This window comes from Adiantum capillus-veneris, chromosome 24 (assembly GCF_014529385.1).
Source record: "Adiantum capillus-veneris isolate H3 chromosome 24, ASM1452938v2, whole genome shotgun sequence".
Lineage (NCBI taxonomy): Eukaryota > Viridiplantae > Streptophyta > Polypodiopsida > Polypodiales > Pteridaceae > Adiantum > Adiantum capillus-veneris.
Window position 1 is genome coordinate 115630059 of NC_140954.1, and position 144179 is coordinate 115774237.

At 42.7% G+C, this 144179-nt stretch overlaps 1 protein-coding gene across 4 annotated transcripts; it reads left to right on the forward strand.

Moving 5' to 3' along the window:
* The first annotated feature begins 34432 nt into the window (after positions 1 to 34432).
* On the forward strand, positions 34433 to 108541 carry LOC147426995 (DNA polymerase epsilon subunit C-like). 4 transcript variants are annotated; one of them, XM_086498728.1, is made up of 7 exons: positions 34433 to 34789; positions 35361 to 35433; positions 107404 to 107497; positions 107587 to 107697; positions 107764 to 107821; positions 107942 to 107999; positions 108087 to 108541. In XM_086498728.1, exons 1-7 carry the CDS (start codon positions 34757 to 34759, stop codon positions 108296 to 108298), a joined length of 639 nt encoding a protein of 212 aa, XP_086354854.1. In that variant the 5' UTR covers positions 34433 to 34756; the 3' UTR covers positions 108299 to 108541. The 4 variants fall into 4 exon arrangements, with proteins under 4 accessions (XP_086354854.1, XP_086354856.1, XP_086354852.1 ...); XM_086498730.1 differs by having other exon boundaries at positions 107770 to 107821; positions 108087 to 108538; XM_086498726.1 differs by having other exon boundaries at positions 34433 to 34603; positions 34712 to 34789; positions 107942 to 108493.
* The last annotated feature ends 35638 nt before the right edge of the window (positions 108542 to 144179 follow it).

Below are 144179 nucleotides of genomic sequence, written 5' to 3' on the forward strand. Positions count from 1 at the left end.
ACTACTTTGAATGCTACTTTGGAAAGCAATAACAGGGTTTTGTTCAACAGAGTTACAACATGTAGAAAAGTGGAAGAGAAGATTAGACAAATGTCAGAGGAAGAGCTAGATGTGGAGGGCTGGTATTTGGCATCAAGTTATGTGGAGAAAATGAAGACTGAAATGATGGAGTATATGAAGGGTGTTTGGAAACAAATTAAAATCAGAATGTATAATGTGGTCAGTAAGCCATATTAGATCTTTGTAGAAGAATAAGCAAAGGAGAAGAACTTGTTAGTGCAGAGGCAGTACGATGAATTGAAGCAATAGTATGAGCAATTACAGAAGCAATTGGACCAGCAAAAACATCATCGATCTGAACAACTGCATGCTCAATGTGATACTGCGATGTTTGATAAAATTGAAATTGAAGTTCAGATACAGTCAACTGAAGATGCAATTACAGTTAGAGCTGTAGATAATGCAAGTGGACAACAACAACTTCAAGATCCAGTCTTGACTATTGTTGAGGATATACTTAGTAAGGAGAATCCTGAGGTTACAATGGAAGGAACTGAAGCTAAAGTGGATGCAGGAATTGGTGGAGATGGCAAGACAATTGTAATTGAAAGAGAAGATGCAAAGGAGCAGGAGATTGAACCAGAAGATCATTTTGATTTTAATGTTTCTAATCAAGGGATTGTGGGTCCTCACAATGTTTGTTAAACATTGCCTGTCAGGTGTGCCAGGTTTTAGTGCCTGATGTGTCAAGATACTTACCTTTTTTTATTATAAATAAGGTCTTAGTTTTAAACCTTAGGGGCATGTTTATACAGTGCCTAATGCCTTGGTAGTTTTAAATACCCGACTTGTCTCATGGCGTGTAGCAATTTTTGGTGTAACCAACAGGCAGTTTGCAATTGGGTTTCTTGCAATCATATTGATGTTTTGGGTCTTTAATCTGATGATAATGATGAATACACAGTGAAGCAGTACCTTCTTTCTCTCAACCATGGTGTTTATTGTTGATATACTTTGCAGTTCTATGGCTTAATATGCAGTCTCATGTAGTCGTTTTCCTTTATGTTGCATGTTTCTTGTATTGAATATCAGTTAGGGTTGTGAGCCCCTAACATGTTCCACTATGGAAGAATTTCAAGAAGCATTGAGATGAATGGATCAATTGATGGCTAGTTTCAAAGACAATGTCTCTGCAACTGCTTGGACAAGGGCCTCCTCAAGGATAACTTATGGCTCACAAAAAACAATCAAAGTGGTGTCTCACAGGAGGCAAATGGACAAACCCTGAAACACACAAGTGTTACCATAGGCCAAAGTATGTTGCGAATGTGGAATACATTCCCTTCGAACCACAATAGCAACCAACCTATATGTATCCACTGAATACTAATCAAATTCGAAAGACAAGAGTAGGATTGGAAAGACAACACTCTATTCTAGGACAACAATGTCCCTTATCGGGTGCAAATCTAGCTCATATTGAATAGATGCGACCTATAAAGCAACAACTACTACATGCAATGGTTCTTATCATGCACTATGGAGGGAAAAACTCTTCAATGCCAATTGATGAATGTTGTTCAACATACATGGCTATGGGAGAGACTCAAGTAATAACAACAAAAGTAGGCAATAATTCATTCTCAAGCAAGCCTTTACTTCTGAATTTCAAGATGACTAGCCACAGATGGGCAACAAGGTTGAAAAAATTCAAGTTCTTTTTTTTTTTTGCGTTTTAACCTTTAATTTGGAAAAGATTTCCTGTTTTGCAAAGCAAAATGCCTTGAAAGACTTAACAAGAAGCAAGGCTTCTAACCCATGCCAAGGTATTGCCCATTGCTTTTGGATCAAGGTCAATGGCACACATGTTTGCACAATTGGTAATAAATGGATGTATCCACATGGTATATGTAGCCCATGTATATGTCAATCAAAGTTTTAGTTTGTGGGTCATACTCCCAATTTTCATTATGAAATACCTCATCTAGGATTTTGGTGTGCTGGAGGTTTCCCTTGAAGTGGATGCATTGTGGCTCCCTATGGTTTGACTGGCTCTGCTAAATGTTTCCCTTAAGTGACTAAACACACTAGCACTAGGTTTTGGGCCAAAATAGGCACACTTTGATTTGAATTTTTAGGGTTTTGTAGAGGGTATACCTCCATCACATCATAATCAGATAAAGAGTTGCTTGCTGTTAGATGTGGGTCTTGAATTATGCTACCTTGGGTCTTGATAGAAGGTCCGGAACCTAACATAGGCTAATAGTTTGTGCTTGTGTAAATTGAACCACTCTCTAATCTCTTAGGCTCTAGCACCCATCCAAAGTATGAATACATGTGACTTTGGTGTCCTACAAGCATTGGAAAGCACTAGATGTTTGCCTTCCATTTTGTGTGTGTGTTTTGCCTTAGTTCTTGTTTTTGTCTTTTTTCTTGGTGATCGCAATGAGAACTAGGGCATGCAATAATGCAAAACAAGTTTGGGAGATCTTGGTGCAATTTATAGCACAAAATTTGGCCAACTGAGGTGCCCATGGTCTACAAGTTTCAGTCTCCATTTCCAAGTTGTCTGCACTGGTTGGGGTTGGTGGGTTTGTGTGTCCTTTGGAATCAAATGATACTTGGGTGGGGTTTTTATGGATTTTGACTGTCATTTTGGTTGCCACTACCAACACAAGTATAGTTGCTTTGAGGTTGCCGAGATTTTGTAGGAGTACTATACAATTTGATTTTGGTTGCCACTTTGTGAGCCATGGCCCTGGGTATCCATATCTACTTAGATTTGGTGGCCATAATAGATTTCTATATCCATACTTGCCTTGGTGATTGTTCGTTGAAATGTCATACACGTGTAGGTGTTATCACTTGTGCTGGATTGGGAACGATGGGTTGGAGTGACATAAGAGGTGCCATTAGTTATGAACTTGAATGCATCCTCTTGCCAATCTGGAGCTTCTTTGTATGTCTGCATCCAAGGAACATCTAGGATGATTGCCTCGTTGATATTTGTATCTAGCATGACATAAAACTATTGTGAGCATTGATGGCCTTCAATAGGATTGGCAGATTGATTTGGCCAGTAAGCTCACAATCTTCCCTCAATTTGCAGTCTTTAATTCTATTCACTTTTTCGATAGTGGTGCATTTGTCATCTTCTTATATGTAGAATAATTAATGACATTGGCTCTTTCTCCTATATCTACAAGTGCTTGATCTTTTGATCCATCTTAAAGCTGTATTTTGATGCGTATGGCTCCATGTGAATTTCTTTTATTTCAGGAGGTGCCATTTTTTGTTGTGTCTGAATTTACAAGTTTTTTCTTCATTCTTTGCTCTTTAAGATCCTCATCTAAGCTTCCTTCTGAATAGAGAATGTACGCATAAGTCATCCATGTAAATCTATAAGAAAATGGAGATGAACTAGGCCTGACCATCCCTTTTTCCACAAGTTCATTTACTTGATGGGTGACATATAGATGAGAGAGAGAGAGAGAGAGAGAGAGAGAGAGAGAGAGAGAGAGAGAGAGAGAGAGAGAGAGAGAGAGAGAGAGAGAGAGAAGGACAACAGTCAACATCGGACAATGGCATCAACCCAGCCGTCAAAAGTAACATGCTCAACAACATCAAGGACACATCCTCACCTTGCACAAAAATCTGAGTTCATATAGATCCCTAAACCCTAGCTCAAAAAACTCATCACCAATGCTTGTTGTTCCAAACAAGGGTGGCTGGAAAACTAGAGTCATTTGGCTCCACGTGAGCTCATACTTGCCGATGCACTTCAACAAAATGGGCTTGAGGGCATTCCACCATTGGAGTTTTTTGCCGATGGGTAAATATCATTGGTAGGTTAATATCCCGCTTGCTTGTCTCCAATTATTCAAGTTGGTGACGCGACTTGATTTTCAAAGGTGCTCTGCCAAGAGAAACAATTCCATAATACATTTGAATTTGTTTAAAGAATTAAGGGTGTATATCATCTTTCCTTGTTTTCCCTATATCCCATCTATTGGCCCGTTCCATATATGTTACCTCAGCATCCTCCATGACACTACTTCTTTTTATCTTTTGCAATAATGAGCATACACATTACTATCTATGGACCACAATGAGTGCAAAAGCTAGTTCTTCTTTTTGACAGTCGGTTACAAGAGACCAAGGTCGACACTTATACTACATTTTGATATTCAACATGGAGATTTTTTTTTACGTCCTCTAACATTTTTTGGAGAAAATATGAATCTTGAACATCGAGAAAACAATGTTGGTGACCAAATTTACATCCTTGATCACAAAGTCTCACAGTTCTACAAGATTGGTGTGATCTCCAGGTTGTTATCGGACATTATTGGCTCAAAATTTTTACCCATAGTGATCAAAGAGGGAACTAACGACTGCAGGCATCAATGGGAAAGTGTCATTGACATCATTAGAAACCTCCTATTGCAAAAAACCTTATGGTGGCCCTATCTCAAGTCCACAAGGTCGTGCAAGTCTTTGAGCTCCCAATGCAATATGATGGGTATGTTGCTTTTGAGTTGCCACCACAAGGTGAAAGCTCAAGTATGAATGGTATGGAACAACATTTTGATGGACACTCTTGAGTAGAGTATGCGCATTGCAGTAGTGCTTTGTTCAAAGGTGTGGTGCGGTTTAGCAGATAAGACAGTCATTTGCGGTGTGTGAATCTAGACCACAATTATCATTTAATACTTGGTCATTATAGCTTATGGGCGCCCTCATAGCCGGACACTGATTTCAGAGACACAGATTTTAGAGTCACATTTTTGATACGTTGTACTTTATTTTTTCCAAGAACCATGTAAATGAGCTGATTTAATTTTGATTCTAGAGCTACAAATTTCTAAGTTGTAAATGTCTTATTATTATGTCTATAGATCCTAGAGCTGATGTAATTTTGATCCTAGAGCTACAGACTTTTGAGTTGTAAATGTATTATTATGTATGTAAGGCCCAAAGTAGCCGGCCAATGGCCATTTTTTAAATCCCTAGGTATATAAGGCCAATAGCTCTAGTTTAAAAACATAGTGTTTTGGATAAAGAAAGAACTCTTGTTGTACGTGTTGTCAAGCTGCTTTCTAGCTCTACTTTTTGTAATCAACATAACTCTTGATTGGATAATCTATTTCAAATTTTGAAACTTGTATTGTGCTCCTCTTCTCTTGCTCTTTTTTTTCAAATGTAAGCATTTCAAGTTTTGTGACGATTCATGACTAAGTGTCAACGAGCTATATCTTTGGTTTTGTGTGCTTAAAACTTCATTTTATGTCATTTTGACTATAGGAGATTGTTATTACACCTTAGGGTGACATGTTTGGATGGTTCTATTGCAGTTTTGATGACCTAGTTCATGATTGATTGTGATTTTTGTACCATGTTGAAATGCTACCATACCTTGTAGACTTGTTCCCTTAGTCCTACTATAGCTTCCCTTGAAGTTTCATAGCTATCCAAACCCATTTAGTCATTGAAACAGAATGATGATTGAGAACGATGAGATATGACATCAACATATTTTTTGATTTGTGAGTTGTTGATTAGCTTAGAGGAACTGGCATCCTTAGTTGATAGGTTCACTTCTTGAGGTTGGCACTGTCAAATAGGCTTTGTTCCCCATTTGAGTCACTTTCATGAGTATTGACAAGGGTATGTTAGTGCCATAAGGCTATGCTATGGACGTCCATTGCGGAGACCCGCTAACATTGGGGCTATTTTTCAGGAATGATCCTTAGGTGGTCAATGACCTAGTGCATCTTTAGAGTTTTTGTTATCCAAAGAATTGCCATCCATTCCATACACATTAGCAACAAAGAAGCTAGATGAAGGTCTAGTGCTTGATAGAGTCTAGAGTCGAGGGATTGGCTAGATCTATTCTTGAGAGGTAAAGAGAGTTGTGAGTGAGATAGCCAAAGACATTTCATTCTTCATTATTGCTTTGAGAGTGCTTGTTGAGGAGAGACAGAAAGGAGGTAGTTAGAGAGAGGGCATGGGAGATGACGAGAGAGAGAGAGAGAGAGAGAGAGAGAGAGAGAGAGAGAGAGAGAGAGAGAGAGAGAGAGACGCATTGAGACAATGATTCAATCATTCCTTGATTCTCCAGATTACAATGTAAGAACTTTATTTCAAAACATCCCCATGCCCCTTGGTGCCTCCTTCTAGGCAACCCTTGAATGTTCCCCCAAAACCTTAGTTAAAGGCCTAGGGATTAGTGCATTGTATATATTACGGTTCAACACCTAGCACACCCGGTGGAATAATTTTTCCAAAATTAGGACTTGACACCCTCAAAATCCCTTGTTCAAAAAAACTACATGCTTGTAGAATACCATGACACAAAGTGTAGTGCATGAAGTCTACTCCAAGCTATACATATACACCATGATAGGCCATGAGACACCATCCTATTCCCCCGAAAGCATTTAGAAAATGCAAAGTACAATGCATGGAACTTAATCCTAGATGCACAAATACATTTCTTGAAGCTATATATTGGATTACAATCACCAAACTGGGTATAGTGTGCCTTCCCACCAAAAGTGTGAATACAAGTGCACCATTTATTATTTGGCAACATGCCAAATAAAGATACGTCCAAGCAAGGTCATACAACACAAACTTGTAGAACCATAAAGTAATGAGAAAATGTCCACTCCATTGAGTGGACTCCCATCTTTGAGCCAATGACATCCAAAATAAGCTTCATTGTTTGGCAAATAAGTATCAACATTCTTTCACAAAAACTACTTTGCTTTGACACATCCTTCTTCAAAAAGATTGTGAGATTTGGATTCAATTTGTAAAGGTGTGCATTTAGCAAGAACATTGTCATCCAAAAACACTAGTTCCATGTTATTTGTGCAAAGAAAAACTTCATTCCTTAGTGCAGTTTGGACTTTAAGACGTCACATTTGACAAACAAGATCTCATGCTAGGCTTACCATGAGAAAAAGCCAAAAGATGTTTGCATCATCATGCACAAAAATAAGGATAAGTTTTCTCAAAATCACAACATCATCACCTTTCCTAGCATAGATAAGTATACAAGGCCATTATGATTTATATAGGCACCAATAGTGTGGATAAATACACATATCCCATCACACAACATTGCCTCAAGCAAACATTCATTCAACATAGCATCAGTTTGTGAAATAGGTTTGTTTCACACACACCACATTTTGTTGCTTCATCAATTCATCAAGAAGAACATCATTTTGTTTAGTCACCATTTCAACATCATGTGAGACACAAGAATCTTTTTCCAATGCAAGAGAATTCACAAAAGCATTGATGACATCATTTTCTTTATCATTAAAAAGTGAGAGATCATTTTCATCATGATTTTTCTTCCATGTTTCATCACAAACCTCATCAAAGCATTCATTTACTTTAGAGTTGCAAACATTAATTTCTTGATCCATCACATGATAATCAACAAACAAATCCATGTCCTCGTCATCATTTAAAACATCTGAAATATGCAATTCGCCATAAAAAATAGAGCGAATTTGATCCACAAAGCTTTGATTGATAGTGCAAGATGTAAGTATGGGGCTACACAGGGTCTCTCCTTGGCTCTCTTGGCTCATAGGGTCCTCTCTCTTTACTCCAATCCCCATCACATTCCTACCATTCCCATGTTCATCATGGTGGTTATCATTTTCCTGACTAGAATAACCTTCACCCCCCTCTTCGGCTATACGATGCCATGCTCTCAACAATTTCTTAAGAATTTTTTTGATTGCTATTTTGCAACTCTCTACTGGGATTTAAATGCAAATATGATCTGTGTGTATTGCCTTCATGCTTGTAAAACCATACATATGCTTTTTCTACTGCATCAACAAAGTCGTCTACCCATGCCTTGGGCTTATGCAAACAATTATGTACTATGTCACATTCCAGAATGTAATATTGCTTCAAAATATTTAATGAGCAATGTCATGCTTTTTGATCTTCATGATCACACTCAGACAACGGTTTATTGCAACACGTCTCCCTTTTGTGATCATTTTTCTCGCAAAAGATGCAAAATTTCTTACATGTTGTCCCCATGATGCCTTCATTTTACGGAACATATCGTTCAAATTACATAACATGCACCTAAAAATATCCATCATCATGTCAATGATGAGATTGAAGCAAAAAAATATTGGGTGTAAGGTTTTTTAGCACATTCTATTGACCATTCGTACACACATAGCTTATCCCTTTGTCATTCATGAGCTTCATGTTAAGAGCGCGGAAAATGCAACTCAAAAGTCAAACAAATTAAGTTTTTTTTACCAACATTAAGCAATCAAAATCTGCTACATATGAGTTAAATGCAAAACTATGAGCATAAACTCAAAAATTGAATGATGGTTGATTACACCCCTTTCTCAACTTCAATGCTTGCTTGTTGCACTAATGCCTTGGTCAAGTGGAGGGGAATCAATGTATTGCCTCCCTGTAGAGCATCGTTATGCTGCTTGCATGCTATGGAAAAAAGTCACACAATATCATGATGCAAACACCATTATATAGTTGGCACACTCCTCTGCTCTTGCCACACTTAGATCCTCCACAATTCATTATTTTACCTATGTTCAACCTCACAGTGCTGCTATGCAGCCGACTACTTGCTTGGGCTGTTGCACAAAAATACAGACAATATATTATTAGGATTGCATTACTTTCACACAAGGTTTCTTACCCAAGTGGTTGCACCTATAAGTGTTAGCCACCCTTTGTCGGTTCAATCCTCATCACTGATGGTTGCCGAAGGCAATCGGTTTTGTCTACGCAGCAACAAGCAATTCATCAAAATATTTGATGACAACGGACTTGAACACACCCCGTACGAACAAAGAGTCGTCAAACCGCCGGTGTAACCACCACACTGTTTCTCCCAAGATGTCCAAGAAATGTTCCCATCTCTATAAAGGGACAAGAAACAGGATCCCCATGTGTTGAGGAAAGAGAGAAATGCGGTAGTTAGAGAGAGGGCATGGGAGAGATGATGTGTGTGTGTGTGTGTGTGTGTGTGTGTGTGAGAGAGAGAGAGAGAGAGAGAGAGAGAGAGAGAGAGAGAGAGAGAGAGAGAGAGAGAGAGAGACATGAAGTGACACAATGATTAGATCATTCATTTATTCTCTAGATTACACTATAAGAGCTTTCTTTTATAACATCCCCATGCCCCTTAGTGCCTCCTCCTAGGAAACCCTTGAATGCACCCCCAGAACCTTAGTTAAAGGCCTATGGATTAGTGCATTGTATATATCATTTCAGCTGACTTAAACCAATCCAAATCACATAAAATGCATATATTTGATATTAGGGTACCAAGGGGAAGCTTTGGACAAAATTTCATCACCTTTGGTCACTGAGGTACATGGATCTCGATCCATGTCCTCAGGAAAAAATTTGAAAAACATTTTATAGATTTTGATTGTTTTTTATTAGTTGTATATAGATATCATCATTTGAGTGTAAAAAGAGTAGAAAATAGTTCCCAAAACCAAGAGATAGTCCAACTTCAATGAAAAGGACTAAGTAGACTTTTTATTGTCCACATCCTAAGAGATTTTAGGGGATAGCCTATACATACCTACATCTATCGGTGGGTCAATTTTGGAGTCAAAAGCTCTCCAAACATGGATCATGATCCATGTCTCCCTGTATAACAAAATAAATGCAAAGTGATATCACAAATAGATATAATTATAAGGAGTACAAATATCTTCTTAAGATTGAATTGGGACATCATTAGGGAATTCTGCAAGCCAAGATAGGTTTTGTGCAAAAAGTGCAATTGTTTGATCAATTCAGGATTTTTTTGACTAACAGAGTAGCTATAAGCTCATAGCCATTAAGTGTTTATTGTACATATTGTGAAGGTTAGTGCATTGCAGCTTGAGCTGATTCCGAGTTGGAGAATTTTGAAGCGACCGTGTCGTAGGAGACCAAGTGAGCATTATCTCTACTGAAAAGAGTGTGAATCAGGGACCTTTGACTCCCTTAGAACCAATCATTGAGGAAAGTATGTTTGATACATCAGAGAGATCTTATACTGTCATGGCTTAGGGATTCACCAGAACGAGTTTTAAGGAGGGACCGAATGTGTAGACGAGACCATTGCAGCAAGCACCCAGAATGAAATTGTTGCACTTAAAGTATCAATTCAAAAAATAACAAAGTGCAAAGATTTACGAAGATGGTATGGATTGCTACTGTGTGAAATTAGAGGACATGCCTAGTGAGTTTCAGGACTTAGTGCCTATTGACTATAGTGGTGATCAATCTTGTAACGTTGGCATTCATCACACCCTTTTGCATAAAGTGATGCATCCTTGAATAAGGTAGGCCACCAATAGCCTGATTGCAACACCTTAGTTCCCCTGAAAAATGTCCTCCGGCTATACCCATGTCGGCTTCTTGCAGTATGTATAAATACTCATCCTCACGAGCACAATGTCTAAGAATATCGTCCCTCCCTAGCTTGTAGAGAGTTCCTGCAATTAGAGAATAAGGTTCACATTCCTTTAATAGTTTTTGAGCTATATCCTTACGAAGCTCTTTGGGTGGAAAACCATTAACTAAAAAGTTCACAATCTTCTCACTCCATTCAGGCATGGTCTCGATCTAGGAACAAGGAAGTATTGGGCAATTCATCATTGATTCCAGTAGGGGCTTCACCATTGGGTATGCAAGACAAATGATCTGCCATGACATGTCTTTTACCGGGTCTCACCACAACGGTAAAATAAAACTCAAGAATTAACAACCATCATGTAATTCTTCCGGTGGAACAAGGTTTATTCACTAGATACAACAACGCTTGATAATCAACTTAGAAAACAAACTTGTTAGCAAGAAGGTAGTAGCAAAATTTTTTTACTATGTAAATCATAGCTAAACCTTTCCGCTTTGTAGTGGTGTAGTTCCTCTCAGCATCATTTAGTTGACAATTTGCAAAGCTAATGGGGTAGTCCAATTTATGTTCTCCTGGTTGAGCTAGAACACACCCAATAGCAAAGTTTGATGCATCAATATGCACATGGAAAATTACATTCCAATCGGGAACTCGTAGGATGGGAGGGCTTCTCAAGGCCTTTTTCAATAACTCATAAGCATGGTCAAACTCTGCGGTCCAGTGGAACTCAATAAGAAGTACAATGGGCGAGCTATCTCGGCAAAGTTTAAAATAAACCGCCAGTAATAACCAACATAGCCCATGAACCCTTGAACTTCTTTATAGTTTGTAGGGGTGGAAAATTGGAAATGGATTTAATTTTTCTCTCATCTGTAAAAATCTCATTCTTGGACACAATATGCGCTAAAATCCATGTTTAACCCAAAATTAGCATCTGAAAGGGTTTAATGAGATGCGATACAATCTGCACTTTTCAAACATTTTCAGTAAACATGATAGATGTTCTTTCCAAGAAGAATAAACACAAAGGTCATCTAAGAAAGCTTCACAAAACTCCCTCAAATATTTCCTTAAAGCAGTGTTTATTAATCTTTGGAAGGTAGCAGGGGCATTGGTTAAGCCAAAATCCATAAAACGAAATGCGAACACTCCAAATTCGATTATCAAAGCACTTTTATCGGTGATTTGATTGTAGCCAGAGTACCCATCTAAAAAGCTACAAGCTTCCTTCCCTACAACTCTTTCAAGCACATGTTCCAAATATGGCACGGGGTAACGGTCTCTCCTGACCTTCTTGAGATCCACACACACTCTCAGTTTCTCATTATTTTTTGGCACAATAACTATTGGAGACACCCATTCTGAGTGCTCAATAGGGTATATAAATCCGTATTTGACAAGATTTTCAATCTCTTCTTTAACAATCTTTGCATACTTAGGATTCATTGGGTAGGGTCGCTGGGACTAGTTTAGCCATGTTATTCATGGGAATTGTGTATTGCACCACGAAAGGTGGAACACCTTTCATATCATGATATGTCCAAGCAAATATATCCTTAAATTCCTTGAGAAGCTCGTTAAGTACATATTCCTCAGTGTCTGTCAAATCTTGGGCAATGAAAACAGGCTTGGACTCCTCAACCTAGGTCTGCTAACTCTATTTCCTTAAGTATCACTGGACCATCATAGACTCCATTACTTCCATCGATAGGTGTTCTCTGGGCCTTTGTATACACAACCTTACACTCCTCCATGGTGTAGGATTTGAAATGCTCAGGTGGTGTGCAGGATGTAAATATGTGGGGTCTTGTTGTTCTGTGGACTGTGATTTCTCTTCCGCTTTCTTTTGTTGTTGAGCTAACTCTCCATTTTGTCGTCTCCTTACATTACGTCTCAACTTTGGCTTTTCTATAGCCTCTAGTTGTGTGATGTCAATGGGTTGTGGACTACACCACATGACGCTTTGAAGGTATTCACCCCAATTATCTACCAGCTTCCGATGAGCATCATATGCCCCCATATGACTGAGCCATTCTGCGGTAGATTTCTTTTCATTTATCCTAGCACGTACATTGGCTCGATATTGTCACCTCTTATATCCCTTACTCCTCTTGTCTAATTTTTTATTACGACCTTCCTCCAGTGAAGAGTCACTAAATGAATCGCTACTTGTGTCTTCTCTCCTCCATGATAGATTGTCATCTAGGGTACCACTGGGCCTTGAATGGTTTGTCCCCATATTTGCACCAATATATTTAACTTTGTGGGACGCATGTCTAACCTCACTATCCTATCTTATTGCAGTATTAGCAAGAACCACGATTAAATCGTCAATCCATGGAATGAAGCTGACTCGATTAGTGCATAGAGGCTACAAGAGGTTTTCAATCTCTCAGAAAACAACTAACAACTCGCATCTAACTCAAGCTACACTCAAGTGACTGAAATCACCAAAAGCCAATCGCTCATCGGCAAACAAATTACATCCATTACAGCATCAAATGACATCCAAACGTAACGAAACATCTAGGACATGTTTATAAGACCTAAACACACATGCTTATGGTCTCAAACCCCACTTTAGGTCAAGTTCCAAAATTGCGATTATTAACAGCAGTGGATTTTTGACCTAGTCGTTTTCGACCTAGAATGCATCTAAATGCTTAGCAATGGTACCCCAATACCCCGCCTATGCTTAGTTTTTCTAGTTATGATGAAATTTAGGCCTCAGGTCGGCGACGCCAAAAGCTACAAAATATCGTGATGTGTTTACGTCAATGCATAGATCTCTTACATGTGGTTGCAATGCAACAAACGCAACTGCAATGTGACAACCGGGGAGGGAGTAGGAAGCGCGAGAAGGAGAGGAGTGAGTGCCATTAGCTCACGCTATGTATTTCATTATCCAAAACTTAATAAAATCTTTACAAGGTTGGCTTATATACCTTAGCCAAGGTCTAAAATGTGTAATGTCCAATGCCCAAGACCTTTAAGGCTCCACACTTATTGTATCTACAACCCAGGTACACTAAGTGACCTATGCTCTACATCTTGGAACTCTTATTGAGCCCGTCACATGTTACAATTATCATAATGGCTAAATAAATCGGGAAATTACAATACATGGCAATTTTGGAAAAATGTGAAAAGTGTGTAACTCCAATCTTCACTGCTTCTTCATATTCATCTTCGATGTGCATTCATAAGGCTTTGATCTTTAGCAGCTCCTGTTAACTGACGTCGGCTCAGTTAACATTCCCCCCTTTTGATTTTAGTGCCCGTCCTCGGGCACTATTGGAAAGTGTCCTCGGAGGTTGTGGAAGGTTTTGATTGGTTGTTGATGGGCTGATCGTCTTCATTTGACTTTGAATTTGTTGATGAGGTTCAATTTGCTGCAACATCTTCATTGGTCCGAATATGTCGGATGTAAGAGATGATGTCGCATTTGTCCGTTGTAATAGCATAATGAGGAGGCTTCTATTTATTTACGAAAAGGATGTACAAGAGAAGTAGAATGATGAGGTTCTAAATTAGGGTCTATCACCTGGATGACCAAAGGGAACAAACCCATTGGAAAAAAAGTGCCTTTGGGATACACGCATTATTGGAGTACTTATTAGCATAGGAAATATTCAATAAGTACTCAAAGGATTTTTTGCTGATAGATATGGAAATAAAGAGATAGCAAATATGAAAGGGTAGCATGTGGAACATTTGTTGCCTGTTGTAGTCCACTCAAGGTGTATATGTGAAAGCAAAAAAGAGGGTCTAATGCATATGTCCAATGGTGGGACATCTTATTTATGCATACACAAAAATGCATAGAAAACAATATGCTGTGCCAAAAGGATTTTGAGGGGTATTCAAAAAGATGGTGTAGCTATAAAAGCATGTGACATGGCTTTGCAAGCTGGCACCTCTTTCAGAATGGTTTTCGTTGACAAGGATATGTGCTCTCATCTTACTGTGCACTACGCGTGCGTGTTGGACTCTACGACACTCCACCAATTGAAAGTTAATAGACTTCGACTCTTATGCTCATCTCATCCAACATGAGCAACACAACTTAGATATGCTCAACTTTTCCAGCTTGAGCGTAAACCTAATAACTACGACTCTTAGCACATAGTTTAATATGACTTGAAGCTTTGAGACTAATGCTTTGCTCATTTTATGGCTCAGCAGCCCGACTCTGACTATGCCAAAGAGTGTTTTTTGCACCCTAGCGACTTGACTTTTTACATTCTTGAGCTTACTACAAACGTTTCTTCAAGTAAAAGTAAGCTTGAATCCTCAAAAAGAGGATTAGTGAGGGACCAAGTTGGCATTGAAGGTTTCTTTTGCCATACTTGTTTTATCATCTTTGAATTTGCATTCGCGTTGGTTGGGTTGTCCTTCTTTGACTGTGAAGACTCCATTATCTATTTGATTCTCTAATTGGGCATGTTGATAGGAGTCTTTGATGTTGTTCTGTTGTATACCTGCTTCTTATGTATTCTAGGATATTGTCGAAGTTAATACCTTGTGGGCCTTCTTTCTTGGGAGGGACTTCAAGTTACTTCATATGCCCTAACCTGCGGTTTTGGCACCCATATCTGTCTGTTATCTTCATAGTAATCCTGTTCCTTTAAGCTCCGGTGTGATGCTATCCATCCCATGTGTTTGTCTTTTTGTGTTGATTTCCCGTCTTTAACCCAAATCGGATCATTGACTTTGACTAAACCGCTCGGAAGGAACACTTGCTTAACTTTTCTTTGCTTTCTTGAGTACTTTGGCTGATAAACCTTTGCTTTTTCGGGTGTCTCCATTGAGGTTTCAGTTGGGTTAGCAATTGACTTGAAGTTTTAAAAGCCTAACTTGCTTGAAGAAGTTGATCCATGAGGGTTCTTTGATGTAGAGGCATATGTTTCCACACCTTCTTTGCTAATTGGTGGAAGTTCCACTTTAGCTTTACCTTTGTTTGCACGATTTGTCTTTGATTCTAGTGACTCCTGCAAATCTAAATCTAGCATTAATGGTACCTATAATTGTTGCTGGCTACCTCTTGGAGAAGAGAGTATTAGCATTTTATTTTCTTTGTAGGCCTTGTGTTGGTCTAACCACTGATGTCCGAGGATGACATCTACAAGCATTTCCTTTGAAGGCTTCACTTGAAACTTCACCTGCTCTTCATGATTTTTATTGCTAAGGGTAGCAACCATTACTTATATGCAAACCTTGCATTGTTTTGCTATCATGTTTGCATGGAGTGATTTAGAGGATCCTTTGGATGTTCTCTGCAACCATATTGTATTTTGCTTCTTTATCTAGTAGAGCATTGCATCTGACACTTACTCCTTTTGTACTGCTGAGAACTATAGCTATTCTCATTGTTGGTTCTATTGAAAATCTTTGTATTTGTTTTGCTTTCTCCATGGTCTCATCTTGATCTGATTGTGTCTCTATGAAGAGTAGCTTGAGACTTTGTGTTCCAATCTAGCTTGCATTAGCTGATTCGACTGGCACTATCTGATTGATCTTTGGACTTCCTATTTCTTTGTGGTTGTTTGCAACCTCATTCTTCTTAACTGCTGGCTCTGATGGCATTCTTTGCTCAATAGCTATCGTGGTTGCTTTTTGTTCTGTTTGATCTGCACTTGCTATTGCCTGATTTGCTTTAAGGTATTTGAAGTTCTCAATGATGGAGATGAATCATCTTCAATAAGCTTTGCTTTGGCATCAGTCTCCATTTTAACTGTGTTTCAGGACTTTGTACTGTCGTCCGTGGGTGACCAGTCTTGGTCTTCATTCTTTGTTGTCTTTGAAGATTGCATCTTATTTACATCTTGTAACTAACATCTTCTGGGCCATTGGCATTCCCATTATGATGTCGTCTTCTGGCATATCCTTTGTTGTGATCACGTGGAATTGAGCTATGATGATCTCTGAACTTACTTCAATGGTGGTGGAGATGATTCCCCAACATTCTGCTCGTTTGTTTCCTGATATGGCACAAATTCAGGAGCATCTTCCAACTGTGGTTGGCCACATCTTTTCCAAGTGCTAAAAGACATGAGGTTCTTGTCTAAGTGAAAATCTAGCTTTACTTCACTTGACAGCTTTTCTTTGTTTTCACTGGTGATGTTGAACTTGATCTTCTCAGGATTTCTTTCTCTATCGATTGATTATTTTATGGCAGTGTCCTTGGGTTGAGCTTTTTCTACATTGGCTTTGTCTTGATCACTTGCTTCCGTTGATGTTGGCTCATTTTGATGTAATACTGCACTTTTTTTTGCAATTGTTGAGCATTGTCTGTATGCATTTGCGTAACTTTTCATCTTAGAAGATCCACTGTACTTTCTGGCAGAATATGTCTCATCGGACGAGATGATGGTGGTGACCTTTGGGTAGCTTTTTGGACTTTAATTTTCATTGATTTTGACTTTTCTGTCACCTGTTCTAGGAGCTTGAGGTTTTGCATCATCTTCAGATAGTTCTTGACTTTCGGTTTAGCATTCGTAGGGGCTTGTATAAGGTCATGAACCTGCTGAGAATCATTGCCATTTGCATCTCGATATGCATATGCGAGCTTGGTCTCATGCAACTGTTTGAACACTATGGGAGTTGTTGGCTTTTGACTTTGACTCGTGGAGATCAACTAAAACTTTTGTCCTTGATGATCTTCATAGAAGATTTTTTTTTGCAGATTTTGATGGGATTTGGGTTAGTGGGAAACTTCTAACAACCATATGATCTTTCAATGGTTTTTACTTTAAAGGGGTCTGCTGGCTAGAAGTTCTTGGGCTTCTAACTGGTGTAGCATTTTCTGGTACTAGAGCTGAGCTTGATGAATTTGTAGCTCCCCCCTTCTTAGGGTGATCACTATAGCCCGCTTCATTGTGAGAGCTCAAAAGTGTTCGGCTCTGGTTTAGTCTCACCTTTTGGGATTGTGAAGGTACACTTTGGGTAGTACTATTGACATCTGCAAACCTTCTGCATAGTTTCCTATGTATCTCTCTGAAACATGACAAATTATTTCCCAAGTCAAGCTGTAGATAGAATTATCTTTGGCTCGATATTGTCTATCCCATGGGTCTCCTATGGTATGAGCTTCTGTGGTTTCAGGACCCAAGGCATCATAGATGCTAGACTCTCGTTTATATCTACGACTATTTTGGTCAAAGTATATGCTCGTTTGGTCACAACATTGAAGCTTGATTTCTAATGGAGGAGAATTTGGCTCTGAACAGATTTATGGGTTCACTCGGGTAATATCCTTCAGCTCTAGAGAGGATGGGCTATAATATATTCTTTCCTCTGAAATGAACCATCCTTTTTGATCTATCACTAGATACACTTCTATGAGCTGGTATGGGGCCGTTCAAACACAGGTTGATCCTTTTTGTACAGTTTTTCTTTTTGGTCTACATAGTGTGCATATGAATTATATGTAGTATACAAACTAACATCATTTTGTTTGATGTGTCCCTTAGACTCGTGAATGATTGCACACTTGTGGCAGTGGATGCGGAATCATTTGCAAACCTAACAGTCTTTTGACCCTTTGGTGATATCTCGACACCTTTACTAAATTCATGCAAGAATTTGTTGTTCAAAGAATCAATTTTAAGATTTTTCAGGTGCCTGTGCATCTTTATGCTGATTTTGAACTTGCAGTGTTTTTGCTGGTGCTTCTAATGGTAATGCAGAATTATCTGATTGCATTAAAAGTGACGAGTTAAATGCACTTACATCGAGATTCACATTTCCAATTTGCTTTGTACCTTGCTTGGTGGTTGATGTGTCCCTGTTGTTTGGATTTCTCGGACAATCTTCAAAAAAATGTCCACCTTTCCGTGCACAATCGAGGCAATATGCCATGACTGGTGGTATTTCAATCGGCTCTATCGTGTCAAGCTCATGCTGAGAAGTTTTTGCTTCTATGCTTGCCAAGTTGTCGGCGTCTTCTTTTAAAACACTGAGCATCAAGCTGTAGATTGCTCCGTCTTGACCTTTGTACCGTCTTTGGCTTTGTTCTCTAATTAGAGTGGCTTCTATTGGTTGATATGTTGGATCTTCCATTTCTGGTTCTCAAATACAGTAATCCATGTACAATGACCCTGATTGCATTTGCACTAAATGTACGTTTTATGGACTTGTGCAAGTCTCTAGATAAACACTTGGGTTGAATTTTTGAACTTCTATCTGCACCTCATCTTTGAGCTTGCAATACCTGGCTCCACTGAAGTCTGTGACATATGGGAGTTCTCTAAATCTGGCTTTACTCTTATCAATAAGATCTTGGCTCCTGTGTTGCTTTTGCTGCTCATTAGATATCTATGGCCTTCTGAATGTGCATATAAGACTTTGTCTCCATTGTAGCCATATAATTATAAAATTTGCTCTGTTGCACTTGTACCTGTGTTACCACTGCTATCGACTTGCTCTATTGTACTTGAACTCTCAGCTCCATATGAGTCCATGTCGATTGGTTCTGTAAAAACTATCTCCTGCATATTAGATTGTTATTTGTTTTTTCCACTTGACTTGAATTCAGCTCTTGTCAAGCTCCCAATTGTTTGCCTGCAACCTGGTTCTTCAATCTGAGCTAAGTGAGTCAGCAAATGAGATTTCCAAATTCTATCCTTGCAAGGAGCTCAAGGCTTAATTTGTAACTTGAAACTGAGCTAACAAGTACCAATTTGGATCCGATGGAACCCAAAATTGGCCGGTGGCCTTGTATTATGTTGTTCTAACACTATACAAGCTCGAAAGTCCAAAATCTTGTTTCTGGGGCTCAAAAGTAAATAATCCCGATTATTTACTTTTCTCAGTTTCTACACTTTTTAGGTTTGTCTTGCCAAGTAATTACCTTGTTGTGGTCTCTGGACAAGTTTGGTTGAGTTTGATTAAGATTTGTCCAAGTTATCAACTGTTTAGTGTCTGCAGACTCTGATTCCAAGAATTTGGCTTAAGTCTCAATTTTGTGATCCAAATTTCACCAAATTTGATTTGTGGAGTCTACTTGATGTGCTTGACCCTGTGGTATATTATGTTGTGCAAAAGTTCTCAATTCTGGAGCAAATGTAAATAATCGCGATTATTTACTACTAGGTTTTTTTTGTTTTTTTGTTTATTTTTTTCTCAAAAGTAAATAATCGTGATTATTTACTTTTAGTAATTTTTTACATAATTTTGGTCAATTGAGCATGTACACTTGTTTAACACATCAATATAAGCCTATGAGTCAAGTTTCACTGAATTTGAACACGATTTACCAAGTCAGACTCAATTTCTCGACAATCAGTACAAATTTCAATTTTTGTCAAGTTTTTGGTCTGTTTTGTGATCCAAACTCTATGAGCCTTCACAAAAGATGTTTGTAATCATGCATAGAGTCTTTGGTATCAACCTTGATCAATTTTGAGCCAAAAGTAAATAATCATGATTATTTACTTTTGACTTAAAATGAACAATCTTTTCAACTTTTTCACTGAATAGTCTTTTTATGATCTATTTTGAGCCTCTGAGTCAAGTTAAAACTTAATATGAACAAGATTCATCAAGTCAGACTCAATTTCTCGATAATCAGTACAGATTTCCGTTTTTACCAAGTTTTTAGCATGTTTTGTGATCCAAACTCTATGAGCCTTCACAAAAGATGTTTATAATCATACATAGAGTCTCTGGTATCAACCTTGATCAATTTTGAGCCAAAAATAAATAATCGTGATTATTTACTTTTGACCTAAAATGAACAATTTTTTCAACTTTTTCACTGGACAGTCTTTTTATGACCTGTTTTAAGCCTGTGAGTTAAGTCAAAACTTAATTTGGACAATATTTATTCTAGTTCATCCAACTGTTTCATGTCCACAGACTCTGATTTCAAGAATCTGGCTTAAGTCTCACTTTTGTGATCCAAATTTCACCAAAATTGATTTGTGAGGCGTACTTGCTATGCTTGACCTTGTGGTATGCCCAAATATGCAAGATTGTCAATTTTTGGAGCAGATGTAAATAATCGCGATTATTTACTCTGGCTATTTTTTTGCAAGTTTTTGTCCCAATCTTGACACAGGTCTGTTAAGCACCTCAACTTAAGGTCTCTATCCAAGTTTCATCAAGTTTGGACTATTTTTAATCAAATGGTCATCAGTTTTCTATTCGCAGACTAACTTTGCAAATTTGGTCACAATTTTCAATCCAATAAACAAATCTTACCAAATTTGGTTTGTGGGCTTATTACAACATGGTAAAACAAGTGGTATGCTAACTTAGTCAAAAAAGTTAAAAAATGGGACAGATGTAAATAATCACGATTATTTACTACTGGCAACTTTTTGCATCTTTTGGGTCAACTGAGCATGTACACATGTTTATCACATCAATATAAGCCTATAAATCAAATTTTAACAAGTTTGGACAAATTTTCCCCAATTTACTCTCAAGTTTCAGAAAGTCAGTACAAACATTAGTTTTTACTCAGATTTTTGCCAGTTTGGTGATCCAAACCTTTTGTGCCTTTACAAAAGTTGTTTTTACACATGCAATGAGTCATGGTATGAACCTTGGTCAAATCTGAGCTAAAAGTTAATAATCGCAATTCTTAACTTCAGGCTTGAAATGAACACTTTTTTGCAATTTTTTCAAAGAACAGTCTTTACATGAACTATTTTAAGCTTATGAATCAAGTTAAAACTTAATTTGCCTAAAATGTCAAAAAAAAGTAAATAATTTCAGTTTTGGTCAACTCTTGAAATTTTTACCTCAATGTGTCCTTGAGCTTACAACTGGTTCAGACAACTTTTAAGCTTACTCTTCAGTCGAATTGAGTGGTTTCTAGTTTGTTTTTGCTATTTCTAGCCGTAGACCTGAAATTCTGCAACTTCCAATAACAACTCACAATGATTCTTTGAGAGAGAGCAATGTTCTGAATTCCACCTCGGATCCTACTTACTCTACTCCTAGATTCTCATGCAATGAAGTTGTGGAAAGTGTCCACAAACACTAGTTTTCTTGTTTTTTATGGTTTCTTGAGCATTTATCTTAAAACTTGTCTCGCCTTTCAATCGTTCTCCAAATTCTAACATAAATCTACAATCCTACAACCCTAAAGGCACTCAGCAAGTACGATTACTTCCAAGCTACCTCTACACAACAAAAGACCACAATTTTACGCTATGCGATTTCTAAAAGAAAGTTTTTGACTCTAGGTGAACCTAGAGGAAGTTAATGGACAACTACAGAAGACGCTCATGTTTTCCCTAGTTTAGGTCTATTCGATCCCCGACAACGGCGCCAAATGTGGGACGCATGTCTAACCTCACCGTCCTATCTTATTGCAGTATTAGCGAGAACCACGATTAAATTGTCAATCCATGGGATGAAGCTGACTTGACTAGTGCATAGAGGCTACAAGAGGTTGTCAATCTCTCAGAAAACAACTAACAACTCGCATCTAACTCAAGCTACACTGAAGTGACTGAAATCACCAAAAGTCAATCGCTCATCGACAAACAAATCACATCCGTTACAGCATTAAATGACATTTAAACGTAACGAAACTTTTAGGACATGTTTATAAGACCTAAGCACACATGCCTATGGTCTCAAACCCCACTTTATGTCAAGTTTCAAAATCGCGATTATTAACAGAAGTGGATTTTTGACCTAGTCGTTTTCGATCTAGAATGCATCAAAATGCTTAGCAATGATGCCCCAATACCCCGCCTATGCTTAGTTTTTCTAGTTATGATGAAATTAGGCCGCGGGTCGACGACGCCAAAAGCTACGAAATAATGTGATTTGTTTATGTCAATGCGTAGATCTCTTACCTACGGTTGCAATGCAACAAACGTAACTGCAATGTGACAACCGGGGAGGGAGTAGGAAGCGCGAGAAGGAGAGGAGTGAGCGCCATTAGCTCATGCTGTGTATTTCATTATCCAAAACTTAATAAAATCTTTACAAGGTTGGCTTTTATACCTTAGTCAAGGTCTAAAATGTGTAATGTCCAACGCCCAAGACCTTTGAGGCTCCACACTTATTGTATCTGCAACCCAGGTACACTAAGTGACCTATGCTCTACATCTTGGAACTCTTATTGAGCCCGTAACATGTTACAATTATCACAATGGCTAAATAAATCGAGAAATTACAATACATGGCCATTTTGGAAAAATGTGAAAAGTGTGTAATTCCAATCTTCACTGCTTCTTCGTATTCATCTTCGATGTGCATTCATAAAGCTTTGATGTTTAGCAGCTCTTGTTAACTGACGTCGGCTCAGTTAACAAACTCAGATTCTTTGTTCTCAGAGTCAATTTCAATTAATGATTTCGACTCTGAATCATGTGGGCTATAGTCTATTGAGACACTACTAGTTCAAATGTCAGTCAAGTTTTCATTTGGTAGGTCATCATAAGCTATATGCATTGCTCCTATCATATTTAAAAGGTACGAGTTATGGCATTTCATCCCCTCAGGTGTTACCTAGGTCGTCCCCCTATTTCCCCAAGTGTCTATGGTTACTGCTAGGTGGACCCAATCCACATTGTCAGACTCAGTCATCCCAAGTAGAGCATCCATATAAGGGGAATCTTTCCCAACATCAGTGTCCTTTTTACACGTATGATCAATTATAAATTTGTTTCCTATAGGACGTGCTCGACCAGTTACAAGATCAACTCGAATGACAGAGTCTTGGAACTGCAAGTAGACATGGTTCTTAGACCAATCATGCACCATTTTTGCTTCCCCCATGAAAGGATGTCCTAAGATCATCGCAGATGTCATAGTGTGCTTGAAAAAATCCATAACAATGAAGGTATGCCTTATTTGTGTCCAAAGACCTTGATCTTGAGATCTTGTAGCATCCCAATAGGTTTAACAATAGTCCCATTGGCTACCTTTACCACTATGTTGTATTCCCAAGGTGAGGTCTTCCCATAGATTCCCAACAATTTTTAGTTACAATGCTAACCCCAGCGCCACCATCAAGGATTCCCTTCACAGTTAATCCCTTGGTAGTGATTGGTATGGTCTCATTGGATTCATTGCCTTCAAAGTATTGTCCCAACTTGTTAACAAGTATTTCAACAACAGAGTTCTCATCTATGTTGGGTTGTGGATCTAAATGTTCCTCCTCTATTAGCACCTCCCTAGCTCCATTCATCTGTGCAAATTGTGGTAGCCCGACTTTCAGTTCTCCATTGAGGAAAGCTCGAAGAGCTAAGAATAGCTTGGGGTCTCCATATAGTTTAGACATGATGGTGGTTCTAACTTCTGAAGCCGTGAAATCTATCAAATTGGCAATATTTAACGATACTTTTTGGGCTTCAGTCCCTTGACATGGGAAAGATGGATCTACATTTCTTTAATAGGGTCAAGTAATCCCTCTGTAAACATTCTCTCCAACAACGAGTACGTCCACTTCCTAATGACTCAAAGTCACTTTCTTCTTGGATGACACTAGGTATGGCTAGTGGTCTTTGTGAGGTTGATTTCGCGCAGGGAACACTGTATCTGTAATCTGGATCTGCCTAGGTGCTGACTCTAGATCCCCTTGGGTATCTTCTACCAAACTCATTAATTGCTTGACTTGCTCAATCTCCTCCATAGGGTTTGAGTAAGTTCCTATCTTCTTCTTGGGTTCCTTGAGTCCTGGCCATTGTGGCTCATGATGATCTTCCTTGTTTGTTTCTTTTCTATTGGTCGTTTTAGTCTCCATGGTCTCACCTGAATCAGAATCCTCTTCAGCGTCATTCATATTCACAAGGTTGTTGACCAGTCCCTATATTGGTTCTTGAACTGGGGTCTAACTTCGCTGTTTTTTGCGATCTCGTCCTTTGTGTTTTCTTCTTCTTCAGAGATTGGGCAATTGATGATGTGTCTCTTTCTTCAAGAACATAATTTTGGTTTTGGAGCATTAATCGTGTGAGTACATTTACTGGTACCACAGGTGTACTTTGTGATCGCTCCTCGGTAACCTCAATTAAGTTCAATTGCGTGATCTTTGGCGCAGTTGGATCATTAGGACATTGGGCAATCAAATGATCTATGCCACATCAATTACACATGAGTATCGGCATTATAGATGTGCTCACTTGATTGGTTTACATTAGTGTGTCATTCTTTTGTAGTCTAATAGGACACTTGGCTACACGATGTGGACCCCCACACTCGTAGCATTGAAGAAATGGTCTATTAATAGTGAAATTGATATTTTGGCCTCTTGCCGCAAGAGCAGCTACTTGATAAACAGGTTTGACTTGTCCCCAATAGTCCTCCATATAGTATTGTAGACTTTCTTCAAGTGCATCAATCCCATAGGCAACATTAGGGTCTAACTCATCCTCGCAATCCACACAAGCAATAGAGGACTCACAACCCACTTGATTCACATAAGTGATTCTCATATGTGGGGGTTGCGGTCCTAGCACTGGAGGTGGTAAGGGTGTTGTTTGAACAACATTTTGGGCCCTAGGGACCATGTGTTGTGACGGTTGTTCAAGAGGTGGGGCCGACATCAATGCAAGCACTTGAAGTGTGTTTGTCCATGCTAAGGTCGGTCTATTGGCCATCGCGCATTTAAATGCTATGCAATCCTTGGCTTGATGACCATACCTCCCACATGCATTACAGTTCCCATTAAATTTTACTCTAAACGTAGGGCATTTACTAGTACTATGTGGACCATAGCAACTAAGCACCATTATTGCTTCCTTCTTGGATACATATGATTGTTTTGTGGAGCACAACTGTCTCTCAAATTTTCTTGAATGGCCTTAGTGAGATCTGCTAAAGTCATCTCAAATATCTTTGGCCCTTTAGCAATAGGCTTTATGGTCATTGGCTCATGCCCTGATGCTTGCGAGCTAGTAGATTTAGGCTCAACAGACACTCTTTCTCCTTGAATCATTACATTGTCTTCCAATTGGATCGCATTGGTGGTGACCGCTTCCCAAGTGGTGATACCTCTAATGACTTGGCCATTGTAGATATCCTCATGTCGTAATCCCCTAATGAATCTATAGAGCAATCGGTAATTATTGAAGCGCTCATTTGGATTACAACGAGAATTTAAATGCTTCAAGGGACTAATAAAGAGTCTCTCACGGACTCCCCTTCCTCTGGTTGGGCTTTTTGGAGCTGAGATGCTACACCCCAAAGCACTCCCTCTCGTATGTACTCTTTCAAGAACAGTCTCCTAAGAGTAGGGTAAATTGTTTTCTCTTCCACCGTTAGGGTTCTATACCAATCCCCAGCCTTCCCACTCAAGGTCAGGCTTAAAGCATTACTCTTATGCAGGTCATTGTGTTCTTCTAGGGAATCGCATATTTGTTCAAAGACTTCAATATGCTTCCTCACATCCCCGTCTCCACTAAATTTCTATGGGAGCTTGGCTATTTGTAATGACTTACTTCTAGGCTCTCTAGCAGGCGTGTTATGCATATTTTCAGCAATAGATCGACCGATAGCTTGAGCAAATGTTGCCAAGTCACCCAAGTGAGCAGGTATAGTGCGAATAGGCACTCTTGGGACTGCATGTGGAATGGGGGTTGGCATCAGGTTAGGCATACGGGTGATCCTCGGGTCCCAAGCTAGGTACAATGTTGTTCCATGCGGTGGCCCAAAGTTCATGTGTGGCCCTAGGCATAGCAGACGTGGGATGTGACATGCTAATGCTAGCTGGTATGGTCTCATTGAAATAAGGGCTTGGATGTTGTGGTTGTGGAGCATAAGTTGTTGAATCAATGGAAGGGGTAGGAGCTACATGAGCACGAGGGCCCATAGGTGCATATGATTGATACACACTTGTAGGTACTGTTGTAGGCATTTGGCCACCATGTAGAGGTGCTTTACTAATGAATAAGGTCCATGGAGTGTTTTTTGTCATGCTCTTCACTGGGGTAGGCATGGTAGCCATAGTGTCATCAAGAGAAAGATAAGATAAACTAGGAAAGGTAAAGCTATCGCTTTTGGGCTCAGATTGTACTGAGACCCCTGGCGAAACAACATATGGAGGATCCATCGGGCTTACCGAGGGAGTCTCCATTTGTGATAAAGTTGGTTGCTTAGCCTTACCTGTATCCAAGAATGTCATGAGACCCGTTGAAGGCATGTGGATCCCTTTGTTCTGCCTCTCCAGCTCAATAACCCTATGGATGACATCACAAACTCTTTGTTGTTGCTCCTCTACGCGAGTAGCACCCGTTGTGGATTGTAGGACATCTAACCAACCCACGTGATACGTGTGACCTCTGTATAGGTTGATCAAAGTCTCCGTTTGTAGTTCATACTCCCAATTTTCATTTAGAAATGCTCCATCTAGGATTGAGGTGCTAGGGGTGTCCTTTGAACTAGATGCAATGTGGCTCTCTATGGGTTGACCCTTAGTGGTTGCTAATTCAGAAGCACTCGATTGCACGACTAGCATGGATGTTGACATGGGGGCCTTTGCCTTTAGCTGTCTCCGTTGCTTTGCCTTGCGTAAGCTCTTGATTTCCTTTTCCCTAGCTGCAATGATATATCACTCGTCCTCTTGCACTTCGGCAATGCTTCTACCACCACCGGGTAATATAACCTCGAAGGGGAATAGCTCTGAAGAGTCAGGGAGTGCATTGAATGGAGTATCCACATGCACACTCTCCAGGAGCATGGGGTCTACATTGGTCATGAACTGTGAATTTACTTCCCCACCCCTTCATTCACATCGCTAGCTCTATGTTCGGAGCGAGTGGCTCTACTCAAAGTGTCTTTCAAGCGGCTAAACACGCTCGGTCCGGACCATGGACCCATGGCATGCATGTCTTGGCTTGAACTATCTAGATTGGGCATCGGGTAACCTTCCATGACGTCGTAGTCAGAGGAAGAGTCACTAGATGTAATATACGAGTTCTGAGTGGTGCTACCTTGGGTTCCCGCGGAGGGCCTAGAGCCTAATGTGAAGGAATAATGGGTTCCCACGTAAACGGAGAGAGTCTCTATGTGATCGTCGTCTAGCACACAACCAAAGCATAGGTGCATGTGACCTCAACACCCTAGAAGTGTTCATGAGTGCCTGCAAAGGCCGCTCACCTAGTTTTTTGGGTGTTTGCAACCCAAATTTACTCTCAAATTTATATTTATTTTTGGTCCTTTTCCTAACCAAGCCATGGAATATGGCGTGTGCACAGCTCAAAACGAGCGTCTTGGTTAGAGGAATGTGCCGTGCTTTACAAACCCTGATTCGATTACATAAAGCCCTCGGAATCCTAAAAACGATCTTTTTCTAATCGGGGAGAAGGCTAAAATTAGTAAGTTCAAGGGTGTAAGTGTGAAGGGAAGGGTGGAGGACTTGAAGGACTTGTCCCACATGCCCTCCCTTCACCTTGAGGGGGTAGTCTTTATAGATATAGTAGTGTATATACTATATCATAAGACTGAGGACTGGGGCTCGGGGCTCGGGCTCGGGCTCAGGGAATGATTCCGATCCTTCCTTTTACTATAAGATTTTTTTCTTTTTCCTTTTGTTTTTGAATTTTCTTTTTGGTCTCAGATTTTTTGAGCGTTTTTTTTGAAAAAAAACTTTTTTCGAAAAAAATTTCTGTGGATAAGGTAAGGTTGTGCTACGAGGGCACCGAGCTCACGTGCAGAGAGCCTATCTCATGCGTGCACAGATCTGCACCTTGCAGCCTTATCTAAGCTACCGACAACTAACAAAACTAATTAACACTAATTAGCACTACACACACACACTGCCTAAGACATCACATTGCACATTGATAGAATAATGAACCTGCTCATTGTGCACTGCACATTACAAAAGTATACTAGCTAACAAACCTGCTAAAACCTGAACCTTATAGAGCTTAACAGATCTATCAAAACCTGCACATTGTAGCCACATTGATAGAATAATGAACCTGCTCATTGTCTACTGCACATTACAAAACTATACTAGCTAACAAACTTGCTAAAACCTGAACCTTATAGAGCTTAACAAATCTATCAAAACTTGCACATTGCCGCCAGTAACAGATCTAACAAAACCTGCTAAAACCTGCACATTATAGCCACTACCAGATCTAATCCAAACTCATAAAAAACCAAAAACAAATGAAAAGAATGGCTTCAAGAGGCAGCACATAGTGCTCCTCAAGCTTAGTGCAAGGCAATCCCCGACAACGGCGCCAAAAATGTGCACTTTTATCGCACGTGTCGGACGCTAGGAACAATGTGTGCGAGCCTTGAAAGGCTACAAGCACACAACTAGACTATTCTAGTAAGCTCAAAGGGGCAATGGTGTGTCACTCACCGCTCAATGCTTGCCATCGTGAAGGATCCCGTGCCGCAAAGAAAAAGGAGCCGTCGCCACCACCTATGCTGCCAGAATGCTCTCTCTCTCTCTCTCTCTCTCTCTCTCTCTCTCTCTCTCAAGCATATACACACACAGACACTTGTGAGCACGCGATGGAGAAGAAGGTAGAGGTCGAGCAAGAGAACTTCTTTAGCATGCACCTCAAAGAATGAGGATTTTATGTCAAAATGGACCTTTTGTATGAATCCCAACCATTCACACATGGGCGCCGACTTTGGCCGGTCATAGCAAAATCATGTAAAAATGGAATAAGTGGTGCGCCTCTCATCGACGATCACCTGCGCACCTATAGGACCGACAAGCCCGGTCCATGACTCAAATAAGTGATAAGGCATCCGTCAAAGGTGATAGGGTGTCCATAAGTGGTTAACAACCATGGATAGCACTATGTGCCACTGATTGCCAATAGAGTCATGCTGAGCCCTTATGGATTTTGGATTGCCATGGAGAGGGCCTATATGGGAGAGCCATTCTTTTATGGCATGTTCTATTGAATTGTTGTGTTCTCTCAAGGGTTGTGCCTTGAGTTTGAGTCTCCCTCACCATAGTTAAGATGATGGTCATTAGTATGTTCTTTATTAATCCAAAGCTGATTATACTCTCTCTCTCTCTCTCTCTCTCTCTCTCTCTCTCTCTCTCTCTCTTTTCGCCGTCTTTAAAAAGCCCTCATAATCATATCTCCATAGCTCTCTTTCATGCAAAAGGGTGATAAACACAAGTTTTTGTAAAGGATTTGGGTATAAAGAGTGTTGTGATTTTGTCTCTCGGTGTATTGGTGGCTTCATGTGTGCTTCTACTTGTCTCTCCCCTCTACACGTGTGATAATCACCTCTTTGCTACTCTCTTTTACAAACACGTCATCTCTACAATACACACTTTCACAGCTAGACACCCCGTGTGTCCCAGCTACACAAAACCCACTCCGATATTGTGTGCTAGCGTTAAAAGATTTCATCGCAATCTTCTCCTACTTACTTATTGTGTTTCTTTTTTTGTTGCTAGCGTTACATTTTTTTCATGCCATCTGTTGTGTATCCTTGTGTTAAAGTATTGATGCCGAATTGCTTCAGCAATACCTTTTGTGTTTGATTTGCTTTGTTGCTTAGCTTGCGTTAACTTTTAACACTACCTATGAGGTGTAACAAATTCAAAAGCTCCTCTTTCTCAAGCTCTCTAAGATCCAATGCACTACTCATTGTGCATGGCTTGCAAAGCTCCCAATATGCATAAAAAAAGATTTGTTTCTTTGCCTTAGGCCTTCAATCTTAGCTTCTACAGAAGCTTGTGCACTTGATATTGGTGAATCCACTCCCCCCAAGCTCTAATACTAGTTGCAAGTGCATGTTGTGCTGTGGAGAAGAAGAAATGTGGGTAGAGTAGCCTCTTCTTGTATGGTAGTATAGAGAGCTCATTATTGCTTTATCTATAAAGAATAAGGTATGTACAATGGAGTGGGTATCTTGACACCAATGCATGTGTGGCCTAGGCAATGCATACCACCTTTATTTGTATAAGATATAGTAACAAAGGGGTAATTGAGTGTTTGTGGTGCAGTGGATTGTATGAGGCTTGAGATGAAATTGTGAATATAAAGGTAGCTCCTTGCTTTGAGCTTGAAATTTATTTCAAGTGCGTGGAGCTTGTTAAAATCTATGCATCACTTGTATGCATCTCAAGTGAGTGCCCAATCTGACCCTAGTTATTCATTTGTCTTTTAGGTATTTATTTTAGTTATTTGACAAGATTCTAGGTTGGGACAATTCCTTTGGATATTATATAAGCAACTCATGCCCCCATTTAAATAACTAATTCATTGCCAAGTTGGTTGGTTTAGAAACTCTCTCTCTCTTTCTCTCTTTCTTGTATTCTCTCCCCATTAAATCTCTTATACGCTTCCGCATCATCGACTTTGATATCAGAGCACAAGGCTTGTTGCTTGTTAACGAGAGCACAAACTGAAAAAGAAGAAAAACAACATTTTTGTTTTCAGCATGGAGCTAGGTTTCTTGCCTCGATCAACAACATTTTTAAACACTATTGGCGGTGTGTTGTGTAAGGTGCTTGCATTTTGTTTGCCGATGTAGAAGTAAGCATTTTGAAACACAACAAACAGTGGCTCTGGACTTACTGTAGCTATTTTTGAAATGCGAGCAGGTAGATATGGCCATTTTGATAGCATTTTGAGACTTAATGGTTGCATCCCCCCTTAGCAGTGCTTTTTCAATGAAAAGCCACCTAGGTTGTGCGCTACAACTTGGCACATTTTTGAGAGGGGCCTCATATTCCACCGTGAGTTTTGGATGCTTATTGGGGTGCCTTGGACACCTGACTTGTTTTGTAGGCAAAGGTATGACCTCAACAAAGGCATGACCTTAGCATCAATGGAAAAGGTATGGCCATCGCATTAACAACAACAAAGGTCTTTTTATCGACTTTCATCTATAAATATTAAATTGGCTAGTGCTCCGTTAGCTATCTCAGTACCCATGAGCTTCGAGAGCCATTGCTATAACGACAAAAAGTGGATCAACTTGTCTTGCGATTATAAATCCAAAATCAAAACGAAGGTTTGAGTTTTTAGAAAGGACAAAGGAAAGGGAAATCTTGATGAGGAAAATAGAGGTCGTGTTTTAACCAAGGAGATCGGCATGGCGCACGTGGCGGTGACTAGAGTGGCCTCAATGCTAGATTTCTACTTTAGCGGTGGTTGCCACAACATGCTTTACCCAGAGAGAGACTTGTGAGCAATAGGGAGGGGCAATTGGTGCTTCTTATACACCATGTGTGGGAGTTGAAGTTATCGGTGTTTGAACTCGTGTGTCAGAGCTCAAGGTGCTAAGTATGGAGCCTGATTTACCCCTTGTAATTTTTAGTCTTTAAATTGCACATTTGTAAGGCCCCCATTATGAGGAGAAGCCATCGTGTGTAAGAAAAATCACTCGTCGAAAAACCAAAAATTCACGCCCCAGTCTCAAGCTTCGCCAAAATATTATGGTCGGACGGAGACCGGAAAGTGGTCAAAAAACGGTTGGCCGGTTGGTCGTGGTTGGTGGCCGGTAGTCAATGGCCGGTGGCCGATTTCAAGGCGGACTTGTCTTCTCAAGGGCGGCCACACATGGACGCATTGGAGAGTCCATGGACTTGTCTACACAAGGGCGGCTACACACGGCTGCCTCTTATGAGAGAGGGCATCCCTTTTGGCCTATAAAAGAAGGCCTCTTCTACACACAAAACGGATTGTGGTGCATTGTGAAGTTATGTGAAGTGGTGAGACTGAAGCAAGGCGAGAGATCTTTTATGGGTATCATCCCTTTGTAAGCTACTTCTAGTTTGAAGGACCAAAGCCATTGCGTGGCTGCTTTCCCGTGGACATAGCCCACATTGGGTGAACCACGTATATCGTGTTCTCTCTCTCTCTCTACTCTATAATCTCTCTCGTGTGTGAAAATTGTCTCTCTCCATTAAGTAAACTACTCTAATATCTACTTAGCTACGCCCTATTTCCTAATACAAGGCACATGCATTTGGAAAGGAACGTTTACAATACACTATGGTTGAGCGCACAATCCATTGTTGTTAGGTGGATTATGGACAAGATGTGTTTCAAAGTTCCAAAGTTCATCATCTTGGAAAGTTCATACGTGATGTGTTCACAATTCATGAATGGGGATTCTTGAATGTAGTGTGGTTTGTAGTTCAACTTTCTATGAGGCAATTGGTGCTAAAGATGGCATCCAATGGAAGGTACTCTAGGCTATGTCCGGGTGCCATTGGTAGCTTCTTCATTGACTTACATATGTCCACTATGAGCTACAAAGAGGGTGTAAAACTTTATGCATCTCAAGTGAATGCCCAATGTGACCCTAATTATTTATTTGTATTTTAGGTATTTATTTTACTTATTTTGACAAGATTCTCTGTAGGGAAAATTTTGCTTGAGTAGTATATAAGCAAAACCATGCTCCCATTTTGAACAACTAATTCATTGCTAAGTTGGTTGTTTCGGAAACTGTCTCTCTCTTGCATTCTCTCCCCATTGCTCTAGGCCTTCGCTTTCACAAAGCATTGATGCTTTGTCACAAAACACCATAAAGAAGCCTTTGTAGTTATGTAAGTAGCTGCACATTTAATTCTTTCACACTCAAAAAGCCTTTTTGCTAGAGAAATTATCATCAAATTGACTAAGCAAAGCAAGAAAATTCTCACCCTTTTTTTATCATCATAATTCTTCAATGTAAAAGAGTGATGACCGGCCTTCAGTTCTTTGACAGTTTGTTGATGCTCAAAGCCTGCGCACAGAAAAATCTTTGCAATCCTTCGATCTTCATCATCATTGGTGGGAAGTGGGTTGCTTACCAAGAGCAGACTTCAAACTTTAGTGGATTCGTATCGACTGAGAATTGCGCTTTCAATATCTCCATAAGATATTTAGTGGGTGGATTTGAAAGTGGTGATTATGGTCCTTCTTCTAAAGAATTTGGGGCGATATCACTCGAAGAGTTGTTGTTTGAAGCATCCATGGTGTAGTGTTGAAGGTGGTGGAAAAGGGTCTTTGGTTTAAGAGGTGTTTCCTACGAACTAAGTTCTTAAATATACTAGTAGAGGCCACCCAAAGTAAATCAGTTTTGTAATCCACATATACTCATTTGCAAACACACATCAATCACACATTAGATCATATTTCTCAGCAATGAAATATTGGAGGTAAATTTAAAATGAAAATATTATATAGATTGAAGTGAACGTTTCAATGGTTGCTCTAATTTTAGACTTCTAAAGCATACTAATCTGTTAGGGTTTGCTTTTCTCTCATGGCAATGGTGAAGAAATCCAAATTCTACTGGATTTTTAACAGGCTAAAGTACCAAACGTGGGTAGATTTCAAGCTTGTCTTCAAGAAAATGTTTTTTTTTTTTGAACTTTGATACAATCATTGGTCGAAAAACGTTAAGTTTGGTGAAAGCTTTCTAAGGGTACATTGATAATCATCCACAACAAAGCATGAGTATTGTGAATGCTAATGTACCTTAAGATACAACCTCGAACGACTTCTTATACATACCGCTTGTGCACGGTGTGTTTTCAACACCAGGGTATTTTGTGTGACTTGCCCTTCGTTAGGAAGAGCTACAACAATTTTACCAAGCGTGTGGTTACAGATTTCACCCGTTAGGGTCTGAATTTTGACATTTGTAAGAGTATGTGCCTACGATTTTTAGAAAATCGTTTTAGAGGGGAATCATAACTGATGCGGCGGCATGCCCTTTCAGTCTGAAGGGAAGGCAAGGATGGTGGGCCGTGGCCATCACGTGTTGGGCATTGCCACCATGTGTGTTGGAGTGAAAAACGGACGCGCGAGCAGGCTGAGGCGATGACCTGAAGCAGATGGGCTGCGGGTGGTTTATTTTCTTATATTAAAATCGGGCGCGTTGCATCACCGACGCGACAGCTTGGTTTGATGGTTACCTCGTGCATTTCTATACTCCTGCTCAGGCTGCTAGAGTTTGAAACATGGTTCCTCATTTAACTTTTAATAGTTGGTTTGAGGTGATTAATGTGGGAATCCGAGAAGATTCTCCATAATAAAATCAGAAAGTCACCAAATATTTCTAAGAGAAGATACATGTCACATTTTCAAATGTTTGAAACTTTGATGTAGGCAGGACTTTCAAACGATGGCGGCGTCACCAAAACACTCCGTCGCCTTGCCCATTTCTTGGCTTTTCGTTTCTGCGTTTTCAAATTGCATCGTCTTCTTCACAACCAAGGCGTTGCCCTTTCGCAAACATATCTCTCTGTGTTTCAATACAACCTTCTGCGCACTTGTACGGCTTTCACTGAAGGAGAACGGCTGCTCAAACATGATTTTGTTCACTTAAGACATGGAAATGGCGGAGTTTCAGTAACAAAACTATCATTTGGTTTCTCTACAGTTGAAGAAAGCTGCACCAGAATTCTAGTATTTGGACATTAACAGAATGAAGAAGAAGGTAGACACACGTATTCCCGCGGTAAGCTCTTGCTGTTTACCAGTTAAATGTTACTTGTTGGAATGTGTTTACTCAAGTTGACCTGTTGAGGTATGACAGACTATTCTTCTTGAGCTCTTCCATGGGGATCCTGCATGACTTTCTGGTTGTTATTTGGAGTTGAGGGTCAGGCTATTGCAGAAATTCTGCTTTAAGCAGTAATGTGCTTATCTTTGATTACTTGTGAGATGCTATAAGAGACGTTGTTGAGTTTGTCGAATGGGCTGTGATTATTTAGGATCATGGTAGAATCAATATTGGCTGGCTGGTGCATGATTTAAGCATAACAAGCCCTTTTGTTTAATATTTCGGTAGGTGTTTGACCTTGGCCGAAGAACATAAACAAGCTGAATAATATCTTTGCTCTCGTGACATAAGAGTAACTTGGCACTAGACAAAATGGAGTACACTTTAGACATTTGATGACTATGTTCCATTTTTCCTGATGCATGGAGTAGCATCCTTCGATGTCATTAAGAGAGAACTGTAGAATCTTTCATTTTAGTCTGCATTTTTCAGGCTCTCATCTAACCAAAAGTTCTTGACAATGTAGGCAAGGATAAAGAAGATCATGCAAGCTGACGATGAAGTAGGAAAAATTGCCATGGCAACACCTGTCTTGATTTGTAAGTTTGTATTTCATATCTCTTGCTTGCAAATAGAATCATGCCATGTAATGCTTTTTTGTAAGTCCCGTTTGTGTTTCTCAAGGTCAAATCAAGACTTGTTATTCGTGATCGGCTTTGCTATTTTTGGTAACGCTTGAACATTTGTGGTTTAGAGAGTTAATAAGTTGTTTTCTTCAAGATTTTTGGTATTACAGAGTTCTATTCCAATTGTAATTGTCTGTGAGTTAAACAATTGTCGGGCTACTTTCTGCTTCATTTTTTTGGTAAAAAGATTTTAAAATGGAAGAATTTGTTGCTTATTCTTGGTTTGTAATTGAAAAAAAAGGTCCCGGCTTAAAGCTACAATTCTTAAAGATAAATCAAGATATCTAGATAAAGGTAGGTAGAAGAAGTTTAAGTGCATGTGAATGTTGAGGAAAAGGAGGGCAGCATGAAGTGCGTAGGTTTGCTGTGGTTTTTGTTCAAGCTATAAACGACTCTCAAAACTCACGGTCAAGCAAGCTTGTTTAAAAAAAAGTTTACTCTCAAAAAACATTAAATTGCAAGGGGCACTTCTAATTATATCTACAAAAACTTTATAGGATGGTCAACAACCTTGGACTATCTCTTGACCTTAGCTTTAGTGGCACTACTTAGTTTCTTGGTTTTTGGCTTTGTTGAGTTAGAGAGAGAGAGAGAGAGAGAGAGAGAGAGAGAGAGAGAGAGAGAGAGAGAGAGAGAGAGAGAGAGAGAGAGAGAGAGAGAGAGAGATGAGGAACTAATTAGTGCGCAATTGAGCAAGGAAAGGGTTTTTGGATTAGTGTGATATCTGATTTTGTGTCATGTTTATCATCCGTTGCGTTTGGTACAACTTCTGGTAGAATGGCGTAACTTGCCACGAAAACTATGGAAGACGATAACCAAAGGTTCCTCGATGTTTACATTCCTATGTCTTTCTTCAAACTGATAACCTTGGATGACCAGTGTGAACGCTTTACTGTTGGATTGCCATCGCCTCTATAAGAATACTGTTTGTCCAAACAAGTTTTTTCTATGAAAGCTTATGGACCATGCCGTGGTCGGCTCAAGCTTATGAAAGGAAGATTGGAGTTTGCTATGGAAGATCAAACGACAAACACTCGGTATTCTTGCGACAATTCGACTCAACTTGCAAGACCTTTTGTGACACTTCGTCAACGAGAAGCTCTATAGCAAGAAGGCAGATGCTTTGAATGTTTCTAGACGGGACATACCTCCTATGTATGTCCTATAAAAGGGATAAGCCTCTAGAGAAACCTGCGGCTAAGAAAGCCAAAATTGTAGCAGGACTCGTTCCCTACATATATGACATCTTTATTGATGATTCCAAAGAATTGTGCAGAGCATATGGAAAGATCAACGGCTTCAAGGCACTTATCTTCTTCGATCAAGGAGCCACCGAGAACTTCATCCATCTAGAGTTCCTCAAGCAGATGGACCTTGAATATGATCAGTTTGCTGGAGAACTTGAGGCCGAGCTAGCCACATGGAAAACTCATAAAGTTGTACCACTCATTGGTGCTCTTCCGGTCACCATCCAAGGGTACCATGGCAAGGCAGACTTTCATATCATGAAGTTAGGGCATTGAGACGCTCTTTTGGACATGCTGTGGCACGACAAGAATGATGCTGCCGTTCATATTTGGAACCAAACCATCACTTTGGTGTTGAATGACAAGCCAGTGGTACTTCGAGTTCGACTCACGGAGACCAACCCAAAATGATTTTTAGTTGATTTGTATTTAGATGCTTTTTGAACTCTGTTTGAGAATACTGTTTGTAATTGGTTTGAAATAGAATTCATTTGTTTTGAACTTGGCTTGGTGCCGATTGAGACTCCTTGATTTTGGTTTTGATGTTCGGTTCAATGGTATATTGACGTGTGAATAACTCATGGCTTGGACATTGGTCTGAGAGGAGTATGCAAAAGAAAATTGTGATAAAAAATATCTGAGTAACTCATGGCTCGGGTTTTGATCTTGGGGGGGGGGGTATTCATGAAAATGTTGTTATTGGAAACCTTTGACTGTGGTCTAGAAAGCGTTTAGTTGTACATGAAACCTCTGAACGACGTAGACTGCGGTTGGGGGGTGTTTGGTTGTATATAGCCTTTGAATCTCATGGCCCTGACATCGATTTTCGGGGGGAAGTATTCATGGGGAAGTGTGGCCTTTTATTTCTCATGGCTTGCGACCTCGGTTCTGGGGGGAGTATTCATTAAGGAGTAAATGTTTTTATGTCTCGTGATTGTATTTGTAATCATCTGTATTGCATTGTGATGTGCCAACCATATATGCTCCATATTGGAATTTGGGTGAGATTGCGTGGGTTTGTGATCTTAATGCATCGAGACACCCCTTTAAAGATCAACGCGGTGTGGGTGTGATGACTAACTTTGCTACTCTAGAATATCAAGAGCTCCGATATGAAATAAAAACACTGAATGACCCTCCGAACGACCCTTGGATTTTTGAACTAACTTGATTGAGTTTTGCAGGTCTAATCATGGAATTACTTTTCTTTCAAGAGGAAGGTATGTCACAAATTGCTAACGTGGCAACCATTGAAGATATGACCAACTTGCTAAAGACGGCCGAGGGGCCGAAAACCTCAACTGAAGACCAAAGGAGTTGGAATTAAAAATCCTAACCCTACCTGTCAGAAATTGCTAACGTGTCAAGCCACTAAAGATGTCACGTGTACATCTAACCCTATGTGTACGTGGACAAGCTACTTCATGACATGGGTTCAATTCAAATTAGTCAGCTTAGATTAGGATGTGTTTTGGCACTTTTGTGAGTCTGTTCGTAGACCGTGCATGTCTAGGCACTTAGAGTAGATGCATATCCTCTGGTTGCACATAGCATGATCATCAGACATCCATCAAACACAGGATCAAACAAACAATCCCTTTTTACCCGCATGATGATTTGCAGGAAGAAACTGTGATTGTTCACAAGGATGATGGTTTAGTTGATACTTTTCTAGTGAAGCTAACCTCATTGTAGATTCGATCAATCATGAAGAACCGATCTTGGCTCTGGAGTCAAGGTCCAAAGAACCCCCACAGGAAGTATTATGTGTACGAATTAGTCAGCACGCATTGTTCGAGTGTTTCATTCGTGATGCTTTCCTGTATTTTAGTCACCGTCCTTATGTGATCCCTTTTCATAGGCATGACATATTGTACGATGAGCACGATTCACTCATGAATGAGAACGGATGTATGCGGATTACTCATGAAAAGATGAAATGTTTGCACTCAAGGAATTCACATTCCATGTCTCTGCCTTGGCATGACACAGTATCAGAAAGAGCACAAGAAGGATTGAGCATCAAGCATCGGCATTTCCATCGTGTTTCGTCACAGTTGATTGATTTAGATAAGAAAGTCAAGATTCGACCCCATTGTTTGCGTGTGTTTGATGAATGGTTTGGCACTCCGTCTATATGTTCATCTACATTGTTGCATAGTCTTTAAAGAAGACTAGAATTTTTCCAGTCACTTTACATGGAATGGGTATGTTCATGTTTTTGTGTTGGAAGTGGTTTCAGGAATTTTCATCCTCGGAGATGCTCGAAGAAGGTAGACGCATGACTATAGACAAAGTTGAAGCATTGAAGGAGCCACAAATGACTTTGTGTCGCTTTCGGCGCGGCCCAAAGAAGCAAGCATTGCAGACCTTTATGAAGTTCAAGTATCGCATGACCCACACATCAGAGTGGGCCAACGAAGAGTCCTTTCCATGATTCATCCAGACGTTGTTGGCGATCTCCCTCGACGCCATACAGTTCGGTACCAGTACCTCACTTTGAAAAGGAGGGGATGTCACGTGCACATCTAACCCTATGTGTACGCGGACAAGCTACTTCATGACATGGGTTCAATTCAGTATAGTCAGTCCAATTTCAGCGCATAACCAGCGCTGAAAACGCATCTGTACGGTGAGGTAAACACCCTCACCGGTGCCTGCTTTTGGAGCAGCAGTTAGCTACTCCCGTTCCGGCTCAGAGAGGCTCTTGCCTTAGCAAAAACACATAAGACCTCACAGCTGTACATGAGTCAAATGAAGAGCCCTCTTGTGGGGCATCACATTACTGCACGTAGGGTAGAGGTAAGAGCAGTGTGAGGTGTGCAGGACATGACTTCTTGCACCACATTGTACATGAGAGGGAAAGCTTGCAGTCAATAGCTCTTAACCTGTGACAAAACTTGCAAATGAGCTCTTCCAGCTAGAAATTCAGCGCTACCTTCTTCTGCATGAGGAAAGTGCACGAAAAGGTGCCACTTGGCACATTTACAAGCAATTTCTCGTTTCAGGATTGCGGCGTAAAAATCTCCCAACTGGTTGCCCAGTTGACTTTGTAGTAGAGTTCTAAAATGTTTCCCTTGTCATTTCGGAGGTAATGACGCGAATAGATTTTATGGTCCAAAATAGAAGTTCCCTAAATTTTAGGAGATGCTTCCGTTGGACTCCCACTGGTCATTTGACCATCTATCCCCACTTGGACCCGCATCCAAAAATGCAATGTGGCCCAGCTGTCGGGTACTTTCCTTTGGTGACCGCACCTTGGCATTGTACCTTTATTGAGTTCACTTCCTAGTATCCACCAACTTGCTAAGTGCGACGGGGGGACCTACATGATCTTGAACTGAGCCTAGACATCCTCTTACTATACGAGTTCCAGTGCCGACCAACTTCCCGTCTCTGCGGGTGAAACTACCGTTCACATTGGCCATACAATGTTCGACCATTTGCAACTTCAAAAAGAGGGTCTCAAAAATCAAACAAAAATCATTGGAAAGAAACCAACAACTAAGGTTAGTAGTTGCCACGTTTTCGTGACATACCCCCCTCTTGAAATCGCAAGCATCCTCGATTGCATATCATAAATACACGCCATTGATGATCTTGTGTTGTTAGCACTCTTTTATCATCGCATGTATTTGCAAGAAAGGTCGTAAGACATAGATACAAAGGACTTAATGAGACTTTCATACTTTTGTCATTTCCATCTATTACACTGAATTCATATGTACATTTGATGTGCTAGCTCTATCATTACCCCTTCTTTGCACACGTTGGGTTGGGGCATACGTAGGCTGTAACCCAAAGGCTTCAAGGTAAAGCTGAAATACATTTGGTGACTCTGACAATTCATGCTCTTCCATTCACCTTGCATCCATAGGTGGATAGTTCTTGAACTTCACCAAGTATCGTCTTGCAACCTGTCCTTTAACTTTTTTGTCCTTATGTGCCAAAACTTGCTCAGGTACCAAGATCTCATCAAGTTCCTCAACTTTTGGCTGATGCTTATCTGGCATATCTTCTGGCACATCACCCATGAAGGGTCTTAGAAGACTCACGTGAAACGAATTGTGAATCTTACACGCATTAGGCACATCGCTGATCTTATCAAACACTTGAAAAGGCCCATAGTAGCGCATACTGAGCTTAGGAAAGAGCAGTTCCTTGCCCTTCATCTTCTTTAACCTTGTCTTTTTAAACCTTAACAAAACCCAATCACCAGGTGACAACAACAATTCACGACGATGACGATCAACAACCTTTTTCTGCTTTGCCCGAGTCTTCTCCAAGGCAACTTTAATTTTCTTGCACGTTCTCAACATATCGATCTGCCTCAAAGGTCTTGTCCTTTGTATGCAAAATGGGAGGAACTTTTTTGCCGCCTGCAACAATCTCAAAAGGTGCCTCTCCAGTCGAGGAATGCACCGTGTTGTTGTACGCATACTCAAGCAGGCAAATACTGTTCCCACTTTCCCTTATTATCTGACACATCATTTCAGCAGATCCAAGACAGTAGAATTAGCCTCTTCTGATCGTCCATCAGTTTGTGGATGAAACGAAGACGAGAAATTGAGCATAGTGTCCATGTTCTCAAACAATCCTCTCCAGAACAAACTTGTCATACGAGGATCACGGTCACTGACAATCGGTTGTGGCATACCATGGTACTTGAACACATTGTACATGAATAAACGTACCATCTGATCAGATTTTATCTTCTTCCTAACAAGGATAAAATGGGCCTGCTTGCTGAAACTGCAAATAATGGTCCATATACCATCATTTCTTGTTGGCGTTCTTGGAAGATCAAAGATAAAATCCACAGCAATGCTTTTCCATGGCTTATCCGGAATTGGCAGTGGTTGTAACAACCCTGTTGCCTTTTGCCTGTCAAGCTTGACCTTTTGGCAAATCCCGCATGCTCGCACAAAGGCATCCACATCTCTCCTCAAGGTAGGCCAATAGAAGAATGTCTCTACTGCTTTAACTGTCGCATCAATACCACGATGCCCTGCATACGGTGAGACATGACTTTCTACCATGACCTCATGTCGCAATGGCCTAGTGACACAAAGTCTGCCATGCATCATCATAAAATCATCTCTGAGGAGGTAGTGCTCATGATGTTATTGCTCTTGCAACTGTTCAAAAATCCTTGCAAAATCTTCATCAGTAGCATATTGTTCCTTCATGTCATCCAGCTCATGATGATAAGGAATTGACACAGTTAAAATTTGTGGCTTCCTTGATAATGCATCAGTCACAACATTCTTCTTGCCTTCCACATGCATAATCTGGAAGTGGAACATAGAAAGAATTCCCCTTTGAGCTTTACATCCAAAACATGAGTTTTGCCCCTATGCTGAAGGGTGATTGTCTTGCCGAAGGCATCCAACACCACATGTACTCTGAACATCCACGGAATTCCAAGTAGCGTATCGCACCCTTCCAATGGCATGATATAAAATTCTTATGTGTCTACATATGGTTGAATATGCAAACGTAGCTTTCTAATAATGGGAGTAACACACTCTGAGTGGCCAGGACATGCCAACCTTGCCTCTGCCGTGTACCCTATCCCTTCAGCTTTGATGCCCAACTTCATAGCCAACTCTGGAGAGAGAGAGTTTGCTTTGGCACTTGGATCAAAGAAGATGAGTGCCGTCTGATCTCTAACTTTACTCCATACTCTACATAACTCGCTAGTATCTGTATTCGGCCTGTCACCCACCATATCTGGCACCAAGCTTGCCTTGGGTTTAGGCTTCTTGCCTTTCTGGTCCTCTATATCATCAGAGTCGGCGGTCTTTTCCTTTGTGGACAATTGGTAGCAAAGTGACCAGGCTGCTCGCATATAAAGCATTTGTTTTCAGCCATTAAGATCTTCTTTTCCTCGAGCTATTTACGCAGAAAAGGCTTTCTTTTCTGTTTCTTTGCTTGCGCTTCAGAAGTCCCGACTGAGTCCTTATCTTTGTTGGCCTTTTCTGACCCCTGTGACGCTTCAGAGCTCGTTTTCACAAAGGGCTTCTTTGCTGAATTTTTCTTTTGCTGCCCTCCTTTTTCATTGCTCGGAAACCCACTGTCCTCTCCCTTCAACAAGGCAAGACCAGTGTTAGCAACTTCCATGAGCTGGGTGAGGGTAGCCACTCTGTTCTTGGTACAGTAGTCCCGAAGCCCTTTGGGTAGCCCACAACAGTACTTCTCTATTTGCTCTGTCAATGGCACAAATCTGTAGGAGGTTACTGAGAGTAACGCTTTTACAAAACCTCCAATTGTGCTTCAGCAAGCTCTTGCATGTAGCCGAAGTAAGCTGGTGCCAACCTATCATGATGTCGGCTTCAAATTCATTTGACAGCCAAGCAGATGCAAACATTTGCTTGAGGTAGACCCAAGTGGTTGGTGCCTGTCCTTGCATTAACAATGTCGTCCACCATGTAAGCGCATTGTCTTTCAAGAAAGTGGCAGCTTCCTTGACCGTAGAGGCCTCTGTAAAATTTTCTCCTGCATAAGCTGTCTCAAACTGCTGGAGGAAAGTAAGAGCCCTTGCCTTATGCTCGAAGCCGCTGAAAGTGCTAAACTTTACAGTTGCACCACCTTCTTTGTAAGCTTTCAACTTTTTTCAGTGTCCCCAAATTGTCATAAGGAATGGTCTGCAACATGGGCACTGTAGTAGGAATCATCGGCGCGTCTTGGCCATTGACATTTTGCATCATAGGTGCCATATCTGGCTGTTGTCCAGAAAAACCAGCCATGTCAAAATTACCCTGTGGCACCTCAAACCGGCCCTTGTTGCTCTAAAAACCTTGCTGCATGCCGATGGTGCCATACATGGGATTTGGCATCATGCCTTGGCACACCCCCGAACACTGTTCCTGGCATGTATGGCTGACTTCCAAGCGCATAACTAGCCATACTTTGGAACATAGATCCACCCCCAAAATACCTAAGATGTACCGTGGGTGGTGGAAAAACTTGATACATTGCCTGGTAACCAGTTCCCTGTCCATTCAAGACAACATGCGGGCTCTGAAAGGTGGCAGGCTGAACTGGCAAAGGCTGTGGAATAGGCGTCCTAACCACCTGTTTCAGGACGGGAGAAACCTGTTTTGGAGCCCCTGACTCCGCAGCATGCGAATGCTCCCTATCCTGCTGAGACGCATGAAGTACTTGGTCTTGAGCCTCAACAAGCTCTGTTCATGGTGTAGGTTGTCTATTTTGCTGTGGCATTGGTGGCGCTTGCAAGAACTCCATTAACCTTGGGTTCTGCACCAGTTGCGAAAACACGTTTGCCGCGGCAACTAACCGAGTCCTGAATGCATCATCCTCAAGTTTCCCAGTCATAAAGCCCTGTGCTGGAGGAACATTCACTTCAATAGGAGGTACGGACAGACATGGCCCTGAACTCTTGCCAATCTCGAACACCATAGGGGTTTCCTGTTTGTCCTTCGAAGAGGAACCCTCTTCCATAATGCCCTTCCCTTTGTCGGCCTTAGTGTAATCCCGCGTTTCTGTACTCTGTGTCTTTTCCCAAAACAATCGAGGCTCACTTCTTGAGGAAAAAGTGATTCTGTCCCGGCAACGAAACCATGAAACCGGCCCGTAGGGCGGTAGACGTAGGCTCACACTCAAAATTCTTTACTTTAGACACACATAGAGAACTTTGCAAAGGTAACCTGCGACGGGAATTAACACTTTAAACACACACACTGCTCGAGAGCTAGAATGCTTCGAGCAGACGTCGACAACCTGTAGGCCCCAAAATTGGCGCTCCTTTCGGTATTTCTTTTTTCTTTAAGAGGGTAAATTACAAAGAAGAGTCCTGGGAATTCTTTACCTGTATCCAGGTAGATAACACTTGTTTTGGCAAAATTTTGGCAGCATAACAGCCCCAAAACTTGTCCAAAACAAATTCTCCTGCTAGAACTCACTTCCACTGACATAAACTCTCTGATTTCTGCCCAACAGCAGTAAATTCAGCATGCTGTATTTACTCGTTTTTGCCCTCTTTTCAGTCCTAAATAGTCCCTAAACTGTCCTCTATTAGTGTGTTCCCAGTGGTTCTGGTATCCGTATGGCTGAAAAACAGTCCAAGTTCAGCGCATAACCAGCGCTGAAAATGCACGTGTATGGTGAGGTTATCACCTCATCGGTGCCTGCTTTTGGAGCAGCAGTTAGCTACTCCCGTTCCCGCTCAGAGAGGCTCTTGCCTCAGCAAAAAACGCATAAGACCTCACAATTGTACATGAGGCAAATGAAGAGCCCTCTTGTGGGGTATCACATTACTGCACGCAGGGTAGAGGTAGAGCAGTGTGAGGTGTGCAGGACATGACTTCTTGCACCACACTGTACATGAGAGGGAAAGCTTGCAGTCAATAGCTCTTAACCTGTGACGAAACTTGCAAATAAGCTCTCCCAGCTAGAAATTCAGTGCTACCTTCTTTTGCATGAGGAAAGTGCACGAAATGGTTCCACTTGGCACATTTACAAGCAATTTCCCGTTTCAAGGTTTCCGCTTAAAAATTCCCCAATTGGTTGCCCAATTGACTTGCAGTAGAGTTCTAAAATGTTCCCCTTGTCATTCCGGAGATAATGATGTGAACAGATTTTATGGTCCAAAATAGAAGTTCCCTAAATTTTAGGGGATGCTTCCGTTGGACTCCCACTGGTCATTTGACCATCTATCCCCACTTGGACCCGCATCCAAAAATGCAATGTGGCCCAGCTGTCGGGTACTTTCCTTTGGTGACTGCACCTTGGCATTGTACCTTTATTGAGTTCACTTCTTAGTATCCACCAACTTTCTAAGTGCGATGGGAGGACCTACATGATCTTGAGCTGAGCCAAGACATCCTCTTACTATACGAGTTCCAGTGCCGACCAACTTCCCGTCTCTGCGGGTGAAACTACCGTTCACATTGGCCATACAATGTCCGACCATTTGCAACTTCAAAAAGAGGGTCTCAAAAATCAAACAAAAATCATTGGAAAAAAACCAACAACTAAGGTTAGCAGTTGCCACGTCCTTGTGACACAGTTAACAGTTTCCACGTCCTCGTGACATGTAGTAACATCAATCTGTCCCTGAAAACTCTTGTGATGAGAAGATAGCAATGAAAGTACCCCTGCCAAGCAGATGACGTCCTCCACTGTGCCTTCACGAAGCGGCTAGACTGCACTTCCAACCACTATCGTAACTTGACCTGAGTGTAGGTGCATCCATATGGCCGGTGACGTCTCTCTGAGAGAGCGAGCCTCAATAAGGTCACCAATCTTGTGGTAAAGTTCCTTTGATATTACAAAAGATGGTGCCATAATACTTAGGAAAGGAGAGACTTGAGTATTTGCAAGTACCTAAACCTTACACTCACCAGCGACCCTTCCCCACCTTACCTCTTGAACCCTTGAGAGTATAAGATGCGAGTGTGTGTGGGGATGCATGTGTGTGCGCGTATGTGTTTAAACTGATTTGGGATTGTGTGGGTGTGGGTGTGGGGGGAGCGTGCAGGAGAGCAAGCGCTGGCGAAAAATGTCGATAAGGGGTAAAGGAGGCCTTGGGCAGCTGAGGTGGAGCTCAACAAAACAAGGCAGGCAGCGGAGTGTGTGTGTGTGTGTGAGACTGCGGAGTAGGAGGGCTGAAGAGGATGGCGGGTTAGGGTTTAGTGCAGCTGAGGCTGCTCAGATGCGCAAACACAATCACCGCCTTCCAACCTGTCAGCAACGTTTTTGTTGTTACTGCCTTATACGACGGACAGATTTATGCAACATTAAACCTTAATTCGATTGCCATGGCCCATGATAAATTATTGTAAACGTTAGTGGCGTAGCAGCGAGAACATCACTAAAAGGTGCACGCAACACCTAAGGCACGTTGCAGCCACGTAGGTGGGTTAGCAAATGCACTATACACAACAGGTGCTCTCTCTCTCTCTCTCTCTCTCTCTCTCTGCGCAAAGAAAAGGGACCGATTTTTGGTACTTGAAAATTCCTTAAAACGCCCAAATGGTGCCGAGGCCCGATTCTGAGGGCAAGTACAAATTTTTTGCAAAGCAGGCTGGAAGGCAACGACGGGAAAAAATGTATACAACTAGTTACATGGGCAAACTGTAAGAATTGAAGTCGGGGATAAAGAACATCTTCTAAAGGGAAAGTGCCTTGGTGGAGAGAGGATGACAGCAGCCTTTGAAAGATAGGCACTCCCACCAAAAGCTCTTCTAGAAATTGTGTACCAAAAGCCTCAACTACCAAAAAGCCACCAATGGTGATGTGGAGAAACATCTGCAATGGTAGAGCTCAATGGCGGACAAACGCCCTCCAACTGGTGCTGTCACAAACTAGTGACGTGGCATGGTGACACTCACACACTCTCTCTTGCAGGCCCGTGAAAGGGGCAATGGCGTTGCAGAATCCTCGGATTTCACGTTGAGTGCTGACGTGTCATGCTGTACGGAATTCTGTGATTCGCGGCATGATTCGCGGCGAGAAAAGCACCGACAGGCTTACGTGGCTGAGTTGTACGAAAAATGCTTTTTGGGGCTGTTGAAAATCCCACGCAAAAGCTTTTGGGGGAGCATTGCTTTATTTTTAAGAAGCTTTTGATTTTCAGCTTTTGGGGCTCTGCTTTTAGCATCCCTTGTAAACCTTTCTATACGTGGGTAGGGCTCCCACTCTGCAGAGCATCTGGACGCAGAGTCTGAGAGTGAGACCCTCCCACTCCCTTGTACTTTGAGCACAGATGTAATACAAAAAGAAATACCGAAAGGGGCGCCGGTCTTTGGGGCCAATATCTCTAGGCACGGAACTCCGCCGGGCCGTATCGAATCAATTGTGAACTGTTTTGAAGTGAATCTTTGCTGTGTTGCGGTAGAATCTGGACTTGGAGTGCCCAAGTTTGTTACAATGGTATCAGAGCACGGCCGATTTCTCTTCTACCGGGAAATCCGATCCTTTTTCTCGCGACACTTATGGATTCAAACAGACATCAATCGACATTCTCTGCATCTGGGGATGCGGGAAGAGATCACGAAGAAGATTCTCACAAGGAGTATGGCCCGCCTATCACAAACGGGAGCGCATAACAATATAAAATATACTCGGATAAATAGAATTTATCACTTAATATTGAAGCCAAAGGACATAGAGAGAGAGAGAGAGAGAGAGAGAGAGAGAGAGAGAGAGAGAGAGAGAGAGAGAGAGAGAGAGAGAGAGAGAGAGAGAGAGAGAGAGAGAGAGAGAGAGAGAGAGAGAGAGAGCGAGCTAAGCTCCGTAGACTAGTGCGGAACTTTTTATGGAGTGGCACAGATGGGACTACTGATACTCGTGCTCGAGTTCGCTGGTCCACGATTATTCGAACTCGGTCAGAGGGCGGCCTTGGCATTATTGATCCAGAATTACAGAGTCGCGCTCTTCTTACCAAGCTTATTGTTCGAGGTCTTTTTCCCGGCCAAGAACCTTGGAAGATGCTTCTTCAGGCCGCTATTTGCACAGCAACTCCACGCCTCGGCACTAGAGATGGTCATACTTGGCGTACAGGGTATCGTTTTCTCTTTACGGATGCCCCCTTGTCCACCAGCACTCTCTCACCCTTCATCCGATCACTACTTCAGATTTGGGTTTCCATGCGACGAGCTCTCATACGCTCACCTCCCTCATGTCGTGAGGAGATTGAGCGCCAGCCTCTCATTTGGAATGATGCAGTTCTTGATTCTTCGGTTAACCCACCCCGTCAGCTTGGAGAGAGGACTCACATTGATTGGGTTGCTGGGACACTGGCCCTGCTGCCTCTATGCGGTTGTTTCATGAGACGCGTATTCTGGATGCAGATTTTGTAGTAGAACATTATGACATTGGTCGCGGGGTGACAGGCAGACTTCTTGAGATTGACTCCGCCATTCCTTCACAGTGGGATGCAGTCATGCGAGGCACGGTTCAGATGCCTCCACATAGTGGTTGGGAAGGTCTCTTTGCTCAGAGCACTCTCTTATTAGTTCGTTTAGACACCATGCTGTTCACAGTTGATTCAGACTCCTCTCAGGGGATTCATGCTAGATTGACATTTGCTACCACCTCTCCGCACCTTGTCTACCCCGGCGCTCGATTGGAGGCCATACGAGTAGTTGGCTCTCGTGGAAAGCGTCGTTGTGTTGACTCCCGTTTCGCATCCGTTGATGCCACCCTTTGGAGGCTTTGGGTGTGGGAGGGTCGTGCCTTATCTCAGCTTTATTGGGACCCAGGAGAGTGGCATTGGCCTCACTCTAACCCCATTGGTACACATGTATCATTTTTTGAGTACACTGTCAGACTTGGAAGATTAGCATTGATGAGACAGCACCCAGAGCAGCCCACTCGTATGCGTTTCTGGTTACATTCAGGTCTCTCCCATGCCTATCTACAGCAGTTTTGGTCAGCCATCTGGGATTTACATGCGGCTCATCGTATTTCTTTTTTCATGTGGATGATTGCACATGCAGGACTTCCAGTTGGGACTTGGCTAGCTACTATGGGTCATGATCCGTTATGCACTCGATGTCCTTCGCGACTACATGAGTCACCAGCCCACTGTCTTTGGTCATGCTCCTCTTCTCATATAGTGTGGCTACCAGTTTGCTTTTTACTTAGCAGAGCAGGTGTTCAGGATGGATTTCTCACTTGGGGCTTTGTCTCATGGTTGATGCCGATGCCCGGACCGCATCTTTTCTATAAGGGCTCAGACACAGATCCAGCTCTTATGCTTACCTCGACTGGTTATCGACGAGGAACTTTGGCTATGTTACCACAGATCGCATGGCAGGGGGATCCTCAGACACGTGATGAAGTTTTTTTAGTCATCACTAGTATTACACCATGGAATATTTGGAGAGCTCGTTGTCTTCACATTCTCAGTGCGGCTCCACGGCTCCTTCAGGATATCCTTACTGCCATTTGGCTGGACATCATTCACACCTTGATTTGGCAGTGGGATTCTTCCTCAGGTACATCTAGAGCAGCCGAGGCTCGACGATTTGCCTTTCTTCGGCGTTGGGCCCGAGCTCCACTCTTTTTCACACTTACAGGTGGTCAGATTATATGGCATTATGCCCCCCCTCAGTGGTTTCTACTCCACTCATCACACAGACCACCATGAGATTGTACTAGCCAAGTTGTCACTATAGTGGCTCTCACCCTTACATTCAGTTTGTACACCCCACGTGACAGGCTATTTTGGTATCCGTTGGGGATCATATTGTACTCAGTAATATATAGCCCTGATTTTTCCCAAAAAAAAAAGAGAGAGAGAGAGAGAGAGAGAGAGAGAGAGAGAGAGAGAGAGAGAGAGAGAGAGAGGATCGACACAGTACTGGGGACTAGAAGAAGGGCTGCCCCCCCCCCCCCTAAAGAGAATTCTTTATTAGGAAGAATCTTTTTACAAGCACAAGAACCGGAGAAAACCCCTCCGTTCCAAATCTCTGACTCGATGGTCGTTCCTTCCCGTAAGGGAAATCCGAGAGACAAGCTCTCAATCCTTTTTCTGTCTGTACTCGGAGTTGAGACTCCGCAGACAATTTTCAAATTCCGTTTTCGAAATTCCCAAGCGTAGGCCGAAGCCTTCTCTCTTCTCCTTCGCGATGAAGTACCTGCAAACACACACGCAAACACACGACAACAAATCGTATGGCGAATCCACAATAGATACCTGTCGCTCTTGCGCGGGAAAAGCGACTTCCGTGCTTCGTAGTCTCGTGATCTCTCTCTCTTTCTCCCCTACGTACAGTATGTTATGCCCCACTAGTGGGCTTCTCATTTGACCTATGTACAATTCTGGGGGTTTATGCGCGTTTGCCAAGGCAAGAGCCTTCTGAATAGGAACCGGATTAGCTAATTGCTAATCCCCCACAGGTACGCACAGTTCCATCACGAAAGATTGCGAGTTTGGAGAGTTTTCTCGCGTGAAAACTCGTCCAATTCACAGGGGAACCGTCCCATTGCGTGCGGGAGCCCTTGGGACACGCGTAGGCGTGTTCGCTCCGCTAAAAACGATCCGAAACAGGGAATTACAGCCTGCTGTGTTTTTTTGCAGGTTTAGGGTTTCGAACCTAAACTGCAAGGGAACATCGGGGGAGTCTCGTGAGAGCCTTGGGATGCGTGTACAGGTTTTTGGGCACCCGGCAGTGAAAAACAGAGAATTACAGCCCGCTGAATTTCTGTGACAGCTCACCAGAAAGCTTCCAGATATCGAGGGAATCCGTCCTAGACAGGTGTTTTTGACCTACAGGGGTTTTTGCGCCGTTATGTTGTCGAAATCCGGTCGAAAACCTGCGTTTTCAGCCCTCGCCAGGTTTGGACAGCTTTGTGAAAGCTTGTGCTAAGTGGTCGGATCGTCTACCTTAATTTGAATAAAGAAATACCGAAAGGGGCGCCAGTCTTTGGGGCCTACAGGGTGTCGGTCTCGTGTGCGCAGTGACATTCTAGTCGCCGGACGCAACTGTGTTCTCTTCCCTTCTCAGTGCTCTGTGTAAAGTTAACAGGTAATTGAAATAGTACCGCCCTCTACGTTGTACGGGCCGGTTATATGGTTCCATCGACGGGATAGTCACTTTTTCTTCAAAAAGTGCAGCGTGGATTGTTGTGGGTGAAAGCAACACAGAGCTTGTCGATATGGCAGAGAAGAGAGACCAAGTACCTGAAGAGGGATCTTCCTCACATGGCACAGAGAAAATTCCTTCAACTCTTCAAGAAGAGGATAGGTTGTTTAGAACTCAACTGCGTTGCTGCATGGACATGTTTCAACAGTTGGTTAACAACCCAAGGATGCAAGAATTCTTACAGGCTCCGACACAGGGTTTTCAGCCTCCTACACAGGGCATGACTGAGCCGTTGCAAGAAAAGGAGATTTCCAATGCGCAGAGGACTCATGATGCTCGAGGGAAAGCCCATGTGGTTGAGCAACTAGCGGTGTCCAATGATCCAAAGCAACTTGCTTTAGCTGGACAGGAACCGTTTGTGAATGGTCAAGGGAGCAATGAACAGGCTATGCGTCAGACCCTTCCATTACCTAATACTTATCCTGGTTATTTTGGAGGTGGTTCAGTGTTTCAAGCTATGGCTGGACCTTCCACAGGTTATATGCCAGGGAATGTGTTCGGGACAATGCAAACAGGCATGGGTAACCCTATGTACGCGAACATGGGTGTCCAACCAGGTTTTCAGGGTGCCTATGGCCAGTTTCGAGTGCCTGGAACACAATTCGGTATGGCTGGTTTTTCGCAGCCATACGTACAAAATGCAGATATGACAGGGAAAACAATTGATGCGAGTGCTGGAATGAACACTCATGGAGCACCTTTGTTACAGGCACCTGTTTATGATAATGTGGCTCCTTTGAGTCAACCTAAGGATTACAAGGAAGGTGGGCAGGGAGTGAAGTTTGAAACTTTCAGAGGAACTGAGGACCAATTAAAGGCTTTGACCTTCATACAGCAGTTCGATGCAGCTTATGCTGGAGGCAACTTCACGGAATCTTCAAAGATACGCAAGGCTGCCACTTTCTTGAAAGGGAATGCGCTTCAATGGTGGACCGCATTGTTGAACCAAGGTCAAGCCCCAACAACGTGGGTCCAATTCAAACAGCTTTTTGCGCCTGCATGGTTGACAAACACTTTTGAAGTGGATGTGATGACAGAATGGCACGAGTTGAATGCTAAACAGTGTGCGAATTTGGAAGAGTACAATAAACAGTTTTGGGCCGCACTGTTGCCAGTCACCTCTTACAGGTTTGTGCCATTGTCAGAACAGATTGAGAAGTACTGTTGCAGATTGCCCAAGAAAATCAGGGACTACTGCACAAAGACTACTGTCATGAATATGTTTTAGTTGATAGAGAATGCAAGAGTGGCCAGCAATCTGTCGAAGGGAGATTCCGATGGATTTAATAGCCACAAGAAAGGGGCCCAGGGCAAACAGTTTTCAGCCAAGGGCAATGTTGCAGCAAAGCCTTCTGAGTCTCCTGCAAAGAAGCCCTCCACTCAAGAAGCTGATACGTCCAAGAAGCAGTCTAAATCTTCTTCGGGACGAGGACAAGGACAAAAGAGGCATTTTTCTGGCATAACTTTTGAAGAACAGAAAGCTCTTAGGGAGGCCAAGAAATGCTACATTTGTGAACAGGAAGGACACTTTGCAAATGAGTGCCCACAGAAGAAGTCACAGGATAAGGATGACAAGTCAGACCATAAAGGGAAGAAGCCAAAGCCGAGTGCAGGACTTGTTCCAGATTTGGTTGGAGATCAGCCAAACACAGAAGCCACGGAGCTGTGTAGAGCTTGGGGCAAAGTTAGAGACCAGACAGTGCTGGTTTTCTTTGATCCAGGAGCCCGTGCAAATTTCATATCACCAGAATTGGCATCAAAGTTGGGCATTCGTGCAGAGGAGATAGGTATGACAGGCGAAGCAGGTTTGGCATGCCCAGGACATTTAGAGCCTGTTACTCCCATTCTGGGAAAGCTTCGTCTGCACATTCAGAGCTATGTGGATGCGGAAGAATTTCATATTATGCCGCTTGAGGGCTGTGATGCGTTATTGGGTATCCCATGGTGTTACAGGTTGCATGCTATGGTGGATACTTACAACAAAAGATTACCCTTGCACATAGAGGAAAGACTCATGTCCTTGATGTAAAGCTTAAAGGCGAGTCTGTTCCAGTTGTTTCTGCTTCTGCTATTTCATCTGTAATAAAGAATCGTCTTTCTGCGTACTTGATCTTTGCAAAAGAAGTACCTCAAGTTGTATCTAATTTGTCTACCTTAGATAAAGACAGGTCAACTTTTTTGAGTGGTTTCAGTGATTGTTTTTCGGACTCTTTGCCAGGGGAGTTACCTCCTGAGAGACCTGAGGATCATACTATAGATCTTGTGCCAGGTTCTAGTCCACCGAATAGACCACCATACAGGGTTAGTGCAGCCCAGCAGAAAGAGATTATGGGTCAGGTCAACGAGCTTTTAGAGAAGGGGCTGATTCAGCCCAGTTCATCCCCTTTTTGTTCGCCTGTACTCTTAGTGCAGAAGAAGGATGGTTCATGGCGCATGTGCATTGACTATCGTACCTTGAATAAGAATACCATCAAGAACAGGTTCCCCATACCGAGGATAGATGACATTCTTGATCGGCTTGAGGGAGCGTCATTGTTTACAAGAATAAACCTAAAGAGCGGGTATCATCAAATACGCATCAGACCAGAAGATGTCCATAAGACTACGTTCAGGACAACATTTGGTCTCTATGAGTTTCTTGTCATGCCATTTGGTCTCACAAATGCTCCTGCCACGTTTAATAGAATCAGAGATGTCCGTTCCCGGATGGTCGGATACTTCTTACTGATGCTCCCTGTGACTCATCCGTTGTGACGCATCAGAAGTACCCGTTCCTGGTGGCCTTAACAGATATTCCCGTTCTCAATGCTCTCGTCATTACTTTAAACGACGCGCAAGGAATACTTTGTACTCGGATGTCTCCAGTGAGAAAAACCCTCTCACTTAAAATTCCAATAATTCAATTAGAATTATTTTTCTTGGTGTTCCAAGCGAGAAAACCCTCTCACTGATAAATCCAATAATTCATTCAGAATTATTTTTCTGTAAGATAAAGCCAATTTAGCAACACCACCTCGGCCTACTCAGGCGGAGATTGAAGAGATGAAGTGTCGACATTTGGTCGTCGATGTAACAAAGATGATGACCAACATTGCGAAGGATCCCAAATTTGCAAAATTTTTGACGCAGACATCCTTCGAAGTGCACTCTCAGTGGCGGAATTCCACAAAACCACCCCTCAAATTGACACTCAAGAAACCTCCTACTCCAAGTATGTTTACAGAGCAAGAATTAGAAGAGGTGGTTGATACACGGATTACCCAGCTTTTTGACGCAACCAACAAAGCCAAAAAGCACGACAAAAAAGCAGAAGAAAGGAACTGACTTCCCGGGGTATTTGGGTCGTCAATCTGCTTTTGCCTCGGCAAGAAAACAAAAGAGGTGTGTCAGATTTGAAGGAGTATCTAGTTCTTCTTCTTCTTCTTCTTTTTCTTCCTCTGACAGTTTTTTCTAGCTCTTCTTGAAGGAGTACGAGCGGAAGTGCGACGCGAGAGAGAGTGCAAGAAGAAGAGCACGACGATATGGTGAACTCGCTCTACTGTAATGTGTAGAGCATAGTGAGTTCTTATTAGGTTTTTACAAAAGAATATGTGTACATACCTGGCGGCCCGCCCACTTACCTGGGCGACCACATTGGGCTTTATACCCCAACAACCTCCTACTTAAAGTCCAATGTGGTACTCTTAAGTGTGAGAGAAGCTACTATACAAGCTAATATACAAGAGATGTAGAGAAGTGATGTACTATCCTACACCTAACTGCTTGCGAAAATGCGCAAAGCTCTCTGAGGGAAGTCCTTTTGTAAGTAGATCAGCAGGATTTTCTGTGGTGTGAACTTTGACAAGCTGAAGTTGCTTATCCTCGAGCATTTCCCTGATGAAATGATACTTCACATCCACATGCTTTGTCTTTGAGTGATAAACTGGATTGCGAGCCAATTGTATAGCACTTTGACTATCACAATATAACATAGGCATCTCTTCTTTGATTCCCAAATCTGTTACTAGTCGATTAAGCCAAATTGATTCTTTGCATGCCTCTGATGCTGCAACATATTCAGCCTCTGTAGTAGACTGAGTAACACAATCTTGTAATCTAGAACGCCATGATACTGCTCCACCAGCCAATGTAAAGACATACCCTGATGTAGACCTTCGGTTGTCTAAGTCACCTGCATAATCTGAGTCTGTGAAACCCTTTACACTTAGCTCCTGACTCCCATAGCATATACGCATACTCTTTGTAGCTTTCAGGTATCTCAATATTCCTTTCACTGCCTCCCAATGTTTCTTGCCTGGGTTTGACATGTATCGACTTACTACTCCCACTGCAAATGCAATGTCTGGGCGAGTAGCAATCATTGCATACATCAAACTACACACTGCAGACGCATATGGAATCTTATCCATTTTAGCCTGTTCTTCCTCAGATACAGGACAATCTTGTTTGCTAAGTTTCACATATGGTAGCAATGGAACACTCAATGCCTTTCCCTTCTCCATATTGAAACGTTGCAAAACCTTGTCAATATACTCTGTTTGAGACAACCAAATCAACTTCTTTGATTTGTCTCTTTCAATGCGCATACCAAGTATATGACTTGCCTCACCCATGTCTTTCATGTCAAACGATTTTGCCATCTTTGACTTCAAAGCTGAAATTTCTTCCAAGTGCTTGCCAGCAATCAACATGTCATCCACATACAAAATAAGGATCAGCCAACTACCATCCTTAGCCTTCTTTGTATATAGACAGTGATCGAACTCACTACGTTTGTAGTATTGAGAAAGCATAAACTTGTGGAATTTATGGTACCATGCCCTCGATGATTGTTTTAAGCCATAAAGACTCTTTAACAACTGGCATACCCAATCTTCCTTGCCTTTCTCAACAAACCCTTCTGGCTGTTGCATGTAAATTTCCACATCTAAATCACCATGCAAGAACGCTGTCTTGACATCCATTTGGTGCAACACCAAATCTAATATGGCAACCAATGCAAGAAAGCATCTCAATGTAGTCATCTTGACCACCGGAGAGAAGACTTCATCAAAGTCAATGCCTTGTTCTTGCTTAAAGCCCTTGGCAACAAGCCTTGCTTTGTACTTTGGCTGACTATCATGAGCGGTGATCTTATACCTGTAAACCCATTTACAAGGTAGAGCCTTTTTGCCCTGTGGTAATTTAACTAGCTTCCATGTCTTGTTTTTATGTAGAGCTGTCATCTCTGACTGCATGGCCAATTGCCAATTCCCGGAGTCCTTCATTTGCACTGCTTCCTTGTAACATGAAGGCTCATTGCAATCAGTCAACATGACATAGTTCATAGATGGAACTAACCTATCAGGAGGTCGCGTGACACGTCCAGATCTACGCGCAATAGGTGGCTCAGGCTCAGCCACAACCTGTGGTTCCACTCTATCCTGTCCTTGCTCCTCTTGAGCCCTGACATTTTGTCTTGCACGTGCAGGTCCATCTTCTTGGAAGACAACTCTTGTAATCTCCTCAACCCTCTTCTGGTTTAGAATGATATTTGGCTTCATTAAAGCGAACATCATTGCTGCGGATAACCTTTCTGGATTCGGGATCCCAAAGTCTGTACCCCATCTCACCAGAATTACCATAGCCTAGAAAGATGCACTTTCTACTCTTTGGCTCAAGTTTGTTCCTAAATTCCTTTGCAACATGAGTATATGCCTCACAGCCAAAGACTCTGAGATGCTTGTATGAAGGCACCTTGCCTGACCATACCATCTCTGGCACTAAATCCTTCTGCAAAACCTTGCTAGGAGATCTATTTATAAGATGAAGAGCTGTTGATACAGCTTCAGCCCAAAACCCATTTGGCAGCTGTGCATTAGACAACATACTTCTGACCTTCTCTTGTACGGTCCTATTCATCCTCTCAGCAACACCATTTTGAGGAGGATTGTAAGGAGCAGTAAGTTCACGTTTTATACCTTTTGACTCACAAAAGTCCTGAAAGGCCTTTGAAACATACTCTCCACCATTGTCAGTGCGTAAGCATTTAAGCTTCTTGCCACTCTGATTCTCCACACGTGTCACAAACGTTTTGAAAACACTAAACGCTTCATCCTTGTGCTTGAGAAAGTAAACCCATACTTTCCTCGAGTAATCATCTATAAATGTCATAAAGTAAGAAGCTCCCCCTAGAGATAGGTTAGGCATAGGTCCACACAAATCACTATGAACAAGTGCCAATTGTGTATCTCTTCTACTGCTTCTATGCTTATGTGGCTGCTGTGTTTGCTTACCATACAGACAATGTTCACAGAATTCAAAATCATTAAATGAAAAGCCAGGCAAATAACTAGAACGAGACAAGATTTCCATTCCCTTCTTGGACATATGTCCTAACCGGCTATGCCACAAAGAAACGTTCGGCTGTTCGGTTACATTGATTACATTTTTAGAGACATTTGATACATAAATCATGTAAAGTCCTCCAGACTTTACTCCATGTGCTACTGTCATAGAACCCTTGATATCTTCCACATGTTCTGTCCAAAAGTGGTGACGTAGCTAGCATCATCAAGTAAACCTGTGCTGATCAAGCTCTTTGTAATTGCGGGAACATGTCTCACATTCTTCAGCGTGAAAGAAGAGCCATTCTGAAACTTCAATTGAACATCTCCAACCCCTAAGATCTCACATGTATGCCCATTGCCTAGCCGAACATGATCTTTAGTGGTCACATAAGAGGTAAACCACTCCTTGTTTGGAGACACATGAAGTGATGCCCCTGAGTCTATAATCCAGTCACTCAGTGCATTTCCATTAGATGCTGTAAGAAGAGCTGAGTCCATTGTATTCTTCAAAAAGTAGATGTCTCCTGACACTAGACTGTCATCCTCTGCAACAGTGTTTGTCACATTTATTTCTTGAATCTTCACTGAGGACTTGTTCTTCTCACCATGGTCTTCAGCTTTCTCTTTGCCTTTTTCTGCTTTTCATTCTCTGCAGTCTCTTTTCATGTGACCCTTCTTGCCACAATGGTAGCATTCTATGTCACTCTTGCCTTTAGCACTAAGGGACTTGCTACGAGACTGATTCCTCTTTCCACCTTTGTACTTTTCTTTGGTCCTTCCCCTGACAAACAACTAAGGCTGTTCCTTTGCCTTTGTCCATTGTCTTTCTATTGGTTTCTTCAGTAAGCAGACTTCCTTCTACACCTGCTATGTTCAAACCATCCGGAGGTGCAGAATTACTCAAAGCTGTGCGAAAAGTGTCCCAACTTTCCGGCAATGTGATCAATAGGAACATAGCTCTAACAGGTTCATCAAACTTGACACCTTGAGCTGACAACTGACTATAGATTGTGTTGAATTCATTCAGATGATTGGACATAGGTGTCCCTTCTTTCATCTTCAAGTCAACAAGCTTCTTAAGCTAGTATACCTGTGAAGCTGCACTCTGCTTCTCATAAAGATCACTGAGCTTTAACCATGCTTGATAAGCCGACATCTCGTCTGCTACATTGAAGTAAACGCTTTCTGCCAAAGTCAGCATAATGGTAGAAAGTGCCAATTCATCCATTTCGCTCCATTCATCTTCGTCCATATCTTCTGGTTTTATCCCCTTGAGCTTTATAGGTTTTATCTGCTTCTTTTGTACCAACACGTGCCAAATCTGCTTCTTCCACAATGGGAATTGGTTCCATCCAGCTTCTTGATATTGTAAAGAGCAGTGTCCTGTGATCCACCAGCTATAGCTACGCTTCACAGTAGTTTACTTTCATGGGAAAAATTCGGCAGAGTTTCCCCTGTAAATTGACCTTTGAACCAATATCAACCTGATGAACTAGTGGATGTCGCCTACAGTCTGTGTGTAGATGCGCCCGTGTCGTATGTGACACGCCTCCAAGAACTGTGAGCCGTCCTTCGATGTGTAGACAGCCACAAATCAACACTCTGGGAGTGTCGATATACTCAGCACCTGCAGTCGTAGGCCGAAAACCCCAAATTTGCAGAGTCGGATCTGCACCCGCTGAGACCACGTAGTCGAAAATGGCCTGCGCAGAACTTTGTCGAAGCCGAACGGTGGCCGAGATGACCTGAGAATGAAATTCTAAGCACACCATGTCCTTTAAGATCTCCCACAAGATTTGGGGCCGTGTCTTTGCCTGTCGAATTTCACTCCAATCTGAGCTGGTGACTCTAGCCTCCTGTAGTGCTGCCCCGAGCCTCGATCTGAGCTCTGATACCAGTTGAAGGAGTACGAGCGGAAGTGCGACGCGAGAGAGAGTGCGAGAAGAAGAGCACGACGATATGGTGAACTCGCTCTAATGTAATGTGTAGAGCATAGTGAGTTCTTATTAGGTTTTTACAAAAGAATATGTGTACATACCTGGCGGCCCGCCCACTTACCTGGGCGACCACATTGGGCTTTATACCCCAACACTTCTGACTCGAGAGAAGAAGACAGAAAAGGGAAAAAGCGAAGCAAAAAGCAAAGTTTTGGAAAGGGCAAGAAAAAGGCAAAGAAGCCTAAGTTTCGCGTTTCTGACAGTTCTATAGAGGACTCGCGTCTTCAGATAGTTCGGACTCCGATGATCATAGATTCTATGCAAAGAAGAAGAATTTTTATAAAGCCAACCAGTATGACTTTCTGTGGAGGATAAAAGCAAGAAAGTTCGAGAATTTAAAGAAGGTGGACAATCAACTAAATTTGACACTTTTTCTGGATTTTGAGATGCTTCTTCGAGGGCTTTGGCCTTCATATAGCAGTTTGATATAGCTTTCTCTTGAGGACATTACTCAGAGCACTCCAAGATTCAGAGGGCTACCTCTTACTTCAAGGGAAATGCTCGAACATGGTGGTCTACCCTCCTATTGAACAAGAAAGCGCCAGTGAAATGGCTGAAATTTAAAAGGCTTTTTATTTCTTCTTGGTTGACTCGGGAGTACGAACGGGACATATGAACCGCTTGGAACCATCTTCGGATGACCAAGAAAGATACCGTGGATACATATTGCGAGAGATTTTGGAGCTCTTTTCTACCCGCTTCTTCATTTAAGAAGATCTTGTTTAAAGAACAGATTGAGCGGTTTACCTTGGGACTTCCTATGGAGATCCGAGATCACTGCTTAGAGCAAAAGTCAGATTCTATCCAAGAACTGATGAGTCATGCGAAACGGGGCTTTGCCATTCACTCAGGCAGCTTGACTTACCCCGCAGATGAGATCATGACGCAGAAAACAAAACAGACTTCTAAAAATGGAAGTAGAAAGAAGAAGAGCCCCCAGATTAAAAAGATAAGGATGCATGACCTCGGCTCACTCCGCGGGAGAGAGCCAACTACATTAAAGAAGGGAAGTGTTTTGGATGCGGTGAACAAGGACACATCTCCGCGAAGTGTCCTAAAAAGGCACAGAAAGAACAAGAGGAAGACAGGCCAGAGAGGTCAAAAGCAGCTGAGGAACGTGGACAGAAAGGCAAGATGAAAGAAGGACTGGTCCCAGATTGCATGGGTACTGACCCAAGCACGATTGATGAGAGTACAGAACTTTGCCGAGCTTGGGGCAAAGTGAAAGATCGAGAAGCCCTGATTTTCTTTTATGGAGGAGGCAAGGCCAACTTCATTTCACCTGAATTGGCGGCACGGCTCGAGATTACACTCGATCGGATGGGACCATTAGCAGAGGTAGTTCTAGCGGCACCCGGCAGGGACGTAGCCATTACACCGGTCATTGGCAAACTTCGGTTGCATTGTCAGGGGTATTTGGGGCACGAGGACTTTTACATAACGCCTTTGGAAGGTTGTGATGTCCTCTTGGGAATTCCCTGGTACCATAAGAACAACGTCGTGGTTGACTATCGGGCGAGAAAAGCGACTTTGACTACAGAAAAGGGCCGAACCATTGTACTTGATGTAAAACTATTGTATCGGCTTCGGCCGTTTCAAAATTAATGAAATCGAGTCTGTTTGTTTACTCGATCTTTTTGAAAGAGTTGAATCATGATCATAGGACTAATCTGTTTGATCTAGAAAAAGAACGCCAAGATTTTCTCCACACTCATGCCGATTGCTTTTTAGAGGGCCTGCCAAGTGAGTTGCCACCATACCATTGATTTGATGCCTGGAAGCACACCACCGAACCGGCCACCTTACCGTGTAAGCCGAGCTGAGAATGAAGAAATTATGAACCAAGTGAAAGACCTCTTGGAAAAGGGTCTTATCCAGTCGAGTACCTCACCTTACTGCTCTCCGGTGTTGTTGGTTTTGAAGAAATACGTATCTTGGAGAATGTGCATTGACTATAGAGCTCTCAACAAAATCAACATCAAGAACAAATTTCCGATTCCTAGGATCGATGATATTCTTGACCAACTACAAGGATCCTCGTGTTTCAGCAGGATTGATTTGGAGAGCGGATATCATCAGATCTGAATCGCGCCGGGAGATGTCTATAAGACAGCTCTTCGGACGACTTTTGGTTTATTTAAGTTTTTGGTGATTCCTTTTGGCCTAACCAATGCTCCAACGACATTTAACCGAATGATGGACATGATTTTTCGAGAGTACAGACTATTTGTTGGCACTTTCTTTGACGACATCATTGTTTTCTCCAAGGATGAGGCATAACATAGAGAACGTCTGCTACAAGTCTTTCAGGCTTTACGAGATCACAAGTTGGTGATTAATGCAAAGAAAAGTGAATTTTTTCTACCCGAGATACACTTTTTGGGACACATTGTCTCAGCAGTAGAAGTGCAGATGGACCCGGCCAAGATAGAGACTATCCGTGATTGGCCCGATTTGAAGAATGTCCATGAAGTTAGAAGCTTCTTGGGCTTATGTTCGTACTACCGGCGGTTCATTACAAAGTTTGCAGAGGTTGCTTCCCCTTTGGATATCTTGACACAGAAAGGAGTCCCTTTCTCGTGGGGACCCACAGAGGTGACTGCCTTTCGGACATTGAAAGAGAAATTGACTACATAACTAGTTTTGACTTTGCTGGATTTGCAGAAGTCATTCGAAGAATATTGTGATGCTTGTGGTCTTAATGCAAGAAGGCCATGTCATTGCCTACGAGAGCTGATTGTTCTCAAGGCCGGAATTGACAGCACAAATTTATGAGAGAGCTTTTGGCGGTTATCCATGCTCTTACTCAGTGGCTACATTACCTACTCGGAGTGGATTTACTGTCTTTACAGATTACCAGAGTTTACGCTACTTGTCACAGAAGCAGCTATCGTAAAAGCAGATGCGGTGGGCGAACATCTTGTCACAGTTTCACTTCCAGGTTGTCCATGTGCAGGGACAAAAGAACTTGGTGGCAGATGCTTTGTTTCGGAAGCCATTGGTTCTGGCTATTTCCGCGGTTCATCATAGGAGCTTCGAGGATATGGTTGATCAGTATGCCACAGATACAGATTTTGCAAATATTTTCACTCGGACACGGAATGGGGAGGTAGTAGCGGGATATTCCATTCGGGATGGCTACTTGATGAAGAAAACGATGTTGTGCGTTACACAACGGTTAAGGGAAAGTGTTCTAACCAAAAGTCATTGTCCACCATTTACGGGTCACCGCGGCATAGCTACCACCTTGAAAGGTGTAGAGAGATACTTCTTTTGGCCGGGAGTCAAGAAGGATGTGGACGATTTTGTACGCAATTGCTTGGTATGCTAGAAGGTCAAGTTTGACAGGCATAAAGCACAGGGATTGTTACAGCCTTTACCCATACCCACCCGCCACTGGGAAAGTATTGCAATGGATTTCATTTTTGATCTCCCGAGAACACAGAGTGGGCACGATGGTATCTGGACTGTTATTGACAGATTTAGCAAGCAAGCTCATTTCGTTCCAGTAAAGAAAACAGTTAAGCCGGATCACTTAGCGAGACTGTTTGTGGCCCAGATCTTCAGACTACATGGCATGCCTGAGATGATTGTCTCAGACAGAGACCCCGGATTCACGAGTTTGTTTTGGAAGGCTATTTGGGAGAACATTGGCACGCGGTTGTAGTTCTCGTCATCTTTCCACCCGCAGACTAATGGGCAATCAGAGATTGCTAATTCAATGGTACTAGATTTATTGAAGTCTTACAACTCGAATCAAAAGACTCAATGGGAAAAGTATTTAACTTTGGTGGAATTTGCCTACAATAACACGATACACTCTTCGACGGGGAAGGCGCAATTTGAGATTATTGAAGGTGCTACGAAGGTTCCACCCTTCCTAAGCACGAAAGATAAGATTTCTGAAGCCGACGAGTACACGCGGGACTTGGACACGGCTTTTGCCAAGGTCCGGGAGGCTTTGCAAAAATCTCAAGAAAGACACAAAAAGGCAGCAGATCGACATCGTCGCGATTTGAAATTAAAGGAGAACGATTGGGTGCTCTTACGTTTTGAGAAGGCACGCTTGAGAAAGAAAAAGGGAAAGGAGCGGCTTTTTCCAAAGCTTAGCATGAGATACTATGGACCTTTCCAGATTTTTGAAAAGATAAATGATGTCTCCTTTCGACTGAAGCTGCCCGATACTTGGAGGATTCACAATGCTTTTCATGTGAGTCTCCTGAAGGGTACTTAAACGCATTGTACATGAACAAGCGTGCCATGTGCATCGTGATCAGATTTTATCTTCTTCCTGATAGGGATAATATGGGCCTGCTTGCTGAACCTGCAGATAATGGTCCATATACCATCATTCCCTGTTGGCGTTCTTGGAAGATCAAAGATAAAGTCCATAGCAATGCTTTCCCATGGCTTATCCGGAATCGGTAGTTGTTGTAACAGCCCTGGTGCCTTTTGCCTGTCAAACTTGACCTTTTGGCAAATCACGCATGTCGCACAAAGGCATCCACATCTCTCCTCAACGTAGGCCAATAGAAGAATGTCTCTACTGCTTTAATTGTCGCATCAATACCACGATGCCTTGCATACGGTGGGACATGACTTTCTTCCATGACCTTATGTCGCAATGGCCTAGTGACATAAAGTGTGCCATGCATCATCATAAAACCATCTCTGAGGAGGTAGTGCTCATGATGTTGCCCCTCTTGTAACTGTTCAAAGATGCTTGCAAAATCTTCATCAGTAGCATACTGTTCCTTCATGTCATCCAGTTCATGATGATAAGGAATTGACACAGCTGAAATTTGTGGCTTCCTTGATAACGCATCAGCCACAACATTCTTCTTGCCTTCCACATGCATAATCTGGAAGTGGAACATAGAAAGAGTGTTTGCCCATCGCATATGCTTTTCGGATAACTTTGACTGTGTCAAGAGGCCTCACCTTGCTTACTTCTCTGTGGGTTTTTCTTGAGTTTTGATAAAGGTCTACATCAAGTATACTTCAGGTATTGGTGGCTACAACAAAGGTAAGTGTAAATGGATGTCGAACAGTCGCATGATAGTTGTATATGACTTGCCCTAGGTTTTGCCTCTGGCATCTACTGCTTGATATCATCTAAGGTATAAGGGCGGGTTTTTTTTGGCTGTTGGTAATGGGTTTTGTCCTACTGTCATTTTTTAAGAAAACAGTGCACAACATGATTCAACTATGCCTATAAATTGTTATATGGTCGTATGAGTACCATTGAACTTGGGATTTTCAAGCCTCTCCAGACAGTGGCTCGTCCCTGCAAAACTGGTTTTTTTCAAAAAAATGGGGTTTTTCTTGGCTTTTGTAGTATCAAAGGCACTAGGTGCTTTGAAATACTGCACATACTAAAATTCTGAGTAAAAATCATCATTTATACTTGGGAGTAAGTTGGCTAAAACCCGCAAGGTCTGATGGTCTGTTTGGACAACAAAATCAGCACCTAAGAGGTAGTGCTTCCAGCTAGAAAGCGCATGAATCACAGCCAAGAGCTCTCTCTCATAGACTTGCATAGTCTTCTCTGGCCCTTGCAAAATTCGGCTTTCATAAGCTACTACCCGTCCATCTTGCATTAGCACTGCTCCGATGCTACTGCCATACACGCCACACTGGACCACAAATGACTTCCTGAGATGTGGCAAAAGAATTGGATCAGAAGTCAACTTTTTCTTTAAGAGACTAAAAGCTGAAATCTCTTTTTGGGTCCATCTGAAAGTGACCTCTTTCTTTTGCAAAGCGTGAAGAGGTGATGCTATCTCTGCAAAATTCCTGATAAACCTTCTATAGTAGGAACACAATCCCAAGAAGCTTCTGATCATGCACAGTCTTCAAGTCTGACCATGTCTTAATAGCTTTGACCTTTGCGGGATCCATTCTGACACCATCCTTTGAGACTATGTGGCCAAGAAAGTGGATCTCTTCTAGGAAGAATTCACTTTTCTTAGGATTGACAAGTATCCTGTGACTGCGCAGCGCTTCGAACACAATGGTCAAGTGACGCCTATGCTCCTCTTCATTCTTCGAATAGACTATCATGTCATCGAAGAACGTCCCAACAAACTGTTGATGCGAGCGGAAAATCCGGTCCATTATTCTGTTGAATGTGGCAGGAGCATTTGTTAGCCCAAACGGCAACACTAGAAACTCATAAAGACCAAATGTCTTTCTAAACGCAGTCTTGTGCACATCCTCTGGCCTTATACGAATTTGATGGTACCCACTCTTAAGCTCTATCTTGCTAAAAATTGCAGCACCCTCTAAACGATCAAGAATATCATCAATCCTAGGAATAGGAAACCTATTCTTGATAGTATTCTTATTCAACGTACGGTAATCAATACACATGCGCCATGAGCCATCCTTTTTCTGCACTAGGTGCCTTGGGGAGCAAAAAGGTGAAGAACTAGGCTGAATCAGCCTTTTCTCTAATAACTCTTCAACTTGGCCCATAATCTCTTTCTGTTGTGCCGCACTAATCCTGTAGGGAGGTCTATTTGGTGGGCTACACCCTGGCACCAAATCTATCAGATGGTCCTCAAGTCTCTCTGGTGGCAATTGCGACGGTAATGAATTAGAAAAACAATCACTAAATTCTTGCAAAAATGCTGACCTTTCTTTATCTAACACATATAAATTTGGCTGACAATTATCTGAGACATCACGTGCAAAAATCAAGTACACAGAAAGATGATTATTTATTACAGAAGTGATAGCGGAAGCAGATACAATAGGGACAGACTCCCCTTTGAGCTTTACATGCAAAACATGAGTTTTTCCCCTATGCTGAAGGGTGATCGTCTTGCCTAAGGCATCCAACACACCATGTACTCTGAACATCCACGGAATTCCAAGCAGCACCCTTCCAATGGCATGATATAGAACTCTTTTGCGTCCACATACGACTGAATATGCAGACGCAACTTTCCAATAATGGGAGTAACAATAATGATGGCATTTAGCACTTAAGGCTCGCTCGCTGCTGCTTTCGCACCCTCCCTTGCACCTCCTCTCTCTCGCCATCGCTCTCCCCCCCCCCCCCCCCCCCCCCCCCCCCCTCTTTGCACTGCCCTGCCTTGCACAACCCGTTGCCTGCCAACGCGCAGCCAGCCTATAGCCGCCCGCCCTAGCCCCTTGTGCCTCAGCCCGGCTGCCCCTGCCTCGTGTTCCTGCCTGCATTTGTCCCCCCCTCCACCCCCAAATCCCATTTCTTAGCTTGCAGGAGTCTGTCTCTGCAGCCTTTTGGGAGTTTCGCGTCTCTTTCGTCTTCCTCAACTCAGCAGCAGACATAGAATGGCAGCTTCTGCTCCACCTCAGAGGGACTTCACTGAAGCCCCCTCGCCCGACATCGTGGAGCCGACCCTTCGACTTGCTCTTTCGCCAGAAGAGCAAGCGAGCTTGATGGCCAAAGTGGAGCGCTTGCAAGCCACTTCGGTATCTGTAAGATCAAATTTACTTGGCCCAATCGGGGCGAGGTTCGGGATTTACCACAGGCCAGTCTTGTGGGCAAGATCACCGATGTCCAGATCCTTGGGAGAGGGTACTATCAGGTAGAGTTCGAGTCTGCAGATATGACGGCCAAGGTGATTTCGATGAGCCCAATCGGCATCCGAGTAGCTCAAGCTTACTTCCGACGTTGGCATAATGGTTTTGACCCTACTACAGATGTGCTCGAGGAGGAGGCAGACTTGCCAATTTCGGTTTGTTTCCCAGGCCTGAGGCGAGAGTACCTCCCTCTCTTCCCCAGGATTGGTTCCATGTCTGGGACAGTTCTCGAGTCTCCGCGCACTGCAGTTGCAGTGGTGGCCAAGGCTGCAGGTTTACCTACTGTGCGGGTTCTTGTTCGTGACACACACTCCCTCTCCAAGGTGGTACTGTTGCCTCGCATGAGTGGGGAATGGATCATACAGAGTGTGGAGTATTCGGGTCTCCCGAACCATGTTTCATTTGCAGACAAATGGGCCATTTGGCAAAGGCCTGTCCTCGTAGGAGACCTCGACCAACAACGCATGCGCAGCCTCCCAAGGCTGAGCATGCCAAGCAGCCAGATACACAGGACGCACAGGCTAGTACCTCGATAGTGACCAGTGATCAGACAGCTGATGGTTAGCAACAGGTGCCTGGTCGCCGTCGACAGGGGTGGGCTCGCCCCACTGCTCCCCCTAATGTCGGACCTCTGCAACTTAGCAGCACTGGGTTCCGATTAGGAACCATTTTGACCCTCTTAAGCAGGACCAGCCTGAGGAGGCTCCGTCCACTTCAGTTCCTCCACCACTGCCACCTCCTCCCTCAGACGCTGCCGCTCCGCCTCTCCGCCTCCTCCCCACCTCCCCACCTCCACCTTTGCCTCCCGCCCCTCCTCTTTCCCCGATGGGGCCCACAGCCGCATCTCCTGACCCCTCCTCCACTCCTCCTCAGATGCAAGGTACTGGACTCGCTTCTGCCGCGAGGCGTTCTTGGTAGTGCTTTTGCTACGAGCCGTGTGGCTCAAAAGGGACAGCCCCACCTGAGGCTGCCTCTCTTGGTGCAGATTTCTCCCTTTGCAACAGTCTCTAGAGGTTTGACTAGTTTTGACATTCGCAGACGTTGGGACTTCTTCGACTACAGCTTCACTCGGTTTCTGGGCGACTCTTCTCCTGACTTGGAGGAGGCTAGCTTTCGAGTCCACGTCCTCTCTCTTGCAGCTAGAGGCATTGAGGCCCTGGACACAACGGTGGGTTTCTCCTTTCCGCTGTGTGGTAGGGATCTCACAGAGTGGACCTAGCATACAATCCTTGACTGGCTCCAGATTCAGGCTACTGAGTTCTCACACTACACAGGGGACTTAGTGGTGATAGATCTGGTGCAGACACTTTGGCCTCTTGCCAAGTTTAGTGTGACGCCTCCAGATGCAGCGGGTTGCAGACACATTGTGGTGCATTCGTTTGCTGACATTCAGTGCCCTCCTTGTTATGTATTTGTGCATGAGGATTCTTGGACAAGGGATGTAGCCCTTCGGGCTGCACGCTCGGCTTGGGCCTCGGCGAGAAAGTCACTTCTTTCGCGCTTGTCTGGAGGTCGTTCGGATGTGGATTACTCTCCATCCAAACCGGCCTCAAAGATAGCGAGATTGGCTGCTGCGGCAACATCTGTTTTCTCTCACTGACTCCATGAGGATCATCTCATGGAATGTGCAGGGATTAGGAGGGCCCCAGTTTCAGTGTCAGAGGGGTCGACTGCGTCAAGAGCTGCAGAGATGCCTTGTGGGTGGTGAGATTGACATTCTTATGTTATAGGAGCATCACCTTTGTGAGAGCCGCATTCAACGATGTGGTCATATTTTGCGTGGTCGCTATGAGACGTTTTGGTCAGCTGCATTTTGAACCTGGAGGCATTCAGGGTGGGGTATGTATGACTATTGCGGACTCTTTGCAGCAGGCCATTGTGGCCAGAGGGATTATTGTGCCAGGCAGGGCTTAGTGGATTACTATGCAGGTTCAAGGTTGCCTCATGGGCTTCCTGAACATCTACGTGCCCAATGTGGCGAGCGCACTCGCAGAGTTTTGGGCTCAGATAGTAGAGTCTCTGCTGTGCAGGCAGAGCAATGGTGCATTGGGGGAGACTTCAACATGTTGGAGGACCCGCTGACAGGATTGGAGGTAGCCATACTACTGTGCATGGAGTTGAGTTGGTAGCTTGAGAGAGGTTATGTATGACTCTGTGGGTTTCAGGTGTGTGGCAGCATTCTAGCTTTGTGAGGCCACCTGACAGCCTGGCCTTCTCTCGTTCGGACCGTAGAGTGGGAGGAGTGAATCTATCTCGGATTGATCGCTTCTACACTAGTGACCACTTCTGTGACTTGGGTGGGATTTTTGGCATTCTGGCTGGGACTTCCTTTTCGGACCATGCACCTGTGATCCTCACAGTGATTGCTAGGCAGAGGAGGGGGAGCATGATGCTACGCATCCCTGAGAGGGTCTTGCTAGACTTTGCGCTTAGAGTGCGAGTGGAGGCTCTTTGGACAGAGAGCTTAGACATGTAGGATTCTCCTATTGACAGAGTGGCCTTAGGACTTGCTCAGCTTAATCGACTCTTTCTTCAGGAGTCTTCGGCTCGCTTGGCTGCAGCGAGAGAGGAGGAGTAGCGTTTCCGACAGGGCGTTGCTTCCTTGCAGAGGATGCAAGAGCATCATCCAAACAGTCCTTGGTTGGAGGAGCAGTTGCAGCAGCCTCGCCAGAAGCTTGTCAGCACAGAGGAGAGGCGCCACGAGTTTGCTTTCCATCGACAGGCATCTCAGTGGACTCAGGTGGGTGACAGAGTGACAGGCGCTTTCTTTGAGGCAATGGGACCCCGGCATACGCATGCCAAGGTCAGTCAGTTGAGGAGGCCCGACGGGTCAGTTGCTTTAGAGCCAGAGGACATGCGTGTAGTTGCTACTGACTTCTACCGTGATCTACTGTCTGCAGAGCCTCAATAAGAGCGTTAGGATGCATGCAGAGAGCAGGTGTGGGCACAGATGCCTTGTCTTGTCACTGAGGAGATGCGCAAGAGGCTTGAGCTACCTCTTCAGCTAGAGGAGCTTTACACGGCTCTTAGCGCACTTACCCGTGGTAGCTGTCCAGGTGAGGATGGTTTGACTCCCAGCTTTTTCTTGGAGTACTGAGACTTGCTTGGCTCAGGTCTCTGCAACGCTTTTCAGTACACCTTGCACACAGGAGAGATGCCTGACAACATGAGTGAGGGCATGATTTACCTCATTCCCAAGGAGGGTGGCTCCTTGGATGAGATTCGACAGTGGCGACTCATCACCATCCTCAACTCATCCTACAAAATTCTTGCCAAGGCTCTGAGTTTGAGGATTCAGCCACTTCTTGAGAGCATTATACATGGGACACAGACAGGTTTTGTCAAGGAGCGTAGTATCCTTGAGAACATCTTTACTTTTTGTCACGTGCCACATCCAACCCTTTGTGTCCGTGGACAAGCTACAACATAGCAAGGGTTCAGTCCGTCCAGTCAGTCTAGATTAGAAGTGATCTGGCACTTTTGTGAGTCTATTCATAGACCGTGCATGCCCAATCACGTAGTGTAGATGCATATCCTCTGGCTGCACACAGCATGATCATCAGTATTCCCACTAGAATTCCCACCAGAATCCATCAGATTCCATCAAGGGAATTTTCCAGTGCATTTAGCCTATTTTACCTATTTTTGGCATTTTTCACTTATTAATTTAAGTGACTTTCCAACAAAAGTAGGTAGGGCAATTTGGGTAAGAAAATATATCAGCAAACCAAAGTTAGCACTAAATGGCAGAAGAGGCAACAGGAGCCAAGCTCAGCAAGCAACTTCTCAGCAAGACAAAGACCTTGGCGGTTTCCCCCCAAGCAGCAGATCCCCCATCCTAGCGTTTCTTCATCAGCATTGCATGGCGTTTTTGCACCAGCATATCATCGCCATACCTCCCTCGGCATAGCGTTCGTCATCAACATCATCGCCAACAAACCCAAGCAGCTAGTGTTTTTGATAAACCCTAGCCTAGCATTTTTGAGAACATCAGCCCTAGCGTTTTGAATGACTAGCGCTTGCAGATCCCAGCCTTGGCGATTCCAAGCAAAGAAAGACCAGCAGATCCAGCCATAAAGAAGTAGCAGATTCAGCCGGTAAAGACCTTAGTTTTCAGCCCTAAACCTGCAGAATTTCAGTGACAAAGACCCACAGAAAAAGCCCCAAAATCCAGCGTTTTTGGACCCACAGCAGATTTCAGCCCATAGCGTTTTTGGACAGCAGTAGCAAGATTGCAGATTTCAGCCCTTAGGTCGACTTCGTCATCACCGTCGTCATCGTCGACATAGTCTAGACTTGCATCAGTCTCATGCATACCATTTGTACCAACTTGTGCAATCATAAGTAGACCACTCTCGCCGACGAGAGTGGGGCCTTCGGAGGAGGGTTTTACGTCTCTGGTGTCATATCTCTCTTCTCTCTCAGTCTCATACACTTGCACGCACAGTGTCCATTCACTTTGTTTGTGATCATAGCATTCTCTCATTAAGAACGGAAGGCTCTACCTTCCATAAGAACAAAAGGAACCTTGAGCACAGTTCGGAGCATTCATCTTGAGCAAAGCGCAAACAATTATTCCGCTGCACCTAACATTGGTATCAGAGCTTTGGCAGTGTTCTGTATCACTTAAGGAAAGAATCACAAGATTTTTTTTTTTGCTTGTTGAGGTCGCACGAACCCAAGTTCGCTTGGGCGTGTCGATTCCTAATTTTGTTTTTGAAGAGTGACAGGAATCCTAGGAAAGAAGGGCTTGTCCAGCCTCCCCTTGTGCCTCTTTTCACTCATTGAGAGCGGACCGTGCACTTAGCGGCCGGCCAATCGACGTGAGGTGGGAAAAAGCAACCTTGGTGTGAGCGCAAGGCCGCCAAGGGGTGCGCCCGCAGAAAGGAGTAGAACTCGGGTGAAGAGAAGATACTTCTCAAACACGGTTTGCAAGCGAAAGAAAACCTCACGAACCTCAAGAACCTCAAGAACCTCAAGAACCAAGACCCCCAAGAACCCAAGTTCCTCGTGAACTTAAGAACGCAAGACCCTCAAGAACCCAAGTTCCTCGTGAACTTAAGAACCGAAGACCACGAGAACCCACAAGAACCCTCGACTTTAGAATGGTCATCACTCGAAGCGGAATGGATACTTCGCTTGGAGGTGATGAGCATGAGAGAGGCGAAGAAGAATTTTCCCCACCAGGAGGTTTTTCGGACCCTCCCCCTTCCCCATCTACGACAAGGATTGCACTAACTCCTATGGAGGCTTCCGACAAGAGGATGATGGACAGGAAGTTAGAAAGCGAAGAAAGAACTGTAGCCATCGAGCATAAGTACCAAGAAAGAATTGCAGTCATCGCCCGTGCGAGCGAGCAAGCCTGCTTGGAAGCCAACGTAAGAAAAGCAGAAAGAAAGGCCGACTTGGAGCGTGAGCGTGAGCAAGAGCGCTGGGCGGCCGAACAGAGCGCTCGACACATGAAAGAGATGTTGCGACTCTTTTCTCAAGTGCAGGCGCACTTTGCACAGAATCAGGAAAAGAAGACTCTTTTAGTCTCTTCTTCTCCAAAGCATGACACACACGATTTGCATGATTGTGAGAAGCATGATGATTTGAATGACAATGATTTGCATGATGATTTGAATGACAATGCTTTGCATGATGATTTGGATGATAATGACAAGCATGATGATTTGCATGATCAAGATGTGATTTCTCACGAGCATGATGATTTGCATAATCAGGTTGTGATTTCTCACAAGCATGATGAGTTGCATGAAGATGATGTGATTGTTCACAAGGATGATGTGTTCGTGCATGTTTTTTCTAGCGAAGCTAACCTCGTTGTAGATTCGATCAATCACGAAGAATCGATCTTGGCTTTCGAGTCAAGGTCCAGAGATCCCCCACAAGAAGATTCGATAGATCTCGAAGAACCGATCTTGGCTCTCGAGCCAAGGTCCAAAGAACCCTAATAGGAAGTATTATGTGTTCGCATGATTGGTCAATACACATTGTACGAGTGTTTCCTTCGTGATCGTTTCTGGTATTTTACTCAGCGTCTTTATGTGATCCCTTTTCTTAGGCATGACATATTGTACGTTGAGCACGTTTCACTCATGAATGAGCACAAATGTATGCGGATTGTTCGTGAAAAGCTGAAAAGTATGTATGTAAGGAAGTCACATTCCATGTCTCTTCCTTGGCATGACACATTCATAGAACGAGCACATGAAAGTATGAGCACCAAGCATGGGCATTTCCGTTGTGAATTGCCAAAGTTGATTGCTCTAGATCATAAGAGAAAGATTAGATCTCATTGTTTGCGTGTATGTGGTGAATGGTTTAGCACTCTGTCTATTGGTTCATCTACATTGCATGCACAGTCTTTGAGGAAGATACGATTTTTTCCAGTCACTTTACATGGAATGGGTATGTTCATCGATTTGTGTTAGAAATGGTTTCAGGAATTTTCAGCCATGGAGATTCTTGAAGAAGAAGGAAGCATGACTAAAGACGAAGTTGAAGCATCGAAGGAGCCACAGAAGACTTTGTGTCACTTTCGGCGCGGCCCAAAGAAGCAAGCGTTGCAGACCTTTATGAAGTTCAAGTACCGCACAACCCACACATCAGAGTGGGCCGGCGAAGAGTCCCTTCCAGGATTCCGGATGCTATTGGCGATCTCCCTCGACGCCATAGAGTTCGGTACCAGTACCTCACTTTGAAAAGGAGGGGATGTTAGGTGCAACGGAATGATTGTTTGCGCTTTGCTCAAGATGAGTGCTGCGAACTGTGCTCAAGGTTCCTTTTGTTCTTATGGGAGAGCCTTCCGTTCTTAATGAGAGAATGCTATGATCACAAACAAAGTGAATGGACACTGTGCATGCAAGTGTATGAGACTGAGAGATAGAGAGAAGAGAGATACGACACCAGAGACGTAAAACCCTCCTTCGAAGGCCCCACTCTCATCGGCGAGAGTGGTCTACTTATTGATTGCACAAAGTGGTACAATGACGATGCAATGGACTGATGCAACCTGGGACTATGCCGGTGACGACGACGGGGATGATGACGACGACTTTAGGGCTGAAATCTGTGGTCTTCTATCTGCTGTCCAAAAACGCTATGGCTGAAAATCTGGGACTGTTTTGGGTGGCTGAAAAACGCTGTTTTGGCTGCGTTTTTGATGGCTGAAAATGACTGCTGCAAATTCTCTGCTATAGATTGAAAATGAAAACGCTGGTTCATCTGGGTAGCGCTAGCAAAAACGCTAGGGATCTGGAATGATGGCGATCACTGCAAAGCTGAAAACACCATGGCTAAGGAGACTGTGGGCGACACCAAAAACGCTAGGCTTAGGGTTGGGAAAAACGCCAAGTACTTGAAGGTGCTTAGGGGTTCTTGCTGAGAAGATGCCTGTTGAGCGGGAAGCTCTTGCTGCCTCTTCTGCCATTTAGTGCTAACTTGGGTTTGCTTATTTACAAACTTAGCAAAATTGCCCTACCTACTTTTGTTGGAAAGTCACTTAAAAATAATAAGTGAAAAATGTCAAAAATAGGTAAAATAGGCTAAATGCACTGGAAAATTCCCTTGATGGAATCTGATGGATTCTGGTGGGAATACTGATGATCATGCTGTGTGCAACCAGAGGATATGTATCTATGCTAAGTGACTGGGCATGCACGGTCTACGAATAGACTCACAAAAGTGCCGGATCACTTCTAAATCTAGACCGACTTGACTGAACTGAACCCTGATCATGCTATAGCTTGTCCACGGACACAAAGGGTTGGATATGTCACGTGATATCCCTTCCTTTTCAAAGTGAGGTACTGGTACCGAACTGTATGGTGTCGAGGGAGATCGCCAATAGCATCCGAAATCGTGGAAGGGACTCTTTGCCGGCCCACTCTGATGTGTGGGTCGTGCGGTACTTGAACTTCATAAAGGTCTGCAACGCTTGCTTCTTTGGGCCACGCCGAAAGCGACAAAGTCTTTTGTGGCTCCTTTGGTGCTTCAACTTCGTCGAGAGTCGTGCTTCTTCCATCTTCAAGTATCTCCATGGCTGAAAATTCCTGAAACCACTTCCAACACAAAAACATGAACATACCCATTCCATGTAAAGTGACTCGAAAAAATCTTGTCTTCGCTAAAGACTGTGTATGCAATGTAGATGAACGAGACGGAGTGACAACCCGTTCTTCAAACAAATGCAAACAATGAGATCGAATCTTTCTCTGATGGTAGAGAAATCAACTGTGGCAAAACACAATGGAAATGCCCACGCTTGGTGCTCATACTTCCATGTGCTCGTTTGGAAATTGTGTCATGCCAAGGAAGAGACATGGAGTGTGACTTCCGTGAATGCATACTTTTTAGCTTTTCATGAAAAATCCGTATACATTCGTGCTCATCCATGAGAGAAACGTACTCAATATACAATATGTCATGCCTAGGAAAAGGGATCACATAACGATGCTGACTAAAATACAGGAAACAATCACAAATGAAAAACTCGAACAATGCGTGCGTATCAATCATGCGAACACAAAATACTTACTGTAAGGGTTCTTGAGACCTAGGCTCGAGAGCCAAGATCGATCCTTCGTGATTGATCGAATCTGCAACGAGGTTAGCTTCGCTAGAAAAAGCATCCACTAACACATCATCCTTGTGAACAATGACATCATCTTCATGCAACTCATCATGCTTGTGAGAAATCACATCTTGATCATGCAAATCATCATGCTTATCATTATCATTCAATTCAGCATGCTTCTTATAATCATGCAAATCTTGTGTGTCGTGCTTTGGAGAAAAAGAGACTGAGAGAGTCTCCTTCTCTTGAATCCTTTCAATCTTGTCCTGCATATTAGCAATGAGAGATGGAGAATGAACAATGTCCTCTCCATAAATGACAATGGGAGAATCACTTTTGGCATTGAGAGTGAAAGTGTTGGCCTCAAAATCAATGAGAGGGTTATTATCACGAAACCATCGAATGCCCAAAATCATATCACATCCTGAGAGAGGAGAAACAACAAATCTTCTAGTGAAGGCAGCTTTTTGAATTGCAAACAACACATCAAGGCATTCCTCCATGATGAGAGCATCCATACCGGAAAGAAAGCCAGAGACCTCCATAGGAGATCTCAGACTAACTTCGAGGCAGGCTCTCTCAACAAGAAAGGGACTGATCACATCATGCATACTACCTGGGTCAAACAATATGACAAAATGCTGCCCCGACGTACGACCATAACATTTAATGAGAGAATCATCAATGGGAGGGTCCTGAGAAACTTGGGGCATACTCATGTTATCATTAATTGCATTTACAAAGGAAGTGGGTTCTGTGGATTCTTTAGATTCATTCGATTCAAGCTTAGGACATGGTCTTTTTATGTGATCCTTAATGTGACAATGAAAACAACGACCTTCCTTAGAATAAGTGCTTTGCTCTTCCGGCGTAATGTATCCTCCTACAATTCCTTGTGCTACCTTTTCATCTGGAGTAAGCTTAGGTTTAGCAATTGTGTTAGCCTGACCCTTAGATTCATTGGAAGAATTCTTTTCTGAGACTGTTGGAAGATTGGTTAGAAGAGTTACCATTCTTACCATTCTTACCGTTCTTACCGTTCTGAAGGTTCTGAGAAGTCTGCGAGGTACTTGTGGAAGGCTTGTTCTCCATAGGCTTTCCCTTGTTGTGCTTCATCTCCTGTGCGAGAGCAATCGCTACCGCCTTGTTGAGATCGATTGGATTGAGTACCTCGATATCGTACTTGATATACTCGTCCAATCCAAAGAGAAAAGCCTCTTTGCGCTCATCGTCCGATTTTCGTAATTGAGTGCCTAGTTGCAAAACACGATTAGAAAAAGACATGACTGGCAAACCATTTTGCTTGAGAGCACGCCAATCGTCCTTCAATCGTGCGAGGTATTGAGGTGGCATAAACCGCGCCTTGAGCTTGTCTTGGAAATCAGCCCAATTGAAGGAAAGGGGCGTGAATTCGTCGGCTTCCTCTAGGTGCCCTGCTAATTGTGCCTCTTGCCATGCGTGGTACCAATTAATGGCATCACCGGCAAGGTACATAACTGCCGTCAAAACTTTGCTATTTCTTGCCTTCTTAGTTGTCGCAAAATAAGCATTAAATTGATGCAACCAAGAATGAATAACCGTAGCATCCATCTTACCATCGTACTTATTGAAAGTCAACTTCTCTGTGACTGGATGGTTGGCATCCGCATCGTGGCTTGCACCACTTGAAGAACTCCCACGATATTTGGGTGGTTCGGTTTTCGAGGCTAGCACTTGTCGAAACAATTCTTGAGTGCGTAGCTTTCTTTGAGCTGCACGCTCGGCCTCCCTTTCTGCTTTTCGTTCATTTCTTTCATCGCGCTCGCGTTCGAAAGCAAGGCGATTGGCTTCTTGTTGTGCCAACGCAACTTGATTTGCTTCTTGTTGTTGTATTGCATTTCTTTCATTTCGTTCTTGTTGTGCCAGCATCATGTCCATCATTGACTTGACCATCATCTCCATAGGAGTTAGTACAACTCGTGGCGTAGATGGCGAAGGGGGAGGATCGAAAAAATCTCTAGGTGGGGAAAAATCTTCGCCGCCTCTCTCATGCTCATCACCTGTATGCTAAGTATCCATTCCGCTTTGGGTGACGACCATGCACTATGATCTTTGGTTCTTAAGTTCACGAGGAACTTGGGTTCTTGAGGGTCTTGGGTTCTTGGGTTCTTTGGGTTCTTAAGGATCTTGAGGTTCTTGAGATTCTTGAGGTTTTCTTTCGCTTGTAAATCGTGTTCGAGAAGGATCTTCTCTTCACCCGAGTTCTACTCCTTTCTGCGGGCGCACCCCTTGGCGGCCTTGCGCTCACACCAAGGTTGCTTTTCCCCCCCTCACGTCGATTGGCCGGCCGCTAAGTGCACGGTCCGCTCTCAAGGAGTGAAAATAGTCACAAGGGGAGGTTGGACAAGCCCTTCTTTCTCGGGATTCGTGTCACTCTTCAAAAAACACGATTAGGAATCGACATGCCCAAGCGAACTTGGGTTCGTGCGACCGCAACAAGAACAAAAAATTCTTGTGATTCTTGTGGTTCTTTCCTTGAGTGATACAGAACATTGCCAAAGCTCTGATACCAATGTTAGGTGCAGCGGAATGATTGTTTGCGCTTTGCTCAAGATGAGTGCTCCGAACTGTGCTCAAGGTTCCTTTTGTTCTTATGGAAGGGAGAGCCTTCCGTTCTTAATGAGAGAATGCTATGATCACAAACAAAGTGAATGGACACTGTGTGTGCAAGTGTATGAGACTGAGAGATAGAGAGAAGAGAGATACGACACCAGAGACGTTGTAAAACCCTCCTCCGAAGGCCCCACTCTCGTCGGCGAGAGTGGTCTACTTATTGATTGCACAAAGTGGTACAATGACGATGCAATGGACTCATGCAACCTGGGACTATGCCGGTGACGACGACGGGGATGATGACGACGACTTTAGGGCTGAAATCTGTGGTCTTCTATCTGTTGTCCAAAAACGCTATGGCTGAAAATCTGGGACTGTTCTGGGTGGCTGAAAAACTCTGTTTTGGCTGCGTTTTTGATGGCTGAAAATGACTGCTGCAAATTCTCTGCTATAGGCTGAAAATGAAAACGCTGGTTCATCTGGGTAGCGCTAGCAAAAACGCTAGGGATCTGGAATGATGGCGATCACTGCAAAGCTGAAAACACCATGGCTAAGGAGACTGTGGGCGACACCAAAAACGCTAGGCTTAGGGCTGGGAAAAACGCCAAGTAATTGAAGGTGCTTAGGGGTTCTTGCTGAGAAGATGCCTGTTGAGCGGGAAGCTTCTGCTGCCTCTTCTGCCTTTTGGTGCTAACTTGGGTTTGCTTATATACAAACTTAGCAAAATTGCCCTACCTACTTTTGTTGGAAAGTCACTTAAAAATAATAAGTGAAAAATGTCAAAAATAGGGAAAATAGGCTAAATGCATTGGAAAATTCCCCTGATGGAATCTGATGGATTCTGGTGGGAATACTGATGATCATGCTGTGTGCAACCAGAGGATATGCATCTACGCTAGGTGACTAGGCATGCACGGTCTACGAATAGACTCCAGATCACTTCTAAATCTAGACCGACTTGACTGAACTGAACCCTGATCATGCTATAGCTTGTCCACGGACACATAGGGTTGGATGTGTCACGTGACAGGGGAAGTTCATCGTCAGAGAACTTCTTCCAGGAGAGGAGCCCTGGAAGGATTTCTTGCTTCAGCGGCTTAGTGCTAGAGTGCCTCAGGTTGGATGCCCCAAGTGATCTTCGACCATATGGATTTTCAGAGAGATGCGCAGAGTTGGCTTGAGCAGGAGACTGGAGGACCGCTTCGCTGTGAGCCTGCTCCGATCCCCTGGGAGCAGCTGTAGAGAGGCCTGGAGCAGCGTTAGCCTACTTGCATGGAGGAGCGCTTGAGACAGTCCCTTGTTTGGACCCCCATGGTTAGCACTCAAAGAGGCCACTTGGTTGGTAGTAGGTCTCATGTTTCCTGGGGTCCCATGGCAGAGGGTCCAGCACGCACTTTAGGTGACTGGCTACAGTTTTCAGGCTTGTTAGAGGAGCTTCAGGGTATCCAGCTACTACAGGGCATGAGAGGGGTGCAGAGCATGCGGCAGGAGATCTCAGAGGCAGTACCAGTTGAGTGGCTCACACCTCTCGAGTCAGCAATGCCCAGATGGATTGGGGCCTTCGTGCGACTGGAGGTTCTCATCTTAGTTCGGGCTTGCTGAGAGACTGTACCCTCCTTGTATTTCGAGCTACAGGGTGAGGGACGCTTACACCGATTTGTAGTAGAGGCCCCACCGATGGCAGAGTGCTGTTTTCAGAGGATCTGAGTGGTGGGCATATGCTGAAGGACTTGTGTCATAGATCCTGACCCAGCAGCTTGCGACTGGCCATTGGAGACTGTGGGCTTGGGAGAGTTGTCCACTAGCATGAGTATAGTGGGATCCTGGAGAGTGGTTTTAGAGAGACCCTTTCTCCTCAGCAGACCATCCGGGTGTCCCTTTCTTTCAGTACACTCTTCGACTGGGACGTCACATAATGGCAGTGCAGAGAGAGGCTTGTCCTGCTGTAGCACCGCATTGGCAGGAGGAGGGTCTCACAGCTGAGTTCTTGGCAGCTTTTTGGGAGAGGTTGTGGGACTCTAGATAACCGAGGCGAGTCACTTTGTTCCAGTGGGTGGTTGCACACCGAGCTACAACAGTTGGAGCTGGCTTGTACACAGTGGTCTCTCGGTAGCATGTGTAGCTTGTGACCATCTTGTGGAGAGTCAACGTCACTGTCTTTGGGACTGTCCTTTGGCACAACAGGTTTGGCTTCGTGTTCTTTGGCTGATGCCAACTCTTTCCACTGCTCGGTAGTACACTTGGGGGGTAGCTGCTTGGTCCACCCTCACGGGCCCGACACTTCAGTTTGAGCTATCCTCCACCAACACAATGATTGTGATGCAGGGTACACTCCAGCCTGCTATAGAGCTTACTCCACAGGAGTGGTGCAGTGAGAGAGAGGAGTGTTGGGAGCTCATCTGCGGCCTGGACACTCTGGTTCATTTGGCGGGCCCGTTGCTTCTACATCTTCGAGGCTCGCCCTGTACCACCATCATAGATCTTTGGCTAGAGTTGATCCATACTCTCAGAGGACAGCTCAAGAGACTCCACGGTAGCTCTGACTGCATGCAGGAGCACAGAGAGGCTTTCCTTCGACTCTGGTGCCCTGGGCCTTTTTTCACCATGGTGCAGGGTGTGCTCAGATGGCACTAGCGTCCACCTGTGTGGCTTTTCTCTCCTCCCATCTCTTGATTTAGCCTCATTATACATATGCTGTTTTGTCATTGGGAGACTCTCCCCATCATGATTGTTATAGCCCTCTCTTGTAGAGGTGGTTGTAGCCCTATGGGCAGTGAAACCGGCCTGTTCAATCCAAAAAGGGCGGTAGACTTTACTTCAAACCTTGATTTAGCTTTCACCCATTATTAGTCGTCTATTATACCTGCGCTATAGTGACACAAGAGAGGGGAATGGGATACAGATGCTAGAATGCACCTGTATGAGAAGACCGACACCAGATTGGCCCCTAACTTAGGCGCCCCTTTCGGTATTTCTTTATTGTTTAAAAGAGGGAATAAACGCTGTGGTTCTTTCCAAGCTGCCCCGCACAACCTTGGCTGAATTTTGACTTTTCTGGCTTGATTTCGGCAGCATAACTGTACTAGAACCCTTCACGGTCAGTATTCCCACGCATTAAATGACTTTCCCGACGCATACGGGCACTTTGCAAAACCTGGCGAGAATCTGCAGCACGCTGAATTCTCTGTTTTCAGCCCCGAAAATGCGCCAGATCACCTGTACAGCGGTCCCCTTGCGTCCCCGAACCTCCTGGGGGTATTAGGGTCCGTTTAGGGCCAAAACCCTAAACCTGCAAAAATACACAGCAGGCTGTAATTCACTGTTTCGGGCTCCGTTTCGCGTGCCGGTCGCATCCGTAGCCAGTCCTCGAGCTCCCGCACCTGTAGGGCTACTTGCCCTTTGAATTGGACGAGATTTCTGGCGTGAAACCTCTCCGAATTCACCTGTACTTGCGGGGGGAATTAGCTGCTAGCTAATCCAGTACCTGTGCAAGAGGCTCTTGCCTCGGCAATCGCGCATGAACCCACACAACTGTACATTGGTCAAATGAAGAGCCCACTAGAGGGGCATAGCATACTGCCAAAGGGGAGAGAGAGGGCAGTGCGTAGCGTGCAGGGCATCACTCCTGGCACCGCACTGTACATAGGAGGGCAAGCACTCCATAGCTCTTAACCTGTGACAAAAGCTGCAAATGAGGCTCTCCCCCTCCTAAATTCAGCGCCAACTCTTGTTGCATGAGGCAAGTGCACCAGAAGGTGCCACTTGGCACATTTATAAGCATTTTCCCGTTTCGGGGTTGCCGTCTAAAAATATCCCAACCGGTTGCCCAGTTGACTTCACGGCAGAGTAAGAAAATGTTCCCCTTGTCATTCCGGAGGTAATGACGTCAACACATTTTCAGGTCCCAAAATAGCAGTTCCCTAAAATTTAGGAGATGCTGCCATTGTATCTTTCTAGGTCATCTGACCCTCTTTGTACACTGCGGCCACACCCAGAACTGAAATGTAGCCTCTGTAGCAAAGGATTCAACTTTGGCTAGTCAATGACCCCACCTTGGCTAACCATAGTCCTTGTCCAACCTTAGTGCTCTCTTGCCCTCAGGCCTGGACTCCCTCTGGACAGTTCCACACTAGCTATGCAATGCAGGGCAGTTAGATTTCCCGAGGGGTGTTTCCAAAAAGTGAAAGTAAATAGATAATAAGAAAGAAATCAACAAAAAGGATAGATAGTAGTCACACGCTGGTGACAGGCAGTTTCATTAACTAATAGAAGGATCTTTTTCTCGGAAAAAAAAAATGGGAGTAACACACTCTGAGTGGCCAGGACATGCCAACCTTGCCCTTGTTGTGTACCCCATCTCTTCAGCTCTGATGCCTAGCTTCATAGCTAACTCGGGTGAGATAAAGTTTGCTTTGGCACTTGGATCAAAGAAGACGAGTGCCGTCTGATCTCTAACTTTACCCCATGCTCTGCATAACTCACTGGCATCTGTACTGGCCCTGTTACCCACCATGTCTGGCACCAAACCTGGCGTGGGTTTAGGCTTCTTGCCTTTCTGGTCCTCTTTATCATCTGAGTCAGCTGGTCTTTTCCTTTGTGGACAATTGGTAGCAAAGTGACTAGGCTGCTCGCATATAAAGCATATATTTTCAGCCATTAGGACCTTCTTTTCCTCGAGCGACTTGCGCACAAAAGGCTTCCTTTTCTATTTCTTTGCTTGCGCTCCAAAAGTCCCGGCTGAATCCTTATCTTTGGTGGCCTTTTCTGACCCCTGTGACGCTTCAGGAGCCGTTTTCACAAAGGGCTTTTTCGCTGAATTTTTCTTCTGCTGCCCTCCTTTGTCGTTGCTCGGAAAGCCACCGTCCTTTCCTTTCAACAAGGCAAGACCAGTGTTAGCAACTTCCATGAGCTGGGTGAGGGTAGCTACTTTGTTCTTGGCATGTACGGCTGACTTCCAGGCTCATAACCAACCATACTTTGGAACATAGATCCTCCCTCAAGATACACAGGATGTACCGTGGGTGGTGGGAAAACTGGGTGCATTGCCTGGTAACCAGTTCCGTGTCCATTCAAGATAGCATGCGGGCTTTGAAAGGTGGCGGGCTGAATTGGCATAGCCTGTAAAACAAGCGTTCTAACCACCTGTTCAAGGACGGGAGGAACCTGTTTGGGAGCCCCTGACTCCGCAACATGCAAGTGTTCCCTATCCTGTTGAGACGCATGAAGTACTTGGGCTTGAGCCTCAACAAGCTGTGTAGGCGGTGTAGGTTGCCTATTTTGCTGTGGCACTGGTGGCGCTTGCAAGAAGTCCATAAACCTTGGGTTCTGCATCAGCTGCCAAAACACATTCACCGCGGCAACTAACTAAGTCCTGAACGCATTATCCTCAAGTTGCCCAGTCATAAAGCCTTGTACTACTGTAGGGACATTCACATCAACAGGAGGTACAGACTGACGTGGCCGTGAGCTCTCGCCAATCTCGAACACCATAGGGGTTTCCTGTCTATCCTTCGAAGAGGAATCCTCTTCCAAAATTCCCTTCCCTTTGTCGGCCATAGTGTAGTCCTGCGTTCGTGTACTCTGTGTCTTTACCCAAAACAACCGAGGCTCACTCTTTAAGGAAAAAGTATTGATGTCCCGGCAACGGAACCTTGAAACCGGCCTGTAGGGCGGTAGGCTTTGGCTTTCACCCGAAATTCTTTACTTTAGACACACATAGATGGCTCGGAAGCTAGAATGCTCCGAGCGTACGCCGACAACCTGTAGGCCCCAAAATTGGCGCCCCTTTCGGTATTTCTTTATTCTTTAGGAGGGTAAATTACAAAGAAGAGTCCTGGGAATCCTTTAACTGTATCCCGCTAGACACCACCTGTTCTGGCAAAATTTCGGCAGCATAACAGCCGCAAAACTTGCCCGAAACCAATTCTCTACTGGCATAAACCCTCTATTGGAACTCGCTTCTACTCGCATAAACCCTCTGATTCTTGTCCAAAAACAGTAAATTCAGCATGCTGTATTTACTGGTTTTTCATCAGTTTTCAGCCCTAAACAGCCCCCGAACTGTCGTCTAACAGTGGGGCACAATTCCCAATGCTTTTGGCGTCATTGTAGCTGCAAAACAGTCCAAAAACAGCACGCACACAGCACTGAAAACGCACTGTTTGGTGAGGTTATGACCGTTACCGGTGCCTGCTTTGGAGTAGCAATTAGCTACTCCTGTTCCTGCTTAAGGAGGCTCTTCCCTTGGCACAAAAGCATGAAACCACACAGCTGTATATCAGTCAAATGAAGAGCCCTCTTGTGGGGCATCACATAACTGCATGTAGGGGAGAGAGAGAGCAGTGTGTAGTGTGCAGGTCATCACTCCTAACACCACACTCTACATAGAGATGAAAGCATGCACTCCATAGCTTTTAACCCGAGGCAGAAGATTGCAAATGAGCCTCCCAGTTATACAAATCAGTGCCCGTTTTTCTGCAAGAGGAAAGTGCACCATTTTGTGCCACTTGGTGCGATTACAAGCATTTTCCCGTTTCGGGGTTGCCGCCTAAAAATCTCCCGACTGGTTGCTGTTGACTTTGCGGCAGAGTTCTAAAATGTTCCCCTTGCCATTCCGAAGGTAATGACGCGAACACATTTTATGGCCCAAAATAGCAGTTCCCTAATTGTTAGGAGATGCTTCCGTTGGGCTCCCACTTGTCTTCTGACCATCTATCCCCATTGGGACCGCATCCAAAAATGCAATGTGGCCCAACTGTCGGGTACTTTCCTTTGGTGACCCACCTTGGCTTTATGCCTTTATTGAGTTCACTTCCTAGGATCCACTAACTTGCTAAGTGCGACGGGGGGACCTATATGATCTTAAACTGAGCCTAGACATCCTCTTACTATACGAATTCCGGTGCCGACCAACTTCCTGTCTGCGGGTGAAACTACCGTTCACATTGGCCATACATTGTCCGACCATTCGCAACTTCAAAAAGAGGGCCTCAAAAATAAAACAAAAATCATTGGAAAGAAATCAACAACTAAGGTTAGCAGCTGCCACGTTCTCGTGACAGCTAGACCAATTTGTCTGCGCCGTCTTGCATGTATCTCCTGCCTCCAATCCTCCGGTGTCAACCCGCGCCAACAACGCCACCAAACTGCATCTCGGTGTGGCTCTCAATGTGAATGAGCTGGGAGTGGTCTACTGCCCAGGTCGGGGAATGAGTCTGCTGGAAGGTTACCGAGAGTGAGTGTAAGCAACTCTGAAGGTAGCAATTTAAATGACCAGGAGTGTAGAAGAGCAATTGCACTACCATCCAAGCCAAGCTCCGGGTGACTCCAAATGTACTTGTGTAATGTCCGATCTCCCGCATCTCGCGGGTAAGCTCTCCAAGAGAGTCCAAAGCATTGAAGTCCCACTCAAGTCTGTAGATCCTAGCAGTGAACTTGTCGAAGAAGAGATCCAAACCTCTCCCTAAGTCCATGTAGATTGTTGCTAAATTGGCTTTATTTGACAGAAAAATAATTCTAAATGAATTATTGGATTTATAAGTGAGAGGGTTTTCTTGCTTGGAACACCAAGAAAAATAATTCTAAATGAATTATTGGAATTTTAAGTGAGAGGGTTTTTTTCACTGGAGACATCCAAGTACAGAGTATTCCTAGTGCGTCATTCAAAGTAACGACGGGAGCATTGTGAACGGGAATATCTGTAAGCCCACCAGGAACGGATACTTTTGATGCGTCACGTCGGATGGGTGACAGGGAGCATCGATAAGAAGTATTCGACCATCCGGGAATGGACATCTCTGATGCGTCATAGGATGGGTGACATAGAGCATCATGAAGGAGATTGTATCGTAAGTTCGGTAGGAAGTGACTAGGTGATGGGTATTCCTGATGCGTCACAAGGTGGGTGACAGGTGCATCTGAAAGGGAATATCCATAGTCAGGAGGAAATTCCGAATTGTGTTAGAATTCTGCACAAGGAAGAGCAAGCACTTGAGTGAAGATGGGTTCAGAGGAAACTTTGAGGAAAAACGGATGCTTTCTGAGAAAGTGGGATTGCTTTTCGGAAAAGCAGATGCTTTCCCGCGAGGAAGTCTATGTCTACACTCCAACTGTGTATGTGATTGCATCCAGGGACGCCTGGGAAGTGCTGTGAAAGCATTGTTTTTAACTTATAAGGTTTTATTGAGTTTTTGGGCAGATTCAGACTATTTTTAAAAATACGCCGGCCGCCCACTTAATAAGTGGACAGCCATCTGATAAATAAGGCAACAAATCAGCCAGCGTTTTCTCTCTCTCTTTTTCTGGCAGAACATCGCCACAAAAAAAAGAAAAAGAAAAAACGGCCACGATCTCTACGCGAGCAGCTATTCGTGCTGTGGCCAGAAGCTATAAAAGCATCACATGCCCTCACTCAAAGGAAGAGATCAGTTTTTGTAAGAAGAAGATGTTGCTGCAAATTTCATATGCAAAGAAGACGTTGTCGGTGATACCCATGGCTGCCCCAAGTGTACCACAGGTAGCTGGAGTACAGTGGTATACTAGCAGTGAATTCACTTGCAGTTGCCGTGGGTATGCATCATTGGGCGCTTGCTTGAGCGCATTGTTTGTTGGTATTGTACGTTACTTGTGGAAACTGCCAATTGTACGCCTTTGTGGAGCCATACTTGTTTTTATTTGGTTGTCGCAGCCATTTCTGAGACTTGGTCTGGAAGATAGTCATTTCTGAGATTTGACTATACGCGATTTGCATTAGCCTTCGTGTGAGGGTCTATAGCGTGAGGTTTTATTGAGCTGGGAGATTCTCAAATGTGGAGATCCTTTCGGTGATACAGGTAGCTGGAGAACCCTTTTCGTGACCTCGCCATAGGCTATGTACTAGTGATTCTTATTTGATGCTCGGGTTCTATTGTTGGCAGTTTATGCATACATATACAGTCTATATTTTGGGTTCTCACTGCTCTACTTCTGGGGAAACTCTGTCAAAATTTTTCCAAATTATGATGGCTGGTATTTTGATCTTTTGAGCCATTTATGCTGTTATGTTGTTGAAATTTTGGCAAAATCAGAGGATAAGACAGGTGTGCCTGCTTGGGAGCTTCATGGTTGGCTTTCATGGATGATCAAAATGGCCCTCAATTCACTCCTTTTCATTTAACTCAGAGAATCCAGATAAATGTTCATGTGTCCAGGAAGATTTTTTTCCAGCAGCGCATAGTCTTTATGTTCGGGCCAAGAAGATTAAGAGAGATCCTGGAATGTCCTTTGCCTGTTGTAATTCCGATGATCAACTATGAAAACTCATTTGATGTACATGTGTTTGTCCTTATCTAAAGTTGAGCTCCATTGAAGTTTCTGGGAATTGAGTCAGTCAAAAGTTTTGGGTTCTTGCACGTGTGTTCGAAGGGGTTCTCAAAGCATTAAACTTGGGTAGCCATGGCTTTCTCTTATCCGGAATTTCATGGAAGAAGTGATGAAGATGTGGAAGACTTTCTGGAAAAGATGGAGGTTGCCTGCATTAGCAACCAGATTCATGACCCTGCGCAGATGTTACGTGTTCTCCAAATTTGTTTGAAGAGTGATGCACGAGTTTGGTCCAAAGCATTTGAAGAGGAGTTGCGTGTAGCGGATCCACCTGTAAGATTGAGTTGGGACAATCTACGACATGGGTTGGAAGTGGAGTTTGTGAAGATAGAAGATCCTGACAAAGTGTGGCAAGAAGTACAGGCTTTGGTGCAAAAGGAAGGTGAGCCAGTAGATGCGTACATACGTAAGTTTTCATTGGCATGGGAGCGAATGTGCAAGGCCTTAGCACCACAGGTACCCCCGCCTGACATGATGAAGAAGGACAGGTTCTTGGCTGGTCTTTGGGAGAATATATGTTGGAGAGTGGAGCTAAAGAAGCCTAGGACATATGAAGATGCACTAGAGGTAGCAAGGAACAAAGAGTGGAAGCTGAGGAAAATGAGCCAGTTAGGGGTGGAGTCTTTGCCAATGAGGTCTGAATTTCAGCCTATGGACTCTTTACAAGGTCGCATGCCAGCGGTTCATCATGAACCAGTGGTTCTTGTTACTACTCAGGTTATGCCAGCAGTGGTCACTACATCGGTGCAAGATGATGGGCTAAGGCAAGACACGAGGCAAGTGGTAGATTTGATGAAGAATCTCAGTCTAAACATGCTAGGTCAAGTGGGAAATAATCGAGGTCGAGGGAGGTTTGCAAATCAGCCAGGAGGTGAAGAAAGGCCTAGGAATAGTGTTGGACAAAGCAATGGTAGGTTTTGGAGGCAGACGCCCACATGTTATAATTGTGGAGAGTTGGGTCACATCAGCCCGCAATGTGATAAGCCACCAAGGATGGGGGGAGACATGTATCCATTGCCAAGACAGGTGCTAACTATGTCAAATGATTATGGCATCAAAATTAAGGGAGACGAAGGAACCAGTGGACTGACCCAGGAGGAAAAGGGAAAGACAAAAGTGCTAAGTGTAGTCACCTTGGAGAAGGCATCAAAGCTAGAGGATACATTAGTGATGCCTATTGGGAAGAGGACCACAGAGGATAAGGAAGGAAGAAGTGCCCCAGGTCCTAGTAAGAAGAAAGGAAAGAGCCATGAAGGCGAGGATGTCAAGGCCAAGAGGAAAAGGAGAGCTCGTCGAAAGTTTCATGTTTCAGATTTTCCACTAGGGGATGGGTAATTAAGCTATGACTTGAAGGAGGATCTGACGAGCAGGAAGGCAGATGTTACTTTTGGGCAGCTTATAGAGATGGTGCCTAAGCTAAAGCGACAGTGGAAGAGGATGGTTAACCCAATGGAGAAAGAGCCAGAGAGAGGTTCAGTAAAGGTGTTGGCAATGGATGAGCTACCAGACATTTGTCCAATAGTAGATGTGTGGCATAAAAGGAAAAATTTGGAACAAGGTTATGTGGATGGCGGAGCCCAAATATGTGTCATAACACACTCATGCGTTGAGAAGATGGGTCTCACAGTGGCTGGGGTGTCAGGTTTTCGGATTAGATTGGCAAACCATCAAAAAGTGAAATGCTTGGGTGTTGTAAAGAGCTTAGAAGTGGAGGCATATGATGCAAAGGCAGTGGTTGATTTTCATGTGATGCTAGCAGGGTTGGGAGCATATCCTATTATACTAGGCAGACCATGGTTACGTGCAGTGGGAGATGTTCAAGATTGGCGACATGGTACGATTAGCCTCTATGGAAAGACAGGTACCAAGAAGCTTTATAATATGGACACAAGGAAACGATTAGAGGAGCTTTATGAAGATGAGGATGAGTCTAGTGATGAAGACTCTTCCACGGTGACAGATGAGGACAATGATAGCACTACCAGCAGTGATGAGGATGCTGATGTTGCATTTCTTTTGATGGATAAAGAAATCCAGGAGTGTGGTTTAGTCGCATTTGCGAATGAAGTTGAAGATGAAAGTGAAGGGCCTTATGAAGTGATTGAAGGGCTGATGCAAACCAAGGTTGAGTTGTCAAAGAAGCAGGAATTAATGACGCAAATGATTAGTGGAGACCTCTCAGCTATGGAGAAGGAGATATATTTGCACATGCTGGCTAGTTTTCCTGATTTGTTCATTTCTTCATATGAAGAGATCAGAGGGTTCAAGGGCGAAGAGATGCATATAGAGCTGAAAGAAGGTGCTAAGCCAGTGAGACAAAGGCTAAGAAGGATGGGTCAAGACCAAATGGAAGCCTTGCGGGAAGAGGTGGACAAGTTATTGAAGGCAGGGTTCATAGTCCCTGTGGAGACCACAGAATGGGTGAGTCCAGTAGTAGTCAGTCCAAAGAAGGATGGGAAGTGGAGGATTTGTGTAGATTTTAAACCCTTAAATGCAGCCACTAAGAAGAACCCATATCCTCTTCCATTCATTGATCAGATCTTGGATTCAGTGGCAGGTTATGAGAGGTACAGTGTGTGTGATGGTTTTTCAGGCTATTTTCAATTGAAGATTGCTCTTAAAGACCGCACAAAGACAACTTTCATTACGCCATGGGGCTGCTATTGCTACACAGTGCTGCCGTTTGGGTTGTCAAATGGACCATCTTTCTATCAAGAAAGAGCAAATTGGGTGCTGGAATCATTCATTGGTAGTTGTGTTAAGGCTTTTATGGACGACTTCTGTGTCTACAGTAGCAGGGCTGAACACCATGAGAAGTTGCAGATGGTATTAGCTCGATATGATGAATGTGGAGGACAACTAAACCCAAAGAAATGTCATCTAGCACAGCCAAGGGTGAAGTTGTTGGGCCACATGGTGTCAGAAAATGGCATTGAGGCTGATCCAGATAAGGTGAAGTCTATTATTCTTCTTCCATCACCTACGAGTACGAAGCAATTGGCAACCTTTATACACAAAGTGAAGTACATGGCACGGTTTATTCCATTGTCTTCGCAGCTTCTTTATCCATTACAGCAAGTGGCAAAGCATGATCCATTGCAATGGGATGACAAGTGTGAAGAAGTGTTTCAAGAGGTGAAAGAGGTGTTAGGGGGGTTGTCAGCCATGCAGGCTCCTGATTGGGAGAAAGTTTTTTATGTAAATCCATCAGTAGGGGATGATGCCATTGGAGCCATGCTATTGCAAAAGGGGACAGTGTAATATTTGCTTGTCGACGATTTCGTCATTACTTGCTACCACGACCTTTTGTTTTCTTGACGAGCTATGCTTTTTTGCCACAGTTAATTAATGGCACTAACATGTCAAATGTGGTGAAGAAATGGGTAATTGAGCTGCAGGAGTTTGAGTTCTCTTTTCTAGTGGAAGATAGTACAAGGGCTACCCTAGCTGATTTGTTGACCTACAAGGAGAATCCCCTTATTGTTAAGGAAGAGGTGGTGAGAAAGGTAGTTGAAGAAGTGCCACAGATCAGCAATGCACATGTGTTGTTCTTTGATGGTTCATACAGAAAGAGCCATGATGTAGCTTCAGGGGGTATAGCACTTTATGATCCAGAGGGGAAGCTAGTATGCAAGAGAGGGTTCAAATTGGATGCTCATAGTAACAATGAGGCTGAATATGCTACTCTGGAAGCCGGATTACACATTTGTTTGAAGCATGGGGTTCGAAGGTTGAGCATAAAAGGTGATGCCTTGTTAGTGGTGAAGCAAGTGCTGGGTGTGTGGAAGAGCAAGAACACCTCATTGAAGGAAATGTGCTTCAGAATTAAAGGCTTGTTAAAAAAGTTCGAACCATGGAGCATCAGACACATTGAACGTGCTCTAAATGGAGAGGCACATGAAGCAGCTCAAGGCATGATTGGGGAGCTATTTGTGTTGAGGACCACTTTACCTCTTTATCATGGCCGGGAAAGTTTGGCTCAAGAAGAGGAGTTTTTGCTAACAGGAATCATTCCAAAGGAGATTCAGAAGTCTAAAAAGTATGGCTTTGTGCGTAGAGCATACAGGTACAAATTGATTGGTGATGTCTTATACATGAAAGGGGCTGATCTCGTGTTGAGACGTGTACCTTGGCGGGAGGAGCTTTACAGAGTGTTGGAAGAGAATCATGAAGGCGCATGTGGTGGCCATTTTGCTCTAAAGATCACCTTGCATAACATTTTGCAAGAGGGGTATGTATGGCCTAGTTTGCACAAGGATGTTCACCATTGGTGTAGGTCTTGCAATAGGTGTCAAGCATTTGGGAAGAGAGTGTTGAAGCCAGAGCTACGAAAAACCATTATGACGTTTGATGTGTTTGAAAAGTGGGGGATTGATGCAATAGGCCCGTTACCTATCACAAGCAGGGGCAAAAGCTATATTTTGACGGCAGTGGACTATCTTTCTAGATGGGCAGAGGCTATAGCAGTAAAACAGATCACTACAAAGGATGTGGCAAAATTTGTGTATGATGAAATATGTTGCAAGTTTGGGGTGCCACTGGAGCTACTTTCAGACAAGGGGCCTGGCTTTCGAGCTAAACTGCTAGATTTTTTATGTGCAAAGATGAAGATTAGGCACCAGCATACCACTCCTTATTACCCACAGTGTAATGGCTTAAATGAAAGATTCAATGGTGAGTTGGTACAGATTCTTTTGAAAGTGACAGAGCACCAAGGAAAGAATTGGGATTTGGAATTGCCTAGTGCATTATGGTCTTACCGTACTTCGGTGAAAACAGGTACAGGGTTTACTCCATTTCATTTGGTGTATGGAAAAGAAGCACTATTGCCTGTGGAAGTAGACTTGCCTGCGGTCAAGATGTTAGAGAAGTTGCTTGGGCCGCCTAGTGATGCATTCGAAGAGAGGCTCTTACAACTACAAGAGGTTCAGTTGGATAGGATGAGTGCATTGGAACATTATGGGCAGATGCAAGATAGGGCTTTGGCAAAGATAAATGAAAAGGTCAAAAGTAAGGGTATCAAGAAGCATGACTTGGTTTTGTGCTACAACAGTAAGCTGGACAACACCTTCCAAAAGAAGTTTCAAATTAAGTGGGAAGGCCCTTTCAAGGTAGTGGAGTGTTTTCCAAATGGCACATATCAGCTGGCTAACCTGGATGGTGTTCTACATAAGTCAAGGGTAAATGGATTGCGTCTTAAATTGTATCATGCTAGATTGATGATGGTGGAGCAAGATGAGCTGTCTGTGGAGCAAGCAATGTTGGTGAAGGATGAGGAGACCTGTGATGCGGCAAGTCTCATATCTCTCTTTGCTGCTGCTGATTATGAATGATCTAGCAGGCTAGGGGATGGGCAAATTATGTTAGGAGTTTTTTTGAGCAAGGGATTGCGCATATGTACATACACATGCATGGTGCATCGAATAAAGGATTACCCAATTTCCATAGCCAAGTGGTTACGTGGGGCCCACGTGTGTACAGGTAGGACAGGGTGTACATAGTGCAGCGATTTTCACTATTATCAGTACTAGTGTGTTTTTTCTACAATAAGGAGGAGTTGGTAGCGCGTAAAACTTCTCGAGGAAGCTATCCGCGGGCTGACGACATGAGGTCAGCAGGTACGTCAGATGGCATCTAGTGGCGTCAGGAGGGCGAACGAGGTCAATATTTGCACGCGGATGAGGACGGACACAACGTGGGTGTTTTCTTGTGAGAGTTATGCAGAAAGGTCATCATTAGGACCACTTTTTGGGGCCACTTCACGTGGTGGCGAGATGCATTATTGGAAAAAAGCTGAGTGCCAGGTGTGCGAATGATGCAAAAAGGTGACAACTATGCACTGCGAGGTCAGTTTTTGGCCTGTTAGGGGTCCGTTTGAGGTCATCTAAAAGGCCAAGGGTGCCCAACTAATAAAGCTAAGTGTGGGAACTGAAAAAAGAGAGAAGACCAGAAAAAAACGTGGAGAAGAGAGGAGGAACAGTCGCAGGTGTGTTTTTGCTCATTTTGGAGCCTGTTTTGGCCGTAAACTGCTCATCCGAGGTCGGATTTGAGCACTTTGACATTGTAGACTGGGGTTTTGGGCCGTTCCGGACGCGATGGCGCTGTCCATTGTGCCAAATTTCTCCCTCTTTTTCTGCTGTTTTGGCTGTGTAAGTTTCTCCTATGAGCGAAGTTTCTGCTCTAGTTTGTGATTGTATCTGGTATCTTTTACCTATATTGTGTGAGCTGTTTGCCCCATTGGTGTTGGCCCAAGCTCATTTGTATCTAAACATCAGAAATTCTCCTCTTTTGAGCTGAGTTTTTTGGGTGTGTGTGTGTGTGTGTGTGTGGAGTGGGCAAGTGGATAGTCTCTCTCCTCTCACTCCATAGGTGTGTTCCCTGTCTTGGCCAGGTGGATTGTGTAAGCCGAGTGGTGCCCCCTAGTGTGTGTGTGTATCTTTCCAAGAGTGTGTGTTGGGTCATTATAGAGGCGTTCTGTGTGTTTCCATCCCGCTCACAACGGTTTGACTACAGACAACACAGATCCTATTGGGCAAGACACTTGCAGGTCTATTGGCACTTCTTTTACGACAAGGAGTTGTCACACTCAGTTCGAGACCTTCACATAGTATCTTCACCCTATATTGGCAGAGTACAGCAGTTTGCTACACTGCTCGTGACGGCACTTTACCATGGAGATTTCTCGGCGGTCGTGACACCCTAGACTGCTGCTACACTCGCGGGGTTAGCCGGAGTATTGTCCTTCAGTGGACATCGGAGTAGACATCTTCATCATTTGTATCCCATCTTCGGCTTCATGCGGTTCGTTCAGCATCAGGTGCTGAGAGGGGGTGTTAGACTTACATCACTCTGCTGCTTCACAAATCTAGGGCATACTTGTACGGCTAGTATCCCTCCGGGCTGGCCACCCTTTGCATATGCATTTAGATTGCACAGTTGGGCCACCCACTTTTGGACCGGCCGCCCACCTTGTCCGGGCGCCCTCATATATATTTGGTTTCTTGTTGGGTCATGGGGGATTTTATCTGGCATTGCCCTACCTCCCCTTGGGCACCTATTTATGGGGGCAGGGGGGTAGCCACTTCCATCATGTGGTCATTGTGTATTGGGTCTTCTGCTCATGATAATCATGGGGATGGGGGGTTGATCGCCCCCTCTTCACCTTATCTTGCGTTTGTAGTCTACTGTCTCTCTCTCTGTCTCCTCTCCCACGCTTCTGCACACGTGCACTCTTACAGGAGGGGCCTAAACCCTAGCAGAATAAGAAGAAGAAAAAGTCCTCACCAACTTGTAGGATCCTCGTCGAGTGGCCCAATTATTAAATCGGTTAGGATTTTAATTCTCACCCCCAACAATTTATGGAACCGCGGTCGATGAGGTCTAAAATAAAGCAGTCACATACACACAAATTTGGCAGGCTGTACGGATGCTGCTTTTCCGTTCACATGTTTTGTGGCAGTTGTATGGGATTCCGTGATTTTCGCTGGTAGCTTTCGAGATGCTTTTCATGTAACTGCTTTTGGATGGTCAAGGGCCTTCAGATATGTACTCAAGGTTCACTCTTTAGCATTCTACCCGTGAGAGATGCAGAGCAGAGCCGCCAGTGTTGTACCTTGTTAAAGCACTATAAAGAAATACCAAAAGGGGCGTCGCAGTGTGGGGCCAATGGACTCTGAGAGGGTGGAACTACGCCACCCCTTGTTTCATGCGAAGTCTCTTTCTTTCTATTCCGTTGTTTGAAGTGCTAAACATGTGTCTCAGTGTGTTCTTTTCAGTTGGCATCCTGTTACAGATGTTGAGCATCGCTAAGGTTTTGTTACATAAGTTCAGTGGATGAGACCGAGTAGTGGGTATTTCTCGATGTGTCGCATGATGGGTGATGGGAGCATCAGCTAGGGAATACCCCACAATTTGAGTAGGAAATTTGGACTGAGGATGAGTTACGTGTAAAATGCAAGCACTTGAATGATGATGGGTTCTAAGTAGCTTTGAAGAAATGCATTGCTTTCCAAAAATGAGAGTTGCTTTTTGGAAAGCAGATGCTTTCTTGTAAAGGAGTCTAGCTATGCATGAGATTGCATATAGGGACGCTTGGATTGTGTTATTGCAAGCGTCCGTTTTATTGAGTTTTTAGCAGGTTCAAACTATTTCTAAGAAGTGTCCGGCCGGCTACATAATAAGTGGGCAGCCACTTACTAACTTAACGGCCAAAATCTGGGCGCCCCCAAGCTGCTGCTATTTATGGCAGAAATTGACCTCCTCCTCTCTTAATAGTAGGTTCAAACTATTTCTAAGTAGTGTCCGGCCGGCCACATAATAAGTGGGCAGCCACTTACTAACTCAACGGCCAAAATCTGGGCGCCCCCAAGCTGCTGCTATTTATGGCAGAAATCGACCTCCTCCTCTCTTTATAGCTGCCCCTTACTAGCGATCCCCTATTTTCAGCCTCAGGAAAGCAAGGGGCCGCTAGATCAGCTCTCTATTCTCGTCAGGCATCAATGCCTATAAAAGCACCTTCAGTGTCCCCATTTGGCATCAGTTCTGCAAGTGCTCCAGCTAAGGAGGAGTATGTGGAGATTCTACCGCGACGGTGGAGATTTTGCCACGACGGTTTGACAAGTTCATGCGATGAGTTTGCACTCGGAGGTCGTTTTCTGTGCCGGAAACAATAAGTGATCATTTGTGTATGAGTTTTGCAGAGTTTTCTGCTATGTCTTTGTTTTGCAAGTACCCAATCCTTGATATTTGAGCAAGGAGGCTTCGGCCTACGGTTCAGGGATTCTGGAAACGGAATCCTAGACGGGTTTGCTCTCTGACAGCAAATTGGAGGATCATTGCGTAGAGAGCTCTGTCTCTGGAGTCTGAGTTCCCACAAGGGAAGGAGAGTACCATCGAGTCTGAGATCTAGAATGGAGAGCTTCTTTGGTTCTTTTGCTTGTAAAAGATTCTCCCCGTTAATAAAGATACTCTTTAAGGGGGGGGACCAGCCCACCTTCTGGTCCTCGATACTGTGTCGTCGTTCTCCCTATTCTCTCTTCAAATTTTATTTATTCAGTCAATACTATGCATGATGGAGCTGATGGTTATATTGTCTTGTGGGTGACTACCATGGGTCTATACCTTGCACTTTCCTTTTAAGGGTGAATCTAGGCTTAGCTTGGATTCATCTGGGGTGACTACCATGGGTCTATACCTTGCACTTTCCTTTCAAGGGTGAATCTAGGCTTATCCTGGATTCATCTAGATACATTTATTTATTTAAGTCTATTGATTATTGGTGTGTGCTCCCGGTTGTGACAAAGGTTGCAAAGGGAAATCCTATTCTCTTTTCAAATTTTATTTGTTTAAGTCTATTGATTATTCGTGTGTGCGGCCTACAAAGGAAAAGGAAGAGAGGACAGAGGAACAAGATCAAATAAAGGAGTAGTCTCTCAGAGTGTTTGGGTGCCTTGCCTTTGTACATGTTCTTAAGGAGAGGCGGATGTACTGGGATCTTAAGTCGAGGAGGATGATCTTTGTTGGCTAGGCGTAGGAGTCCCAACAGTTTCTGGCTTCATGATTCAGATACCAGGGCTACTATTGTGAGTTGCGATGTTTTGTTCGACGAGACCTTCATTATTGCCTGGGAATTTTCTATGCCTTATCTTCTACCTCCTCCCTCGTCTCCACCTGCTAAACCTACACAACAGCCAATGTCCTCCCCAGATGCTGTGAGTTGAGAGGACGATTTTGATGATGCTAAGGATTCTCTGGAGGGTACATTGATGACACCTCGTCAGAAGCACATACTTGGTTAGATGTATCATATGGTAGCCTTGTCAGGACTGACAAAGTTACTTCCTGCCTGAGCCTAGGCAGCCTCGACGCTCAGAACGGCTCAAAGGCAAGAGGCCTATTTACGAGCCTCGTCAGGACTGACAAAGTTACTTCCTGCCCGAGCCTAGGCAGCCTCGACTCTCAGAATGGCTCAAAGGAATTGGTATGTCAACTCCGCCTCATGTTGCAGATTCAATCTGCACCTGGTGAGCCTTCTTCGATGGAAGAAGCCCTTGAGCATGACTCTTGGACACGTGCCATGCATTCGGAGTTGGATGCAATTGAGTGGAACAACACTCAGGATGTTGGTTCCCGCTGCCTATGGAGCAGAAAGTCATCCGGACAAGATGAATCTTCAAGACGAAGTACAAGGCTGATGCTTCCTTAGAGAAGCATAAGGCTAGACATGTGGCTAAGAGCTTTGCCCAGCGCATTGGCGTGGACTTGATGAGACTTTTGCTCCAGCTCTTCAATGACTACTATTCGATATCGATCTCATTAGCATGTGCATCACAGTTAGCCTATCTATGAGATGGGCGGGAAGAGTGCGTCTTTCTATGACATTCTCACCACATAGGTTTATGTGGAGCAGCTGCCTGGCTTGTATTGGAATGTTGTGGGGTGCCTTGCGTGGTTGACATACTCTCGCGTAGGCATTGCCGTTTCAGTTTCAGTACTGAGTTCTTTTTCGACCTTTTCAACCAAGCCTTGGTAGCGACGTCGGCAGTGTGCTTTGCGTACTTCGCGGACCGGGGTACATATCTGGTACCACAGACCATGATATATTCTACAGTTGTGACAGAGGTTACACATTGCAAGGTTAGTGTGACTGGGACTGGTTGGTAACCCAAATTCCTGGGGCTCCAGTACAGGAGTAGTTTTCACACTTGGCTCTGGACCAATTTCTTGGGGAGAGTCGACGGTGGTGCTTTCATTGACGGAAGCGGAGTACAAAGCAGCTTTTTTTGCTGCTTGTGAACGTATTTGACTTTGGAGATTGCTTGGGGACTTGGATTTTTCTCATACTGCTGCCACACTTCTATTGTGCAACAACTAGATTTGCATTGCGATCTCCAAGGACCCAGTGTTACATGCTCGGATGAAGCATGTCGAGGTTTAGTAGCATTATGTTTGTGAGCAAGTTTTGGCTGGAGATCTATCGTTGGAGTATAGTCCTACAGTGGACAATGCAGCAGACATCTTCATGAAGGGCCGTTCCTCAGCGGACTTTGTCATCATACCTTCAGCTTCTAAATGTTGGTTTAACAATAGGTGCTGAGAGGGGGTGTGTCACAAAGTGATGACGTGTCTGCCCGAGAGCATGCGGGAAACCCTAGCCCTGACTGCTGCTGAAAACCCTAATTCTGCAAACCCTAACCCTAAAACCTGCAAACCCTAAAATCTGCCAGAAACCCTAACCCTAACCCTAACCCTAGCAGCAGGTTTTCATGAAATGCGTTGAGCATGATGACGTGGCACCGTACGGCCCTGCCCGCTTTTTGCGGCAAAAATTACGGAAAATAAGGGCCAGCTTTTGGTGACGCAATTTGAGCATGAGAGAGAGAGAGAGAGAGAGAGAGAGAGAGAGAGAGAGAGAGAGAGAGAGAGAGAGAGAGAGAGAGAACTGCATTGCTTTCTTTTTATTAAAGCCCTAGAGAGGGCTTGTGAGAGAAAACAAGTTTGCTTTATTTTGAAGCTTTTGGCATCCGTTGTAAACTTTAAATAAGCGGTTTGGGCACACACTCTGCAGAGCATCTGGACGCAGAGTCTGAGAGTGAAACCCTAACCGCTCTCTTGTACTTTGATCTGATTAATACATAAAGAAATACCGAAAGGGGCGCCAGTCTTTGGGGCCAATATCTCTAGGCACGGAACTCCACCGGGCCATTGTAAATCTATTGTGATCTGTGAATTGTTTTGAAGTGGTCATTTCGTGCTGTTGTGATTGATTCTTGACTTGGAGTGTCCAAGTCTGTTACAGTGGTATCAGAGCACGGCCGATTTCTCTTCTACGGGAAATCCGATCCCCAATTCTTTTTTCCGCGGCACCTATGGCTTCACGCAAGGATCAGTCGACTCCCTCTGCACCTAGAGATGCGGGCAGGGACCACAACGAAGATTCCGGCAGAGAGTATGGCCCGCCTCGGCCTACTCAAGCGGAGCAACGAGAGATGAAGCGTCGTCAATTGATCGGAGATGCAACAAAGATGATGCTCAGTTTTGCGAAGGACCGGAAATTGGCAAAATATATGAGCTAGTCTTCTTTTCAGGAAGTGCATGCGCAGTGGCAGAAAACCACACCACCATCCCCGAAACCCGCGCTCAAGCAACCTTCTAATCACAAGCAATATTCAGAGAAGGAACTAGAAGAGGTGGTTGATGCACGGATTGCTCAGCTTTTTGACGCGCAGAAGAAAGCCAAAAAGCATGGCAAAAAGCAGAAGAAAGGCACTGACTTCCCAGGATATTTGGGTCGTTAGTTGACATTTGACAAAGCAAAGAAACAGAAGAAGCGTGTTCGCTTTGAAGGAGTACCCAGTTCTTCTTCTTCTTCTTCTTTTGACAGTTCTTCTAGCTCTTCAGATTCGAGCGAAGACAGAACAAGCAAAAAGCGAAGCAAGAAACAACGCTTCGGAAAGGGCAAGAAAAAGACAAAGAAGTCTAAATGTCGCCCAGTGAGTGACAGTTCTACAGAGGACTCGTCTACAGACAGTTCAGACTCCGATGACTGAAAATTTTATGTGAAAAAGAAGAATGTTTATAAAGCCAACCAGTATGACTTTTTGGAAGATAGAAGCAAGAAAGTCCGAGAGTTTAAGGAAGGTGGACAGTCGATCAAATTTGACACTTTTTCAGGATACCAAGATGATTCGAAGGCTTTGTCTTTTATACAGCAGTTTAACATCGGTTTCGCGGAAGGACGCTACTCAGAGCACTCCAAGATTCAGAGAGCTGCCTCTTACTTTAAGGGGAATGCTCGAACTTGGTGGTCCACGCTTCTTTTAAACAAGATTGCGCCAGTTAAATGACTGAAATTTAAGAAGCTTTTTATTTCTTCTTGGTTGACGCAAGAATATGAACACGATATACGAGCTGCTTGGAACCATCTTCGGATGACCAAGAGAGATACAGTGAATGCTTACTGTGAGAGATTCTGGAGCTCTTTTCTACCCGCCTCTTCATTCAAGAAGATCTCGTTTAGAGAACAGATTGAGCGGTTCACCTTGGGTCTACCTACAGAGATCCAAGATCACTGCTTGGAATAGAAGTCAGCTTCTATTCAGGAATTGATGAGTCATGCGAAGCGGGGCTTTGCCATTCACTCTGGCAGTCTGACTTTCCCCACCGATGAGATCATAACACAACGAGCCGAACAGACTTCTGGGAATGAAAGTAGAAAGAGAAAGAGCAACCCAAAGAAGAAGGATGCACGACCCAAGCTTACTCCTCAGGAGCGAGCTCGCTTCATCAGGGAGGGGAAGTGCTTTGGATGCGGGGAACATGGACATATCTCCGCGAAGTGCCCTAAAAAGGCACAGAAAGAACAGAATGGTAAGGACGACGATAGGCAAGATGAAAACAGGACTGGTTCCAGATTGTGTGGGTACTGATCCCAACACCATGGACGAGAGTACAGAACTTTGCCGAGCTTGGGGCAAAGTGAAAGATCAAGAGGCCCTGATCTTCTTTGATGGAGGAGCCAAGGCCAACTTCATTTCACCGGAATTGGCGGCGCGGCTCGAGATCACTCCTGATCGGATGGGACCACTTGCGGAGGCAGTTCTAGCGGCACCCGGCAGGGACGTAGCCATTACACCTGTCATTGGCAAACTTCGGTTGCATTGTCAGGGGTATTTGGGACATGAGGAATTTTTCATAATACCTTTGGAGGGTTGTGGTGTTCTCATAGGGATTCCTTGGTACCACAAGAACAACACCGTGGTCGATTATCGGGCAAGGAAAGCGACATTGACTACAGAGAAGGGTAGAATCATTGTACTTGGATATTAAACTGAAGGGCGAGTCTGTCCCTATTGTATCGGCTTCGGCCATTTCTAAATTAATGAAATTCAATCTGTTTGTTTACTCGATCTTTATGAAAGAATTGAGCGACAAAGATAGGCAAATATGTCTAAACTTGATAAAGAACGCCAAGATTTTCTCCACTCTCACGCCAATTGCTTCTCAGAGGGCCTACCAGGCGAGTTACCACCTGCTCGTCCTGAAGATCATACCATTGATCTGATACCTGGAAGCACACCACCGAACCGGCCACCTTACCGTGTGAGCCGAGCATAGAATGAGGAAATTATGAACCAAGTGAAAAACCTCTTGGAAAAGGGTCTTGTCCAGCCCAGTACTTCATCGTATTGCTCTCCAGTGTTGTTGGTTTTGAAGAAAGACGGATCTTGGAGAATGTGCATCGATTATAGAGCTCTCAACAAAATCACCATCAAGAACAGATTTCCGATTCCTAGGATCGATGATATGCTCGACAGATTATAGGGATCCTCGTGCTTTAGCAGGATTGATCTCAAGAGTGGATATCATCAGATCAGGATCGCGCCGGGAGATGTCTACAAGACAGCTTTTTGGACGACTTTTGGGTTATTTGAGTTTTTGGTGATGCCTTTTGGCTTAACGAATGCTCCTACGACATTTAACGGATGATGGACATGATTTTTCGAGAGTACAGGCTATTTGTTGGCACTTTCTTTGACGACATCATTGTTTTCTCCAAGAATGAGGCAGAACACAGAGATTAGCTACTTCAGATCTTTCAGGCATTACGAGATCACAACTTAGTGATTAATGCAAAGAAAAGTGAATTTTTCCTACCAGAGATACACTTTTTGGGACACATTGTCTCAGCAGCAGGAGTGCAAATGGATCCGGCCAAGATAGAGACTATCCGTGATTGGCCCGATTTGAAGAATGTCCATGAAGTTAGAAACTTCTTGGGACTGTGTTCGTACTACAGGCGGTTCATTCGAAAGTTTGCAAAGGTTGATTCCGCTTTGCATATCTTGACACAGAAATGAGTCCCTTTCACGTGGGGATCCATAGAGGTGACTGTGTTTCAGACATTGAAAGAGATATTGACTACGGGACCAGTTTTGACTTTGCCGGACTTGCAGAAGTCATTTGAAGTATATTGTGATGCTTGTGGTCGTAGTGTCGGTGCGGTCTTAATGCAAGAAGGCCATGTCATTGCTTACGAGAGCCGATTGTTCTCAAGGCCGGAGATGATAGCACAGATTTATGAGAAAGAGCTTTTGGCGGTTATCCATGCTCTTACTCAATGGCGGCATTACCTACTCGGAGTGGATTTTACTGTCTTTACAAACCATCAGAGTTTGCGCTACTTCTTGTCACCGAAGCAGCTTTCGGAAAAGCAGATGCGGTGGGCGAACATCTTGTCACAGTTTCACTTCCAGATTGTCCATGTTCAGGGACAGAAGAATGTGGTGGCAGATGCTTTGTCTCGGAAGCCGGTAGTTCTGGCTATTTCCGCGATACCTCATAGGAGCTTCGAGGATATGGTCGACCAGTATGCCAAAGATACAGATTTTGCAGACGTTTTCACACGGATACGGGATGGGGAGACAGTAGCGGGATATTCCAGTCGGGATGGCTACTTAATGAGAAAAATCATGTTGTGCGTTACACAGCCGTTGAGGGAAAAGGTTATGACTGAATGCCATTGTCCACCTTTTACGGGTCACCGCGGCATTGCTACCACCATGAAAGGGGTAGAGAGATACTTCTTTTGGCCAAGACTCAAAAAGGGTGTGGAAGAGTTTGTGCATAGTTGCTTAGTATGCCAGAAGGTCAAGTTTGACAGGCATAAAGCACAAGGATTGTTACAGCCTTTACCCATACCCACACGCCCCTCGGAAAGTATTGCAATGGATTTCATTTTTGATCGCCCGAGAACGCAGAGTGGTCAGGATGGTATCTGGACTGTTATTGACAGATTTATCAAGCAGACTCATTTTATTTCAGTGAAGAAAACAGTCAAGCCGGATCATTGAGCGGGATTGTTTGTGGCCCAGATTTTCAGATTACATGGCATGCCTGAGACGATTGTCTCCGACAGAGACCCCAGATTTACGAGTTTGTTTTGGAAGGCAATTTGGGAGAACATTGGCACACGGTTGCAGTTCTCGTCATCGTTCCACCCGCAGACTAATGGGCAATCTGAGATTGCAAATTCAGTGCTTCTAGATTTATTGAAGTCTTATATCTCAGATCAGAAGACTCAATGGGAAAAGTACCTATCTTTGGTGGAATTTGCCTACAACAACACGATACACTCTTCGACGGGGAAGGCGCCATTTGAGATTGTTGAAGGTACTGCGAAGGTTCCACCCTTCCTAAGCACGAAAGATAAGATTTTTGAAGCGGATGAATATACGCGAGACTTAGTTACGGCTTTTGCCAAGGTTCGCGATGCAAAAGTCTCAAGAACGACAGAAAAAGGCAGCGGATCGCCATCGTCGCGACTTGAAATTGAAGGAGGATGATTGGGTGCTCTTACGTTTTGAGAAGGCACGCCTGGGAAAGAAAAAGGGAAAGGAGAGGCTTTTTCCAAAGCTTAGTATGCGATACTACGGACCTTTCCAGATCACTGAAAAGATAAATGATGTCTCCTTCCGACTGAAACTGCCTAATACTTGGAGGATTCACAATGCATTTCATGTGAGTCTCTTGAAACCTTTTGAAGGTGATGTGTCTAATGATGGGGAGCCCGATGAGCAACCCGAAGTGGAAGAAAACGAGGAGATCCTTGTTCTTGAACAGATTTTGGCACATAAGGATACGAAGAATAAAGGTAAAGTCCGAAAGCGGTTCTTGGTTATGTTCAAGAACTATCCTGCATTGGATGTGAAGTGGATGGAGGAGGAGGACCTGGCAGATACTCCTCTGAGTGTGAAACTCTACCTCGATGCTTTTGGTTTAGCATAGTCTACTCCAAATGGAACCCAGAATTTAGCTTGGGCGGAGATCTGGTGCACTGGGATGCACAAGAGGGGAGTCACTCCGCTCCTTTGTCAATAGATGCCTTGATTTAGATACTAGAGTCACTGATGTCTCTTTGAGCTTCAGGGATACTGAAAGCTGACAGTATTCTGCTGTATGACTTTATGAAATGGAATTCCTGATTATGATACTGATTTGTTCTCGACTTCTTTTAAGTGCAGGAACTGATAGAGGAAATGACTGTAGTATTTTGGTCTAATTGATCTCGAATAGACATGGTTGCAATAGGGGTTCGTCAATCGGACATCGATGAGGTCCCGATTGGATCTAGATGCGATTGCTAGCTACATTGCCGATAAATCATGGTCTAAGATCCGAATGAATGTTGAATGTCATGTGATGTCTAGTGATGTCCTGTGATGTCGTGTGATGTGATTGTTGATTGGTACATGTGCTAGATGTGTGTTCCTAGTACGTAGGTACTAATAGTCAGTGTCTGCTAAGACGGTTTATGGCTTCTATTTGTTTTGCAGGCGTAATCGAGGGCGATTACAATGCTTTCAAGAGAGGGGTATGTCACAAAGTGATGACATGTCTGCCCGAGAGCATGCGGGAAACCCTAGCCCAGGCTGCTGCTGAAAACCCTAATTCTGCAAACCCTAACCCTAAAACCTGCAAACCCTAAAATCTACTAGAAACCCTAACCCTAACCCTAACCCTAACCCTAAAACCTATCCTAAACCCTAACCCTAGTAGCAAGTTTTCGTGAAATGCGTTGAGCATGATGACGTGGCACCGTACGGCCTTGCCTGCTTTTTGCGACGGAAATTACGGAAAATAAGAACCAGCTTTTGGCAACGCAATTTGAGCATGAGAGAGAGAGAGAGAGAGAGAGAGAGAGAGAGAGAGAGAGAGAGAGAGAGAGAGAGAACTGCATTGCTTTATTTTTATTAAAGCCCTAGAGAGGGCTTGTGAGAGAAACAGAGTTTGCTTTATTTTGAAGCTTTTGGGGCTCTGCTTTTGGCATCCGTTGTAAACTTTAAATAAGCGGTTTGGGCACACACTCTGCAGAGCATCTGGACGCAGAGTCTGAGAGTGAAACCCTAATTGCTCTCTTGTACTTTGATCTGATTAATACATAAAGAATTACCGAAAGGGGCGTCAATCTTTGGGGTCAATATCTTTAGGCACGGAACTCTGCCGAGCCAGTGTAAATCTATTGTGATCTGTGAATTGTTTTGGAGTGGTAATTTGGTGCTGTTGTGGTCTATTACAGGTGTTAGAGTTTCATCCCTGTTGCTTCGTATCTTTTGGCACTTTTGTATGGCTAGTGCTTTTTCAGAGATGGCCACCCACTACATTGCATGTAGGATGCATGACCGGACACTTTCAGTTTGGTCCGGCCGGTCATTTTTCCCCCCTTCCCAAGATGGCCTATCCATTCTTATCTTTTGAAGATGCTTGTCTGCTGATGAGATGTTTTTGCATAATAACTTCTGCTTCAGCCATGGAAATCAATAGATCAACACGTCCCTCCGGTAGCCATAGGTCTTTGAGGGGTGCTCGAACCTACCCATCATGGCGGACCCCCCTCCCCCCCCCAGCTCTCTCCTCACTGCCTATCCCGTCATGCCTTGCCTTTCTTTCTTTCCTGTTTGTTTTGATTGTTTGCAGGGTATTTCTTTACGTGCTTTTCTTGTTTTTCTGTATGTGCTGCTTGTTACCTACATGCACGGTGTTTTCTTTGTGTGGGTATTTGTATCTGTGTGGCGGTATGTATGTGTGTGGGCATCGGAGTGGGTGCGTTTGTGCTTGTCTTCTTGTGAGATGTGTACATGTATGGATGTTTGCTGCCTGTTTTTTCTGTGTGTCTTATTGATTTCCTTGGTTTTGGGATGTTTTGAGGAGGTTAGTTCTGGGTTGGTTGCTTGGGGTCTGGTGGTTCTCTCTTTTATTCCAATTTCGTCCTGTGGGGTTGCAGATGTTTATGCAAGGCTGTTTTGCTTCATCGACTTGTCGTATTGGTTGAGCTGCTTATGCTAGTCATGGTGTTGGCTCTCTCCTTCCGTTTTCTTCCAGATTTCAGGATCTTCAATATGGCTGTTTTATCAGGCGGATGGTGGTCCCCAGCATGTGTGCTGCCTCAGCGTTGTGTGCCACTTGTTACAGTCTTCGCAGCTTTAGGAGGATGATGATATCTTGGCAATACCACATCGTGTGCGCAAATTGTCCTAGGCAGTTTTGTGTGATACTGTTGTCGATCCATTGGTTTTTCCTCTCAACTATGTACTTAGTGCAGATTTTGAAGGTTTTTTTTTGGCCTGCCAGTGGGAAAGGCCTTAGTGTTTTGTTGGTTTTGAAGCTTTGGAGATGAGGCAATGATGGTTGTAAGTGGATACCGTCGAATCATTGTTTGTTCTTTAATGCTATCTTGAGATATAGAAAACCAAGACAATTCTCTTTACTTTTGCACTTATTTCTTGAGGCCCCCCCCCCCCCGGGCCCCCCTCTCTCTCTCTCTCTCTCTCTCTCTCTAGCATACTCACATTCACACATCCTTAACAATATTGTTCTTTTGGGCTGACCATCTTAAATTCTTGAACATTTCTTGTGCTTGTTTTACCTCTGGTTGTACATTGTTATTGAGTTCGCCCATATTTTATGACTGGAAATTATTGTGTTTTTGTAATGTCGAAGGGTTTAAACCTTGTGCTAATTTGAGAGAGAGAGAAAGAGAGAGAGAGAGAGAGAGAGAGAGAGAGAGAGAGGTGATGATGATGGTTTGGATGATAGCCAAGGCATTGGAGCTCTTCTTACAAGATTTGTGTGATCGAACCTATGAAATCACAATCAAGAAGGGAGCAAAAACTATTAGTTCACATCATTTGTGAGTACACTCTTTTGATCTAGTGTTTTTCCTTATGATTAGCTATTTTGTGAGCGAGTAAAGAACGATAAGTTTTTTGTTGGGAGCAGGAAAGAGTGTGTATGCACCATTGCCTCATTTGATTTCTTGAAAGAGACCGTCTCTAGTGTTCCTGACCTTGAGGTTGAAGCAGGTGGAGGTAGCGACACAAGCAGGCGGAGGTAAGAGCACATTTGAGTTGTTTGTGTGCTTGTTTGAATGCTCGATTGACAATATGTTTGTTTAAGTTGTAGGAAACCAGTGGAAGTTGACAGCGGCGAGGGAGTCATTAAACGATCAAGAACGGTAAAATTTGCCCCGTTTTGCGAGCATGATTCTTAATCATTCTCAGTTTTCAACAATTTGTTATGGCATTCATTGTATGCAATGGGAAGAAGCTAATAGTGGCAAATATCTTGCCACCAGGATGCTTTTGGGGGCCGTGGCCGAGGAAGAGGCAGCAATAATGAGAGAGCAAGGAATGGTAAGGTGGAAGATAATGAAGCATCATCATTATCGTCATCTCCTCACTTTGGCGAAGTTGGTAGTAATAGCACAAACCTTTGTGAAGGTGAGACGAAAAGTGCAGACAAGAGTTCTGAGACGAATGCACACTGTCCAAAAGATTTTGATCTAAACATTGAGCTGAATGAGAACGGTGAAGTTGCTAAAACAGGAAAAGCACTCGAACAGGACCTCCAACCTTTGGGAATGGGCTTGTGTTTAGGGCATATTCAAAATGTATTTCAGACAGAAGATGATTATGATGCTGATGATGAGTAATGCCGAGCGTATTCAACAATTTTTATTTTCTGTGTGTGTTTTTTTCCGAGAGAGAGAGAGAAGGCTTATTGCTAATCTGTGTGTGTGTTTTTTTTCCTGAAGGCTTAGTGCAGTTTAGCAGTAGGTTGGACCTAACCTATGCTGACTATCTAAGCCAGATTAGCAATAATGCTTGCAAAGGACTGCCTCAATACTTGTGAGCACTCCAGCAATCTCTATTCAAATCGGTATTGACATTCTTAAGATTCTTGTCGGCTCTAAGTGACAGACAGTCACCCCTTGAAATAGAAACAGGAGGGAACCAGAAAAACTAGTGTTTCGGAGTTTCTGTCGAGATTGACATGGTCATGAACCAGTGTTGCTTTTAACCAAAGATCTAAATAATGTCCATGACCAACACATGCATACACAAAGCCACACAAAATGCCCAAGAGCCACACAAATCCCTTAAAAAGGTACAAGAAGTTAATGCAGAGCATTCAGGTGCATGTTGTTGACCTTAGTGAGAGGGAGGATAGGCACACAAATCCCAGGCATAGAAACACAAATGCAAAATACCCCAAAATGAATCACGTCTTCATATTAAGAGAGGAGTGCACAATTTTTAGCCTTGGGTAAAAAAAAACCTCAAACCTGCCCCAAATGGTGTTTCTTGTTACTTTGATGATACAAGCATGATGGGAAGGTTCAAAGGGTGATAACAAATATGGGTCGTCGATCTTCGTTGGTTGCACTCTTATCAAGTTTGGGCCCCAATTTGCCAATCTTGCATTATTACCTACTTGATTGCCACATACATTAAGGAACTTGTGTGGGTGCAATGGTCAAGACAAGTGTGTTGGAAATTTGACACTTCCAAGTTAAACGCCAGCGTCAAAATTGAATTTACCTACCAGCTTGATTTTACTTTTTTCCACAGATTTACAAATTCCGCTCAAATTTGCAATTGTCTTATCAATGCCTTTTAACATCAATCCCATCTAGATTTGCTTGACTTTTTTTGATATATTGTAGTATTGCCCCAAAATTAGATTTAGATGTAGTGTAAGTAGTTCATTCTTATAATAAATACTATGCATCCATGATTCTAGCAAATTCCCAGCAATAGTTTTTGTAGGATAAATAATAATATTTGGATCACTACTAGGTGTTGAAACCAACACAATACATTAATAAAGATAGGTTTGTTTATGGTGCCTACCAACCAGTGCTTGAAAAAAACTTTAATTTCAAAAACTCGTGAAATCTACATATGAGACATAAAAGTAAATTGACTATATTTGAAGGTTTTACACTAAGTTTCTCTAGGTTTGGTTGGTTTTCTTACCCACATATGTAAAGGCAAATCTCAAAATTTGTAGGTGGGATTACAACAAACCTAGATTTTTTTTGACCATTGCTACCAACCCTTGGAAGTACATCTTAGCCCAAAGGTAGTGAAAATCACAAAGATGATAAAAAATTTCTTTTCGACCCGCTCACGTTGAGTGGTGGAGAGAGAATGTTTCAATACTCAGTGCTACCTCCTCTTGTTGGGAGGATCTTTTAAAGGCCTGCCACCAGGAATAGATATAATGGCGAACGGATCTTGCCAATCAACTCTTGCTAATAGTGTGTTTCAACCCGCTTGCTCTAAGTGATGGAGAGAGGACATTTCAACACTCAGCGTTACCTTCTCTTGTTGGGAGGATCTTTTAAGGCCTGCCACAAGGAATAGATATAATGGCGAACGGATCTTGCCAATCAACTCTTGCTAATAGTGTGTTTGTTGTTACATAATGTACTCATGAGGTAATTTTGTAGTCTTTTTATAAACTTTTTTCCATCAACCTACATATGTTAACTTATTTGCCAACGAATATTTGATCATTTTCTACAATAGGTTAATCTCCCTGCACTCACATTTTCAAGAATCTCCTTTTCACCATGAACTTCCCCCTCTTAAATTGTTCAATGTATGGACAATGTAGAGGTAGTAGGCTTGGTGTTGGCTATCTGAAGTCATATTTTCCATGTCCTTTCTAGTGTTGTAATGATTAAGGAAAATTGGCCACAACTGTACTTCTTTATCCTACATATATTTGAATTTATCCCACAAGTGAGCTTCTTTATCCCACATATATTTAAATTTGACTATGCCTTTGGACTTGTATTTTGAGAGAGAGAACATATAAAGACTCAAAAGAGATCCAAGAAAAAAAGGATTTTTTTTTAATAAATTGAGAGATCAAGCTCTTATTTTCGTAATCTAAGGTATATAGATCCTTCACATATAGTTGCAACAAGCAAGGTTGCAACAAGGGTATACGGATCCAGTGTTTTTTTTTTTTGGACACTGACCTTGAAATATTACTCAAGTTTTTGGTGAGAAAATGAATCTAAATTGATGAATTTGGCGAGCAAAATATTTTAAAATTAAATTTTTTAATTTTTCAAAAAAAATTTATTTTAGACCTTAATTGGTCATTTTTTTCAATATCACATGTAACGATTAAAGGAACATCTCTTACAACTTTTTATAAAATAGAAAGAAAGTGATTTAAGTAGTGCCACCTAGACTTTCCAACTAAGTATCAATGTCACAAGACACCTTATATGCACTAGGGTTTTGCTAGGAGACAACATCTTGTTGAGTAGGGTAAGGTTTTTGAAATCTAGATGAAAACTAAATGAAGAAGTGTGAAGATCTCATACCTCCTACATAAAATCTAGTTAATCATGCATAGGTCAATCGTAGAAAAGTTAGGAGAGTGAAAAGAAAAGTAATTATGATGATAGGAGCCCATTAAAATTCCATGTAACAAAACCTTACAACCACATGCAGGCTTTAATATTTTGGATCCCATGTCATAATGTGATGTGTTTCATCAAACCTACTTCGCCCTCAATCTCCCCTACCATCAAGTTCTTTAGTGGGCATATCTTTGGCGACTAGCTACCCCAAAATACAAAACCTTATGGCAAAATCTGACGAAAAACATCTTAAGATCTACACCAATGAGAGTAAAAAAAAAAAGCTCAAAATTTTCAAAATTCACAAAAATTGACGATTTGTAGGCAAAAAAAAAACACTACGGATCGTCTGATAAAAGATAAAAGATGTGGCTTGATAAAATTGGAAATTAAGTTTCTACTGTTGAAAGTACAATCGCAACACCATCACCATCTTTAATCTTTGTTTTGAGAATGTATAGTCCATAGTACATTGACTTGAAGCTATTGAGAACTCTCCAATAGACTCATCATCTTTGATGGTCAGAATAAACAATTTTTGCTTCAGCATAGTTTAGAATTAACCACTTTTCCTCCACGCTTACATGACATGAAACAAAAAACGTTGTTTGTGTACACACGTGACCATAAACACACCATGTGCATAAATCGACGTGGTAAACACGATGAAACAAACATGGAGGATCCTCGTACGCACCCAGAAAGTCCACATGCCCTCGTATACAAAAAAGCAACCAGCGAGAGGGTAGTAACTTAAAAAATGGAGTAGAGAGAAAAAGAGATGATGGCTATGGAGTTAGATTTTCTTACCGTGCTTTATGAGTGATTACGGGCTTCTTGCTTTGCCACAAGAGAGGAGAAGATAGTAAGCAAGAAGAGAGAGAGAGTGTTGTTCTTCTTCTTCTTCCCACGAACGAGAGAGAAGACCTTATGGAGATGGTGATGGAGGACTTCCACCACTCCGTATAATACGTAGGTATTGTTGTGCGAAAGTATTTGTAACTGTCGGCATCGAAAAATGAGGACTCTATACCAATTTATAGGCACTAAATGTGGGTCGAGTGTGTCCCAAGCCAACATACAGCAACTCCTCTCAGCCTGGATTAGCTGTTAGCTTTTGGAAAAATTTGCTAAAAACATGGCACATCTTTTGGGAGTCAACACTCCCACTTACCATTCAATTTTTATAGTAAAATTCACTAATTGGCTAGTATCCCAATTGGTATCCCACTTACCATTCAATTTTTACAATAAAATTGACTAATTGACTAATGATGGGAAGGTTAAGGGGTGATAACAAATTAGGGTCGTGGATCTTCTTTGATTGCACTCTTATCAAGTTTGGGCCCCAATTTGCCAATCTTGCATTATTACCTACTTGATTGCCACATACATCAAGGAACTTGTGTGGGTGCAATGGTCACGACAAGTGTGTTGGAAATTTGAGACTTCCAAGTTAAACACCAGCGTCAAGATTGAATTTACCTACTAGCTTGATTTTACTTTTTTCCACAGATTCACAAATTCCGCTCAAATTTGCAATTGTCTTATTGATGCCTTCAACATCAATCCCATCTAGATTTGCTTGGCTTTTTTTGATATATTGTAGTATTGCCCCAAAATTAGATTTAGCATGTAGCACAAGTAGTTCATTCTTATAATAAATACTATGCATCCATGATTCTAACAAATTCCCAGCAATTGTTTTTGTTAGGATAATAAATAATAGTAGGATCACTACTAGGTGTTGCAACCAAGAAAATGCATTAATAAAAATAGCTTTGTTTATGGTGCCTACCAACCAGTGCTTGAAAGAAACTTTATTTTAAAAACTCATGAAACCTACGTATGAAAAACATTAGAGGTAAATTGACTATATTTGCAGGCTTTTACACCAAGTTTCTCTAGATTTGGTTGGTTTTCTTACCCACATATGTAAAGACAAATCTCAAAATTTGTATGTGGGATTACAACAAACGTGTATTTTTTTCGACCATTGCTATCAACACTTGGAAGTACATCTTAGCCCAAAGGTAGCGAAAATCACAAAGATGATAAAAATTTTCTTTTTGACCCGTTCGCTCTCAGTGGTGAAGAGAGAACGTTTCAACACTCAACGCTACCTTCTCTTGTTGGGAGGATCTTTTAAAGGCCTGCCACGAGGAATAGATATAATGACAAACGAATCCTGCCAATCAACTCTTGCTAATAGTGTGTTTGCCGGTACATAATGTACTCATGAGGTAATTTTGTAGTTTTTTTATAAAGTTTTTTCCATCAACTACATATGTTAACCTATTTGCCAACGAATATTTGACCCTTTTCTACAATAGGTTAATCTCCCTACACTTACATTTTCAAGAATTTCCTTTTCACCATGGACTTCCCCCTCTTAAATTGTTTAATGTATGGACAATGTAGAGGTAGTAGGCTTGGTGTTGGCTATCTGAAGTCATATTTTCCATGTACTTCTTTATCCTACATATATTTGAATTTATCCCACAAGTGCGCTTCTTTATCCCACATATATTTAAATTTGACTATGCCTTTGGACTTGTATTTAGAGAGAGAGAACATATAAAGACTCAAAAGAGATCCAAGAAAAAGTTTTTTTTGGTAAATTGAGAGATCAAGCTTTTATTTTTGTAATCTAAGGTATATAGATCCTTCACATATAGTTGCAACAAGCAAGGTTGCAACAAGTGTATACGGATCGTCTGATTAAAGATAAAAGACGTGGCTTGATAAAATTGGAAATTAAGTTTCTATTGCTGAAAGTACCACCATCTTTGATCTATGTTTTGAGAATGTATAGGCCATAGTACATTGACTTGAAGCTATTGAGAACTCTCCAATAGACTCATCATCTTTGATGGTGAGAATAGACAATTTTTGCTTCAGCATAATTTAGAATTAACCACTTTTTCTTCTAATAAGTACTAAATGTTTCCAAACTTCTTTGGTTCATAAACAAGGAATCAAAAGTCTTATCTATGTTTGAAGCTTCACTTAAATGCCAATTGCCCTTTGGTTTCAAAGGGAACCAATCCATTAATTTTCTTCAAAGTTGTGGATGAGTCATTGTTTTGAAAATATAGTCCAGAAGTCCTTTCTTCAAAAGAAGCATCTCCACGGAATTGATAAGTTTTAGCTTCTCAATCTTATTCTTTTGAGATTGAATCCATGATTGAGAGCATATCAGCTGCTACAACTAGATTAGATGAAAATAAGAAATGAAAAAACTTCGTGTGTACCTGATGCATTGCTATAGAATTCAGTATGCATGAGTCTCAAATGAAAGAGTAACGATGTTTTGTTGTGTGCAAAACCGATTTGATTCCAATCGTTTAGTTAGAATGCAATGCCTCTCCTACTCCTACTTTTTGTTTGCTATTATTGCTCCGACAAAATCATCCAAATTAGCTCCATCTTCTGTTTACTGATGACATGATTCTTTGAAGAAATTTGGCACACATATTGTTGGTGCTTTGATATGCATAACTTTCCCGCTTATTAAGATCATACATTAAAAAATGTTTTGTGCATAAAAGACGTTTTGAGCTGCTCTAATGGTTTGTCTAGTCAACTTTATGTATGTGTGAAGATGCTCTTGAGTTTTTTTTGTTTGAGAAGTGGTAGTTTGAGAAAAAACACCCTTTATGGTGACAAGGGCTTTTAACAAGGCACATTTTTACAAACAAGGGTGGATTTCAAAAGAAAACATGACTTTGAGGTGGCATAGCCCTTCATGAAGCCTTGCTCAATGGTGTATTCAGGAGCTCCGACTTTCGCAACATGAGCCATCTTCTACCTCGACAATAGCAAAGCTTTGTGCTTCCACTCCAATGAGTTAACCCTATCCAAGGACCCCCATTTAGAGCCATGCAAGGTAGCAATTGCAAATGATTAACTCATAACCCAAGCCGCATATTCTATGCTCACGCTTTGCAGGCGAGGTCAAACATAAGCAATGGATTGAACATGAGGCTTAGGATGGGGAATCAATTGCATGAGCAATCAATAACTTATGCAGAGAGAATAACACGGAATGTTTAGAGCTCTCCTCCATGTTTCTTAATCTTCGACAGCTCAATGAGGTAAGCCTCGAACATCGTGTAAATGCTAACCATGGTCATTACTCCATCATATCCATTGGTTGGAGTAATTTAAAAAATAATCAAAGGGAGGAGCTTGAGACCGTAGATAATAGTAAGTAGATTCTTCAAGATGATAGGCAGGAGCAACAACAACAAACCTCAAACAAAAATGAGGGTGGATTAGATTTTGCACAAAGTGAGAAATTGGAAAAATCTAATGAAGTTGATAAATCAAGTGAATGTCCTAGTGAGTCTGTTGAAGGAGATGGTTCTATGGTTATGGGTGTCGTAAAGCTTGAAAATTGGAAAGAGTTCTTTTTGGCATGTTTCATGGTATAACACCACCACTTTAAATCTCTAAACAATGGCTCACTCAAGAATAGGAATCCTGAAATCTCTTTCTTGGCCAAGTACAATACCTGCCAAATAACACTGTTAATAACTCGCACTCAGGAAGTGATCTCAGAGACTTAAGTATATTTATCCACAAGTTTAATAAAGATTTTGATATGGCTAAGTGGGTTTGCTCATCTGATGACTCTTTATAGTGGGTTCTCCAAGGAGCCAGAGTTCCAAACTTTTGACCAAGTGTAGTGGGCAACAAGCTATTTTTTTACCATAACTCTTTGCTCGTGCGGAATTTTCGTGTGATACCCACGAGAGAAAATGTTATAAATGCTGTCTTTAATCTCTAATTCAAAGAGTTTGACTTGATTCATAGCGGTTTGAGAGATATGACCAAAACAGTGTTCCTATCGCTTACATGACATGAAACAAAAAACGCTTTTTGTGTACACACGTGACCGTAAACACACCATGTGCATAAATCAACGTGGTAAACATGACGAAACAAACATGCAGGATCCTCGTACGCACTCGAAAAGTCCACATGCCCTCGTATACAAAAAAGCAACCAGCGAGAGGGTAGTAACTCAAAAAATGGAGTAGAGAGAAAAAAGATGATAACTATGGAGTTTAGATTTTCTTACCGTGCTTTATGAGTGATTACAGGCTTCTTGCTTTGCCACAAGAGAGGAGAAGATAGTAAGCAAGTAGAGAGACAGAGTGTGTTCTTCTTCTTCTTCTTCCCACAAATGAGAGAGAAGATCTTATGGAGATGGTGATGGAGGGATTCCACCACTCTGTATAATACGTAGGTATTGTCGTGTGAGAGTATTTGTAACTGTCCGCATCGAAAAATGAGCACTCTATGCTAATTTATAGGCACTAAATGCGGGTGGAGTGTGTTCGAAGCCAACAGATAACAACTCCTTTGAGCCTGGATTAGCTGCTAGCTTTTGGAAAACTCTGCTAAAAACATGACACATCTTTTGGGAGTCAACACTCCCACTTACCATTCAATTTTTACAGTAAAATTGACTAATTGGCTACTAGTATCCCGGCAACTAATGTGACTTTGACTAAACTATGTTGCATCGTGATGCCCGAACATAATTATGACTTTCCCATATTGCCACGACGTATTTACGATGTCGCTTTTTATAAAAATAATTCGCGTTAAAATCTCGTTTAATCCCGTTTCTTTACCAGATTATCCTTTTTATACTCGAAGGTGACTAAAAATAATATTTTTATATGTAGGTCATCTTAAAAGCACGTTGCTTTTCAAAAACGTTGAAAAGCATGAAAAGTTAAAAATAGCATAAAAAGAAACAAAAATCTTAAATTGAACCACGGGTTTCGCTCGTCCACCGGAATAAAAAAGCGGGCTTGCTTTTCACTAAAAATACTAAAAATCATGAAAAGATAAAAATAGCACGAAAAGCGTTCGAAAAGAAGATTTCTAAAAAATTAAACCATAGCTTCCCCGGGACTTATAGATTAAGGATCCGGCTCTATCTTTTTGTAAGAAAGCAACGAAAAACACAAAAAGCATGAAAAAGCTTTAAAAAATGTTTTTTTCCAAAATTAAACCAAACGTCCGTCTGATTTATCGAAACATAAAAACAACCTTGCTTTTCATTTTAGAACCTTACAACGCTGTCAAACAAGTATTCTTAACCAAATTTTTATGAAGCAAATATTAAAATCTATTTTTCTTATTTTTAAAAGAGGCTTGAAAATCGGGGATCTTATATCCTCCCACACTTGAAAAATTCAAAACGTCCTCACCTCGACATGAATTTTGGACAATTTAGTCTTATTACATCATCGCATTCCTGTTAATCCTCATGGACACCCTATCACCTATGATGGACGCCGTATTATTTATTTGGTAGAGTCATGGACCGTCCAATAGGTGTGTAGGTGATCGCCGATGGGAGGCGCACCACTTATCTTATTTTTACAGCAGTTTTGCAACGATCGGCCACTATGGGCATCCATGTGTGAATGGGTCAAACTCTTATAAAAGGTCCATTTGACCTGAAAATCTTTATTCTCTTAGGTGTAAGCTAAGAAGTGCTCTTTCTCCATCTTTGTCTCCTTCTCCTTCGTGTATGTGTGTGTATATGCTAGAGAGAGAGAGAGAGAGAGAGAGAGAGAGAGAGAGAGAGAGAGAGAGAGAGAGAGAGAGAGAGCATTACGGCAACATCGGAGGTAGAGCATGGCATTGACGGTAGCTCCTTCTTCTTTGTAACACAGGATCCTTCACGACGGAAGCATTGAGAGGTGAGTGACACACCATTGTTCATTTGAGCTTGCTAGGACTCTCTAGTTGTATGTTTGCAACCTTTTGAGGCTCGCACACAGTGCAGAGGCAAGTTCCTAGCCTTCGACACGTACGACAAAACGTAAATTTTTGGCGCCGCTGCCAGGTACAGCCTTGCATTAAGCTTGAGGAGTACTCATTGCTACCTCTGGAAGCTTTTCTTCTATCTATTTTCTGTTTTTTGTTGAGTTCTGTGAGAACTATTAAGTGACTGTAAAGGGTAGATTAGCAGGTTTTCGTCAGATTCCGTAAGTAACTGTAAGCCCTGTAAGTGCTGCATTGTACTGGTTTTTGTTAGTTTTGCAAGATCTGTATTGTGCAGGTGTTAGTAGAGCTGTTAGTGAGTGTAGACAGTGAGAAGTATAGACAGTGAGCAGTAGAGTTAACTATGTGTGAGTGTGCAATTCTATTTTAGATAGTTAATTAGCTGTTAATTAGCTGCAAGGAGGTTAGGCAGAGCTCCTAGGAGCTGCTCTGTGCGTGTGGGAGCTCGGCGTCCACACAACCACATTATTTTAAAAAAACGCTCTAGATATTTGGGACTAAAAAGAAATTTGAAAATTAAAATTAAAAAATATTATTCTAAAAGGAAGGGATTGGGATCGGGATCGGGATCCAAGCCCAAGCTCAGGCCCAGGCCTCAGTCCTCAATCTTATGATATACTACTCACACTACCTTATATAGGATAGAAGTCCCAATATAGAGACACTGAGACTGAAATCCGCACGATGCAGGCTATGTTTTATTATTTTGAGCAAGGAATGGCGCATTTGAAAGCTTGTGCGACAACTTGATTGCAACAAAAAATCTTGTCGTTGATGGTGTTTTGACGCGGGCGCGCTACAGGCGACACTATCTTCCTGTGTAAAAATTTTGAGGGCGAGTAGCAAGCCAGTGAAGGGGGGTACTTAGAAGCAAAACGGCCAGCAAGGTTTGAACCCCCTCCACGACTAGTCCGCTCCATGCACGTAACCACCAAGCTACGCACTTTTGGTGTGCAAGTGGGTCTCTTTTGGTTAGTTAATTGTACATTATACTGGGGGCAGGCCAGCTCACAACTGGGGCCCGACCACTTACTGGCTCCTATACCCTATAAAGACTAGGATCTCAAGTGAAGGAAGGGCATGTGAGACAAGTTCCCCAAGTCCTCCACCATCCCCTTCACACTCACCCTTTGGACTTACTGATTCTAGCCCTCTCCACCTAGGAAAAGACTAGTTTTAGAACACCATATTAGTGAATTTGGGAGTTTCCCTATTCCCACTTTTAAAACAAGCTTAAGATTTGATCACATGGTCAAATCTTAGCCAAAGTTTTGAGAGCATGGCTTGGAAGATCTTTTCAAGTACTACCTTGTGGAAGGCTTTTCAAGTACTACCTTGTGGAAGGCTTTTGAACGCTTTTGCCTTCAAAAACAATTTGAGATTTCTCCGTATGGCCAAATCTTCAAGGAATTGATGATTCCCAAATTGGCTCTAAATTCTCAAGCTATCTAATATGGTGTTTTAGGATTCTGAGGGCTGTACGTAATCGAATTGGGGGCTATAAAGCACGGCACATCCCCCTAGCCAAGACGCTCGTTTTGAGCTATCACATGCCATATTTCGTGGCTTGGTTAAAAAAAGGCCAAAATTTTTAAAAAATTGGGCTATAAACACCTTAAAAACTAGGTGAGCGGCCTTTACGCGCACTCACCAACACCTCTAGAGTGTTGATGTCACATGCACCTACGCTCTAGTCGTGTGCTAGAGAACGAGCACATCGAGAGTGTCTCCCTTTACGTGGGCACTCATTATTCCTCTATCTTAGGCTCTAGGCCCTCAGCGGGAACCCAAGGTAGTACCACTTAGGACCCACATATTGCATCTAGTGACTCTTCCTCTGACTACGACATCATGGAGGGTTACCCAATGCCTAATCCTGATAGCTCAAGCCAAGACATGCATGCCATGGGCCCACGGTCCGGGCCGAGCGTGCTTAGCCGCTTGAAGGAAACCTTTAGTAGAGCCACTCGCTCCTAACATGGGGCTAATGATGTAAATGAGGGGGGTGGGGAAGTAAATTCGCCATTCATGACCAACGTAGACCCCATGCTCCTGGAGAGTGTACACATGAATACTCCATTCACTACCCCCCCTGACTCTTCAGAGCTATTCCCCTCCGAGGTTATATTACCTGATGGTAGAAGCCTTGCCGAAGTGCAAGAGGTTGAGCGGTATATCATTGTGGCTAGGGAAAAGGAAATCGAGAACTTAAGAAAGGCAGAGCAATGAAGAGAGTTAAAAGCGGAAGCCCCTATGTCAATATCCTTGCTAGGAGAGAAATCGAGTGCTCCTGAATTAGCGACCACTAAGGGTCAACCCATAGAGATCCACATTGCGTCTAGTTCAAAGGACACCCCTAGCACCTCAATCCTAGATGGAGCGTTCCTAAATGAGAAATGGGAGTACGAACTACAAACGGAAACTCTAATCGACCTATACATAGGTCACACCTATCACGTGGGTTGGTTAGATGTCCTACAATCCACAGCGGGTGCTACTAGTGTAGAGGATCAACAGCAAAGAGTTTGTGAGGTCCTCAATAGGGTTATTGAGCTAGAGAGATAGAACAAGGATATCCACATGCCTTCAACGGGGTCTCATGAGATTCTTGGATACAGGGAAGGCTAAACAACCAACCTTATCGCAAATGGAGACTCCCTCGATAAGTCCGATGGATCCTCCATATGTTGTTTCGCCAGGGGTCTCAGTGCAATATGAGCCCACAAGTGATAGCTTTACCTTTCCAAGTCTAGCTCATCTTTTCCTTGATGACACCACGACTACCATACCTACCCCAATGATGGGCATGCCAAAAAAAACGCCATGGACCTCATTTGTTAGTAAAGCACCACTACATGGTAGCTCAATGCCTGCAACAATACCTACAAGTGGGTACCAATCGTATACACCTATGGATCCTCGTACTCATGTAGATCCTACGCCTCCCATTGTTTCAACAAGCTATGATCCACAACCACAACACCCAAGCTCTTATTTCAATGGGACCATACCGGCTAGCATTAGCATGTCATATTCGACGTCTGCTATGCCTAGGACACACACATATGAACTTTGGGCCACCACATGGCACAACACCGTACCAAACTTGGAACCCAAGGGCTTCCTATGCGCCAAGCCCAATGCCAATACCTACTCCACATGTAGTCTCTGGAGTGCCTTCACCCACGGTGCCTGCTCATTTAGGTGACTTGGAAATATTTGCTCAAGCTATCGGTCGATCTATTGCTGAGAATATGCGTAACACGCCTAATAGAGAGCCTAGAAGTAAGGCAATACAAATAGCCAAGCTCACACAAAAATTTAGTGGAGACGGGGATGTGAGAAGCATAACGAAGTGTTTGAACAAATATGCGATTCTCAAGGAGAACACAATGACCTACATAAGAGTAATGCTTTAAGCCTAACCTTAAGTGGGAAGGTTGCGGATTGGTATAAAACCCTAAGGGTGGAAAAAAAAGTATTTACCCTACTCTTAGGAGACTAATCTGGAAAGAATACATACGAGAGGGAGTGCTTTGGGGTGTAGCCTCTCAGCTTTAGAAAGCTCAATGAGAGGAAGGAGAGTCGGTGCGAGACTTTATTAGTCACTTGAAGCATTTGAATTCTCGTTGTAATCCAAATGAGCGCTTCAATAATAATCAACTGCTTGATAGATTCATTAAGGGATTACGAAATGAGGATATCTACAATGGCCTAGTCATTAGAGGTGTCACCACTTGGGAAGCAGTCACCATCAATGCGATCCAATTGGAGGATAATTTAATGATTCAAGGAGAAAGAGTGTCTGTTGAGCCTAAATCTACTAGCTCGCAAGTATCGGGGGATCAGCCAATGACCCTAAAGCCTATTGCTAAGGAGCCAAAGATATTTGAGATGACTTTAGCAGATCTCACCAAGGCCATTCAAGAGAGTCTTAGAGACAATCGTGCTCCTCAAAACAATTATATGTATCCAAGAAGGGAGCAACAATGGTGCTCAGTATGATATGGACCGCATAGTACCAGTGAATTCCCTACTTTTAGAGTAAAATTCAATATGAATTGCAATGCATGTGGGAGGTATGGTCATCAAGCTAAGGATTTCATAATGTTTAAGTTCACGATGGACAATAGATCAACCTTAGCATGTACGGACACACCTCGAGTGCCTGCATTGATGTTGGCCCACCTCTTGAACAAACGTCACAACACATGGTCCCTAGGGCCCAAAATGTTGTTCAAAAAACACCCTTACCACCTACAGTGATAGGACCACAACCACCACATCCAAGAATCACTTCTGTGAATCAAGTGGGTTGTGAGTCGTGTATTGCTTGTTTGGAAGGCTGTGAGGAAGATATAGACCCTAATATTGCCTATGGGATTGATGCACTTGAAGAAAGTCCACAATATCACATGGAGAACTATTGGGGACAAGTCAAACATGTCTATCAAGTAGCTGCTCTTGTTGCAAGAGGCCAAAATATCAATTACACTTCCAAGAGACCACCTCTTCAATGCTATGATTGTGGAGGTCCACATCGTGTAGCCGAGTGTCCTATTAGGCTACAAAAGAATGCTATGCTAATGCAAACCAATCAAGCGAGCACGTCTACAATGCCGATACTCATGTGTGATCGATGTGGCATAGATCATTTGATTGCCCAATGTCCTAATAATCCAAATGTGCCAAAGATAACGCCATTGAATTCAATTGAGGTTATGGAGGATCCAACACAAAATACGCATGTGGTACTAGTAAATGTACTCACACGATCGATGCTCCAAAAAAAAAAAATAATTTTGAAGAAAGAGACACAGCATCAATTGCCCAATCTCGGAAGAAGAAGAAAACACAAAGGAAGAGATTGCAAAAAGCAGCAAAATCAGACCCCAGTTCAAAGACCAACATAGGGACTGGTAATGACCCCGTATATATGAACGATACTGAAGAGGGTTCTGATTAAGGTGAAACCATGGAGACCAAAATGGCCACTAGGAAAGAAACCAACAAGGAAGATCGTTATGAGCCACAATGCCCAGGACCCAAGAAGAAGATAGGAACTTACCCAAACCCTATAGAGGAGATCGAGCGAGTCAAGCAATCAAGGAGTTTGGTAGAAGAGACCCAAAGGGATCTAGAAGCAGCACCTAGGTAGATCCAAATTATGGACACAGTGTTCCCTACGCAACAACAACCTCACAAACTCCATAGACCCCTAGCCATACCTAGTGTCATCCAAGAAGAAAGAATGTTTATAGAGGGACTACCTGACCCTATCAAGAAATGGAGATCCCATCTTCCCCACGTCAAGGGACTGAAGACCAAAAGGTGCCGTTAAATATTGTCAAATTGATGGATTTCATGGCTTTAGAAGTTAGAACCACCATCATGTCCAAACTATATGGAGACCCCGAGCTATTCTTACCTCTTTGAGATTTCCTCAATGGAAAACTGAAAGTCGGGCTACCACAATTTGCACAGAGGAGGAACACTTAGATCCACAACCCTACCTAGATGAGAACTCTATTGTAGAAATACCTATTAAAAAGTTGGGACAATACTTTGAGGGCTATGAATCCAATGCGACCATACCAATCACTACCAAGGGATTAATTGTGAAGGGAATCCTTGATGGTGGCGCTGGGGTTAGCATTGTGACTAAAAATTGCTGGAAAACTATGGGAAGACCTCACCTTGGGACCACAACCATAGTAGTAAAGATGGCCAATGGGTCTATTGTGAAACCTATTGGGATGCTAGAAGATCTCAAGATCAAGGTCTTTGGACAAAAAATAAGAAATACCTTCATTGTTATGGATTTCTCCAAGCACACTATGACATCTGAGATGATCTTAGGACGTCCTTCCATGAGGGAAGCAAAAATGGTGCATGACTGGTCTAAAAACCATGTCTACCTGCGGTTCCAAGATTTTGTCATTCGAGTGTATCTTGTAACTGGTCGATCACATCCTCTAGGAAAGAGATTTATAATTGATCATAGATTCGACACCACAGTTCACTCGGCCCCGTTGTAGTATTGTTACACATGTAAAATGGACACTGATGCTGGGGAAGATTCTCCTTATATGGAAGTTCTACCTGGGATGACTGAGTGACAATGTGGATTGGGTCCACCTAGAGGAAACCATAGACACTTGGGGAAATAAGGGACGATCTGGGTAACACCTGAGGGGGATGAAATGCCACAACTCGTATCCTTAAATATGCTAGAAGCAATGCATATAGCTTCTAATGACCTAAAGGATGAAGGCTTGACTGTCATTGGAACCAGTAATGCCTCACAAGACTATAGCCCACACGATTCAAAGTCAGAATCATCAATTGAAATTGACTCTGAAAACGAAGAATCTAAGTTAAATCTTAGTGCAAATGTAGGGACAAACCATTCAAGGCCCATCGGTACCCTAGATGACAATCTATCCAAGGGAGCAGAAGACACAAGTAGGGATTCATCTAGTGACACTTCACTAGAGATGAGCCGTAATAAAAAATTAGACAAGAAGAGTAAGAGATATAAGAGGCGACGATATCAATCAAATGTGCGTGCTAGAATAAATGAAAATAAATATACCACATAATGGCTTAATTATATAGGGGCATGTGATGCTCAACGAAAGTTGGTAGATAACTGGGGTGAATACCTTCAAAGCGTTTTGTGGTGTAGTCCACAATCCATTGACATCACACAACTAGAGGCTACAGAGGAGCCAAAAATGAGTCGTACCATAAGGAGACGACAAAATAAAGAGTTAGCTCAACAACAAAAGGAAGCGGAAGTGAAATCACAGTCCACAGAACAACAAGACCCCACAGACTTACACCCTACACCCGATCAATTCAAATCCTACACCAAAACCTATCCATGGAAGCAATGGAGTCTATGAAGGTCCAACAATAGTTAAGGAGATAGAGTTAGCAGACCCAGGAGAAGAGTCCAAACCTGTCTTCATTGCCCAAGATTTGACAGAGACTGAGGAGTATGTACTTAAATAACTTCTCAAGGAATTCAGGGATATATTTGCTTGGACATATCATGATATGAAAGATGTTTCAGATTTCGTGGTGCAACACACAGTCCCCATGAATAGCATGGCTAAACTAGTTCAGCAACGACCCTACCCAATGAATCCTAAGTATGCAAAGATCGTTCAAGAAGAAATTGAAAATCTTGTCAAATGCAAATTTATGTACCCTATTGAGCACTCAGAATGGGTGTCTCCAAGAGTGATTGTGCCGAAAAAGAATGGGAAACTGAGAGTGTGCGTGGATCTCAAGAAGGTCAATGATGCCACTAGGAGAGACCATTACCCCTTGCAATATTCAGAACATGTGCTTGAACGAGTTGCAGGGAAGGAAGCTTATCGCTTTTAAGATGGGTACTCTAGCTACAATCAAATCACAATTTCACTAGAGGACCAAGATAAAATTGCTTTTATAACCGAATTTGGAGTGTTCGCATTTTGTGTTATGGCTTTTGGCTTAACCAATGCCCCTGCTACCTTTCAAAGAATAATAAACACTGCTTTTAGAGAATATTTAGGGAGTTTTACGAAGCTTTCTTAGATGACCTTTGTGTTTATTCTTCTTGGAAAGAATATCTATCATGTTTACAAAAAGTGTTTGAGAAGTGCAGATTGTATCGCATCTCCTTAAACCCTTTCAAATGTCAATTTTGGGTTAAACATGGAGTCATTTTAGGGCATATAGTGTCCAAAAATAGGATTTCCATAGATGAGAGCAAAATTAAAGCCATTGCTGAATTGCCACCACCTACGAACTATAAAGGGGTTCAAAGATTCATGGGTCATGTTGGTTATTACCGACGGTTTAATTTAAAATTTGTCGAGATAGCTCGTCCTTTGTACAAGCTTCTTATTGAGTTCCAGTAGACCGCGGAGTGTGACCATGCTTATGAATCATTGAAAAAGACCTTGACTAGCGCTCCTATTCTACGAGTACTCGATTGGAATGTAATTTTCCATGTGCATATTGATGCATTGAACTTTGCTATTGGGTGTGTTCTAGCTCAACCAGGAGAACATAAACTGGACTACCCCATTAGCTTTGCAAGTCATCAATTGAATGATGCTGAGAGAAACTACACCACTACAGAGCGGGAAGGTTTAGCTATGATTTACACAGTGAAAAAATTTGGCTACTACCTTCTGGCCAACAAGTTTGTTTTCTATGCTAATCATCAAGCCTTGTTGTATCTAGTAAATAAACCTTGTTTCATAGGAAGAATTACACGATGGTTGTAAATTTGTCTTGAGTTTGATTTTACCGTTGTGGTGAGACCTGGTAAAAGACATGTCATGGCGGATCATTTGTCTCGCATACCCAATGGTGAAGCCCCTACTGGAGTTGATGATGAATTTCCCGATACTTCATTATTTCTTGTCGAGACCATGCATGCATGGAGTGAGAAGATTTTGAACTTTCTAGTTAATGGTTTTCCACTCAAGGAGCTTCGTAAGGATATAGCTCGAAAACTGTTAAAAGAATGTGAACCTTATTCTCTCATTGTAGGAACTCTCTACAAGCTAGGAAAGGACGATATTCTTAGACGTTGTGCCCATGAGGATGAGTATTTATACATACTGCAAGAAGCCCACATGGGTATAGCCGGAGGACATTTCTCAGGGGAACTAACTGCTAGAAAGGTGTTGCAATCATGCTATTGGTGGCCTACCTTATTCAAGGATGCATCAATTTTTGCAAAAGAATGTGATGAATGCCAACGTTACAAGATCACACAACGAAAGGATAAGATGCCCTTAAATCCTGTTAAAGTGACTCAACCAATTGAAAAATGGAATTTAGACTTTGTAGGCCCAATTAGTCCGGTAGCTCGTAACAACGATATATTATCGTTGCCGCTGACTATGTGACAAAGTGGGTGGAAGCCAGGGCAACACGTAAGGCTGATGCAAGGTCAACTGCCAAGTTTCTCTTTGAGAACATTATTACAAGATTTGGTTATCCCTTGACAATGGTACTCATTTTATAAATGGAGTGATAAACGAACTCACTACCAACTTCATGATAGCTCACCGTAATTCCACACCTTATTATCTACAAGCAAATGGCCAAGCTGAGAGTACTAACAAGACCGTAATTTCTATCTTGACCAAAACGGTGGAAGCTCATCGCATGGATTGGGATTTGAAGCTGACATCAACTCTATGGGCTTACCGTACTTCTTACAAAGTGGCTATTAATTCAAAATGGTATATGGCCAAGAAGCAATTATGCCATGGGAGTTTGTAATTCCTAGTCTGCACGTAGCTTCACAGGAAGGTTGGGATGGTAACCCTTTAATTGAGCGCTTATATATCCTTGAGAGATTAGATGAAGAAAGACAATTGGCTGTGCAAAATGCACTTGTGGAGAAAGACAGGAGGAAGAAATGGTTTGACCATCATCTAAAAAACAAAGATACCAATGTTGGTGATAAAGTCCTTATGTATGGAGTGCGAAACAAGAAGAAAAAGTTAAAATATGTGGAAAAAGGACCATATAGAGTATGTGAAATCGCCCCACAAGGTACCATTCGCCCTAGGGCTGATTTTGATTTCAGTCTGAACTATTTCTGGCCTTTTTGGTCTATCTTTTGATTTTTTTTAAAAAAATTGTTTTTGGGAGTATGTTTCTATAGATCTGTGTTCAAACTGTTTAGGTTTCTGTCAAAAATCTCAGATGGGGGACATGGATCATAATCCATGTTTAACCTCCTTTGGATATGAAACTTTCTCAGCTGGTAGACTTTGCTATATGGAAACTATCTCAAAATCTTTTTTGATCTGGATTTGAACAAGTAGAAAACCCCCAAATTTTAATTAGATAGAGTAACTTTTAGTGTTTTCCCACAATTTCCTTCTTTGAGTGTGTTCTTCATCTCAATTTGATCCCAAACTTTGGTTTCAATTAATGAAAATCACTATTTCTCAATTGGTCTGTGCTCTGCTCCAATCAGCCTTTGGGGACATGGATCATGATCCATGTTCCTCCATAGATTCTTTTGAAATTTTTAGATTCATTTTTAATGAGTTTTTTGAGGTTCTTTGGCATCCTCTCTTTGGTTTTGAATCGGCTTTCAAGTCTCTACCATCAAATTATCTGTATTTTAGAGTTATGGTGTTCTTGCCCAAAATATGGTTTTTTGCCCTTTTTGCTCCGTACTTTCAGCCAAATTTGATGGTGGTGAGGATTTCTATTTACCCTACTCCTATGTGCTGAAAAGAATCATGAAACAAAAATGAGAAAAATAATGCAAATAAAGGTCATAATGAAAAATAAAACAACACTATCCTTTAAGCCAAGAGGAACTACGTGCCATCCATAGAAAAAAGGCAGCCAAGGCACAAGCCGAGTTGAAGAAGATACAAACTCAAGCTGAAGCTAAGGAGCGACAACAAGGTATAAGACGCCAACGAGAGGCCAACCTTGGAGTTACACATGCATTCCACGTTGAAACAGAGGATGATTGGTTGGACTCTGACACACCTCTAAGATACCCTGTTGAACTAAATAAAACCTATGGGAAAGTGCTATATAACGCCTTGTTAGACACGGGTGCTAAATATAATCTGTTGTCATATGGAGTGTGGTGTTAGTTGGGAAAGCCATCCCTATCTGAGAGTACTATACAAGTTAAGGGTGTCAACAAGAAAAAATTTGTGATTTTTGGTATTTGGCACACTTTTGTCTGATAGCGGGGTTGTAGCTCAAGACTTTTTGGTCATGCCTGTTGGAACTATGGAAGGTCATATAAACCTAGGACGCACGTGGATGATAGCGACCAAATGCACTATTGATTGGGGGACTGTGAGAGTCACAACACAGAAACCAACTCTTAGCCCTACCACTCAAGCCATAGTCCCTAATCTATTACCTCCTGAGGAAATAAAACCAAAAACATTGCATGTCTAGGAGGTTGAACCATATGTCTCTATAGCCCAACTCTCTAGAGCTTCAACTTCTGTAGTTGAACAAAGCTTAAGACACATAAGATGAATCCTAATATAGCAAAGAAAACATACAAGTGGGTCCCTAAAGCTTCTTTAGCGACCATGGGTGATGCTAAAAAATAGGAGCCTTTTAAGAAACACCCCACTCGCTCTCGAAAATGTAAGAAAATTTTGCCTTGGATTCCTAAACGGCTATTGGAAGCCCAAGGTTACTATCAAGTAAATGATCAAATATGGGTGCCAAAACATAAATTATGTTCTTACTTGTCACCAGACCCATGTGAGTCAAATCCTGTGGCGACAAAGCCGATGAAAGATCGTGGGAAAGAAAAAATCACAGAACGCTATACACCGAATCCGGAGCTAGTATGGGTTCCCAAGCGAGAAAAGCTTGTTTCCCTCATCCAACCATAGAAAAAACAAATGAAGCTTCTTGCTCTTCATGTAGTTCCTATACAAAAATAGAAGCTTCGCACAACCTCCACCTACCATTGTACATATCCATGAAACAAAAAAGAATTTGCACTTCCCGTTGTAAGTTCGTCACCTACAACAACGTTGCAAATAAAATCATGGGAGAGTACCTTAATACCCTTGCAACTAGATGAAACGCATAGGGCAGTCGAAAACTATTGGTTAAAGCCTTCACCCATGACAACTTGGAACAATTGGTTTCAAAGGGTGACAACATCGTTCCAAAAGGTACGATCTACCCAAGGAAGGGGGGAGTGTTTGCTGACATTCATCATTCACTCACTCCCCTCTTAACCTTCCTCCCTGACCTCTCAATCTCCAATCTTAGGGAATGTATATATAAAGCCTTATACTCACAAGACAAAAAAAAAAGAAGTAAAAGAGCAAGAGCTACCAAACAAAAATCTCAAAACTACAAGTTCTATACATAACACAAAATCATAAAAACACATTATGCACAAGGACACGACCTTTTGACACGACCCTTATAACATTTTCACTCTAACCATCATCTATCAGTGTGTATATATATGGCTAGTATAATAGAGTCATCCACTCCTACCTTGGGTAAGAGGTACCCTCTTTACTTTGCACAAGTGTTTCACGTAGTCTACACGGTGCTTGTATGTGAATGGGATTTGGTAGATACGCTAGCGTATGAGAGGAATTTCAAGGAGTTAGAATGGTTGATACATCTCTTGACCACGACTAATCCATACTTAGTAGAGGATGTCTCTCTGATTGCACAAACTTACCCTCTTGACCAAGATGACTATAGACGTCTAGTGATGTTCTTAGTGAACATCTGTGCCTCTAATGATGAGGAAGAGTTACATGATTACACAGATGGTACATATGGTCTCAAGGATAGGGGTTTAGCCTTAGGGTTCCTCCCCAATCTCTAAAATATCCTATTCCCTTGACTCTCTAGAAAATAATTAGGTTAGGGTTCCTTATGTTGTTTGATTGTGTTCAATAAGGGTTGGTGCCTCTTCCCACTGATGTGCCTCCTAGAGGTATTCTTTGTGTTTTCTAGTATGTACAAGAACGTGTTGATATTGTTAGGATTTGGACCTTCATGGAGTCTTTCTCTCGTTCACTCTTTGAATCAAGCTCGATCATCAACACGAGCAGGTGTTTCTTGTCCATTAGCATTGTCCCTTGTCTTTTTTTGCATCCATGTTTTTCTGCTTTAATTGTGATTGGTAGCATAATACTCCATACATTTGCTTAGATTAAACATTAGGTTCTATATAATTTTCTATCATAATCCCTTGTTTAGGTTTCAGAATCAAGGAATCTGACTAAGTTAGTTTGACCAAGTTAGGAGTTAGAAATCTTCTCTTAATACCATGGGGAATGCATTCCTAATAATCAATGGTTACTTTAGGTTCTTAATCTGATTTAGGCAGCATTGTGTGCAATGTACTAGGGCTTTCTAGTGGCTTAGTCCCTATTGACCTTTAGCTTAAGTATTGTAAAGGGAGTTTACTAGTGTGATGAGCCTGGGGAGGGTAACAATGTTATATGACCCCCCAAAGTTACAAAATTAAAATGTTGAAAACGAACAAACAAAAAAATCAAAAGTGCCACAATGTAAAATCTTAAGCTGGAAGAGAAATCCCAGCTTGATTTGGTACTTCACTCACATGTATCACCTATGGTACTAGAGCCCTAGAGGTTCCCAGTGTGGGCGCTTTTCCTTGAAAAGCAAAAAACCCAAGGCATACAAAATAAGCACACACATCAAAATTGAATCAATGTGAAAAGACTTTGGGTGGTCAAAGAAAAGGAAATAAGTCAGGCGATGATTTCATGAGAAATTCCTTTTATTGTAGCTTAACTACAAGGTCTTCTAGGTATAGCCTCTAGTCAGCCCTCGGACATGAAATACTTGGCTCTCGCGATTAAACAACTTAATTGACCAGAGAAAATTGAGAAGCTTGCCCATGGTATTAATAATTGACCTCTAGTGCTTTTCGACCGTTAAATTAGCGACCCAGACTTGTTTAGTTTTTGACCTTAACAACTATTTGTGCATTTGATTATATTACAATTTAATGTTTATTGCTGACAAATTGTTTAATATTCTATTACCAATCAATTTGTCTGCCTACAACTGCATAGGCTTTTTGATTGTATATGAGAATGCAATTATTGTGCCAATTTTGTTTGATTTTGCATGACTAAAGAAGGCTAAGTACATTCATCTCAAATGCTCTTCCATCTTGACGAACGAGCTTCATCTCAATAGCTTTCGAGGATGGAATCTACATCAGGAAGGGGGGCATGTTAACCCTCACGGACACCTTATCACCTATGATGGACGCTGTATTATTTATTTGGTAGAGTCATGGACTGGGATTGTCGGTCCAATAGGTGTGTAGGTGATCGCTGATGAGAGGTGAACCACTTATCTTATTTTTACAGCAATTTTGCAACGATTGGCCACTATGGGTGCCCATGTGTGAATGGGCTAAACTCTGATAAAAGGTCCATTTCACCTAAAAATCCTTATTCTTTGAGGTGTATGCTAAGAAGTTCTCTTGCTCCATCTTTGTCTCCTTCTCCTTCGTGTATGTGTGTGTGTATGCTAGAGAGAGAGAGAGAGAGAGAGAGAGAGAGAGAGAGGGAGAGAGAGAGATGATTGAGCATTGCGGCAACATCGATGGCAGCGAGGTGGTAGAGCACGGCAACTCCTTCTTCTTTGCAGCACACGATCCTTCACGAAGGAAGCATTGAGAGGTGAGTGACACACCATTGTTCTTTGAGCTTGCTAGGACTCTCTAGTTTTGTGTTTGCATCCTTTCAAGGCTCGCACACAGTGCATAGGCAAGTTCCCAACCTTTGACATGTATAGCAAAGCGTACAATTCCCAAGTAGCATCTTCGTGGGGATATGTTGACCATTTAACAAGGTGTTAATAAAGGTCCGGTTACAAAGAGTCTTAGTTCTACTTTGAAGAATAGCTTCAGGGTACACTTCAAAAGTTCCATTGGTGAAAGTAGAAAATCAAGAATCATCAAGAATGTGATTTAGATCAGGTGACGTGAAAAAAATTATGTACCTTAATATGCGGAGGTAAGAAGAGTCTGTAACCTTGATCATTGATTCTCTGTGTGATGACAAAAGGTCCACAATATCTAGCACTGAGCTTCTGACATTTACCCATTAATAAAGAGCTATGTTTAGATTTTACTCTCAAAAATACCATATCTCCTTCTTCAAAGAGTCAAAAAGATCATTTAGGTCATCATAATTCTTTTGTCTATCTTGAGCGGTCTTTATATCCTAGAGTATAAGATCTGTTTTCCGTCCATTGACTTCCGGGCATAATATTCCGGCGAAAAGGAATATTCCGGCGAGGGAAAAAAAGTTGTATCAGAATGGAATCATAGCGAGCGAATTTTACAAAAAAAATTTGAGATAAGTAGTGGGGGGTGGGGTGGTACAACAGCAATTTAAAATGAAATTGTATCACCCTGATCTTGCGAAAGAGGATATCGACAAAGGAGATGGGGGGTGGGTGGTAGAGCAAACAGTTTCACACCAAACGCGTTTCGCTTTCATTAGCTCATCAGTGGTGTAAACAAAAAGGAGGATATGGAGGGGGTATAAATAGTGAAGTGTGGTGTGGCTCAAAAAACTGTAGTGGTACCCATACGGAAGTGTGGTGTGGCTCCAAAAAACTGTAGTGGTACCATAATTTGAAGAGGGAGAGGCTATCTTAAAGACAGGTGATGGCTCATCTTAAGTGGGTACTTGCAAAAAAAGGGGGGGGAAATGGATAGTTATTAGGGCATTTAAAGGAGTGGAAAAAATTGTACAAGCAAGGGACTAGTCAAACAAATGTACTTGACTTAGCCTAGGGAATGGGTGGAGTTCAGAGGGGTTGCATATATACATGAGGCCGAAGTTAGCTGAGGTAAGGTTTGGTTGAATAAGGGCGGAATTTCATGGGGGGGGGGGGAAGTGGGGGTTTTTTAGCGGAAAAAGAAGAAGTGTTTTTAGAAAGAAGGGTTCCGAGATTGGGCGCATTCATCCAACATATCAAAGGTCTAGGCAAGTGCGCGAGGTCCGTGTTGGTTTTAAGCAGATTAGTGAGGGGTTGGTTAATGGAACGTGATAAGTTTAGATGGCGGATTTGAGGTGAGAAGGGAATCTTGATGATGGTAGGAGAAGGCTTGTCTATGAACAATTTTTGAAGGAGAGAGGGTCTTAGATCGTAGGACTGGTAGAGAAAGCAAGCTTTTAACAAGGGGGAGGGATATCCTTTTTCTCTAAGCCTAGCATAAAAGAGGTTACGTATAGAGATAAAACCTGAAAGAGAGCTTTCCCTGATAATGTACCTCTTAAGCTCTGAGAGAATAAAAGCAATTTTTTGGTGAGTAGGGTGCCAAGATTGCCAAGGGATATAATTGTAGGAGTTTAGGTTTTTTTGGTGACAATGGGTATCAAGGATCCCAGAGGTGAAAAAAGAGGGTCCTTTGAAAAAGTGGATGTCCAAAATAAAAGATTCTTGAGAAGAGATTGAAAGAGAAATTTTGATATGTTCTTGGAGTGGGTGTCCATATTTTTGGAGGAGCTTGCTTAAGCTAGAGAGAACCGTTCCAAATTCCAAAGGCATCATCTATAAATCTCTTGAAGTAGAGAAGGGAAGGGGAAGATATGAGATCCATGCCTTCTTCCAAAAAGCAAAGGAAAAGACAAGCATACACAACTGCAAAATTTGACCCCATGGCGGTGCCTTTAATTTGGTGCCAAAACTCTCCATTGAAAGAGAGATAATGGTGGTTGAGGATAAGAGAGGCTAAGGAAAAGATGAAGTTGACTTTAGGGGAAGGAAAAAACCCTTGGATGGAACTTTTAAGGGCAAGGAGGCCTTCGCGGATGGGGATACTCGGGTAGAGAGATTCAACATCAAAGGTGAAGAGGATAATATTGGGAGGAAAAGACGTAGAAGCTAAGTCTAAAACAAGAGAGTGAGAGTCTTTAAGGTGCTGTGTTTTAGACAAGAGAATGGGGTATAGTTGTGCATGGAGCCACTTCGAGGCGTTCTCCAAGATGTAACCTTTGTAAGAGCAGATAGGTCGGCCTACGAGGATGGGTTTGTGGATCTTAGGTAAAAGGAAGAACGGGCACGGCTTGGGGTTTTCAAGTGAGGAGGAGAGAATAAAAACTTTTTCGTTGTAGGGAAGAAGAGAGTAATTGGTGACGATGGAGGAAAGGAGGGATTGCACAAAGGGTAAAGGAGTTGTGGAGATTTTTGAGTAAGTGAGGGGGTCCATAAGGTGACGGACATCTTATTTATAGTACCAAGATTTAGAAAGGATAACAGGTCCTAGATTTTTATCTGCTGGTTTGATAATGATGTTGCGATCATTTCTTAAGGATAAGATGGAATTCATTAAAAGAGGTTTGGAGTGAAAAGGAGGAAGAGAGGATAGAAGGGGTTTTAGAAGAGAAGAGATAAGACTAAAGGTTTGGTTAAGAGTTGTGGAGGGAGAAGGAGGATTCCAAAGAGGATTCGGGATAGAAAAAGGAGAGGGAGGAAGAGAGGGTTCTTTATTAAAAAACATTTTAAGTTGTTAACCTCTTTCTAAATTAGAATAAGCTTGAAGAATAGAGGATAGGGGGGGTGGGGGAGAGGGGGGAATATAATTGAGCCCAAGGCCGACAAGCCTTTGTTCAGAGGGAGAGAGAGAACGATTAGAAAGGTTTTGGAAAGAGAGGTTGGTAACCTTGTGCTCAAGGGAAAATGTGGTAATTTTGCTAAGAGTCAAAATCTTAAAAAGGTAGGGGTTAGTGAGGGGTATCCAAAATTTACAACGTTTTCTTCCTATGTAGGGGGGATGAGCAAGAAGAGGGAACAAACATGGAGGAGGGGTCCAAATATGAGGAAAGAGAGGGGCACGAGAGAAGAGCAAGTGGACCCAAGTGGTAGGGTGCTCTTTCCCTACTTCTCTCTCCTCCATTGCAAGTTTTTTGAAGCTTTAGGTAGGCTATACTTAGGATGCACAGGCTTGGTTTGCGGTGCGGATGAGTTGAGGGGGTAATGGGGAGTTTTGAGTAAAGTGGGTAAGGGGGTGATGCTTGATGAGGAGGGAGAAGGGCATGACTTTTTTGGAGAGGTTAGCAAGGGAGGATTGTAGGCGGGGGTAGTATTGCAAGGGTGGCCTAATGGAGGAGAGGGCTTGGGCTTTTTAAAGCGTTGATAGGTGAAATTTTCATGGGAAGATTTATTTAAAGGGAGAGGCATGCGAGACAATTTTTGGAGAAGAGGGCTTGTAGGAGGTTGCGTGGGATTGGTTAGAAGGCTTCTTTCAGGGGGATGAAAGAATCTTTTTCATTTGGGTGGTGACTTCGTGAAGTACCAATTCACCCACTGTTTCTTCTTTGGGTAGAGACTCTATCTCTTCCAAGATGGAAGATTGGGACCTCTTCCTAGCATTGTGCACCGCTAAGCTTAATGAAGAGGCTAAATGAGCTTGGAGTATCTCATTTTGAAGATGTGTATCAAATTCATTTAGGGAGGTTTGTTTCCAAAGAGAAAGTTGATTCTCCCAAGTGGTGGGTAGCACCCTCGGGAAAGAAATGGGCGCAAGTTTTTTGGTAAGGTCTGAAAGCCTCTCTTCCACTAGATCGCGGTACTCATCAAAGGTTTTCTGGAGGTTATTGACAAGTAAACCTTGGGCTTGGATGTAAGCTTTAGTGCAATCTAATTGGAATTGGATATTGAGAGCGTTAAGCTTGGCGCTTAAGAGTGCTTGAGCTTGAGAGTCCTCCAAGGTGAGACGAGGAGGCTTCATACAAAGGCTATGCGGGGCTTTTTGAACGGAGTGAAGGTTTTGCAAATGAGAAAGATGTGATTTGGCTTTGCTAAGATTATGATTGAGGGCCTTAAACTCCAACAAGGAGAAGGAAACAATTTTATTGAATTCCAAGGGCTTGTCTATTTGGGGTAGAATGGGAGAGGGAACAACCGTATGGGATGAAGAACTTGCGGAGAGAGAACCAAAAGAGGAGGGGAAGGCAAGGGGAGGGCTTGTGAGGAGGCCGCCTTGAGAAGTGTTGGGGAAAACTCCACCATGCATGTTATGTGGAGAGTAAGTAAGACCGGGATGATGTGAAAGAGAGGGGTTAACGATGCCGATGTTTTTTGTTACGAGAAGGGAGAGTTGATCAAGATCTTCCAATGGTAGGTTAGCGGTGAGGCGGAAGATTTCTTCCGAGCTAAAAAGGGTCTGATTTTTGGCCGTGAAAATTTTTGGCTAAAGTTGCCCCTGATTTTTGGCCGTGAAAATTTTGGTTTCCGGCGAGTGATTTTCCTTCATGCACGATGGCTTCTCCTCATAATGGGGGCCTTACAAATGTGCGCTTTTACCACAAAAAATTACAAGGGTAAATCGAGATCCATACCTAACAATCTCCCACTTGGAGACTGATCTCCAAACCAAACCTGTGACTGCTTTCCATTCTGGCTTCTTATCCTTGAATGTCGATTGAAGATGAGCAAAAACTCAACTTCTCCTTGTTGACCACCTTTGTAAACATGTCTGCAGGATTTTCACTTGTATGCACCTTTCCTAGCTTTAGTTGTCCCTCTTCCAAAAGAGTGCGTATGAAGTGATATCTCACCTCAATGTGCTTTGTCCTTGAATGAAAGAGTGAGTTCTTCTCAAGATGGATAGCACTTTGGCTATCACTGTACAAGACACAATTGTCCTGTTTGAATCCAAGCTCTTCTAAGAATCTATGAAGCCACATAATTTCTTTGCTTGCCTCCGTCATCGCTACATACTCTGCTTCCGTGGTAGAAAGTGAGACCACTTTCTGCAACTTTGAAGCCCAGCTTACTGCTGTGCCTCCAGCCGTGAACACATATCCAGTAGTGCTCCTTCGAGTATCTTTGTCACCTGCCATATCTGCATCAGCATACCCTTCTAGAAAAATATCAGTTCCTCCAAAATACAAAGCCCAGCTTACTGTTGTGCCTCCAACTGTGAACACATAGCCAGTAGTGCTCCTTTGAGTATCTTTGTCACCTGCCATATCTGCATCAGCATACCCTTCTAGAAAAATATCAGTTCCTCCAATATTTGTTGTTGTCCCTTTTAGATACCTAAGAATCCACTTCATAGCTTGCCAATGCTCTTTACCTGGGTTGTCCATGAACCTACTCACAACTCCCACTGCATGTGCAATGTCTGGCCTTGTCCAGACCATAGCATACATTAGAGAACCTACCGCTGCAGCATATGGAACTTTAGACATATAGGGTATCTCCTCTTGTGTCTTTGGACACATATCCTTCGTTAGTTTAAAGTGACCAGCCAAAGGTGTAGAAACTGGTTTTGCATTTTGCATTGCAAACCTTTCTAGTACCTTCTTGATGTAATCTTCTTGAGATAGCTTTACTGTCTTCTTCATCCTGTCGCTTGATATTTTCATACCAAGTATCCTCTTTGCAACACCTAAATCTTGATATTTTCATACCAAGTATCCTCTTTGCAGCACCTAAATCTTTCATTGAAAAAGATTTAGACAGCTCCTCTTTTAGGTCTTTGATGTCCTGCATGTTAGCACTTGCAATCAACATGTCATCAACATACCACATTAGGATGATGACTTTCCCATCTCCCAAATTCTTTGTGTAGACGCAGTGATCCGAGTTGCATCTTGTGAATCCATGATCCAACATCCATCGATCAAACTTCAAGTACCATTGTCTTGATGCTTGCTTTAAACCATACAAGCTCTTCTTTAATCTGCAAACCATTTTCTCCTTACCTTTTACTTCATACCCCTTTGGTTGAAGCATGTAGATTTCCTCCTCTAAGTCACCGTGAGGGAATGCCGTATTTACATCCATTTGCTCGAGATTTAGATCATGAGAAGCCACAAGGCTTAAGACAAGCCTAATTGAGTTCATTTTTACAACAGGAGAAAATATTTCATTGAAGTCAATACCTTTCTTTTGAGAAAACCCTTTTACCACAAGACTAGACTTGTACCTTTTCTTCCCACCTTCTTCTTCCTTCAGCTTGTACACCCATTTGTTTTGAAGTGCCCGCTTACCTTTAGGCAACTCAACCAACTCCCATGTTTGGTTGCGATATAGTGAGTCCATCTCCACTTGCATGCTCTTCGTCCATTCTTCTTTGGATTCATGTTGCATAGCTTCTTCGTATGATTTTGGCTCTCCAGAATCTGAGATCAAGAGATGATTCAAGGAAGGAAAAAACCTTTCTGGAGGTCTACTTGCTCTTGTAGATCTTTGAGAAATAGGTTGAGGCTCCTCATTTGGTTGACGTTGTTGCACATTGTCACCGTTTGCAGTCCTTGAGTCTTCACCGTCCTCAAGCTCCATGTACTCATCACCTGTTTCTTTTGTTTGTTTTCTTTCCAAGTAATCTTTGTACATATTTTGTTCGTTAAAAATTACATCCCTACTCCTTAAGATTTTACCATCTTCAGGATTCCATAGGCGATACCCAAAATCACCTTCTCCATAGCCAATGAAGAAACACTTTTTGGACTTTGCATCTAGCTTTGATCTTAGGCTTCTATCTATGTGCATGAAAGCCTCACACCCAAACACTTTGAGAAATGCATAATTCACCGGTTTACCTGTCCATGCCTCTTCTGGAACTCCCCCATCCAATGCCGTTGAGGGTGACCGATTGATTAAGTACACAGACGTACTTACAGCTTCCGTCCAAATCTCAAGCGGTAGGCCTGCATGTAGCCGCATGCTTTGTGCTCGCTCCATGATTGTCATGTTCATCCTTTCCGAAATCCCCTTTTGTTGAGGTGTCCTTGGGGTTGTCCTTTGCCTCCGAATGCCATTGCTAGCACAAAAGCTTTCAAAAGCTTGGCTGCAATATTCGCCTCCATTGTCGGATCTGAGACATTTAACCTTGGTACCTGTTTCATTCTCCACAAAGGCTTTCCACCTTTGAAATATGGAAAATACATCGGATTTATTCTTCATGACATAAACCCATGTTTTTCTAGTCGCATCGTCTATGAATGTTACATAGTACAATGAGCCACCAAGTGATGGTGTACTTGCAGGACCCCAAACATCAGAATGAACCAACTCAAGTTTTTTATTTTTTCTTTCATTTCCTGATTTTTGAAATTTTACCCTCTTAAAAAGTCTCGGGGGCTTCCGCCCCCGAGGCCCCTAAAGTTGCCCCTGATTTTTGGCCGTGAAACTTTTGGTTTCCGGCGAGTGATTTTCCTTCATGCACGATGGATTCTCCTCATAATGGGGGCCTTACAAATGTGCGCTTTTACCACAGAAAATTACAAGGGTAAATCAAGCTCCATACTTAACAAACACTCATATCCATACAACGTTTGAAAATGAGGAATGAGGAATTATACGCAAATTCAGCCAAATACAAATATCTAGTCCATTTACTCTGCTCGTGTATACAATAATCTCTTAACATATCCTCAATGATTTGGTCCATTTTTCCATCAGTTTAAGGATGATAAGCAGTACTAAAGGCCAATTAGGGGTTTCTAAAAATTTGAGGTGAGATTTACATCACGATCTGAAATTATACGGTGAGGTAAGTCATGATACAAGAAGACACCTTTCATGAAAACTTGAGCTATATCCTTAGTCGTATATATTGTCTTGATAGGAAACAAATGGATCAGTTTTGTAAGCATATCAACAACCACAAAAATAGAATCATATTTCATAGATGTGGGGAGTCATGTAATGAAATCCATGGATATATATTCTCATTTCATCTGTGGTGCGTCAATAGGTTGAATCTTACCAAGGAATTGAACTCGTTCAACTTTAATACGTTGACATGTCAAACATCTTGTAACATAGTTCAACACATCATGCTTTAATCCTGGCCAAAAGAAACTCTTTCTTACAATAACGCAAGTTTTAACACTAGATTGGTAACATGAGACCTTCATTTCCTTAGACACTTTTATGTCGTGTTAACCAAGCAATATCCTAGAATTATTGTAAGATATGCTAATTTGGTTTTTGAATGTTTGATATTCACAAAGATAGCTTATGAGCTGAGAAAAACTTGGAATTTTTTGGGGCTATTGATTTTGGCTCTAACATTGTGTTTGACAAGGATTTACCAACCTAAACTTTCCCAAAAAACGTATGCTGTTTTTTATCATTTTTCATAAAATTGTTCATATACCACTCTAGAATGCCTCTAAGTGCCTTCTAGGGTGCTGTAAAATTAGTCTTTGCTATTCTAAAGGTTTTCTAATGCATATATTCAAAGTTATTGCCGAATTATAAAAAAATTCCATGCAAATTTAGGGAGAAATTTAAACTTTCATGAATTTTTTGGATATGTTTATGATATACAAAGGTAGTTTTGATTGTGCATATAGTCTCATAACTATGTAAGGCTTCTTTCATGAGTTTTGGGGAACCTAATATCCCAAAGAGCTAAGAATACAAAGTCGGAAATAAAATTCCACTTTATCAAAATTGCACTCATCTTGAATTAGAAATGTATTATGTTCAATATTGGTCATTACATTCAATGAACATTGTTAACTTCTAGCTTATGTCCATATCTAAGCATAAAAGTGCAATTTCGGTAGAAGTGGCTATTTTTCAAGGAGGCAAGGATGGCCACAATGTGAAACCCATTTTTTTCATTTTTGCAGTTTTGGTGTCTTGTGGTTGTGTCTAGAATGATCATAATAAGTAATGTTTGCATGTCTTTGATAGTTTTTGGGTGTCAACATAAGGGTGAAGTACCATTATATAACAGATTATATGGATGTGAACAAGCAAACATGGAGGATAGGTCAGCAAAATGCAAAAGATGCCACTTTTTTGTATCTAATTCTACACATAGTTTAAGATTTTTTGTGGCTATAGCAGCCATATACTAAGACTAGGAACCCATCGAAGTTCAAGGGGAAAATATTTTTGTAGCATGAACAATTTTATGTATGGTGTATCATGGGGGTAACCATGAAAGTATTTTGTTTTCAATAAAATGCAGCACTACCTTGGTTTTGGAAGCTTGTCATGACCAAGAAATCAAGAGATGGGCATGTTACTTACTTTTTCAAATTGGAATGGGTTCTTAACTTGAAGCTCATGTAAGGAATTTTGAAAATTCACACATATACTATGAGTATTGAATTTTTTTCCCAAAACCTTGAAAGGACACTTTTATGTCTTGATAGGTCACCCAACTGGTATTAATGTATCATGGATGTCCTGCAATAGGTATATCATGAAAAACCTGTAGAATTTGAGTTTTGATCCTAACATTATTTGGGATACAAAGACTATTGTTGAAATAGAGGTCATTGTCTTCAACACGAAAGCCTTTGATTTTCCTTTCTTGCTTCTCTGAGCGATTATCCATGTTCATTAAATACAAAATCTTTGTGTAATATGGATCTTGAGGCATACCTTCATGGTTAAGGTCAATTAAAGAGGTAGTACAGATTGTAAAAGCGGCTACAATACTCTTTCACTTAAAGCATCGGCCACTTTTTTCTTCCATATTTTTATTCAATTCCAAAATCACATTTGCATAATAACTCCATCCATATCCGTTGTCGCATATTAAGATCACGTTGAGTATAAATCCACTTGAGGCTCTTATGATCTATATGTAATTCAAATCCTTCCAAGAAGATAATGTTGCCATACTTTAAGAGAATGTACTATGGCGAACAATTCCAAATCATGCATAAAGGATAATTCAACTCATGAGTACGTAACTTATGAGATTCATAAGCTACTAGCCTTCCTTCTTGAGATAGAACGCCACCAATTTCTTGCCCACTTGCATCAATGAGTGCAATGAATGTCTTTGAGAAGTCCGAGAGCCGTAGTATTGGAGCATTCACCAAAGATTCTTTGAGTTTCTCAAAGCTAGCTTGAGCACGTTCATTCCAAGTAAATAATTTAGCTTTCTTAAAGGTATTAGTCAATGGAGATACAATTTAGTCATAGCCTTCAATAAAAGTACGATACCATCCTGTTAAACCAAGAAAGCCACCTACTTCTTTCATGGATTTGGGTGTAGACCAGGTTACGACACATTAGGAAAAATATGAATTCCAAAAGGGCTCTTTAGGATCAAAGGTGCTTTTGGAGTATACTCTCTATACCAATGAGAATGGGCGTGTGACCACGGTCCACCAGTTTTTGCATTTTTTTGAATGGCCATAACTTGAGCAAATTAACTTCAAATTTTTCGGACAATAGGGCATTTGGATCACATTGCCAAGCTCTTTCCATACATATGCTACATGATTTAGTTTTGAGATGCATAGGTATGGGCTATCCATGCCCCCTCTTTTATGTCCTACTGTTGATTAAATCTGGTTGGTTGCTCTTACAAGGCCCTTTGGGAGTTCATATTTTTCCTAATGAGCTTCGATATTAGATACAATAAATCCCAAGTAGTCCACTTTGTCAGTGAAGAAGGTGTATTTGCTACGCTTAGCATAAAACTGATTTTGGCATAGAAGTTTGAGTATTCGTCGCACATATTGTTCATGTTCCTCCTTGTTTTTGGAATACATCAAAATATCATCAAAGAAGATAAGAAAAAAATCATCAAGTATTCTCTAAACACATCGGTCATAAATCGATTGAAAGTTTTAGGAGCATTTGTAAGTCCAAAAGGCATGACTGTAAATTCATAGTGTCCAAAGCGAGTATTGAATCTAGTCTTTGGTATATCCTCCTCCTTGATCTGGATTTTATAATACCCTAACTTAAGATCAATTTCTCTGAAGAGAGGAGCTCCTTGTAATCAATCAAGTAACTCATCAATCCTTGGTATTGCATACTTATTCTTGTGTTACGTGATTCAATTCATGATAATTAATACCAAGACATAGAGTACCATGCTTCTTTTTATTAAAACGAACGGGAGTACTCCCTGGAGAAACAATGGGTCAAATGAAGCCTTGTTCAAGAAGTTGAGTAAGTTTCTCTTTGAGTTCCGCAGACTCAGGCATCAACATTTTGTGTGGTCTACGGGCAACTGGTTGAGCTCGTGGAATAAGCTCTATTGCATGATCAACTTCACGCTTGGGTGGTAATTGTGAAAGTTCTTCAAAAAATACATCATCAAATTCTGTTAGCCATTCCGGTTCAAGTGTTCTAGCTTTTTCTCTCCTACAGGGTTAAGCTTTACTGTATAAATCATTTCATTCTTTCTAGCCCTTCATTAACTTGGTAAAGTTCACTAGTTGAAGTTTAGGTTTGTCCTGCTTCTTGGTAACTGTACCTCTAGAGTTCTATTCATTTACAAAAGTCAATGAAGCATTCTTACAATGCATGTGAGCATCATTGGCCTTAATCCAATCCATTCCTAGAATTTTATCATAGACTCCCGTGGGTAAGACTCTAAAGGGAGCCGAATTATTGTGACTATCCCTAAAACAAAATTTAAGCTACTCGTTGAAGTAGAAGACTTAACTTTCCTACCCATAGCTAATTCGATTGTAAGGTCTTCATCAGGGTGTTCATGCAGAATGAGGTTTCTAATGCATCTAGAAGATATGAAAGAATGTGTACTCCCAGAATCAATCAGTAAGGTAAAATGGTTACCTTGATACTCTATTGAAGTTTGAATTACTCAAAATTGGTCATTCACTCCTTGATGTTTGACCATAGCATGGACATATGTGTTTTCTTGATTCCCTTCACCTCTAGCACCTTGAGCTCTATTGGCTTGGGCTTTTCCATGATGTCTTTGATTTCCTCCTCCTCCTCCCAGACAAGGTTGACAATTGAAGTTATTCCCATTGTTGTTGTTGATGTTGGGTGGTCCATTTTGTACAAAAGGTGGTTTTCTTGGTCTAAAGCTCCCTTGATTTTG

What these genes read in the sequence shown, in the direction of transcription:
- LOC147426995 (XM_086498726.1), top strand. Translation starts at nt 34,757, where the DNA reads ATGAAGAAGAAGGTAGACACACGTATTCCCGCG. An exon ending in TAGACACACGTATTCCCGCG is followed by an intron (nt 34,790 to 35,360) that starts GTAAGCTCTTGC and finishes TTGACAATGTAG; the next exon opens with GCAAGGATAAAGAAGATCAT. An exon ending in TCATTAAACGATCAAGAACG is followed by an intron (nt 107,822 to 107,941) that starts GTAAAATTTGCC and finishes TCTTGCCACCAG; the next exon opens with GATGCTTTTGGGGGCCGTGG.